The sequence below is a fragment of the Gigantopelta aegis genome, chromosome 6 (genome assembly GCF_016097555.1).
Source record: "Gigantopelta aegis isolate Gae_Host chromosome 6, Gae_host_genome, whole genome shotgun sequence".
Classification (NCBI taxonomy): Eukaryota; Metazoa; Mollusca; class Gastropoda; order Neomphalida; family Peltospiridae; genus Gigantopelta; species Gigantopelta aegis.
This window is the reverse complement of record NC_054704.1, coordinates 46,152,937-46,297,115: the sequence shown is the minus strand read 5'-3', so window position 1 is coordinate 46,297,115 and position 144,179 is coordinate 46,152,937. Positions and strand designations below refer to the sequence as shown.

The following is a 144,179-nucleotide window of genomic DNA, read 5'->3' as shown; positions in this document are numbered from 1 at the left end:
TACCTAAATTTTGTCCCCATTTAGCAGAATCCGGTGAAACTTGAATAGTTTTGAGAGGATTTCAGTTTGTTCAGGGTCCAATTTAGACAGGTATTACATTAATCAGTCCCACATATAATTGTTTGATATAAATAAATAACTCAAGAATATCAAAATTGTAATGTGCTTTGTCTGGGTGATAAAAATAGATTTTCCCAAGAAAAGTAGAAAATTAACAAAATTCTTATTGAAACATTTTCAAGCTCAATCTCTGGTGTTTATTCAGGTTCAAAGGCACCCTTAAATATAATGGCCTTTCTTTTCTGCCCCTCACCCCCAATATATATATTTTTTTACCATCAACAACAAATACATTTATCAATTATTTCAGTATATTTTATGCTATTTCAAGCAGTTTGTATTGCACAAAAGCCTCTTGCTTCGGACTAGGACACTCGACCCGACAGAGCTCCGTACACATGCAAGTGTTGACAGGTGTTGATTGTAACCAGTTGCAAATTCTGGGTCCTTTGTTTTAATTGGAGTGTAATACCCTGATCATCGGCTGATCGCTCTCTAAACTAAGAATGGTGCTATCGTTAACGTCTGTTTAATCTCTTGACCGGCTCAGCGACTTTGACAAATGTCTAGCCTTGTAGGTCCGACTTCAGTGACTGGCGATATACTTAGGCAGACTTTAAAATCACAAATGTCTGAAACACCAGCCATATTGGCCACTATTTATTTATTATTTTAAAGCTTGCACGAGATGCCGATGTCTGGGCAGGCCGGTCCACTTGACGGATAGGAATTTGTTCCAATAATAGAAATGGACAGGTGCTTCGGACCGACAAGAATGACAAAAGTGGGACCGGCAAAAACACGTTTTAAAAAAATAATTTCGGTCTCAGAGATCGAGAATCGGTCCGAGACCGGGAAAAAAGGGCTTTTCCCCACCTCTGCCATATACCACTAGGGTTTCGAACACTCCCATCCCGAGACTGACCTCCGATAAGATCGGTGGCCTGACTCGGGATGTGGTGGTGCGTGGTGAGGTGAGGATCACAGTCATCATGATGGGTTCGAATCCACGATCATTCACTGTGATGGATCTCAGTTTCACTGTCATGGATCTCAGTTTCACTGGCTGGGCTTCACTTCCGGCTCTAGGGCTAAACGGAAAATATACTTACCTTGATATTTTTATTGTATTATACTTTTCCCCACAGCTCTTTACACTGTGATTCTACATAATTATATAAATAATATTTCATATACTTACCTTTTCTGACGGCAATAGCCGATGTGTATTTTTGTGCTGGGGTGTGGTTAAACCATTCATTCATTCATTCATTCACTCACTCATTTAGGGCGGGATGTAGCCCAGTGGTAAAGCGTCCGCTCGATGTGCGGTCGGTCTAGGATCGAGCTAGGATTTGGCTATTTCTCATTCCAACCAGTGCACCATGACTGGTATATCAAAGGCCATGGTATGTACTACCCTGTCTGTGGGATGGTGCATATAAAAGATCCCTTGCTGCTAATCGAAAAGAGTAGGCCATGAAGTGGCGACAGCGTGTTTCCTCTATCAATATCTGTGTGGTCCTTAACCATATGTCTGACACCATATAACCATAAATAAAATGTGTTGAGTGTGTCGTTAAATGAAACATTTGTTTTTCATTCATTCATTCATTCATTCATTCATTCATTCATTCATTCATTCATTCATTCATCCATCATTCATTCATTCATTCATTCATTCATCCATCCATCCATCCATCCATTTATTCATTCATTCATGCATTCATATTTTATTTTGCAGACAAATGTTAAATCCATCAAGGCTGCTCTGAATAACGAAGGTATGGACTTGGAAGTTATGCCCTTTGGCAAGATGGACCGTGACTGTCTGCTGAAAGCCAGGAGCATTCTCGATGAAATTGGGTAATATCAGTGCTGTCAAGTGTAACTGCTATGGTATTGACAAAAAATGGTTAATTCTTGGGATTACAGTTAAAACATAAAAACAGTTGTTAAAATAGTCTGCTAAAAGCCAGGAGCATTCTCAGTGAAATTGGGTAATATCAGTGCTGTCATGTGTAACTGCTACAGTATTGACAAAAATGGTTAATTCTTAGGATTACAGTTGTTAAAATACATGCTTGGGGTTAGATAATTAATTCATACATTCATTAAAACATGGATACAGTTGTTAAAATACATGCTTAGGGTTAGGTAATTAATTCATACATTCATTACAACATGGATACATAGACAAAACTACGTATATGTGGTTTTCTGATTTCTGTATTCCATGAGTGTATTTCCTGCAGGAAACCCCGATGCCGCAGGAAATACACTCGTGGAATACAGAAATCAGAAAACCACATGTATGTAGTTTTGTATTTATTACATACCCTAAATTGGAATTTTGTTCCCAAACATTAGTTAAAAAATTGCAACACAGCTAGCTAATGATGGGGATTTCTCAATTTACACAACTAGGTCAGCTGTGTTACTACGCAGACCGATGAACTACCAATTATTACACATAGGAATATAGTTCTATTTAAACAATAAACAGAAATAAGAAAAAATGAGTGAAAAATACCCATAATTTTAATGATATTGTCTGAAATGCCTTTTAAAGACAATGTAATAACTAAAATTCATGAACAATGACATATTTAATTTGCTCGTAATACTTCACAAAACCTTCAGCGCGCCAGTTTTATCAACGAAGAAAAATGTCAAGAATTGTTCAGTCAATGTCTGTGTCGTCATCGGTGTGTTTTCTTTTATTGATGTTCATGGAATTACTCGTTGCTGAAAAGTTGAAGTTTATATTAAATATACCTTCATAAATCATCGCTCCACTGAATAATCCGGTTGTGAGTTCATCCAAATTTTTTACGTGAGGAGATGGTGCATGCAATGTCATTGTTGCTAAAGTCGACGACAGTTACTTTTTGCACCCTTGTTTTGGCTTTGTACACAATAAATATAGCATATCTTACCATAATTTCACTAGAAATCCATATTTCGTAAAAGGTAAAAAAAATTAATCACAAGGTTTTGTTCAAACACATTAAAAAAAAAAAAAAAAAAAAAAAATTAAAAATATATATTATTATTAAAATTTTTTAAAGTTTAAATATTATTATGATTTAATACATATTTAAAAAAAAAAAACCTCTTATATCCAAAAATGTTAAGAACATGAACAAGAAATAAAAAATTTAATTAGTACATTTACGGTATTACACTTACAGCCTTACAGGTTACGTTACATCATCATTTGTGGTTAGTGTAGCTTAGTACCTAAGACAAATTTATATAAATCTTATAAATTAATATTAAGTTTTTACTATTATGAACAGTGGCGTGGTACTTATTTAAAATCATTATAATGATGCAATAAATATTGTATTTCCATTAATCATAAGTAAAACCGCATTACGGACATCGTGTGAAATTTACCGGAATTAATTATACCCATTTCCATGAGTAACTTTATGTCAAACACAACATTTATTAATTGTACAAAAATAATCTCTTGAAGTGTACCCTTGTTACCAACATTTTACTGCGCAAACATACAAAAGTAACTGACACAAGTATGTTTATATAGCTAATTGGTCTTTTCGTTGTCTTGCTGTGACATGTGATTTTAACATGCATCGTGTGTATCGCCGTCAACTCAGGGCCAGATTTAGGGCACTTCAGATTCATCATAGTTGCATTATGTAATCTAGTGGGAAGACATTTTACAATTCAGAGGTGTTATTAGAACTAAATTGGATAGTTATATATATGGCAACACTGAATGGCAATACACAGCCTGTTGAATTAGCGGCAACACGCTTCGTAGCCATTACGATGACAACAAACATTATAATAAAACGTCATTTTATAAACTCCATGTGCTTTTTTAACAATATAAATATCCCACAAGTCCTACTTTGGCAAAGGTTAAACAGTCGGGACAATTCGGCTTGTTACATTATCGGAAACCGAAAGTAGTCGACATTTTCCGAATGAGAATGAGTTACTTTCCTTATGTTATTTTGGCAAAATGGGATCGATTTTTTTTTTTTATGCTTACAAAAATGTCATTTAACAGGAGAAATTGTCTCCTGCACAGGGATTGGGGAGATTTGATCAAATACCGGGAGACTCCCGTGGAATCCGGGAGGGTTGACATGTCTGAGGAAACGTCATGTACCCAGTTTATGGTTATTGTAAGGAGATGCAAAGTGACGTCATTGGAATACTGACCTCATTTAAATTAAAAATTAGCTATATTATTACCATGCTTCGCCACATTAAAATAAAAACTAGTCTACTAACCTTGACCCCTGTCAAATTCCTATAACAAGCAGACAATGCTGTTTACAGGTGGGTATTTTTTTTTTTTCATCATTTTGGACAAAATATTAATTTTAAGTTCTAAAAGATGAAAGAAATAAAAAGTACCTTTTGTCAAATATATCATATCACAAAATTACCGTTGGATATGTTTTATTTATTGTGTATGAAGCCAAAACAAGGATCCCTGACTATTGTCACCTTATTTGTGGATTAAAAGCTCGTTGGTGAATAGTATTCCCGTCTAGTTTTGGTAGCGTGCTCATTAAATTGTAAATATTTGTCACCGTTTTCGTCTGTTTTCAGTTTAAATGTTCCACAAAATAGCATTTTAAAAATGCCTAACACTTAACTGCTTTAATAGGCAATTCAAACCAAGCATCAACTTTGTTTACATATCGCTAAGGGCATTCCCGGTAACCATGTGCTATAAATAGCGTTGAATACGGCATAGTTCCGGCAGTTGAGTTGAATACGGAAAAGTGTATTTCATTTTTGTATTCAGGGCTGTATTTATATAGTAAGATTTAATGGGTATGTAATAAAGTTGTTAAAATACATGCTTGGGGTTAGATAATTAATTCACACATTCATTAAAACATGGATACAGTTGTTAAAATACATGCTTAGGGTTAGATAATTAATTCACACATCAATTAAAATATGGATACAGTTGTTAAAATACATGCTTAGGATTAGATAATTAATTCATACATTCATTAAAACATGGAAACAGTTGTTAAAATACATGCTTGGGGTTAATAATTAATTCATACATTCATTAAATCATGGATACAGTTGTTAAAATACATGCTTGGGGTTAGATAATTAATTCATACATTCATTAAAACATGGATACAGTTGTTAAAATACATGCTGGGGGTTAGATAATTAATTCACACATTCATTAAAACATGGATACAGTTGTTAAAATACGTTTGTTAAAGCTAGATCATGAATACAGTTGTTAATGCTTGGGATTAGATAATGAATACAGTTGTTAATGCTTGGGATTTAATAATGAATACAGTTGTTAATGCTTGGGATTAGATAATGAATACAGTTGTTAATGCTTGGGATTAGATAATGAATACAGTTGTAAATGTTTGGGATTAGATAATGAATACAGTTGTTAATGCTTGGGATTAAATAATGAATACAGTCGTTGATATACATGAGAAGTATTTATCAGTGCTATCAGACTACATTATGTTAATATTATGTCCACCCCTAACCACCAGCCCATATTTTCTTAGCAAATTTAGTACAACGAAATTGTAAAACCATCGTAAGCTATGACATCACTCTGGTATGTGTTGTAGTGATGTCAAGGCCTATGACAGTTTTACGATTTCGTAGGACTAACATAGCTTCAAAAATCCCTAGTCAGTACTGTTTGTTATTTTGCACAGTGCTTATATTAAAGAAGTGCAGGAGTATCGGCAGAAATATGATGCAGACAATAGGATACAGCAAATTGTAGGAGAAGGAATGTCAGAAGCTGAGAAGAAGGAAAAGGAAGAAGCAACATCAAAATATCAATCAAACTGTGAAAAGGTTTAAGACGACATATTTCTATTGTTTTATTAACGTTTGGGATATTACAGGCAAGATATTTCACCTGTTGTCAGCGCACAATACCACAAGCAGTGCATTCACCCAATTCATATTTCCCACCATTTTTCACATGGCACCAGCCAGAAATAATAATAGCTCTACTTCATTTATCTTTGCGAAATACCTGGGCATTTTGAGATAAAAAAAATGATTATCGGCAAGTATGTTTTTACAACAGTGTAGGAATGTCCCAGTCATTTTGATTGGGAATAATGGCCATTAATACTGGAATGTGGCTGCAAATGTGCATATGTAAGCCCAATTTTCTGCATAATTTTAAAGAACATTAACTGCTATAAAATATAAAGTAATACTTACCACTTCACATATGAACATTATTTTACACCATCTCCAGTTTATTTATCATATTATTTATTTTTGATGCCTTGTGAATGAATGAATGAATGAATGTTTAATGACACCCCAGCACGAAAAATACATCGGCTATTGGGTGTCAAACTATGGTAATGCAAATAAATAAAGTGATGATCAACATCAATATAAAAATTCAAGGTTTAAACAAAAACAGTGTAAAGAACTGTGCAAAAATACAAATACAAATATCACAGAATTTTACGGACACCGAATTTTACTCTAAACTTCAATTTGTGCTGTATTGGCCATTATCAAAGAGAATGTTACACCCCTGCACCACGGTGAGGTTACAGCACGCACAGGGGATTGATGCCTTGTTTGCAATATATTTTGAGGTGGGTGGGTGGGTGGTGGTGTGGGGATATTTATGTATTTTAGTCGTTTAGTATTTTATTTATTACAAACCAACTGCAAACAAGCCGCAACGCAGAAGTATGCAGATGTCAAAATCTACTACAGGTCATTTTTCTACGAATTGGGTCAGCAAGTTATCTACGTCACATGTAAACTTAAACGACGTCACAGTGAGCAACGAGACGTCATTAATATACAGTTTATATTTTGGTGCCAATTTCCAATTATGAGGTTTCTAAATTAACAATTATGACTGAATTGTTGATCGGACCAGCAAAGATTGATCTGAGTGAGTAGGACTGACTAGATATGATGCTGACATTTTATACATGGGGCGGTAAAAAAGAGTAGCAGATCAACAACATTGTTTTGGCTTTATACACAATATTATCGCAATTTAAATTCATGGCCATATTTCGTTGTGGTACACTTTTAAATTACACTATTTTGTACAAACATGTGGTTAGATACGTTAATAATCTCTGAACAAAACATTTTCAACAGTAATTTTGCACTCAATGTTTTCTAGCACGTGTCATGCACCCAGTTTAGTTTATTGCAAGGAGATGCAAAATGATGTCATTCGAATATCGACATCATTCAAATAAAAATAAAAATTACCCTACCAGTCTGCATGTGCCAATATTACACTAGTTAGATATTGAGTAATTGTTATGACATGAGTAATATCTTACACACACATTTTCACACTTCTTCAAATTGTCAAAAATTATTCCAGTATTCTAAAGGTTAGGATTTCCACTTCAGTATTTTTATCCTCATTTTGTTTATTTTTATATGAGACGATAGGGAGACAGAGAGGGAAGGGGAGGGAGATGGAAAGACAGACAGACAGCGAGAGAGAGAGAGTGAGTGAGTGAGTGAGTGATATATTTTATATACAATTTTTTATTTTGTTTGCTGTAATTGCATTTAGTATAGGACTAAGATTGCTTCATGAAACAGGGCCCAGGAGTGGTATGAAAAAGGTCTAATCCAAACTGTCTTTCTTATTTCATTTGTACAGATTGCAGCATTGAGCAGCGAGTATTTCCAGATCATTCCCCAGAAATCCTATGCATTTGAGAGAATCCTCCCACTGGATAGAGTCAACGAGTTCAAGAAGCAGATGACTCTTGTGTCAAACCTTCTCGACTTTGAGGTGGCCAGTAAGATGCTGCTGGGAGCTATGTACAGGAAGGAAGGTATTAAGGCTCATATATAGACTGGATGCGACGCATGCATGCTGTTCAGTTGTTGCGTCTGCCACTTTCGTTTTGGGTATACACACCATATACGATTATTTCATCGTGGCTGGCTGCATGCGTTTTGTAGATAGATGCATGCATCCAATCTAGACCCTCGTTGAAAATTAGTGTATTTCGATTTGTTTTTAGTCGGACCACATGCAAGCACTGAATCCAATCAATTTTAATTGGATTTGTTATTTTGTAAGGAACTAGTAAATTTTATGACTAATATTAAAAAACAATTTAATCAAAGAACTATGAGAAAAAAAAGTATCATTTTAAAACTTAATAGGGTTTGTGAGTTGTAATGAACTAGTTAATTTTATGGATAATATATAATGAAATTTGTCCCATCCTCCAAATTTACTTTGGTAACGCAGAACCTGCCATGAAATAGCAGCACAATAAAGTTTGGTAAAGTTTGTTTTGTTTAACGACACCACTAAAGGACATTGATTGATTAATCATTGGCTATCAGATGTCAAATATATGGTAATTCTGACATATAGTTTTAGAGAGGAAACCTGCTATATTTTTTCATTAGTAGCAAGGGATCTTTTATATTTACCATCTCACAGATAGGATAGCACATACCATAACCTTTGATATACCAGTCTCTGTGCACTGGCTGGAACGAGAAATAGCCCAATAGGCCCACCGACTAGGATTGATCCTAGACCGACTGCACATCAAGTGAGCGCTTTACCACTGGTATGTGTTATCCTGTCTGTGGGATGGTGCATATAAAAGATCCCTTACTGCTAATCGAAAAGAGTAGCCCATGAAGTGGCGACAGTAGGTTTCCTCTCTCAAAATCTGTGTGATCCTTAACCTTATGTCCGACGCTATATCACCGAAAATAAAATGTGTCGAGTGTGTCGTTAAATAAAACATTTCCTTCCTTCATGAATCAATGTCTGTATGTAGAGTACAGACTAATGTCTCTCAATTTGAAAGGTTTGTCATGTCCTAGCACAATTGCTTTAAATCTCATACTGCTAATTTAACAAAGTTTATTTTCAGTTGGTGAGTGTTTATATTGTTGTAAAATGTGAACATTATTTTTGCTGCCATATCACGAAGTCTGGTTGACTGATTATAATTATTCATATTTGTTGAAACGGGTGGCTAAAATAAAGTTGTGCAAAGGCATGATTGTGAAATCTGCCAGTAACACATAAATGAAACATTTTACTGACCTATGCTATTAGCCGATTATTTTGTAGTCCAGTGCATCTAAGCATTTAAAGATAATGTTCAATGTTTATAAATCTGTGGCAAGTGTAGTATAATGTGTGATTCTTACATGGATTTTTCACCAGGCTTGATCGTGCATATTTACTAGATAAAAACACGGTCCACAGGAATAACCTGTGATGTCACATTTTCAGTAAAGTGATATTTTTAAATTTTAGTATTTACAACTCTGCAGTCGTGAAATATTTATTCCTGAAAACCCCCCCACATAATTTACCAACTACTTTTAATGGCCTACCATAATTATAAGTTTTTAATTTAGTGTGTCATTGTGATCTTGACATACACAACAGTTATAATACTGACTATCTGATATCATAGGTTATTCCTATTGACCCTTCATGCATACAGATTGGTTATGTCATTTAATAAAATTAATGAGGCCGATCTGCATCACATTTATACACAAAAAACACATAACTGGTTTTTTGAAGCCATGGAATATTAATTCTAATAACTTTTAATTGTATTCTTAACAATATCTGTATTTATACTTAATTTCCATCTTGGGATTAACCACTGAAAATTTATTTGAGTTTTAATTCATTATAAAACACTGACTATATGACAACTTCATGAGCATGAATATGCAAAATACTGAGTGCACCAAATCACTGGACATGCCAATACACCAGTCACGATTATATTATCACACTGATGATTTCAGAAATCAATCCACTGGACTATATTTATCAGACAATGGGCTGCAAGCTGGAACTGCTAAAAGAAGATGATTGGGAGTCTCAGTACATTCTCAAGTACATGTACAGTACAAGTATGACATGTTTTTGTTTATTATGCATAATAACAAACTATAATCATATGATAACCCCCCTCTAAAAAACCCAAACCAAAACAAACACCCAAAACCTATTGGCATATTTTGGACAAATGTTAGTGAAATTTCATTGAATTGAAGTGTAATAGGGAAGATTTGGAAAAGTGGAAATGTGTCATATAAAATCTCAAATATGATTGTTCAATGTGGTACTGCTTTTTATAAGCCCGTCTTCGACGAGTTGTATTATGGAATAGCATTGTCTGTCTGTCCATTTGTCTGCAAATGTTTTGTTTCAGGAGAATATTATCTGTCTTATCAATTCATATAGGATTATCAAACCTTGCATGCATGTACAACTTGGGATGATGGTGTTTTGTGGACCATAACTCACGCAATAGGATTTTAAACTTCATGGGAAACACTTTTTCGGTTCTGTGTCTTGTGATCATGGAAACCCATTGGAAATGGTTTATATTGTTTTTGTTGAATACTTAATTGTACTCGATATAATAATCATGGGAAATGAAATTTCGGTTCAATCATTTTACCAACATGCTACCGACACCATACCGGAAACGGTCGTTACTGTGATATCCGAAGGCCTGATAACTAGGTCACTGTGACCTACTTTTCATGCATTATTGTACATTAAAGGAAATCCTTGTTCAGGCCATATCTTCTTTATCAATTTTATATAGGATCATCAAACTTTGCATGTAAGTACAGCTTGGGATGGCGGTGTGTTGCTTTTACTCTTGATGGGCGTATCATGTACCTCATTGGTACTTTTGATTGCATACTATTTATTTAATTGTTTCTCAATATTATTGTTTAAAATATTTTTCATAGATGTGCAGTCAGTGTTTAGATGTTAGTGAGGCAGTAGAAAACTCTTTCTTGCCCACTGGACAGGGTTATACAGCTTTTGCACGGTGCTAGAAAAATTGGTCTGACCCTAGGGCTAGATAAATCTGTCTGACCTGAGGGCTAGACAATTTCTACATACGCGTGACATCATAACTCATGCTTTACAATGATTGATGTCATAACTCATGGTTTTCAGAATTCTGTTTGCCATTTCACGTTGTATCATTGTTTTACAAATATTTAAACAAATGAATATTTTCAACTTTATATTTATTGGTAAGTTGTGACATTTCACAAAAAAACATTTTGTCCCTCGGGTTGGAATTGCCTTATCTATACCTCACAACGGTGATAGATTCTATTATTCTTTACAAGATTCCAGGGATATCTTATGTTATGTACAGTATGATTTTTCACACCAATTAAAATGTGTGACTGTCTTGTACATTGTACTTTTATTTACAATAGCCAAATCTTATCAGCATTCAGTGGAAGCCATATATAGAGTAGAAATCCCAAGGGGAGGAAAACAGATGAAGAAGAAGGATGTTGGTAATCGTAAACTGCTTTGGCATGGAAGTGGCCTCGCTAACTTTCTGAGCATCCTTCATCGAGGTTTGGTTGTTGCACCTCCTGAGGCGCCGGTCACTGGACATGCATTTGGAAAGGTCAGTACTTGGTATATTTATTTTAATGACATAATAAATAAAGATTCTTAATGGAGTCCACTATAGACACAAGTTACCAGACATGATGGTGCAGCCGTTAATTTTCAGAGCCGTTTACATATACATGTTCATGCATACATACACACACAAATGGATTGTGATGTTTTAGTTTTTACAGTGATCTTCTTAAATTGAATTGTGGTTCGTGACACATACATTAGGCCTACTGGACAAAATATTAGGAAACAACTGTTTAATGGCACACCAGGGCCTTGTTCCATGAAGCGATCTTAGCATTAAGATCACCTTACAGGGCTTGACCTTAGCGGTAGCCCGGGATGTTTTGGCTACCAATTTCTCACTTGGACTACCAGTTGTCCAAACCCAGTAGTCCGCCGGGCTACCAAATGTTTGAGCATGTTCAGTCACTCCACAATCAACAAGACGTGTAATTCATCGGTGTCTGAAATTCCACCTTTTGTGTGCACGGTCTCTGCTGCCAGGAGTTGCTGTAACTGTTAATTACTCCCCTAGTGTGACCCACAGGTGGTGGTTGCCCAATATGATTTAGTGAAATAAATGATTTTTTTTTTTTTAACATAACGGACCAAAACAAATAATTTGATGTAATCCAGTGGCCAGATATAGAGGGTTCCTACGGGTCATGGAATTTACATTTAGGTCATGGGTTATCTATTCGTAGTCATTTATGACAATCAACACAGCCCATTGTTTTTACACCTACTTATAACAAACTCTTTGTATGATCAGGAGTATTTGCTGCAGCTGAATTCTAAACTAAACGATAATTCAATCACGGTTTTTTCCTTCTAGGCTACCTATGCAAATTGTCAAATTATTGTTTACAAAATTAATATCTATTACTATGTTAAAGAAATGTATAAATTGACGAATGTTTTCAATGTTAAAAATATTAATCTTTCTTACAAATTAATTTTAATGAAATCTCTCTCATCGTTTACTATGGCTGTGCGCGATAACCTCGCTCAAAATGACATTTGACCTTGTCACTTGATAACACAAACACACATGGCGATCCCCTGTCTGGAATAATTGGCCTACGACATTTACAAGTTTATTGTCATCAATAAAAACCGCTATTGTTTTGTAATAAAAGCAAGTTTTGTTAAGATTCTTCAAAATAACACCTATTGAACATAGTTGCAGCCATTTTAAGTATTAAAATATGCAATATCGATCTGAAGATCATACAATTAGCAGACAGTTATACACATGAAAACCGTATGAAGTATTTCAATAATATTGTTTAAGCCTTCATTACGAGATTAGGCCTAAAAACAATTAATAATAATAATAATAATAATAAATACTATTGTGTATTTCTGGAATCGTACCAACCAAGTTAATGCAGGTAGAATAATAGGTCGTCTTTGTTTTGTTTTTCATGGTGGTTGTTAGATTTTTGATTTTGTTTTGTCCATTTCCAACCAGTAGTTTCAAATGTAGGTAGGTAGGTAGGGATTATTATTATTATTAGGCCTAATCTCGTAATAAAAGCTTACACAATATTATAATGCCACATATGAGACTCTTCATTCTATCACATATTAATGTCGTAGTTTTGAATATTTTCCCCCGATTCTGTTTAATGATTTAAACTAAAAACTTTATTGTTCATTAAGGGTTATTATGCAGTTTTAATAAGTGTATATTTCACAGTATAATGCTCGTGATTTACAAAAACCCACCCTAAAACGTTTAAATAAAAATAAATTCTTTTTCTTTTTTCTTTTAAAGTTATGGGGCTACCAATTTTTCCTGAGGGCTACTAGATTTTATAACCTGGTAGCCCGGTAGGCTACCACTGAAAAAACTTAAGGTCAAGGCCTGCCGTAAGTACATAATATAGTTATTCATCTAAGGTGATCTTAGCGCTGAGATTGCATTGTGGAACAGAACCCAGCACACTTAAAGCTCAGTATTAGGTGTCTAAAGTATAAAGTCCACTGGACTGAATTAACCAGCTTTTACATGGTTCTAGATAAATCTGTCTAGCACCCCACTTCTGGACGATTTCTACATACGTGTGACATCATAACTCATTTGTTCTAGCCAACTGGTGTAACAAAGGCCGTGGTATGTACTATCCTGTCTGTGGGATGGTGCATATAAAAGATCCCTTGCTGCTAATTGAAAAGAGTAACCCATGAAGTGGCGACAGCGGGTTTCCTCTATCAATATCTGTGTGGTCCATAACCATATTATGTCTGACGCCATATAACTATAAATACAATGTGTTGAGTGCGTCGTTAAATAAAACATTTCCTTCTTTTTCCTTCACAATTCCTTTTTTAGAATTGTGTTTGCCATTTCACATTGTATCATTGTTTTAAAAATAATTTGACTAATTAATATTGTTAAGTTGTTACATTTTTATGTCATATTGCATAAGGTGGACTAAATTTTTTCGCATATGATTAAATGAGTTTCTAGGTGAAATGTTTACAAATTGTTCTACAATAAACAAAGCGTACATAGCTTACAAAATTAATGTTTTGTTTCTGTAATTAAATGGGCAAGAAAAACAATCAGTCACCATTGTGAGGTATAGATAAGGCAATTCCAACCCTTGAGAGAAAATGTTTTTGTAAGGACCTCGGTAAACTTTGGCCCTCACAATAAAACAAATTTTTTTCCCGTTCAGGTTGGAATTGCCATATCTATACCTCACAACGGTGATAGATTTCTAAGATGCGATACAACTCTAACTGTCGAGTTGAGTCACGCCGTGTGTATTAAAAAACCAGTCATCTGTGACAGATTTTTAGTCTGCCCAACGTCATTTGACATAATGATGCAAACATTGTCCAGTTGAGTCACGTTGTATCATGTGATCTGGGCTTAACATATGGTAATGGTAACACTTGGTCTAGAGAATGAAAGAAGAAGCTTGCTGCTACCACATATGTTACTACCAAAAGGCATAATCTTTTACATTGTACAGTCAAGGGCAGATCCAATGGAGAACCTGTCCCCACTTAAATATTCAAGTGTTAAATTTTCAAGCTGTTTGTTTACAATATCCTGTATATACATCAAATAATATACCACCAAGCCACAGAAAAGAGACTGGTTATACGTTTAAATGTGTTTGGAATCTATTTCACGCAGAATATGACATCAGTACGGAAGATGGAGCATTTTATTGACAAAAGAAAATTAAATATGTGTATTTTAAACTAAATTTGGTTTATTGTTAATAGTAACAAGAACTGTGATTTAGTCGTAGATTTACGTTTACGTGCAAAACTAGGCTTACAATGTTTTGTAAAGTTGGGCCCTGAAGACTACATGTCAGAATTATTAAATAGTTGGCATCCATTTCATTCATTTTCATTTCAACTTATTTTCATGCTTATATCCAATTAAGGTTCAAGCACGCTGTCCTGAGCACACACCTCAGCTTACTGCTCTGTCTACCCAGGACAGTGGGTTAGTTGTTAGTGGTTAGTGAGAGAGAAGAGGGTGTAGTGGCCTTACACCTACCCATTGAGCCCTTAAGAACTCGCTCTGGGTTGGAGCCGGTACCGGGCTGCGAACCCACCTACCAGCGTGTAATCCGATGGCTTAACCACTGCGCCACCGAGGCCGGTAGTTGGCATCCAATAGCCGATAATTTCTTAAACAATGTGCTCTTGTTGTGATGTTAACCAAAACCAAATTAATTTGCTAATTTCCTTCCTTTCAGGGCATTTATTTTTCTGACTCGTTTGTAAAGAGTTTTAACTACTGCTGGAGTCCAACTAGAACTCGTCTGATGTTGCTCTGTGAGGTTTGTAGTTTTAAATTCATGATCAGAGTCAGAGATATTTCTAGGGAGGATGTACAGATTTTTTAAAAAGACACCTACAGTAATTTAAATATACTAACATATGTTAAAACTTTACATACAGTCTTCCCAAGAACACCCAGCCAACCAAATTATTACATCTCCCCACTGAAAATAATTATATTCACTGTATTCTTCCATTATATACTGCATTTTCAGGGCACTTTTATGTTTGGAGGAACTGGCATAGCCAGGATTTTATATTGGGTGGTGGGTGGGTGGGGAGTGGTCAACGCACACTATGTATGTATGATTTTATTAAATTTAATATATAACAGTAAAAACTAAACAAAAGGTTTGATGGTGCTGGGGGGGGGGGGGCATGAACACCTAGGCCCCCCTTGCTACACCACTGTTTGGAGGTTATGTGCACCCCCACAGCATCCTCTATATCTGCACCTTCATTGTAAGATAGAGCCCAATTGTGTGCATGATGTTTCTAGTGTAAGCTGAAGAGGTGACATTGTCAAAAGTTGCCAATCATTGGCAAGTACTGATGAAAAGCATAATTATTTATTGATGTTTTTTAAAATTATGATTAGAGTTGGACCAAAAAACTTATTTTATTGCACTTAGTCATCTTGGATTTTTAAAAATCCTATTTTATCCAGATATGTGTAAATGTTTTACAACAGGTGGCTCTCGGAAAGCCGAAACTTTTCGTATCACAACATATTGATACAGAACTGCTTGAAATGGGCTTTGATAGTATCCATGCTGTTGGAAGTTCCCGGCCAGTTGAAAAACACTCAGTACATCTCTCAACAGGTTAGCAGTTCTGAGTGATTACAAAATACAGGTTCATACATGTAGTTAGATTTACAACCCATTTTATACTAAACTTGGGACTGTTATACATCGATAAATTCACAAAAAAATGGCAAACAATTTTTATAATTATGAACACATCTTATTTAAGTAAAAATACACCAAAACAAGTTTCTAAAGTCCTTTCCATGACATGTTTTGCGTAATGATGTCGCATTTGACATAAATGATGTCATTTTCTGGGGTTTATCAAAGGATAACATTCGGTTTTTCAGGGTAAAAGAAAAGTTAATTAATTTTTTTTATCAATAAACTGATGCTATGCATACATGTAGTATTAGTAATGGCACAGAAACACTTTATTTTGAAGATAATAAGTTTTTTAACAATAAAAGGCTTTCAATATGATAATGCCATTTGTTTCCCTCTTCCCCTCAGTAATGTTTCATAATGCATGTACTTACTGACCCACCCACCCCCTCTTAAATTAATATTATGCAATGCTCTTTTGAGTATTCCACCTTTTACTATCACTTTGAGGTAACTTGATCACATTATTATGTTTTCCATCTGTATGTTTGATTTGTTTCTTTGGTATTAATAAAAACTTGATAAACAAAAATATGTAATAGATTAATTGGCTTGATTTCCTTTTCACCACCATATTACACACACACACACACACACACACACACACACACACACACACACACACACATCATTTTATAATGCAAACTAATGATCTACCTCCCCAGAGCATTGTGCATTTATTTAATGACCTCTAATGCCAAAATGTAATAATTTGTTTCAGGTGTCGAGATGCCTTTAGGGAATTCTGAATATAACAGGTTATATGTGAATGGAGATATTTGTTCTCTGTCAACCAGTGAGTATGTCATATTTGATGAGAACCAAGTGTCTGTTCGCTATCTAATTCAGTTTAGAGAATAGTAGGTTTATATAATGGATGGACCTACATGTGTAACAAAGGAATTGCAAATGGAAAATGGATGTTAAAAACTCAAAGAATATTGTTGGTGTTGTTAAATACCACTGGTTTCAGAAGTTGCAAGAGAGCTCTGTTAAATAGGAATTCTGCCTGGGATTGAACTACACTTTAATATACATTTTGAACATTTTGTTTAACATCATCACTAGAGCACATACAATTTTTAATCATTATCTATTAGATGTCAAACTTTTGGTAAATTTTGACATCGTGTTTTAGAGAGGAAACCTACCCCACATTATGTATTGTTGATGTTAAATTGATGTTGTTAAATGATGTTGTTTATGTATTTCACTAGTGGTACTTTTAAATATAAAATAGAAAGACTAATTTGACAAGAAACTTTTATTGACTAACAGTTGTTTTGTTACTGCCTGTTTGATGTTTGAATTAATAATTGTAGAATATTAAACAATCTTCTGTTTTGTAACATGTCTATGTTCCAATGAAATAATTTTCAGTTGTCACAAGCTTTAGTGTATGTCAGTGAAAAATATTAAACAAGTGACATAAATATGATGTGAAATGGTAACGAGTGTAATATCCTATTTATTGCCCATAATCAATTTTAATTTTTATAAATGACATCATTTGACTAATGTTCCAGTAAGATTGTGTTGCGCCTGTTGTATGATGTCACCATATGATATAAATGTTCCACTTGTCATGAAATCAAAATAAGCCTACATATTAGTAGCGATAAATCACATCAGGCGCAAAGGCTACAATTATAATAACTACATAAAGCATGATTGTCCAACAATTAAGTGCACTGCTTTATTCAACGGGGCTTAGGGTTCACAAAACGTAAACATTTATTTTATCATCTCTTTGACAGTAACGTGGTCTGCAAATTGAAGTATGCGCATGACACAGCAGAAATAATGTAACATTGCAACGTTCAGCCAGCCGTTTTTTGCTAAACGTTTGCAAACATATTTTGACTGGTGGTTCCCGAAATGGTCATTCGGTTTAATGTGCAGCGTAAAAATCTGTCTACCAAGACGAGCGTTAGCGACAAACCGCTGGCTAAACTTACTCCTCAGGCGCAACAGACTAAGCAGTAAACTAGCCCCAAGTTCGGCCAGCAAACGTTTCGCTAACGTTCGCGAAGTATTTGATTGGTTCCCAATGTAACCATTTGGTTTACCGTGAAGCGCATAATCCAGTCTAGCGTTTGCCAATAGTACTGCGCACGGATCAATCGTCAGTTTACAGAGTGTGGCAATAGTAAAATAGTATTTTTTTTTTTTTACATTGCGGAAAATCGTAATTCCGTTTCCAAATGTAAATTCCGTTTCACAATGGGAATTCCGTCCTCTAAGTGGGAAATCACTGGGTCTAGTGTGCTCATGTATCAAAACAAAATATATTTTAAAAACAAAGGCAGTGAGCAGTAATGGACGCTGTATTCGTGGGAAACTCAAAGTTTTCCTGAAGAAATTAACCTATACAAGCCGAGCTATACATTCAGACAAGAACCAAGGAAATATGAAGATTGTGTTGTGCCTGTTGTATGACATCACCATATGATATAAATGTTCCACTTGTCATGAAATCAAAATAAGCCTACATATTAGTAGCGATAAATCACATCAGGCGCAAAGGCTACAATTATAATAACTACATAAAGCATGATTGTCCAACAATTAAGTGCACTGCTTTATTCAACGGGGCTTAGGGTTCACAAAACGTAAACATTTATTTGGAGTCTGAGCAACTGTGGCGAAAATAGTCATCGGAAATGAGGGTAGTCAACATCGCATGTGACGCCTTGTTTCGCAACCACTGCTATAACACTAACAGTATTTGTTTTACCGTATACAAAGTTCATATGAATATGAATTATATTTACCAAATGATATTTAAATTATTAATCAGTTATGCATCTGTGTATAATTAGGTAACAAATTATGTTTTAAAATGATGTACTGGTTTTATTTATTTATATAGTGGAGTGATTTGCAATAGGTTTTCTGTGATATATATATATACATTTATGCACATGGTAAAATGAAGTACGGTATGTAGTTTTGATTTTTGTTTATATTTTAATTTTTAAATCAATAAATATGTGATTTCAATTCCAATTATTATTGCTTTAATTTTTATGGCAATATTTACGTTATTAATTAATCAGTGTGTATATATGTATATGTATACATGTATATATATAAATATATGTATTGTCAACGTCCCTAACTGCGTTATGCTTCAAATTCCGTTCATTTTGTTTTCTCGTGAACGGTTTGCACAATTAACATTCGATTTGTTGTCATCGGCATGTCGTTTATTCATGAGGTTTTTCTTCACAGTTCAGGAACATTTTCATAAACAATAATGTTCAGAAAAGTAAGTATCTAAATACAAAACTTTACAAACCCCTAACACCATTAATTTTACTAAGTCGTTTTTGTCTATTCCGTAAAATTACCGATATCGGGTCCACATGACTCGTAAAAATTGACTTAAACTGGAGAAAGATGAATTAACATTCGGTGCATATCACATGATCTCACACGTGCCACATCAACAAGGCCAAAGCATTAAAATTTTACGATTTTTAAGACCCCTGTTGTTAGAATTTGTTTTCAATTATTATATTCGATCTGCATAAGGTATGCTACATTTTTGTGCCTCTGTTGTAGTGAATAGTTTTTATAATCCATTCATAAAAATTGTAAATAATTTTAAGTGTATAAATTGTGTTAATTAAGAATCAATTCGTTAAAAAAATTACTTTTTTTAAACTATTCACTGGTATAAACGTAATGCCTATCAGTAATGACATCAAGTGTTAGCGATGTGTGTTGATAAAACGCGGACCGGACCACAACGCTTGACAAATTGAATTTTTCATTTTAAAGACATATTAAACTAAGTGTTCGACAACTGTGCATAGTTAAGACACATATTTTTGTTCATATAGTGGCATTAAAAATGGAAAATGACGAATCGCACATGCGCGCTACGACACTTTTTGCAAACGCATGCACCTGAACGCAGTTAGAAACGTCGCACTCTTTCCTGTTTACCGGAGGGTGTTTCACTTTTCTTTACTAGAATATATTTGCTTCACGTCCACATTGTTGATTTTTCACGTTAATTGATTGCAATCTATTTTGTTTCACGTATCGTAGCTCAAAAATGTAGAATAGTATTTCCGTAAATATCTTGTGTTTTTGTCGTTAGTTGAACGCAGTTTGGGACGTCGATGGTATATATATATATATATATGAGGCCATTCAAATATTACGTAATACTTGAGGGGGTGGGTGAGTGTAGATCAAAACGTTGTGTAGCATAACGGGGTGGGTGGGTGTACTTAACAGTGTTACGTAACACTTTTTTTAAATTACTAAAATCTTTTGGTGTTTGTTGTGTTTATTTTCAATGTTTAACATATGCAGTTATGGCTAGACATAGACAACACAATAACTTATAAACGGAGTTGAAATGTGTATCTGCACTTTTCCATATCGCAAAACACGTTAAACTTATATAACACCCATCACATGACTTGTTTGTGAATTGGGGGTGGGGGTCTTTAAGCATTACGTAATATTTTGGGGGTGTATGGTCTATCGTTACAGGGGGAGGGTTGGTGTCTAATTTTGACCCCCCAAAAATAGCATTATGTAATATTTAAATGGCCCCTATATAAAATTTAAATGATGCACTAGTTTTATTTTTTACAAGAGTAAAATTAATTTTTAAAAATATGACATTTTGGTTTTTGCATATACATTGTACTTTTACTTTTTAAATCAATAAATTGGAGTGATTTGCAATAGGTTTTTTGGGATTTATTCATCATAATTCAAATTATTTATTATTTCGGATATAGCTCAGCTGTACAGAAATAAAACTTCTTATGATTTTTCTGAAGCCACTGACCTTGTTCTTTGATAAAAAGTTCACAATAAGCCCCTACTTTACAAGACCATGCAAAACTTTCCTAATGTTTTGTCCATCATCATTTTCAGCTCTGGTGGTAGATTACTTACCCGAGGAGTGATCCCTCCTTCTCCCCCCCCCCCCCCCCCCCCCCCATATGCTGGAGCAAACCTTCGAATTTGGGCAAAATGAGCTCACCTGAAACCTTTTCTCCATGTATTTCCATCATTCTGCTCACAGTATTCGTTGTAATTCATATAAAAATGTGTAGTGATTTATTTGCAACCCTGTGTAACTTAAGTATTAATGCCAATATGAATGAACGTTATCCAGATTCCGTAATTTTTTTAACAATTTGGACAAAAATCAGAATGCCCACCTAAAACATTTGGAGCCCATACATTACGCCTGGTTGGGAACGGGAGGAAGCATAGGGCTCTGGTCATCCCAACTCTGAAAATAATGCACCTCCCCCTTGAAAATAATGTGCCTCCCCTTCCCATCAAAAATGAAATTAATATACAAGTCCCGCTACCCCACTCGTCATATTCCAAAGACCATAAGCAAATAAATATAGCAATTTACGTAAAGAATCACAATCTTTACTTTTTTCTCGGTCAAAACTCGGCGTGTCCCACTATAAATATGAGAGACCATATACTCATGGACCTAACTTTTTTCCTCCATCCAGTGCCCCATGACTGGTGTATAAAGAGCTGTGGTATGTGTTGCCCACTCTTTGGAGAAAATTCTTCTATAAGATTCATTGCCACCGTTAAAAATTCCATCCCACTTCTAGTTTTGTCCTTTTCAAGCTTGTGCTATAGAATTTGTACCAAGGCCTTTTTCTGTGCTAGCTTTTCTAATGAGCCTACCCCTGTTATACTGCATTACCAAACAATACTATATAGCAGAGGTGGGGAAAAGCCTTTTTTTTACCGGTCTGGAACCGATTCTCGATCTCTTGAGACCGAATTTTTTTTTTTTAAACGTGTTTGCCGGTCCCACTTTTGTCATTCTTGTCGGTCCGAAGCACCGGTCCATTTCTATTATTGGAACAAATTCCTATCCGTCAATTGGATCGGCCTGCCCAGACATCGGGATCTTGTGCATTATTTAAAATAATAATAAATAAATAGTGGTCAAACTGACTGGTATTTCAGATGTCTGTGATTCTAAAGTTTGCCATAAAGTCGGACCTACAATAGTATCAATTCACTGCCACTAGGCTAGACATTTGTCAAAGCCTCTGAGCTGGTCAAGAGATTAAACAGACGTTTACAATAACACCATCCTTGGTGAGAAAGCTACCAAGGTATTACACTCCAATTAAAACAAAGGACTCAAAGTTTGCAACTGGTCACAATCAACACTTGTCAGTATAGTATATAGTAGTGTATATATTTTGTAAATAAAGCAAGACGATAAATCTGAGAACAAATAATTTATTTTCGCTCATTCAAGTGTTCAAAATTACAATTTATTACATCAATAAAAGTCAAAGTTACAAGTACAAGGTTATTTTGGCAAACAAAATTAATTCTTTATAAATGTTTTACCTTCTAGTGGTACTTGTAGAAAGCTTCTGAACACTGCCAACTTAGTTGATCAAAGATACCTCTAAATCTCTAAATAGTTATTATAAACAAAGTTTATTTTGTTTAATGACGCTACTAGAGCACATTGTTTTATAAATCATCGGCTATTGGATGTCAAACATTTGGTAATTTTGACATACAGTTTTAGAGGAAACCTGCTACATTTTCCATCAGTAGCAAGGGATGTTTAATATGCATCATCCCACAGACAGGATAGCACACACCATGGCTTGAATGAGAAATAGCTCAATGGGACCACCAATCAGAAAACTCTTAAAGCATGCCTGTTGTGGGCACAACCTCTGACTTCACCAGAGTTCTGCCCCAAGTTGCTGTCTAAAAAGTACAACACCAAAGTATCAGCTCCCCCACCAACAGATATTTCCCACCGGATTTTCCAAATATGGGATAACATTGTCCTATTTTCCTTTCCATTCATTTTTTATTTTATTATTATTATTTTTTCAAATGAAACAGCCCATAATAACACTATCCAATAAATGCAGTTTGTTTCATCTTACCATATTAATGAAATTGATGTGTTTATGTAAAAGAAACTATGGTAACAGTTTGGTGCATTTGTTTACAAATGTTAGCCAATTAGCCAAACTGTCAAAAAATGATGGCTGAACTGCAAACAACATTAGATTTTTGGATAAGCTTTTTGAACAGTTTTAATAATCAAATATATTTGACAAATTTAATTTTAATTTACATAATGTACATACTTCTGCAGTGACCAAAATGTTAGTGTATTTAATGACACATTGAGCACATTGATTAATTAATCATCGGCTATTGGATGTCAAACATTGAGTAATTATGACACAGTCAGTAGAGGAAACCCGCTACATTTTTTCTAATGCAGCAAGGGATCTTTTATATGCACTTTCCCACAGACAGGAAAGCACATACCATGGCATTTGACCAGTTGTGGTGCACTGATTGGAACGAGAAAAATCTGCAGTGACCAAAGTTAAAAATGCCATACAATTTACCCATTTATACCTTTTATTTTCATGGAATTTGCAACATATTTGAAAATGCCATATAATTAAGAAACAAAACAATCTAGCAGACATCAAGAGTTTCTCAGTCTAACTACAAAACAAAACTATTATTTATATTTAGTGGCCATTAAAAATTATCAACAAGTTCACAAGCATACAGACCCAACTCTATTTTAACTAGGTGGTTATTGAGGGACACAGCAATGTTGTGAAGACAAATTCCACAGGTGTTGAGGTTGTTGAAAATGAAGAGGAGAGTTTGACACTGAAGTGGCAAATGGTTTGGAGAGGGGAAACTCAGTCTGGTGTGGCTTTTAGGCAGGTGGTAAATGAAACAATAATGTGGGTTTTTTTAACGACACCACTAGAGTACATTGATTTATTAATCATCGGCTATTGGATGTCAAACATTTGGTAATTCTGACATATAAAGGAAACCCGTCATGTTTGTTTTACTATTAGTAACAAAGGATACTTTATATGCACCATCCCACAGACAGGATAGCACATACCACAGCCTTTAATATACCAATTGTGATGCATTGGGTGGAATGAAAAATGGCACAATGGGCCCACTGACATGGATCAATCCTAAAATGACTGTGCATCAGGTGGGGCTTGGTAAACAAGTTCAGGTTTGAGATGTTTAAATAACGCCCACCGACAGGGATTGATCCTAGAGCAACTGCACATCAGGCGGGGTTTGGTAAACAAGTTCAGGTTTGAGATGTTGTTTAAATAACGCCCACCGACAGGGATTGATCCTAGAGCAACTGCACATCAGGCGAGGTTTGGTAAACAAGTTTAGGTTTGAGATGTTGTTTAAATAACGCCCACCGATAGGGATTGATCCTAGAGCAACTGCACATCAGGCGAGGTTTGGTAAACAAGTTCAGGTTTGAGATGTTGTTTAAATAACGCCCACCGACAGGGATTGATCCTAGAGCAACTGCACATTAGGCGGGTTTGGTAAACAAGTTCAGGTTTGAGATGTTGTTTAAATAACGCCCACCGACAGGGATTGATCCTAGAGCAACTGCACATCAGGCGAGGTTTGGTAAACAAGTTCAGGTTTGAGATGTTGTTTAAATAACGCCCACCGATAGGGATTGATCCTAGAGCAACTGCACATCAGGCGAGGTTTGGTAAACAAGTTCAGGTTTGAGATGTTGTTTAAATAACGCCCACCGATAGGGATTGATCCTAGAGCAACTGCACATTAGGCGGGTTTGGTAAACAAGTTCAGGTTTGAGATGTTGTTTAAATAACGCCCACCGACAGGGATTGATCCTAGAGCAACTGCACATCAGGCGAGGTTTGGTAACAGAGTTCAGGTCGGAGATGTTGTTTAGATTGAACGAAGTGATTGGAGGCTCTCTTGGTGTCCTGCTATCTGGAAGGTGGTCACTTGACCACGTTTGGTAAATGGAACAATAAAAAAAAGAAGTTTGTTTTGTTTAACACCACCACTGAGCACATTGGCTACTGGATGTCAAACATTTGGTAATTCTGACATACAGAGAGGACACCCACCACATTTTTCTGTTCGTAGCAAGGGATCTTTTATATGCACCATCCCACAGAAAGATTAGCATATAGCACAGACTTTGGTATACCAGTTGTGCACTGGCTGGAACAAGAAATAGCCCAATGGGCCCACAGATGGGGATTGATCCTTGAGCTTGGTAACAGAGTTCAGGTCGGAGATGTTGTTTAGATTGAACGACATGATTGGAGGCTCTCTTGGTGTCCTGCTATCTATGTGGGAGGTGGTCACGTATCACCATGTGGTATCGGGAAGACGAAGTTGAAAAAAAACAACACATCCCCTACCTGGCCCAACACCTTTTCTTATGAGGTTAGATTTAGACTAAACGCCTACCAATGGGGATTGTTCCTAGAGCAACCGCGCATCAGGCAAGGTTTGGTAACAGAGTTCAGGTCGGAGATGTTGTTTAGATTGATGTCTTGCCATCTATGTGGGAGGTGGTTATGTGATCAATGTGTTGCCTCAAGAAGACAATGTTAAAAAACAAGCATTTTAAGAGTACTGCCAGAGCAATACATTTTTCCTACCGTACCCAATTTTTTTTCGTATCTCCTAAATTCAAAGGCCATAACTCTGTGAAAAATGGGTAAATCGCCATGAAAGTCAAACTTGTTTTGTAACAGTACATGATAAAGCTATAAAATAAATTTTATCTCAGTATCTTCGGGCAAACAAATTTTTGTATCTCCCAAAGTTCAACGGCCATAACTGTGAAAAATGAAGTTACTTGACTATGTAATATTTAGTATTAACTGATAACAACTGTGCAAGTGGTATAGTGCCTCTTGTATAAAAGCAACACAAGGTGGTGCTCTGGCATGAGAGTGGCTAACTGAACATTTTCGTGGTTGACCTTTGTTGATTTTTTTACATGGTACTTGTTGAAGTGAAAGCACTCCCTAAAACTAAAACTAGTAGTCACATGACCTTCTCGATAGTGTTGTATTATTCACAGAATATATTATGACACAAAAATTGTATTGGGCTGCATGGAGCAATTAATGGTGGCATGGAACCTACACTGGCTGTAACTCGTGAATATGTTGATAACTGTAAAAGACCCCCAGAGCTCACACTGAATAATTTTGTTTGAGCCAATTTTTAGATATGTAAAGTATTTCTTAAAAACATCATTACAAAATGGCAAATTTAAACAAAATTTTATTTCCAAATACTAAATGATGTAGCCACTTTGTATAAAAATTAGCAATTGGCTAATTTGGCAATTGGCAGGATGAGCCCTGAGCCTTTTATAATTATATAAAGAATATTTATTAACATATATGTTTGTACTAATTATTTTGAAATTAATTTATGCATTCATGAAATATAGTAATGAAGAAAACCAGTCAACTACATGTATTTACAAATATCAGTGAACAAGGTAATCAAAATCAATGTAAAAAAAACATGATAGAAACTAGTCTGTCTAAATAAATAAGCTGACAGGTTTTCACGAACAATAAATAGTGGACTTTGACACCAATATTGGTTACAACTAATATCTATGCATTTAAAAACAGCCGAGTGGGCATGTGGGTTTACAAAGTAACATTCAATTTGGTGCCTGCATTAGATTTTAAATATAACCAAAATGTTATTACAGTAGGAGCAGAATATTCCTATCAAATGTAACACAAAAAACAAATAGAACGAAATTACAAATGGCAGAGCTTCCAGAATTAAAATAAAAATCCACTAGTTGTGGGATGAGCAGGGCTAGCTCTGCCACTCGCCAAATTCGCCAATTGCAAATTTTAAACTCAATTGACGAATATTATTTTAATTTCGCGAAATAATTTCATGTAATGAGTGGTATTTTTGGAAAAATAATGGTGGGTTTCTTCAATTTTTGACTTTAAATAGATAAATTCACTAGCCATGGTTAAAAATCTACTAGCCCTACTTCCGTATTTACTGTAAACGGTACCAAAAATACTAGAAAGTGTATTAAAAAACCCCCACCATGCCCATAAATATCCATAGCACTTTATATAACACTAATAATAATAACTGACATGTAATTTGTAATGTTTATTTACAATTGCACGGTGGAATAAACTTTTTACTAGCCCCACCTGAAAAACACAGGCATTGGGCTACTGTATTCTAGAGGCCCAGCAAATGATATAAGCTCTAATGATTTACTATAATTATAATACATACTCAGCAAAATTAATTTTTTGCAAATGTAAGATTTGATCATAGACGACTTCTAAACACTGTTTCAGTGATGCATGCAAAAATGTTGCACAAATTGGGGTTTTCATGCATTTATGAAAACTATCGAAACACATGTTCGGCTAGAATTCTTTATACTTTGGTTCATAACAATACTTGATCACTTTTGTTTGCTCTAAATTGTTATTTCAATTAGTAAATTTTAAAGAATATCGCACAATGTCAACACCGTACAATGGAAAAAGCCTTTTTTTCTCCACTCCTTTTTTTTTTTTTTTTTTAAAGCATATTTAGAGAAAAATATCTACTAGCACTTAATAATTTTGTTGAGTACAGTAAGTAAACAAAATCACCAAAGAGAACTTGTTTGTGTTAAGTAAAAGGTTAAACCTATTGGTTTGTTTTGCTAGATTAAGATGTTATCAGCCCGGTATGTACGGCTCTAACAAGTTTATAGAAAACGACGTAATCTTATCAACACCTCGGATTTCTTCATCCAAAAGAGGCAATTTGGTTATGTAGAAATCCTCGTACAAATCATTAATCTGAAAAAAAAGAAGAAGAAATAAGTACAAACAAGCATTTTGAAAGTACTGCTTAAGCAAGATACGTCCTCTACCTGACCCAACAATTTTTCGCATCTCCTAAATTCAAGGGCCAAACATCTGTGAAAAGTGGGTAAATCACCATGAAAGTTAAACTTGATCAGTAACAGTACATGATAAAGCTATATACAAAACTTCATCTCAATAGTTTCAGGTATTGCAAAACAAAAGTCTGGACTTTTTTTCATATCTCCTAAGTTCAAGGGTCATAACTCTGTAAAAAAAATGGGTACACTGCCATGAAAGTTCATCTGTAACAGTACATGATAACGGTATATACACAATTTCAGTTCAATATCTCAAGGCCTTCTACAAAAGAAGTCCAGAAAACCAATTTTCACAATGCCTAAGTTCAAGGGCCATAACTCTATCAAAAATGGGTAAATCGCCATGAAAGTCAAATTTGATCTGCAACAGTACATGATAAAGCTATACACAAAATTTCGGGTTAATATCTGAAGGCCTTCTTGAAAAGAAAGTCCGGAAAACAAATTTTCATATCTCCTAAGTTCAAGGGCCATAACTCCGTCACAAATGGTTAAATCGCCATGAACGTCAACCTTGATCTGTAACAGTACATGATAAAGCTATACACAAAATTTCAGCTCAATATCTCAAAGCCTTCTGGAAAAAACATCCAAAAAACGTGGGACAGATGGACGGACAGACAGACAGAAGGACAGAGGTGAAACCTATAGTCCCCTCCAGTTGGACAGGTAGGGGACTAATAACTCTATATACTCAATTCCATGAGAAATGCAAACATATCTGATAATTCACAGATTGGAAATCCAAGTAAACCAAGACACAAATCTATTAACTTCTATTAAAAGGCTTTGAACAAATTGTTAACATCATCATTTCAATTTATTTTCGTGCTTATATCCGATTAAGGTTCAAGCACGCTATCGTGGGCACACACCTCAGCTATCTGGGCTGTCTGTCCAGGACAGTGGGTTAGTTAACTGTTAGTGTTTAGTGAGAGAGAAGAGGGTGTAGTGGTTAAAACTTGCTCTAAGTGGGAGCCGGTACTGGGCTGCGAACCCTGTACCTAACAGCCTTATGTCTGATGGCTTAACCATGACACCACCGAGGCCGGTAATTGTTAACAAGGGTAAAGCCTCTAATGGTGATGTTAAAGAAAACAAACTTTAACCATTTCAAAACCAATGTTGAGTGAAATCTTACAAACTAAACCAATCACTCGGTGAACAGTATCACTGTCAAGTTTCAAGGTGTTTTTTTTTTCAATGACACCATTATAGCACATTAATTTGTTCATCATTGGCTAGTGGATGTCAAATATTTAATAAATCTGACATAATCTTAAACAAAACCTGCTACATTTTCCCATTAGCAGCAAGGGATCTTTTATATGCACTTTCCCACAAACAGGACAGCCTTTAATACACCATTTGTGGAGCACTGGTAGGGAAAGAAAAAACAAATCTGAGAATGGATCCATTGAGAGGGTTTGATCCTGCGATCAAAGCACTTCAGTTGAGGGCTCTACCAACTGAGTTTGATTTTGCCCTTCAGTATCACTGTACTGATCTAACATTCTATTGAAAGAATACTATATAAAACTACCAATATTTTAGTTAATATTTATTTACTACCTTCTGATTCCCCATGCTCCCAGGAACAGGCTAGTCTTCTAAACACTAAAAATTATGAGAACGATACCATAAACAGAGCCTGACTTTTCTATTTAATGTTTGGTAAGTTCATCCCGACAGACCATTTTAACATTGAGTAAATAGATGTTGGGAGGAGAGGTGGGGCAGAGTTCAGGAATTTGTTTTAATTGTTCTAGTTACAGGGAATAATATTTCTTTGGAAAATCTTCCCCTAAATAACAGATGTTCAACAGCAGAATATATCTACCTGATCCAAGTATTTCGACTGTATCTTATTTCTTGCCTTACAGAAATTGCAAGGTACTTCATCTTTCTTTGGCATATGAAGCTGGTTGACTACAATATTGTGTGTGTCGATGCCATACTGAGCAAGCTCCTGTACAAGGCGTTCTGTCTCATACAGTGACAAAAACTCGGCTATACACACACAGATAAATGTAGTCTCATCCTACAAGTAAAAACATAATTACAGTTAGTTTAATTAATGATAGTGCAATTGTTAAAACTGTTTTCCCATTCTGTCTTATGCAGCGACAACTCAGCTATACCCATATATCAGGGTTTTAGACTGCATCAAAGTCAAGGCGATGAACATTGTACCCAAAATACATATGCTCAAAATAATCAAAGTACACATGCCCAAAATAATAATTAAGTACAAACATACTGGCCTAAAAATATTTCACCTCAAAACCACTGAAATGTTACGGTTAAATGTTAAAATAACCTGAATTGCATTTCTCAATATTGACAACTGTACTGCTGTTAATGACAGTACTGAACTAAACTGACCTTCCTGACTCAGAAAAGACAAAAGTTCCCATTGTGCCCAAATTAGTGAAATCTAAAGCCCTGTATATACGCAATCGCATCCTGCAATAACCAATGATATGTTTAAAATTTGATTATATTGTGTGATACATTAATTATACACACCACACATGAAGAAATTGCGGGCTGGTTTGCAATCACAACTGGCTATGTCCAAAGTCATGGTTTTAAGAAAAGCAAATTTTAACATTTAAAAAATTCAGAAAAAATCTGATCAGAAAGCATTTGCTTTAAATTTAAATTATAACATAGCTTTGAATCATAGCTATACTCAACAAAATTAATTAAGGGCTGGTAGACATTTTGGTCACTGTTTACTAGTGTTAAGTGTGAGCATGCCTTGATTTCTAAACATTGTTTGAGTAAATTCTAACTAGTAGTGCACATAAAAATGCAAGGTTTGTATGCTTTGTAAAAAACACATATGTATATTGTACCATATATATAAAGTTAAATGCTGAAAATATCTACTGGCCGTTAATTAATTTTGTTGAGTATATTCCATGTACACACACAAACACACCCCAAAAAAAAAAGAAGAAAAAAAAGAAGAAATTATGGACTACTTATATTTTCATAAAAAGCTGATAGGGACTAGTTTTGGTTGTCTGCCCTTGAAATATAGTTTGACCCCAAAAATAAAGATTACTATGAATTCTACCTGCAGCAAATCATAATACCAAACATTTAAAATGTAAATTACATTTAAAATAAATAAAATCCACATAGTTATTACCGCATTTTTAAACTGTTCATTCACTTGTTTGATTGTTACCAACATTTCATCAAATTTTTGTGACATCTGATCAGCATTCAAGTCTTGCAATCCAAGCATACCAGCCATCTGGAACATTACAAAAAACTGTTAAAGGGAGGGTAAACTCAAATAAGAGCCTTATGTGTTGGAAAGATGCATACCCGGACCATCAACACATACTGACACTTTAACAAAAGAAAAACGCGTAATTTTAGAGTGAATAAAAAAACATAATTATTCCTGCTAACTGGGGGCAGCCATTTTGTTTTGTTTTTGTGACGTTCAGTGGTATAGCTTGGGGCGAAGTGACGTCAGCTCCGTCCAACTTCTCTTAAGCACAGTCTAAACAAACGCTCTAATTTATGACAGGGCGCTTCGCTTTCATCAACCGGACTTGTAAAACAACATAAATAACTTGCTAGTATAATAAACTATTTAACTAAATATATTTCAATTTGCATCAATAGAACGAAATGGAGTTATAGTATTTTTCTCTTTAAAAATTCCAAAGAAAAAATGCTTAGTATTAGGCCTATTGGTAGGGTACGTTTGAGCCAAAACGACCACTCACGATACCCAAGTGATAATTTTCATTTTTTTTGGACTACGTAATTGTTGAGTTTTGTGATTTTAGATGGGAAAGTCTACTTAATCAAGGCTTTTACGGAATTACTTACAGTAATACAGTGATAATGTCTATTACGATTTGAGGGGCATCCGCGCAGCTATCAGACAATACCTTGTGATCTTACTAAAAGAGGCACATCTTTTTAGTGTGTCTAGGGACCGTCTAAATATACACCTGCAAATCAGAAACCACAGGTACAGGCCACGGAATGAAAAGACCAATTAACCAAGAACACACTCGGATTATTATTTCAATACGTGGGTTAATTTAGGTACAAAACATAATACAGTTATTTCAACACTTTGACAATGGTGGCTTATTTTGTATTGAAAAATAATATATACTTGTTGCTGGCTTACTGGGATGGATATTATTACAGAACATTGCGATGCATCCGCAAAAATCAGGTATGTTTTGTTTCTTCAGTTCGAAGACTAATTCCTGACGTGACACATTGGGTATTATGTAACCACCAGCTCGCCAGAGGGCGCATTCACTGGGATGGTACAAAATGGCTGCGTCCGTTATAATATCCGCAAAAATCAGGTATGTTTTGTTTCTTCAGTTCGAAGACTAATTCCTGACGTGACACATTGGGTATTATGTAACCACCAGCTCGCCAGAGGGCGCATTCACTGGGATGGTACAAAATGGCTGCGTCCGTTATAATATCCGCAAAAATCAGGTATGTTTTGTTTCTTCAGTTCGAAGACTAATTCCTGACGTGACACATTGGGTATTATGTAACCACCAGCTCGCCAGAGGGCGCATTCACTGGGATGGTACAAAATGGCTGCGTCCGTTATAATATCCGCAAAAATCAGGTATGTTTTGTTTCTTCAGTTCGAAGACTAATTCCTGACATGACACATTGGGTATTATGTAACCACCAGCTCGCCAGAGGGCGCATTCACTGGGATGGTACAAAATGGCTGCGTCCGTTATATATAATAGCCGTCACATTTAAGTGTTTTATTAATTAACTATACGATTATACTTGTTGATATTAAACAATAATGTGCGTTATATATCGTTGAATATGCATACCTGGCCAAATGCCTTAATTGTCCCTTCCTTTTGCTATAGAAAAGAAAATACATGTACCAAAAAGTAATAATAATATTGCACGTAAAATTTGTTAGTAATGTTCTTCATTACAAAAATATTTTAAAAATTAAATATATACAGGGAGACCTGTCTAAACCGGACCCTGAACAAACCGGAATCCTGTTAAAACCGGCCACATTTCATGATCTCAAATGTTCTAAATTCTAAAAAGCGACCCTCTAAACACCGGATCCTGTCTAAATCGGATAAATATTAGGTCCCAGACATAATCCGGTTTAGACAGGTTTCACTGTATATGTGTATTATCAAAGACCGTAAAATAATTTAGAAAATAGTTTCTTGGTAATTAAAATGGTCTCACATTCTAAAGTACGTAATTGTAATAAGTACACTTCTAAAACAAACACCATAATGTCATTTAACAAAAACTGTACCTTGCTATGCTTGAATTTACCTGTGAAACAAATGGACTAATTTGATTCTTTAAGCGAAGGAGCTTTCCCAGACCTTTCTCAATGACAGACGGGAATGACAGTAGTCGCAGAGTATGTCCAGTTGGAGCAGTGTCGAACACAACACAGGAGAAGTTCATGTTGCGAACTAATCTGCAAGACATACATAATAAAGAGGTTAAATAACAAATGTATGACACAAAAAGAAAGGAATTACTGTATACACATTGTTTAATTGGTAACTGTTATGTGTTTAATATTTGTTTCTACATTTTAAAGGTACAGAAATATGAATTGTTAGAATAATAAAAAAAAATTGTATTATCATATCACCATTCATGGTGCACTGGCTGAAACGAGAAATTTCAAAGAATGTCAATATTTTAGTAACTTACTTCATTACTTCAGCAAAACTCATAGCCTCATCAATACCAGGAAAAGCACCAAGCAACTCTTGCACCATCCCTTTGCCCATTGACATCACATCACCTGTTAAAATCAATAATTATTTTTAAATACCAGAAGGATGTTGCTCACTGATAAATCCCCTGCTGGCTCAGTGGGTTATTTTCCATAGCAATCACTCAATTCTCTGTTATTACTGGTGTGTAGAAACCAGAAAATAATGGCATTAGCTGTCATCTTTGTAGGAAAATGCAAATAATGAGCCATTTTTTTTAATGTGGAAAGAATACCAATATAGCTTCAGCAGCATGTTTCTTCTCTTACATTGGAACCATGAACAAACCTAATCAGTGAGGCAAAAACCTATTATGTAATTTATGAAACAAGAGTACCGGTGAGGTACATGATACCCTGTATTTCCATACGGACAACGCCATACCATAATATGACCTGTCAAAGATGGGTGTGTAAAAAAGAGAAAAAGTAGATTACCTTGATCAAAATATTCATCAGGTAATTCAGAGAATCCAAGATTTGGGTCGATTTCCTGCAAAATAAATCCTAAATATTTACATTTTGTACATATTCACCGATACAATTTTAAATGCAAAATTATATAATGTTAAAGTTTGTTTTGTTTAACAACACCACTAGAGCACATTGATTAATTAATCATCAGCTACTGGATCTCAAACATGTGATATTTCTGACTCGTATTCATCAGAGGAAAGCTGCTATATTTTTCTTAAAGGTAGGGTCAACTCAAACAAGAGCCTTATATGTTGGAAAGATGCATACCCGGACCACCAACACATACTGACACTTTAGCAAATGAAAAACGCGTAATTTTAGAGTTAATAAAAAAAAAAAGATTATTCCTGCTAACTGGGGGCAGCCATTTTGTTTCGTTTTTGTGACGTCCGGTGGGACAGCTTGGGGCGAAGTGATGTCAGCTCCTGACCATCTCCTGTATGTACAGTGTAAACAAAAGCAGTAATTTTCGACACGGCGCTTCTCTTTGATCAACCTGACTTGTAAAACAGCATAAATGACATAATAATATAATAAACTATTTAACTAAATATATTTCAAGTTGCATTAACGGAACAAAATGGGGTTATAGTATTTTTCTCTGTTAAATAATCCAAAGGAAAAATGTACACTATTAGGCCTATTGATATGCTATGTTGGAGCAAAAACGACAACCCACGATACCCAAGTGATAATTTTCTTTTCTTTGGGACTACGTAATTGGTCAGTTCTGTGGTTTTAGATGGAATAGTCTACTTAATCAATAGTTTTACAGAACTATTTACAGTAATAAACCATGTCCATTACAATTTTAGGGGCGACAGGTAATATTCCACAATACCGGTATGTATTTTTGTGTCTAGACAGCGTCAATTAATTGGCTTGTCTGGTTACCAATCAAATACACACCTGCCAATTAGGAATCACAGGTAGAAGTGACTAACGGCATAGACCAATTAACTAAGAAAACACTCCGTGTATCTTTTCAGTACGTATGTTAATGCATGAGCAAAACATTGTTAATTGTTTCGACTTGTTGTATAGCCACTTTGACAATGGTATTTTATTTTGTATTGAAAAATAATATATGTATATATTGATATACTTATTGCTGGCTTACTGAGATGTGTATTATTACAGAACATTGCAATGCATGACTATTTATCATCCCGCAAAAACCAGGTAGATTGTGTTTCTCTAGTTCTAAGGCTCATTCCTGACGTTACGCGTTAAGTATTACGTAACCACCAGCTCGCCAGAGGGCGTACTCACTGAGAAGGTACAAAATGGCTGCGCCCGTTATATATAATAGCCGTCACATTTAACCGTTTTATTAATTAACTATACGATTATATGTATTGATATTAAGCAATAATGTGCATTATATATCGTTGAATATGCATACCAGGCCAAACGCCTTAATTGGCCTCTCCTTTAATGCAGCAAAGGATCTTTTATATGCAGATTCCCAGAGACAGGAAAGCACATACCATAACCTTTGACCAGTTGTAGTGCACTGGTTGTAATGAGAAAAAACCAATCAGTTGAATGTAACCATCGAGGTGGTTTGATCCATATAATGTTAATTACCCACATACTATATGTACATGTTACCGACAGAATCTCGGACTTGCTTATTATGTCAAATTTTACACCAACAACATCAGGGTTTCAATTAGACAACGGCTGTCATGCCCCCCTACGTTTGCTGTAAAGCCCTCTCAATTCATCTGTATCCTCTAATGCCATCAATGCTCCTCAATAAATTACCTTTATTTACCTTGTCCTGGAAAAGTACTTGAATTTTCAGTGAAAAATAATTAAATGTAATTAAGCCAGTTTCAAATGAAAGAATAGTTTTTCAGAAAAGTCAACATTTTACGAGTTATCCTGGTTACAAAAATAGGTATCGAAACCTTTCGACGCAGAACCAAAATGTTCACCAAATTAGGTTGTCATGACCTCCCCAATTCCAACACATACTGATAGTTGTTTTTCCATAGTGTAGTTATAAATTACACAATAAGAAAGTGAAAATTATATTATATTCCACTGATATACAGATTCATTTATTCCATACTGGACAAAGAACAAATTGTCGAGGGAAGATATGGAAGTCAATCCAAAAAAGGAGATGGCCAGTTCGACTGATGGTTATAGTTTTAATCTTGTCTGTCAAATTTTTTATTTGCATTTAGCAAGTACAAAATTACTTTCTATACCTCTGTATATTTAGGTTCAAATTACATAATCTCTAAACATAAAACTTACCATGGCATACATGTTCTCAAAGCCTTTGACCAGAGTTGGAACCTTGGAGAATTTCTGGTTGAAGGCATCGGAAATGTTATGAGCCGGATCTGTCGAAATCATTAACACAGTCTCACGAACCTTGGACAGCTGCACAGCAAGACAACAGCTAAAAAAAAAAAAAAATATTATTTAATATAATTAATTAAAATTTACCATTTTTCATCTGAGGTGACAGAAACGACAGTAGCATCATTTTGTTGGGCCCTTTGAAGTCCTTTTCTCATGATTTTTAAGGTGCTTACATTATCAATATGCAGTCGCCTATAAGTATTATTGATCAGTACATTATATGATCGGTTATGTAGATATCCGTTATTAAATCAAACAAAAACATTTTAATTTTTTGTTTGGGGGAGGGGGGGGGGGGGGGGGGGTTTAAAAGAAAACATTATGTGATTTACAGCCTTTTAAAATTATTTTATTTATTTATTATTTTTAAGCTACATTTAGACCAGGTAATGTAATCAGACTCCTGGAAAAAAAAAGTCGAGGAAAATGAACCAAAATGAAAATGTTTTAAGTGTATGAAACCTGAATATATATATATTCAGGGTTCATACACTTAAAACATTTTCATTTTCCAGGACTTTTAAGCACCATTTTGGTTCATTTTCCTCGACTTTTAAAAATTCCACGAGTCCAATTACATTACCTGGAAAGGATTTTTTTTAACGACACCCCAGTAAACTGTTTATTCAGTGGTTGTTGTGTCTCAAACATAAGCTACACCTAATCTAGATATATCACATGGATGCTAAAGTTGTAAAAATACATAAAAAATATAAATATTTGTACATTTATTTGTAATGTGCAAATTTTATTTGACTGTGTGTGTGGGTGTGCATGCATCTAAGTCTCAATGTTGGATCTTACAGCAAAACACTCCATAGTCATAATACATATCTAACCACATTGTGGAATTTTTTTTTTTTAGCCATTCAATTATTTTTGGTCAAGATCCATTTATTTGTGGTCAAAATTCAGAATTGAGTATAAACAATGTTATATGCTAACGTCAAAAATATTTTTACCTCAATACCACTAAAATATTACGTTTAATTTGACTGATATAACTTGAAATGCATTTCAGCAACATCTTTACCAGTTGGTAATAACATTACTATATATATTAACAAGATCTAAGAGTGCTCAGAACAGACAAAAAAACTACAAAAAACAGTTGTGCCCAAATTAATGAGATCTAAAACCCTGATAGAATAATAATCTATCGAAGTATTTTTTTAAATTTTTATTAAAAACCTGTACTTCACTTACAAATAAATAATGTACTGGGGTGTCGTTATATAAAAATAAATAAATAAAATTTTATTTTTAGTTTATATTATCCAAATTTTTTAAAATTAAAAAAACCCCTCACTCTTCTACCCAAAACTATGAAGAATTTTTTTAAATTGTAAGTCACAAAACATCTAAACATTAATTAATACATTTACGGTATTATGTTTATAGGTCAGTGCTTATGGAGTACATGTACTTTAAATCATTATTTATTTGTGGTTTTTTAAAAAGTACCCAATGACAAAATTACATAAATCATATAGGCCCTAAACATGTTTTATTTTCATTAATAATTTTAAACTCATTAGTGACATTGGGTTTCAAATACGAAATTTACCGGAATTATACCCGTTCCGTGAGTAACTAAATGTCAATCACATTATTCATTGACAGCACAAAAATTATCTCTTGGACTCTTTGTTACCACCAATTTATATCACAAACAATCAAACCTAACCCATAAAATGATTGTTTATTTAGTTAAATGGTCGCTTCGTTGACATGCATTGACATGTGGATATACCATTTTGCTGTGTATTGAGTCATCTAAGACTTCAATGGAGATCAAAAGAATATGTGTCAACTACAAGTTCTCAACTTTTGCACGAGTCTTGCTGCACAGACGAATAGCAGACATAAGCCTTAGGAGTATTTGTTTTGTTGAAAGGCAATGGTTACAGCTATCTACTGAATTATTTATCTTTGACAGTAGTTTCGAACTCACAAACGTCAGAAACAAGACTGCTGACAGTTACCTAATTTATTCAACCAATCAGAAGTTGTGTTCATTTATGTCCACGCCTTCTAACTGTGTATATATTGTAACAGTTGACCATTGGCAGTCGACCTCTTATAATTACTGTTGCGTGAAGGATATAGTTTGGAACCAGATGTCAAACGTGATTATTTATAAATATATTTTCCAAATAATTATTATTAAATGAAAAAATATATAGATAAAACAATAAATTCCAAGACTTTCCAGGGGGGTAATTAATTTTTCTTGTTTTAAGCACTTTCCATTATTATTATACATGTGTGTGTGTGTCATACTGATTTTACGAAACAAGTGCCAGGATTATTTATATATTCCAAATAATTTTTATTTTTAAATGTAAAATAAAATAAAATTTAAAAAATCCAGGACTTTCCAGGAGGTTAATTAATTTTTCCATCCTGGAGTTTCAAGGGCGAAATTGTTAATAAGGCCAAAAACCGTCCAAATGTCCGTCCCATCATTCTATTAAAATGTGTTTTTTTGTAAATAATTTCAGTTTGGTTTGACGTAAGAAGAAAAGTAAGTGTTTTGGAAGTAACAAAGAAATACAATATGTGTGTGCAATTTACAAAACAATCGGTTCGGGAATAAATAACTTATAGTAAATTAGATAGTATGAAAAAAAATACCATTAGGCCATGAGAATGAAAGTTATAGATTTGCGTCCACCGCCCACATGCCGTGAAAGATACCGCTGAAAATGTTCATTATTTACAAAAAAATTCATTATTTGCACAAAAAAGGCACTTAATGATCATCACACAAATTCAAGTTCCAAATCGTCAATACTGACAATAGTGGTAAGGCCGGAAAAAAAATAATACTTGTTTCCTATTACATGCTGGAAAAATATAGGGTAGGTAGGTAGGAAAAACATTTTATTTTGGAAAATAATTTTATTTATGGTTATTAAATAAAGGTGTTGACTACCAGTATCCAAAATAACCTCCGCATGTATAGAAATGCATTATGCAAACCAACAAGACCATTTATCACAGTGTTTTCCGTAGAAATGAAGTAAGGCATGTAAAGTGACGTTTTGGGGGCATATTTTATGTGCAGTTTTAAATATAATGGCTTTTTTTTTCATTATACAATTTTTAAAAGGACAAAAACCGTATGGTCATTTTATTTTCTATATCTATTTCATAACTTAATTAAAAAAAGGAAATATGTAGTACTATCCACATAGGTGTGTTTAAAGGCTTCTTTTTACATGGGCAACTTATAAATTTATAAAAGGCAAGGCATTTTGAGGGCATCATGGTGCTAACCTATCTGTGGGAGAATACATACAAAAGACCCCTTGCTGTTTAATAATAGGCAGAAGGTTTACTCTCATACTAACACTGAACTTCTGTACTGGTCCAGGACAGACTTGGTTGAACCTTAATTGGATAGAAACCAGTAAATAAGTTATAACAATTTCTTTTAATGAAATTTTTTTTATGAATATTATCTTTCCTAGTGTATCTAAGAAATGGTAGAGTTACCAATTTTATAATTTGCAATGTTAGTTTTATTCTGTATGCATCCAGTATTAAAGTACACACTTGGTTTGAAGCAATCAATTGGTCCAATGAATAGAAATGCAGTACAAATGCTCAGGATGCTCAAACGAATGTTGAAAAGTAAAGTTTGTTTTATTTAACGACGCCACTAGAGCACATTGATTTTTATCTTTAATATCATTGGCTATTGGACGTCAAACACATGGTCATTCTGACACATGGGCGTACATGGGGTGGGGTGGGGGTTCGATGGGTTCGACCGAACCCCCCCCCCCCCCCGAAATCGTTTTTTTTTATAATTTAATATATCTGACAATGATATCCGACATTATTATATTTACTCAACATAGAAATATATGCCCAATATCTCTGCAATCTATTTTGGAACCCCCCTTTTCAAAATCCTATGTATTGGAACCCCCCTTTTCAAAATCCTATGTACGCCCATGTGACACTGTTTTTAGAGGAAACCCGCGAAGTTCCCAGGTGACCACTTACAAAAAATAACGAAACGCATCGAGATCTTACTGACATATTTAATAATTTGATTTGGCAGTAAACTCCATCAGTATCGGTAAACATCCCTCACCTAGTTTATCAGAAGGTCACTAAATTTCTACAAGGCCAGTTTGTCGCTGGAGGAGTAAATCATTAAATATAGTTATTATTATTATTATTATTATTAATCGGAACACCTCGCTACGCTAGATGTAGAGTAAATCGGAAAAGATCGCATATAATATTCGTGAAAACTATTTTCCGACTCTTCGCCCGATATCTCATGAAAGTTACCGAACTTCAATTTGAAGGGAAGTAACTCCATCAATCAATTGTTAGAAAAAAACATTTCGTGGCTAATGGGTCGCCAATAAAACTAAATTTGCGACAGTAAAACCACCAATATGCGTCCGCAAATCTGAAAACACAGTAGGGTTATCCCCTAAATGACACCAAATTAGTGCTTGTAATAGTTTTGGAATGTTTTCGTGGAAATCGTTGTTATATTAAAAAAAAAAAATTGGATATACAAAAAAAGTTTTAGGGTCGGCAGGTTCAAATTAGGGTCGGTCGGGTAACCGGAAACAAACAATATTTTATGATATGCCTAATGTCTATGAGGTCCTTCGCGCCAAAACTGCCATCTCCGTCATAAATTCTGAAGTGTAGCCCAGCAGAGCATTGAATCATCAAGCAGGAAGCAGTATATTCCAAACATTGACAAAATTGCCGAACTCTTGATGTGTCGAATGATGTGATGTGTCGAATGATGTGATTGGTCCTTCACCAATCAAAAGGAGACACTGAATCATATAGGCCCTAGCTAGCTAGTTAGAGCTCAATTCAAAAATTTCAATAGTTTATATTCCACCTTCAAACATGTCAAAGACCTCATTTCGACTTGAATCTACTATGGAAATAATAGATCAATAAAAATCATGAATAATGAAAAACGAAAAAAAAGCCTCATGTGTTTTTAAAGGGACACACCCTAGTTACGGCTAGTTGTTAACCATCACGGCGTTGTTTTTCGCTATTAAACCCATTTTTTCACAAATAAAATTGCACTTTACTTACCGTTTATTATTTAGAATATACATTTCCATTCACCTGAAGTGTTTTTTGGTAATCCTGGTTTTTGTAATACCACAAAATGCATTTTTCGTATTTCATAAAATGGCATGGGTCTCTGAGAAAAAAACGTTGAGCAGACAAGGTCTAATCTATTTTTAGAGGGGATATTTCCATTTCAATGTCACAGATGTTGGTATACCACGTGACCGTTATCATTTTGGTTCGGTTTGTTTTCTCGTGCACGGTTCGCGCAATCAACATCCGATTTGTTGTTGTTCATTTGTGAGATTTTTCTTCACAATTTGTGAACATTTTCAGTAATAATGAAGTTCAGACAAGTAAGTGTCTCAATACAAAACGTTACAAACCCTTAAAACCAATAATTTTGCTAAGTCTTACGATATCTGGAGAGGGGATACAACCAGGACAGAACAGTTGGAACATGTCCAGGAGAGGTGAAAGGAACGCACCCCAAGTCTGTGAAATTTGTCGTGACGTAGGCATTGTTGTGCTTCGAGCGACATCTACCGGTGACATCAGAATACTAACTTTCAAAATTATTTCAAGCAATTGGGACATGGGGATTCCCATGGTATTTATCGATATAAAACCTGCTTTTTCACTCCATTTGATAAAAATGTGATCTAAGTGTGTTACAGGTTTGTAGATTAACCAAATTATAATTTATTTTCGCTGGATGGAACTAGGGTGTGCGGCTTTAAAATTGTTCGGATGCAAACCTATAACTTTCATTCTCTTGGCCTTACAGTGACACCGAGTCACTGTTGTGACTGTGGGACAGACTATAGCTAAGGCTATGTAAAAGACTTGCTAGAATGGGGATTTTATTTTCAGATTCACAAGCTGTAACACTGCGTTCACTCGACGGATGATGCCCTTTTTGTTAATTGTTTTGTTAACTTTTGAAATGATGAAATTATATCATCTTAAAGTAAAAAAGTAAAGTTTGTTTTATTTAACCTTCTGACTACTGCAGGCGAGATATCTCGCCCGACGTCACGTCAGTCGATATACTGTACACTGTATACAGTGCATTCCCCAATTCATATTTCCCGCCGTTTTGCACACGACACTCACCGGAAAAGTAAATGTAATTAAAGAAAAAAGATTTTTTTTCAAAATGGTGGTTTTTGTTTTGATTTTTTCAATTGAAAATACCTTGAAATTTTGAGTTCAAAAAGTGGTTTTCGGCAAGTATTTTCGCTTGACAACAATGGCGGCATGTCGCGGTAATTTTCAGGGATCGATAGCTGATTGTAACAACTAATTTGATAATAAATTTGATCGTTTTACCAACAACGAAAATTACCAAATATTGCAATATGAATCGTAGTTCGGGTTTTAAAAAAAATTCTGGTCAAAAAAACACTGTTATCGGGAATAATGGACATAAATACTGGACAGCTGGCCACAAATGCCCGTAAGTAAACGCAACTTTTTCGATTTTTTGCCTAATTTTAATCACCATTAGCCGATCTAAAATAATAAAAATTACAAAAAAAGACACGAAAATAATACTTACCGATTCATATATGAACTTTATTTCATGTATTTATGAAACATTTAAGTGAATATATGTGAGTAAAAATTATAAACTTGTACCCACTCAACGTGGTTTTTGTTAAAAATTAATCCAGTAGTCTAAAGGTTAACGACGCCACTAAAGCACATTGATTTTTTATCTTATCATTGGCTTTTGGACGTCAAACATATGGTCATTCTGACAGTTTTTTAGAGGAAACCCGCTGTCGCCACATAGGCTACTCTTTTATGTCAGGGGAAAAATATCCGCCCGGTCCCCCCCTCCCTAACCCTAACCCCTAACTAAAAATAATAATGGAGGGGACCGGGCGGATATTATACCATGTCAGGCAGCAAGGGATCTTTTATTTGCGCTTCCCACAGGCAGGATAGCACAAACCATGGCCTTTTTGAACCAGTTATGGATCACTGGTCGGTGCAAGTGGTTTACACCTATCCATTGAGCCTTGCAGAGCACTCACTCTGGGTTTGGAGTCGGTATCTGGATTAAAAATCCCATGCCTCGACTGGGATCCGAACCCAGTACCTACCAGCCTGTAGACCGATGGCCTAACCACGACGCCACCGAGGTCGGTCATCTTAAAGATGACGTGGAATTTAAATTTGCGAAACTTAAAACCCCCCACATAAGTTTAGCAAATAGTTGAATATACCTGGTGGTAGTTTTACCAACGCCACCTTTTCCTCCAACAAATACCCATTTTAAAGATGTCTGTTTTATAACATTGGCAAGAGAAGGTTCATATTGAAGTTCATCCTCTTCGTCTGCCGCAGCAGTAGCCATGGTTGATTGGTTGGTTGTTGTTGTCCGCTGTCTTCTTCGGAGCTCCGCAGATATCGCGCTGATCCTTTGCTGCTATTCAGTTGTAGTAACCTGTGTGGTGGTAGATTCTCTGATTTGAGACATTAACTAATAACTATACCAAATGTCGACACAGTACAAAATACTGTTTCCATTTCTTTTGCTATAAATTCAATTACTAAAAATGTGCCTGTTGTATTATAATGAATGAATCAATGAATGAATCATTCAGTCAATCAATCATAGTATATTTTGATATATATTTTTGATCGCACAAATGATATGTAGGCTATATTTTGTACAAGAGTGTATGCATTGTGAGTTGTCTGTCACTCTAAATCATCCATTTAAATTGTTTCAACAAAAGAAGAAATTCATAAACAAAACAAACAAGCATTCTGACAGTACTGCTAAAGCAATACATGTCCCATACCGGGCCCAACAAATTTTCGTATCTCCCAAGTTTAAGAGCAATAACTCTGTAAACAAAGAGTACCGGTGAGGTACATGATACGCCTGTCAGGAGTTTGTTGGAAAACCAAAGATATTAATGAATATGTCATGAGTTTGATTCAATTCTAATTATGTGAATATAGACAAATTATATTTATTGGATTTATTGGTATCACAATGACCTAGTAATTGTATGTGACACACTACCATCCCAAGTTGTTCCTACATGTGAAGTATGATGATCTTGTATGCATCTATGTGCAATATATGGTCCAGACAAGGATTTACTGTTATGTGCAGTAGACTATGAAAAGTAGGTCATAGTGACCTAGTAATAGTCCGCGACACACTGCCATGCCAAGTTGATACTGTATGTGAGGTTTGGTGGTCCCGTTTGCATCTGTATGCAAGATATGATACGGACAAGAACAAGTTAACAGACAGATGGACGGATGGAATGCCATACCATAATACGACCCATCATAGACGGGCGTATAAAAATGGGCAAATCACCATGAAAGTCAAACTTGATCTGCAGTAAAGCAATATAAAACTATACAGAAAATTTCAGCTCATCATCTTGTTCGTTTTGTTTTTGTTTTATGACATCACTAGAGCATATTGATTTATTAATCATCGGCTATTGAATGTCAAACATTGGGTAATTGTGACTATATAGGGGTAACTTCGGACTTTGGTAGCTTCGGACCTAGTAATCTCGGACCCCATCGGCTTAGTTAAGTGGAATTCCGATGATACTTTCCTACTGGTCTCGACGGCGCAGTGCCTAAGCAAACGTCGGTCTTACAAGGATGACAGGTACAGGGTTCGCCTCCCGGTACCGGCTCCAGCCCAGAGTGAGTTCTTAAGGGCACAACGGGTAGATGTAAGGCCACTACACCCTCCTTTTTTCTCAGTAACACTCTCAATAACATATATCTACTAACAATTAACCACTGAGGTGTGTGCCATAACAACCGTAATTGAATATAAGCACGAACATAGTTGAAATGAAATACGTTTTTCATTTTATGGCATATGCAGTTCAAACGTTCATTTCAATACGCATATTTCTTCAAAAGTATGGGTCATATACCCAGTTGTACATATATTTTATTTCTAGTAACTAAAACAAGAAGTTTCAATTTCATATATATCTTTATTTTCTAAACATTTAAAAATATTTTAAGACAGTTTTTACCAGTTGTATTTAAAATCCAGTTTAATAGTACATACTCTAGATATATCTGAGGGACAATTATCATCATACTTTACGCGTCGTGAATACAAAATATATACTAACCAACTCTGTGTGTGTGTGTGTGTGTATATATATATACATATATATATATATATATGTATGTATATATATATATATATATATATATATACTAAATTTTTAGTATTCACTAATAACTCATTACTCGGAGTTTCAGGCTCCTCGCCTTCATCAGATGAGTGTTTATAATTGTGACAGTTAAGGTGACGTCACGCTGTGTGTACGCGGCGGTGCGCTCCTGACGTCATGGCACGTCAGTCGTGAGACTCTCGGCTTGTTGCTGTGGCGGCATTTTGATATGAGTACTGTCCTTTTGTTGAGTAGCTTGTCTCCTTTTTTCAAATAGTATTGAGACATTCTCCTCGATGCACAGGTTGCATTGTCCCGAGCTGCGTTTCGTGTGTCCGATACGATTTCCCAATTGATGTGATTTTTTTTTCGTTTGAGTTCCCAGATATTTTGACAGTTCTGTCTCTTTTTCATAGCGTTCATATTTGAAAGATTTAGTGTGGTTGTTGTTAAACCTCTCCTTGAATGTACTCCAGCAAGACCTATGTATATCTGACAGTCTTACCATGCCACGTTTGCCCGGTATACGAGGGAGCTAGTTTGGCAGTTGCCGTTCATACAAGACTTTTTTTGTGGCGGGATCGGTTGAGCTCTGGGGTGATTTTCGTGTTGTGGCTTTATATGCAGCTGTAGCTGATTTTCAGGTAACAATGTGTGGTACTTGTGATTACTAAATGCTTGGATATCAATTTGATGAACACGCTACCGACGTTTGTCTTCACATTCTTTATGGGGGGTATATTTTTCTGGGTCAGGAGCGCACCGCCGCGTACACACAGCGTGACGTCATTAACTACAATTATAAACACTCATCTGATATAGCCTGAAACTCCGAGTAATAGTTATATGATACTAAAAATTTAGTGTATATCCATAACATTGTGTTGATATTTATGTCCATAGTGATAACAAATATATTACTATATATATATATATATATATATATATATATATATATATATATATATATATATATATATATATATATATATATATACATATATATATATATATATATATATATATATATATATATATATACATATATATATATATACATATATACATATACATATACATATACATATACATATACACATATATATATATACATACACACACACATATATACACATATAAATTTCAAATTCCACAATTAAATGCTTTCTTAATTCATTGCAATAATATTTTACACCGATATGTAAATCAACAATTACGAAAATGCCCCATAAAAGTATTAAAACATCACTCCCGTAGAACACTGCCGGAAACGAACGAGTACAATTCTCGGTAAAAACATTTGCCTGTAAATAGCCATGACGTCACGAAGGGAACGCGCTTCACAGAAAGCTACCACGAGATGACTTTTAGCGCAAGCGAAAGTGGGACCGACAGCGACTGCCAAGCTCATTGATCATGCGATTCTTCTTTCGATGATGAATAGTGTAGTAATGACGACTGGACTAATATTTGTGCAACACAACAAATAATGCCTTATCAGTTTGAACCTGGGACATCTTCCGACGAACCACCGGCCTGACAGATGACGATGAAAATGGCCGTGGAGAAAGCTTACTATTAATTTACAAGTTTTATTCTTGTTTTGTTCTTTAGCTTTTCGTGCGAATTATTTTGCTACACTGTATGTTCTAATACTTGTAATGTAGTAGAGAAGACGATAAATAACACTTGAATTCTACGAGTCAAGTGGACCCGATATCAGTAATTTTAATCAATAAATAAAAACGACTTTTAGCCCGTCCCATCCCTCTATGAAGATGGGTTTTTTTTTTTTATGAACAATTTCAGTTTACTTTGACGTAAAAAAAAAGAGTAAAAGTGTTTTGGAAATAACAAAACAATACTATTTTTTGTGTGCAGTTGTGAAAACAGTCTGCTCAGAAATAAATAACTTATTTTAATTTTAAGAAATAAACAAAAACGACTTTTAGTCTGTCCCATCCATCCATGAAGATGTTTTTTTGTGTGAATAATTTCAGTTTAGTTTGACGTAAAAAAAAAGAAGTAAAAAGTGTTTTGGAAATAACAAAACAATACTTTTTTTGTGTGTGTGCAGTTGTGAAAACAGTCTGCTCAGAAATAAATAACTTCTGGCACATTCTATAGTATGAAAAAAGGTTTTCTTTGTGGGAAGGTATAGTAAAATTAATTTAATGTATTTATAGTCTGTTTTACAGGGAACGCCTTTTTTCATCCTATGGAATTTACAAGTCATTTATTTCTGAGCCGATTTTTTTCTAAGATGCATAAAAAATTAGCTTCTTTTTTTTTACAAAAAAACCCAATTTTTTTTGTAGGATGGGACGGACTAGGCTATAGATACTTACTTGTTTGTACTTTATTGTTTGAATGTTCTCGAACTGTAAAGAAAAATCTCACAAATGAACGAAATGCAAACGACAACAAATCGGATCTCGATGATTGCACGAACCGTGCATGAAAAAACAAACTGACCGGAGTTGAAAGCATAACGCAATTTGGGACATTGACGATATGCACCCCAAGGTTGTTTCGGTGTGGATGGCGTCGGCTGTTGTCATTTGTTTTGTGTCGCAGAAAAATTGTTGGTACGGCATCTTTTTTTAAAAGCCATAAGACATAGTATTCCCATATCTCGCTTAAGCCGACAAGCCAGTTCGGACGAATCGAAACTAATGTGTCTGCTGTCGCAACGGTCTCCGGCATTTTCTTCCTGTCCAGTATTTTCACGTTGTTTTAATCAAATTCACACAGATTTCTCACAGCAAAATTACTAGGAAATGCGTGAAGACTAAATTTATCGGCTTTTGTATTGCTGCAGCCGCCAACAACACACCGTTTAACCATAATAAACGCAAAAGAAGCAATGAACAATGGCGCTGACTATCGAAAGGAGTTCCCTTCGTGACGTCACGGATCAAATCTTACGTTATAAAAGGCGAAGTGTGATTGGTCAATATTTAAATTATTATTTACAGTTGAAATGTTACCTGGACATTGGGGACTAAGCAGTGTTGTTAGTTTTAAATCACTGGCAGGATTCTGCAAGTAAGGTTTTGATTGGTGGACATGAGCTCCAACTGGCTGGTGTTAGATCCACATGTAATGCGAGTGCGAGTGCGAATAATTTTAACATGCTCATATACCACTAGAGTTTCGAGCATGTCCGTCCCGGGGCCTTGCTCCGGGACAGAACAAAATTAAGGGGACAATTTTGAAATTTAAATCCAAAAATTAAATAGTGGGCCTTTAAAATTTTGATGCGAATCTCTAATTAATATAATTAATAAAGAAAATACTACTCTTTAAATTTGGTTGCTAGATTAGACTGGGCGGTCAAAATGAAATTAGATAACACGCCTGATTTGGGATGGGGGGGGGGGGGGGGGGTGAAAATGGACAGAATTTTGAAAATAGCAATTAGTAAAAGAAATTAGTAGGATTAAAATTAGAAAGAAAAATGTTACAAGCCAAAAATAAAAAGAATTGACTGCTCGGTCGAATATTTATATAATTTGGAGCATTTTGGAAGGACAGTCCAAAAATAAATAAGAGAAACGAGAGGATCGGACTATTTAATAATATTTTTAAAAAAAAGAAGTAATTTCGACATGATGTTGGCGTCGTAACAGGGTACTGACTACCGTACCGTAGTCGGGGCCGCAGACCGCTCGGATCATCTTATGTAGATTCCGGTTGTCCAACTTGTTCGAAAGTATGGCCTGTCTATAGGTCTGCTCCCTCCGGTGCGTCACGACTACGGTGTGGTGAGTACCTTGCTGTGAAGTTCGTACTCGCTGCCGTCCTCCAGCCTGGGTCTTCAGTCCGCGTAGAAGTAACTGCCACGGCGCTTGGTCGGGTCTGTCGTGTCCCCCTGCATGTAAACTGATGAAGGTGTTTCTTCAGTCCGCTCACTGCGACGGTCCACTCGGACTCTTCGGGGGGGGGGGGGGGGGCGACTACCGGCGCTGGTCTCTCGGTCTTGGCTGGCTGGTTGGTTGGTGATGTTGCCTTCCTCTTGCCAACGGCGACTAGCTGTACCGGCGATACCGGCCAGTTCTGCGTGACGGTCGGCGATGGAGGGTCGTCGTGGGGGTGCCTCACACATCGCGGTGTTGAGTCGGTCCCTCTCGGTGGTCGACGGTTCCCGTAGGGCTGATCTCGTCAACTCAGGCTGGGCTGGGGGCGGCGTCGCAGAAGGGACCGCCGCTGGCGGTTAAGCCGCCAGCTTTGGTTCTCTCACACCCCCCCCCCCCCCCCCCCCCCCCGTGCCGTTCCTGGTGCGCTTTTCCTCTTCCTCTTCTTCGTCGGTACGATCGCGTCACCGTACACCAAAGTCACGGAAGCCCGTGACCCAGTGTACGAGACGCGATACTCTACATGTAATAGTGGAGCTAATTTTAATTAGACTGACGACATGTTTCATGTGAATTACGAATGCCGTAAAACATGTTTTATTTTATAAAATAAATAATTTGTAATGTAAAACTGAAGATTGATTTAGGTTTGGGTTTTTTTTTATAAATAAATAAATAATTTTTAATGTAAAATTGAAGACTGATAACCCATCCCGTACGTATTGGTATGGTTCGCTGTACTGCGGCCACTAAAATAGACTGGCCCGATATTTTTCGAATTTGTATGCTCCCAAAAGGCGAAGTGTGATTGGTCAATATTTAAATTATTATTTACAGACGAAATGTTACCTGGACATTGGGGACTACGCAGTGTTGTTAGTTTTAAATCACTGGCAGGATTCTGCAAGTAAGGTTTTGATTGGTGGACATGAGCTCCAACTGGCTGGTGTTAGATCCACATGTAATAGTGGAGCTAATTTTAATTAGATTGGTGATCCAGGTATTGCCGACATATTCAAACAGGGCTTTTAGATTACAGTTCACATACACTAAATGGCCTCTCAATGCATTTTCACCAATGGCTAAATTCGGATTGTTTGATAGGTATTAAAATGCTTATATGCCAAGGATTCAAACATGCTTAATGTGGGCATAACATCTGATTAAAATCAGGAACACCTACCAAATCAAACCATATTAAGAAGGGGACGGGGTATGAGCAGAATAAATGTTTAAAAGTTAATAAACAAAATATGCACAACAAAATGTACAATGCATATATAATAATGTTTAATTAAATAAAAAAACTCATCTTGAAATAATAATATCAGTTTGTTCAACAACAAACTTTCGTTTGCGTATAACCCAGATATAAGTTGCTTTCATTAATACAGAGGCCGAGATTACCGGTCCGAAATTACCTGGGGCCGAGATTACTCGGGTCCGAAGTTACCACGTTCCAGTGTGACATATAGTCTTAGAGAGGAAATACATTACATTTTTCCATTAGTAGCAACGGATCTTTTATATGCACAGACAGGATAGCACATACCACAACCTTTGATATACCAGTCATGGTGCATTGGCAGGAACAAGAAACAGCCCAATGGGCCCACTGATGGGGATCGATCCCAGACTGACAGAGCATCAGGCGAGCATTTTACCACTGGGCTACGTCCTGCCCTGCTCAATATCTTGGAGACATTGCCAAAAAAACTAGTCTGGAAAAGAACTATTCATATCTTCTAAGTTCAAAAGCCATAATCCTGTCAAAAATGGGGAAATCGCCATGAAAGTCAAATTCAATCTAATTAAAATTAGCTCCACTATTACATGTGGATCTAACAGCAGCCAGTTGCAGCTCATGTCCACCAATCAAAATCTTACTTGCAGAATCATGCCAGTGATTTAAAAATAATTTGAAAACATTCCGAATTATCCTGAGGGTATATGACATGTTTTGTGTGAATTACGAATGCCTTAAAACATGTTTTATTTTATAAAATAAATAATTTGTAATGTAAAATTGAAGACTGATAACCCATCCCGTACGTATTGGTATGGTTCGCTGTACTGCGGCCACTAAAATAGACTCGCCCGATATTTTTCGAATTTGTATGCTCCCAAATAACGTTATAAAAGGCGAAGTGTGATTGGTCAATGCTATAAAAAGACGCCCCGGAATCGACAACTGGCGATGTCAGAGGCTGAGTCCGGGGTGGGCGTGCCTGAACCCTCGAGGATAGGGGCACGTAAATATAGTTACCCATAAAAAGACGGAGAGGGATGGGTGGTCATGATGACCGTTGAATTCACTAGAGTAGGGACGTAAGACAATAAGTACCACCTTAACACAAAACTAGGATTTACATATAGACTACACGCTCACTGCAACGGTACACAGGATGCATTGACTATGATAACAATGCATCCGCCCCCCCCCCCCCCCCTCCCCATTTAATGGCCCAGCACGTGCTCTAATAAGGAACCGGACAAAAGAATACCGTTCCGAGTACACAATTGCAATGCACCCGGGGGAAGCTGAACAAAAGAATATCGGCCTCCCCCACCCAAACCCCCAATACTTGCTGCTGGTAATAACTTGGTACTTGGTGATGCCTCGACCAGAAGCGGTCAGGCCCTTTATAAGGGCCCGATGGGCAACCTAGGGAGACACCACAGCATCGTAAAGGTCTAAAATTAACGAGCTACTCTCGATTCACGAATATCAAAACCTATACTAGCTCGGCCATTTACCTTTCGACCGACCGTTCAAAATTGCGCCAAAATTTCTTCAACAAAATTGCGCACCACTTTCTCTTTGGCATTAACTGCTCCATTCAAATTCCATAGCACCACCACCACCCCCACCCGCCTGCTACCGATTCAATCGGGCTGCTGGTGCTCCCTTTCACCTGCCAGTGCAGGCGGTCCCTCCTTCCCCTCCCCCCACCTTTCCTGTCATGGACGGAAGAGCCGGCCAAGGCCGGCTCTTGGCCCACGACAGGCATGCGCTACAACAGCTTGCTTTGAATGTGCACGTAAAACCCTATGACATGACATGGGTCAATATTTAAATTACTATTTACAGACGAAATGTTACTTGGACATTGGAAACTACGCAGTGTTGTTAGCAATCTGATTAAAATTAGTTCTATTGGTCTAAATAAGGCATTCGTAATTCACATGAAACATGTCGTATACCCTCAGGATAATTCGGAATGTTTTCAAATTATTTTTTAAATCACTGGCATTATCCCATGGCATCAACAACACCCACTATTATTTAGTCTACTTACACACTTGCTCATTCATTCAGTGAATTACACTCATTTTTCAATCTCATAAATATGAACCGTTATTTGAACATGATAGAAACTGGCCTTGGTGGTGTAGTGGCAAAGCTATCGGACTTAATTAAGACCAGTAGGTACTGGCTCCTACCCAGAGTGTTTAAAGGTAGGGTCAACTCAAACAAAGAGCCTTATGTGCTGGAAAGATGCATACCCGGACCACCAACACATGCTGACACTTTAGCAAATGAAAAACGCGTAATTTTAGAGTTAATAAAAAAACATCGTTATTCCTGCTAACTGGGGGCAGCCATTTTGTTTCATTTTTGTGACGTCCGGTGGGATAGCTTGGGGCGAAATGACGTCAGCTCCTGACCATCTCCTGTATGTAGTGTAAACAAAAGCAGTAATTTTCGACACAGCGCTTCTCTTTGATCAACCTGACTTGTAAAACAGCATAAATGATGTAATAATATAATCAACTATTTAACTAAATATATTTCAAGTTGGAACAAAATGGGGTTATAGTATTTTTCTCTGTTAAATAATCCAAAGAAAAAATGTACACTATTAGGCCTATGGATATGCTACATTGGTGCAAAACCGACAACCCACGATACCCAAGTGATAATTTACTTTTCTTTGGGACTACGTAATTGGTCAGTTCTGTGGTTTTAGATGAAAAAGTCTACTTAATCGGTAGTTTTACAGAACTATTTACAGTAATAAACCATGTCCATTACAATTTTAAGGGCGACAGGTAATATTCCACAATACCAGTATGTATTTTGGTGTCTAGACGGCGTCAATTAATTGGCTCGTCTGGTTACCAATCAAATACACACCTGCCAACCAGGAATCACAGGTAGAAGCAACTAACAGCATAGACCAATTAACTAAGAAAACACTCTGTGTATCATTTCAGTACGTAGGTTAATGCATGGGCAAAACACTGTTGTTTCAACTTGTCTAGCCACTTTGACAATGGTATTTTATTTTGTATTGAAAAATAATATATATAGTGCTGGATATACTTATTGCTGGCTTACTGGGATGTGTATTATTACAGAACATTGCAATGTATGACTATTTATCATCCCGCAAAAAACAGGTAGATTGTGTTTCTCTAATTCTAAGGCTCATTCCCGACGTTACGCGTTAAATATTAAGTAATCACCAGAGGGCGTACTCACGGAGATGGTACAAAATGGCTGTGCCCGTTATAATAGCCGTCACATTTAACCATTTTATTAATTAACTATACGATTATACGTGTTGATATTTAGCAATGTGCATTATATATTGTTGAATATGCATACCAGGCCAAATGCCTTAATTGTCCTCTCCTTTAATGACCCAATGGGTAGGTTGTAAAGCCACTAACAGACATGGACAGACAGCCCAAGATAGCTGAGGTGGGTGCCTAGGACAGTGTATTAAAATTTTAATTAGATATAAGCACAAAAATAAGTACCGGTATAAACAAACAACAAACACTTTAGAACTTTTTATTTTATTCATTGGTGTAGACACAATTTCATATTTTGTACGGGGTGGGGTAGGGTGGGGAGCAACCACACACTATGAGCTGTGTTATGAGGTGAATTAAAAATGAAAATATAAAAGACGGTGGAGAAAACCCACCAGTGTGATTGCCCATGAAGGCTATGCCAGTGGTTTTATTTTTCATGTTGTGGCATCCATAGATTTCTACACTTTAATATACCAAGTACCATGATGATTTATTGAACAAAGTAGTTTAATGTTGAGGAGATGCTCACAATATATTCATGACTGACATAAGAACACAATAATAACCATCCATATAAATGGCAGAACCAGTGTGTCAGGTGGCTCAGTTATGTTCAATGCAGTGACTAGCTTCAAAACAATGGTACAGCCATTACACCGATTCTCCAACACTAACAACTGACCCATCCTGGGCACATCCTCTATACAGTTGGGGTGTATGCCCAAGACACCGTATTTTAAATCTTAATTGGATATTTGAAAGAAAATAAATTTACAAGGAGAAAATAAAATCAACAATGCTTCACTGAGCATCTGAAATGTCCATGGATCAGACTCTGCATACACAAAATCTATAAACTTAATGATAATACAATGATAATATTTCCACATTTTTCAACTCTTTTTTTTTTACCCCACTGCCCCCTTTCCTTTTACTCCTTTGAATTCCATCTCATATCTTCCCGATATGGCAACTCCTCCTATCTTTCAACTTCTTTCGCTGTCCACCTCTACATCCCAGTCCTTGTCTCTCCAACCACGACAGGTGCTCCCACAAATCAACTTGAAAACATGAGATGTTTTTAACCATCCGATATATGTGTGTGTGCATGGATCACAAATAGCTACATTTAATTAACTAGATTAATAATGAATAACAAACAAATGAATCAACACACATATATACATATGAAACATTTTACGATTATGCAATAAAAAAAACAGTATGCATAGATTGTATACAACAAGGATTAAAATATGTTTTAAAATAGTGCATTGGATTATTAACAGTAATATATCACAGACAAAACATTTAAACAAATAATAAATACAATTTTTTAAGCTAATTAAATTAGCTCCACTTACATGTGGATCTAACAGCAGCCAGTTGGAGCTCATATCCACCAATCAAAACCATACTTGCAGAATCATGCCAGTGATTTAAAAATAATTTGAAAACATTCCGAATTATCCTGAGGGTATACGATATGTTTCATGTGAATTACAAATGCCTTATTTAGACCAGTGGAACTAATTTTAATCAGATTGCTAACAACACTGCGTAGTCTCCAATGTCCAGGTAACATTTCGTCTGTAAATAATAATTTAAATATTGACCAATCATACTTCGCCTTTTATAACGTTAGTTGGGAGCATACAAATTCTAAAAATATCGGGCGAGTCTATTTTAGTGGCCGTAGTACAGACAACGATACCAATACGTACGGGATGGGTTATCAGTCTTCAATTTTACATTAAAAATTATTTATTTATTTATAAAAAAAACCCAACTAAATCAGTCTTCAGTTTTACATTACAAATTATTTATTTTATAAAATAAAACATGTTTTAAGGCATTCATAATTCACACGATAATTCAGAATGTTTTCAAATTATTTTTAAATCACTGGCATGATTCTGCAAGTAAGATTTTGATTGGTGGACATGAGCTCCAACTGGCTGCTGTTAGATCCACATGTAATAGTGGAGCTAATTTTAATTAGATTGACAATTTTTAAATATAATTTTAAAAACCTACCTATACCGACTGGACAGACCCTTGCTTTTAAAATTAATATAAACTATATTTGCCATTCATATTTATAAAATAAAATCATGATTAAACTGCCATCATTCATTTTTATTAAATTTTATTTCGCTTTTTTAAAATCAAACAAAGTCCTGAGCACAACATACATTTACGTTTCTTGTCAAGAGCATGGATTTTTTTTTTTTTTTTTTTTTAATTAATGGTTAACTGTTAGTGGTAGAGCCAAAGGAATTGCAGCATTACACCTTCACATATAACTTATGCCCTCTCGCTGGGATAGAGATAGTACTGGGATAGGAATCCAACACTTAACAGCCTTGATGCTGATGGATAACACATTTTATTTACAGTTATATGACATTCAGGCATATGGTTAAGGACTGCATAAATAATGTTATTATATAACATTTAGTGAAATATCTTAAAATATCAGTGAAATAAAAGTGCTATCAAGTCACTCACTATTTCACTCTAAAATATGTTATCGTCACTGTAGAAAGTGTTATCTTCACTGTAAGAAAGCTGGAACTATTTTGCTGCTGACATTTTAAAAATAAAATAAAATTGTCAAAAGTTATATAATAAATAGAACATTTCATGTTTTTTGTCAAATATGATTTATATTTCATCGAGTGAAGTTTGTAATCATATCTCACGAGTTGCGCTTGCATAGAGAAAACCTGCTGCTTTCATTCCATGGGCTAGTCATATCACAGACAAGATAGTACACACCATGATATAACAAGGATTGATCTTAGATTGATCATGCATCAGGTGAGTATTTTACCACGAAAGACAGTCATAGTGAAAAAAAAGAAGTCACATTTTAGCTTAACATGCCCAATATTCAGACTACAGGCACTCTACAGCTGTTGTAGTTTTCCATCCTCTTCTCTCTCCCATCTTCCCATGACTTCAAGTCTTCTGGCACTAGAATATGTTTCATGATTTCTTGCATAAAAATATCACAGTCACCAAACACACGAGAACCAACCACCTCTCCATGTGGTCCACATGCCCTCATACATAAATCATCAATGTCTGTGGTTTGTCTGAAAAAATTGTAAAAATATAAACATGGCATTTGAATTTTCTTTAAGAAATAAATAAACATTCTGACACACTTTTAACTCTTATTTTAAGAGAGATGAGAGAGACAGAGGGAGAGAGAACATGTTTCCAACACATGCAATACACCTACCAAAACGCAGTATTTCCCAACAGACTCTGGTTAAAATGGGAAAAGATCCACAACTCAGGTAAGCATTCTGCCAAAGAGTTACTGTGCACCCCAAACCTTTGTATGTACACAAGTACCCTGAACAGATGACTGCTGGTAGATTTCATTAATGACGAACAATACAAATCTCGGAATATAAAATCAAATATTTATTTACCTGTTACATATAACTATCTGTTGTGGTTCCTTTGTCATCTCTACCAGAGAGTTAGCAGGAGTGACAGTCAGAGTTGACCCCAAGCATATCATCAGGTCTGAGTGCTGTGCATTCCATGTAGCTTGTTCTAGAATATCATCTTCAAGTAAATCCCGAAAATTTATGATAGAATCCATCAGAAATCCTTTGCATCCCTGGAGTGAAGTGAAAATAAGAAAACCTATAAAGAAATGTTTTATAAAGAAATGTTTTATTAAACAACGCACTCAACACATTTTATTTACAGTTATATGGCATCAGACTTATGGTTACAGACCACACAGATTTTGAGAGGAAACCCGCTGTCGCCACTACATGGGCTACGCTTACCGATTAGCAGCAAGGGATCTTTTATTTGCGCTTCCCACAGGCAGGATAGCACAAACCATGGCCTTTGCTGAACCAGTTATGGATCACTGGTAAGTGCAAATGGTTTACACCTACCCACTGAGCCTTGCGGAGCACTCACTCAGGGTTTGGAGTCGGTATCTGGATTAAAAATCCCATGCCTCAACTGGGATCCGAACCCAGTACCTACCAGCCTGTAGACCGATGGCCTAACCATGACGCCACCGAGGCCGGTATAAGAAAACCTTACCAAAAAAATAGTATGTACATTTTCTAATTAAAAAAGAAACATGCAAAATCCATGGATCCATCCAACCAAAACCCAACAAATCTATCCATGATCTATCTATCAACCCATCCATCGATCCACCTATCCATCTACCCACCAATTCATCTATTTCCCCACGTATTCATCTATCAACCCACCCATCCATCTATCTAAAACCCATCTACCCAAGACAAACCCACCTACCCATTATCAAGGTCAAAATCAGTCATTTTTTAATACTTAACTCTTAAGATAGTCTTGAAACATCAAATTAAAATTAAACTTAAAGGGACATACCCTAGTTTCAACCCGTGAAATTTAACACTAAGTTTAGTTAATCTACAAACCTGTAACACATTTGGATAAAGTTACAATTGACTGAAACATGAGTCTGTGACTTTGAAATGGTGAAATACCCTCTAAAAATAGACTAAAACTCGACTCCATAACTGTTACTTCTCAGACGCACATGCGTTTTTAAAAATATGAGAAATGCATTTTGTGATATTAAAAACACCAGGATAAACAAAAACACTTCGAATGTACGGAAATTGATAATCTAAACAATAAAATCTAAGTAAAGTATGATTTAAGTTATCAAAAACGGTTATAATAGTCAAAAACATGCGTTAGTGTTTAAAAACTAGGGTATGTCCCTTTAACAGTTTCAAAATCTAGTGGCTTTCAGTTTAAACGATGCTACCATCTTCTCAGTTATATGCACCATCTGTTTGCTTACAATTTTATTTCCCATTTGACACATAATGTAGGCTTCTTTTTTAATAAATTAAACAAAATAAGAAAATAAAACAATAATGTCAACACAAAACTGAGCTCAACCTTCTTTTCACACCGTCTGCCAGTGCGATGACTCAGGCCACATCTGTCACATTTTTTTGCATGGGTGGGTTTCTTCACCGATGATTTACCGTGGTCTTCCAGCTCCTCGAAATACAGACTGCATGCGTCATCCATTACATAGAAAGGTCTGTCATAGCGAGTCTTACACGTCTCACATATCTCGACAAACACGTTTCCATGCAGCTCAGACAAATCTGCTGCACAGACACCCGACAGTCCATGTAGCCCATCTCCATTCTGGCTGATGATGTGCTTCACATAGCCATTGGCGATTAATTTCTGTAAGGCCTCGTGAGTGTAGGTTGGCCGCAGACACTCGTAGGGTACACCACCATCATCATCTTCTTCTTCTGTGGATTCTTCTGAATATATAATTTATAATATGATTATTGTAGTACACGTGTATTTTAAGCATATAGGTTTTATGTAATTAATGTTTAATTTCAGGTTCTTAGAGGAGTATGTACCTTTAAGTATGGTATTTAGTATGTATTTCATTAATGTTTATTTTCAGGCTGTAACAACTACAGGTTGAACAACATATCACTATAATTAACATTTTATCACCTTTTTCTAGTATTGCCCTGTACCTGTGATATGTTCGTGTATGCTGGTCAACCACGCGTGACCACATCAGTGCAGTCAGTGTGAGCTCTTTTGGTAGCCATAGCTACAATACAAACACCCAAGCTATCTTTAAACTTTGACCCTTGTCTCTTTCTCTCCCATTGGATAATTAACACTCACATGTATCTGCATGCTTTCTTTGGACTGACAAGACAGGACAGAATTATTTAGTATTTGAAGAAACAAGTTCAGATAAGAGAGAAATAGTAGAAGTTTAATTTAAAGGTTAGTATTAATTTGTTATAGAAGATAAACTTAAATAATAATAGTAAATGCCTAATTTTCTATTCCTGGTAATGATTAATGAATAATTCAACATATAATATTTAATAATAAATCTGCCTTTTAATTATTATGGATTACAGGGCGTGACATAATGAATGTCAGCCATCTTTGTTTTCTGCTGTCAAAACTATATATTTTATGATTTAAGTGAAGTTTCTGTTTTAGTTGTTAGCTTATCTGAGTTAATAATTTAGCTACGTTTAATCAATTGTTTTTATGACGAACTACACCAAAGCATTGGTTTTGGAATGAATTAGTTTAAATGTTTTAGTTCTGAATGTATAATAGATATATGGAAACCATATACTAAACAATTGATATTATGAATTTATTTTTATGCAGGTTTCCCCAGTTGTTATGGAATATATCAACACAATGCCTACGTGTAATTCATATGGTATGTTAAGCTACAGGTTAAGTCTAATATTTATATATTTGTAATTTTAAATATACTCTTGTAATTTATATCCTTTCTTTCATAAACTCATTAATGATAAAGCTTTATTACGTCAAATAATTATAATTACAATCATTTAAATAACCCTATTTACTATAAATTATCTCCCCTTTACTATAATCAATGATTATAATTGGTGGTCACGAAATGATTATTATATATATATATACATGTATGTTAACATGATTAATAATCGTGATGACAGTATTTAGGATAAAGAGGATGATGATTCATAATCATCAGAATGATAATTAATGATTAATGACGGTTTTCTATGATTTGCAATGTGTTTCATTAATATATGCCTGAATGTTTGTTTTACCTCGATAGGGATATATTTGTATTGTTTTTACCATATTGTTAACGTTTGTGTTTTTAATCCTTGCAGGGTGTGTCTTGTGTATTATGTTTACATGAATAAAAGATGATGCCCTAACCCGTAGCTGGTGTTGTGAACTTTGTTGAACCAAGCTTCACGCACAAAATACCGATTGCTACATTATTAAAACACCTAAATATGATGAATGCACAGTTCCCACATTTAGGAAAAGAAAGGAATATTTGTTTAATGGCATATCAGCATACTTTAAACTACGACTACTTCATGTTTCAAATGTTTTTTTTTAACAAGTGCTGTATTTAAGAGTAAACCTACCACTAGTACCATGCCTCCTCATTCTTACTCTTATAAAAAAAAATATGTCAGACAGGGCATCACATGGCCTTTTATGAACCAGTCATGGAGCACTGGCTGGGATTGAAACAAATCTGATAGGTTGTTGAATAGAGCTGGATGGTATACCATATGGTATCAGTATCATGTCAATCCCGATTTACCGTACCGAGCAAATTTCAAAATATCAAATACAGCATCGATACTGACGTGGAAAAATATCCGCCCGGTCCCCCCTTCCCCTAACCCTAACCTTAACTCCAACCCTAACCCCAACCCTAACCCCAGCCATAATCCCAACCCTAACCCTAACCCTCAACCTTAACTAAAAATAATAATGGAGGGGACCGGGCGGATATTATACCGAAATGGGCCAGAGTCTGTTACCACAGAAGTGTGCAATGTAATCCACATGTAATGCATATAGTTGATGAAATTGCTGGCCCAAGTATGATTCAGTGGTTTTCCATTTTTAAAAAAGCTTTTTTCCATTTCATATTTTTTTGTAAATTCCGTTTCATTTCCATTTCAGACCACAATGTGTAATTAACAATTGAACACAAGTTGTGACAAATTAAAAGGTCCGAAAATTGACTGGCATCGACATACGTCGCTATTTGTCATTAAATCAAAGTAAGCCTACATGTACATATTAGTAGCGAAAAATCACATAAGAAGCAATAACTACATAATGCATGATTCGCCAACAATTAAGTGCACTGCTTTATTCAACGGGGCTTAGGGTTCACAAAACGTTAAAAAAAATATTTTATCATCTCTTTGACAGTCTAACGTTGTCTGCAAATTGAAGTATGCGCATGACACAGTGGAAATAAAGTAACATTGCAACATTCAGCCAGCCGTTTTTTGCTAAACGTTTGCAAACATATTTTGACTGGTGGTTCCTGAAATGGTCATTCGGTTTAATGTGTAGCGTACAAATCTGTCTTCCAAGACAAGCGTTAGTGACAAACCGCTGGCTAAACTTACTCCTGGAAAAAAAACAGGAGCAACAGACTAAGCAGTAAACCAGCCCCAAGTTCAGTCAGCAAACGTTTCGCTAACGTTTGCGAAGTATTTGATTAGTTCCCTGACCATTTGGTTTACCGTGAAGCACATAATCCAGTCTCACGTTTGCCAATAGTACTGCGCATGGGTCAATTGTCAGTTTTACAACGTGTGGCAATAGTAAAATAGTATTAATTTGTTTAACTTCGCGGAAAATCGTAATTCCGTTTCCAAATGTAAATTCTGTTTCACAATGGGAATTCCGTCCGTTTTCCGCGACCGCGAAAAATCATTGGGTCTAAGTGTGCTCGTGAATCAAAAAAAAATATGAACTGGAGTCTGAGCAACTGTGGCGAAAATAGATGTCGGAAATGAGGGTAGTAAACATCGCAAACGACGCGCAACGCCTTGTTTTGCAACCACTGCATAAATAAAAAAACTGAAGATGTAATATTATGCTGTTTACTTTGAAAGTTGCACCTATTGATAATGAATATATCTTACGCATTTCTTCATTAATTTTTTCTCTGCTTCCAGATGCAAATACTGAATCCATATTAATAGATGCCTGATCTTGTTGAGTCCACTTCCCACTCTTCCCTCGGTAATCACCTATACCAGCAGATGTTGAAATTCCAGCACCTATATGACACATATTTAAATAAAAATTATCCAAATAGTTCTACATTCAAAACGTTTGGTTTCTTAACAGAGACATGTAACAGTTCTAACTTGTACAAAATGAATTGCAACTATTACTGTAGTAGTACATATACCTCATCTGTATTTCAAACTAAACAAATGCTAAAGGATACATTTACAGGGGACAATATTTCAAAACCTGAGGTAACCGGAAGTCGGTTCACATGGTTTTTACCTAGGTAACCAATTGTTCGGTTACGTGAATTATATTTGCGTAACCCATGAGTAACCTGAGCAGTTACCTCCAAGTTACGTTGAAATTACATATCAACCGCATCATTTTTAACTCAAACATAAAGTTAAAACAAAATACAAAATAAAACATTTTATAAAACAGTTTCTTTAATGCTTGCAAAAGTTAACACCATTGTAAACGGACTAAATATCAACCCCAGTACTGAAACAAAATAGATACATTGGGAATGGGAGGGATTCCTTTTTTTGTTTTGAGGGGCGGGATGTAGTCCAGTGGTACAGCGCTCGCTCACTGTGCGGTCAATCTGGGATCGATCCCCGTCGGTGGGCCCATCGGGCTATTTTTCGTTCCCGCCAGTGCACCATGACTGGTCTATCGAAGGCCGTGGTATGTACTACCCAGTCTGTGGGATAGTGCATAGAAAAGATTCCTTGCTGCTAATCGAAAAGAGTAGCCCATGAAGTGGCGACAGTGGGTTTCCTCTCATTATCTGTGTGGTACTTAACCATATGTTTGACGCCATATAACCGTAAATAAAATGTGTTGAGTGCGTTGTTAAATAAATCTTTTTTTTTTTTTTTTTTTTTTTTGCGGTAGCCATGCTACTTTCACTTTATTGATGACACATCTATATTACAGTAACATTCCAAATGTTTCTTTTTTTGAAGCTCATTATGCGATGTTAGTATTTTTCAACTTTGTGACACTTTTAGATTCATGTTTACGTTAAAACTGTTTTCAACATTGTAACATTATAGGCAATCCAATATTATGTCTATATATATATTCCTTTAGAGATAAAATAACAGTAGATAATTTAGCCGTCCCCAGCGGTCTGTACATATTTTTTGTAAACTTTTGGCTCGACTATATCCTGAGGAATTATAGTCCGTCCCACAGGGAACGTTTTTTTTATACTATGAAATTTACTACAGACAACTTACTTATTTCTAAGCCGACTGATTTGTGAATTGTACACAAAAATTTGTATTTTTTAGTTCCAAAATACTTTTACTTTTCTTCTTAGTCAAACCAAACTGAAATTAATTACTTTACAAGAAACATGTTTGTAGGTAATGGGACGGACTAGTTTAGAATGGTCGGAAGTTACAACTGTTGCAATATAAGGTTGGGAAGGACTTTCCTTTGGCACTGTCACTAACCCTAACCCTAACTCTATTTATGAACAGTATTTATAATGTTCTTTATATGTGACAGTGCCAAAGGAAAGTCCTGCCTAAGGTTGTCTACTGGTTTGCTGCACATTAAGTATCTAAAAAATCAGCCTAAAACATTTGTCGAAATATTAGTAGTATGTCTGCGTGAATAAACTTCCAGTAATTGTAGTGTGCAAGTTTTAATTTCTGAACATCTACAGGTTAAGATGTAACCAACTTGCGGTTCACGTAAATTTAATTTTGCGTAACCGACACGCGAACAGAACGGCGGTTCGCATGAAATATTGTGCCCTGCATTTACCTGTGAAAACAACACAATGTTTGGACTTCTTGATCATTTCAGCCACTTTCATTCCTTCATTTCGAAGAGTCTCTATTGAATCAAAGTACTCTGCTGTTTTGATTGCTTCTTTAAATAATGCTTTCTCTTCTTGGAGCATCTTTGGTATTAACCCTTTAGGATTTCGTGCTCGCGCAGATTTTAAAAGTAAATCATAACAATGTCTATGAAGCATAGCTTCACCATTAGATTTCCAAAAAATTAACATCTTTGATTTTATGACAGATTTCATTTTCTTCACGCCTGATCTTGGTAAAACAGTTTTGATCTCAACATGCCTTTGGGAAGATGTTATTTCGTTGCTTTCGCAATTAACGTACAAACAACGAGACATTTTAATTATAACACACAGTCTTCGAAATGTCAACACAACATAAGTTGTGCAATTTCCTATTTCCCGGTTCGATACTTCCGTGTAGGCTATCGTAAATTGTTCGTACATTTAATTTACGACTCCTTAACCTAACCCTAACACATATTTTATAATTTGCTAGCAGAAAATAAAAAAGGTCTTGCCTATATATTATATGTAGTAGATTAAACTAAACTGTACGCTTATTTAAAAGTTAACGACATGTATATTGTTCATTTGTGGTAAAACAAATTTGTGTGCATTTCCGTTTCCGGGAAAACAACAAAAACACGTGTGGCAAAATATTTAATGTTGCATGTTGATTTATTTTATTAAACAATGACGGCTCCTAGTAAAATATTTGCTGGGTACAGAGCCCTTGGATTTATTAGCAACGACGTACCACTGGCAGTGCGATACAATTTAACACACAAAGAAAATCACATCATTACTTGCGTTGGAAAAGCATTTCACATTTACAATGTAAATCTGTTTTTTTTTCTAGTACAGGTCAATTCAAGGAAATAATTGTCTAATTATAGAGATCATTATAGAGATCATTTCTTTATGTAGTATAACCAAATTCTCTCTCGGACGTATAAGCGTATTTACCATAATTATAGTCTGAACAGACATAGAAACTAAGAAAGTGTGGTTCTTTTTATGTCCGAAAATTGTTACATTACCCTGTATAAAGCTGGTATTTAAAACTTGTTGCACTATGTTTCAACAGTTGGATAAATGGACACACAAACCAGAATTGTATGACCTATCATACTCACTAAATCCTAATTTAAGTACTTGCATTGTTATTAACAAGATAAATCTTCCAATGACAGCCATCAAAACTTTCCCCCGCTTTATTAAATTTGCTAAATGGAGGGAGGCAACTTGCCCTGCACATTAAGAAAAGTATTGACTTAATGTGCACCCTGCACTACCATAATTAAAAAATATATATATATATATGCATTGATTGCAGTCTATGACAATCACTTTCTGCACAATTGTATTGGCTTCATACACAATAAATAAAACCTATTTTACCATAATTTCACTTAAAATCCATATTTTGTAAATGGTACATTTTTTTTATCATAAGATTTTTTTCAAACTCGGACAAAACATTTCAGTTGCAATTTTGCACTGTCATTTTGAAAATGGAAAGATCATGCTCAGTTTGTAGTCATCGAAATACTGAGATGGCCAGGAAGTACATGTAGCCCAGTGGTAAAGTTAGCCAAAACTTGCTTTGATCAGCTTGACTTTGTCGTGCCAGTCACCATAAGGCGAAATCTATATTGCCTTTTCAAAATAGTGACCACTTGCTTTGTACACAATCATGGATGAATGGTGAAGAACTTGAGGACCACCTTAGTAGTTCTATATTCATCAACCACTTGTCTTAAGAGGCCTTTTTGTGGCAGTTGCCCAATATTGATAGGGTTAAGGTTAGTTTTGGGGTTATGGTGATTCCCTCTTTATATATCTTTTAATATTATAATGGGGTTAACAGGCAGAAATCTTTACGTAAAGTGCTCGCTGATGATTGGTCAGTCTAGGATCGATCCCCATCAATGGGCCCATTAGACTATGTCTAGTTCCAGACAGTCACCATGACTGGTGTTTCAAAGACCATGGTATGTGCTTAATGAAGATATTTTTTATTACTAATGGAAACATGTAGTGGGTTGCCTCTCTAAGACTATTTCAGAATCCAGTATCCAATAATTAATAAATCAGTGTGCTCTAGTGGGGTCGTTAATTTTTTTGCGTGGAAACTGGAATACTGATGTCATTCAAATTAAAAATTAGCTAAATTACTACAATGCTTCACCACATTAAAATTAAGATTTGTCTACTTAATCTTGACTCATGTTAAAGTAGATCCGAATCCTATATTGAGCAGACAACATCATTCACATGTCTGTATGTTTTTGTTTTTCATAATTTTAGACAAAATGTTATGTTTAATTTTTAAAAGATGAAAGAACTAAAGAATACCATTTGTCAACTATATGGAAAAACTACTGTTGAACATGTTATATTTATTGTGTATGAAGCGAAAACAAGGATGCAAATTGCAACTCTCATTGACCTTAATGTGTAAATGTGACATGAATATCCAGGACTCCAGCCAGTAGGAAAGCAACTTGATAACTTTTTCTAACAATGTAACAATCAGCAAACAAGTACCTCAAACATGTATGACATATTGATGTGACATCAATGATACTTAAAACAGTGTTTGTTTAATGTCAAACCATTTTGAACTGGTGACGGGTTACACTGTTTTCTTTGCAAAGTAAAGTGCAATTAACTGCGAACAGTGATATTTAGCCAACCTTGACAGTGGCTTTCATCAAAAACCTTGATCCCGACTTCTGGTTAAATATGATGAGAATCGAGTTGCATAATAGGTAGACTATTGATTAGTTACGTCATTTGAATGAAAAGTAAGGTCAACACTTCATTACTTTCACAACAAAACTGGATTGATACTGATAGTTAAGTATTTGAAAAAAAATCAGGGAAAATATAATTCGTGGCTAGCAAATTACTTGCTGAACTCAACTCAACAAACATAAAACAGTGAGTTCACATGTTAAGTTTTATTAAGTGGCCAACTTGATCACAAAAACTGCCAATTCTATACACAATGCAAGCTGACACCATGACCTGGCAGATATATCAGACTAGACCTGAGCCCTGTTTTACAAAGTAATCTAAGAGCTAAAATCACCTTAAATCACTAAGTTTGACAGTAGGTGCTTTCCTAATTTTAGACATACTTGGTGACCATTTTGTCGTTGAAAATTAATAGTTTGTAATAGTAAGTATGTTGTAGCCCTATGCTCACATATAAACATGGTACAGCAAGAGGAAGCTCAGGTAGATGTAGGAACATGTTTTCTCTCATAATTTAAAGACCAAATTATGTAAAATGTCTGACCGGCACTTTAAATTTCCAACCAACACCATTACTGTCGGTCATTTGTCGACAACCAATTATAATATATCAGCATAATAATTTTAAGTAATCATTTTAAGATTATATACTTAACATCATTCAGTTCACTTTTCACTAACATCCAAGTTATATTTTGTGGTGTTACATTAACTATATAATTAAGGATGTTAGTAATCACAGTTCACAACAATGTTATTTTTTCTTCTGGATAACCACTAGGTTATGCTGTTCATACATTTACATGTCTGATCTAATGTTATGTGTATGAACAACTGATTTATTGCTTATATTAGCTAATACGGTTTGCTTTCTTTGCAGTCACAAGGACTAGGAATAACCAGTGTCAGTAAGTTACTGATTTTAATTTTTTACATTATAATTCTGTTAAATAAAGTATGAAACTGCATTAAACTAAATTTTTTTTTCATTTAAATTTTAATTTTGCTTTATTGGCCAGGGTAAATCCATTGTTGCATATTATCATATGGACAGTCACTTTATAAAAGATATACACTTTTAAAGTGTATGTCTTTTATAAAATTTTATCACATTAATTCCACTTGCATTGAATTTTTAGTCTAGAACCTTTGTTCTAAAAAAAATCCAAAACATACCACAGACATTATTTTGATAAGTGATGTCACTATAGTAAAAATACACACATTTATTGAGCCATTACTGAGTTATAAACCATGTAATGATGTCATTTTTTATAGTGCCTTAACATGCTATTAAATAACACAATAACAACGTTGGCTGATGTTTTCACCAGTAACTGATATCACTGTGTTAGCGCTCTATCATTTCACTGATGTTTTCAGATATTTCACTGAATGTTGTGTAATCGATAATACAATTTCTCCAGGTGACAGTCATGTGTCTGATATTACCTGTATGGTGGTTGACTCTCGATATGTGTTTACAGCCTGCAAAAACATGGTGTATGCGTTCAACAGAAACAGTAAAGTAAGCACCTTTTCATGTCTTTGTAGAATCATGAGCCATGCCTTTATGATACATATATGTCACTATGGAGTGAACTTTTTAAGTCCTAGCTTCTCATTATATATTTATATTTTTAATTTGTTATAAAATTAAACAACAGTTTTCTTAAAGATGCAATGTCTGGTTTCAATCGTATACAGTCAAGTTCTAAGTTCAAATACAAGCATAACTGCACTTTTAATTCACTCGCGAGTCATCGTCATTAACGCATATCGTCAAATGCTTACTAGCCAGTTAGAACAATTCTCGCCATTTTGTAATACCGAGCAGATTCTAGCAGCCACTTCCTACCAGCCAATTACGCTACCAGCCAATTTCAGCAGACACGCATGGCGACGTTCTAAACACTGGACTCATACGCCTTTTATAATGTGTGTTGTGGTGTGGGTTATACGAAACTAGTTGGACATCCTATATTAATTACCGTAGTACAGACGGATTTTTAAAGTGATGTTTCAGATATTATAAAAGTGCTTAATAAAATGGTTACGTTGTATTTATACGCATATTAGTAACAATAAGACTGTGAAAATGAGTCTTGGTTGTTATTTTGTTTTTGTGTTGTTATTATATAAAAATACTCTTTAAAACTCTAAAATTCTTAAGTTGTAGTGAATAATAAAAATTAGCATAACAGTGTGTTTAAAAGTGTGTGAAATACAGGTAACAATCGAAAGGCATATGAGTCCGGTGTTTAGAACGTCGCCATGAGTGTCTGCTGAAATTGGCTGCTAGCGTAATTGGCTGCTAGGAATTGGCTGCTAGAATCCGCTCGCTTTTTGTAATGCAACAATAGCCGAACCGTACTATTTTTAGCCCAGAGGGAGCCCGGCAAAAGTGTCCCACTTTCAAAATAATGGGTTTATTTTTAACTTAGAAAAGCAAGTGTGGTGAAACCAATTCGGAGTGCGGCGTCTTATATACACCAAACGTAATGGGATTTTCTGTTCTAAATGCTTAAATAATAAAAATATTCCAGACAATGCACGTTTAAGTCAGTTTTGGTTAAAAATATCAACAGGTCTGATATCTTGTCTGTAGAACAAGACACTTCATGTAGCAAGTAGTGGGATGTAGCTCGGTTCTTGGTGGCTGAAAGTTATTCCCTACGCCAACCAGTATCCTGCAACTGGTACATCAAAGGCAGTGGTATGTACTGTTCATGTCTGTGGGAAAGTGCATATAAAAGATGCCATCTTGCTTTTCTGTAGATGTAGCCTAGGTAACCAGGGCTAGCTCTGGCACTCACCAAATTCGCCAATTGCAAATTTTATGAACAATTGGCGAATTTTATTTTAATTTGGCAAAAAAAATTCATATAATAATTGGGGTTTTGTTGGAAAATAACTGGGTTTTGCATGTTTTTTTAGATAATTTAGCGAAAAAAAATTCTAACCCAGAGCTAGCCCTGGTAACAACGGCATATTTCCTCTCAATCTCCGTCTTTCTTTTTATATTTAGTAACTTGTTAACAGTTAATTAGGAATTTATTTATTTTTGCAGGTTTGTCGTGTGTATGAAGGTCATGAACATGAGGTTCAGTTTCTCTTAGTGTTTGGAAATCATCTGATTTCTACCGACATCTCCAGCCATGTCAGAGTATGGAACATTGACTCAGAGGGTATGACATTTAAAGACAGCAAATCAGACAGCTGACTTTTTAAATGGCGTAACAAATTATTACCTGGAACATTAAACATTTAATTTGTAATGTACAGTTTCATCCAACTACATAGTCGTATCAATTTTAACATAAAATTGAATTACAGGTACAATCATTAAAATTGCATTGCAGGGCTAGCTCTGGATGGTCAGAAAATTTCGTCAAATTATCAAAAAAATGCTAAATCTATAGCTATTTTGCAACAAAATAACAACTATTACACCCATTTTTTTCGCCAAATTAAAATAAAATTCGCCAAAAGTTCCAGAGCTAGCCCTGCATCGTTCGTTTTAGTTAAGGTTAGCTATTTTAAATTGTTTGCAAAACAGCTTATAGTTTTATTATCTGAAGAAACAAAGAAAGAAAGAAATGTTTTATTTAACTACGCACTTTATTGACGGTTATATGGTGTCAGACATATGGTTAAGGACCACACAGATATTGAGAGAGGAAACCCGCTGTCGCCACTTCATATGCTACTCTTTTCGATTAGCAGCATGTATCTTTTATATGCACCATCCCACAGACAGGGTAGTACATACCATGGCCTTTGATATACCAGTCTTGGTGCAGTGGCTGGAACGAGAAATAGCCCAATAGACCCACGGATGGGGATCGATCTCACACCGACTGCGCATCGAGCGAGCATTGTACCACTGGGCTACGTCCCGCCCGCCCGCCGCCCCCCCCCCCCCCCCCCCACCCCCCGAAGAAACAGGTATCGGTAAACAGTAATATATAGCAGTGATAGCTTTGTAATTTGCCAGCTTCACCAGTTGTGAATTTTAGAAACAATATGCAGATTTTATTTTAAATTGTCAAAATACTTTCAACTAATAATTGATATATTGTCAGAAAACAACTGGGTTTCTAAGTTTTTAAATGTGTAACCATTTAGAACTAACTGACGGTAATGTTGTGTGTACATCATATGGATAATATTATTCATGTATTAATAAGTTTTCTTTGATTTACAGAGATTTATTCTGAGATGACTTTCAGTACTGACTCGTTCACACTGTCGGTGATGATGCATCCTGTGGCGTATCTCAACAAGATTCTACTGGGGAGCAAACAGGGCATCATGCAACTGTGGAACATCAAGACTGACAGAATGATCTACAGGTTTAAGAGCTGGGACATTCCTATCACTGTAATAGAACAGGTAAGAGCTGGGACATTCCTATCACTGTAATAGAACAGGTTTAAGAGCTGGGACATTCCTATCACTGTAATAGAACAGGTTTAAGAGCTGGGACATTCCTATCACTGTAATAGAACAGGTTTAAGAGCTGGGACATTCCTATCACTGTAATAGAACAGATTTAAGAGCTGGGACATTCCTATCACTGTAATAGAACAGGTTAGAGCTGGGACATTCCTATCACTGTAATAGAACAGATAAGAGCTGGGACATTCCTATCACTGTAATAGAACAGAGAGCTGGGACATTCCTATCACTGTAATAGAACAGGTTTAAGAGCTGGGACATTCCTATCACTGTAATAGAACAGGTTTAAGAGCTGGGACATTCCTATCACTGTAATAGAACAGGTAAGAGCTGGGACATTCCTATCACTGTAATAGAACAGGTTAGAGCTGGGACATTCCTATCACTGTAATAGAACAGGTAAGAGCTGGGACATTCCTATCACTGTAATAGAACAGGTTTAAGAGCTGGGACATTCCTATCACTGTAATAGAACAGGTTTAAGAGCTGGGACATTCCTATCACTGTAATAGAACAGGTTTAAGAGCTGGGACATTCCTATCACTGTAATAGAACAGGTTTAAGAGCTGGGACATTCCTATTACTGTAATAGAACAGGTTAGAGCTGGGACATTCCTATCACTGTAATAGAACAGGTAAGAGCTGGGACATTCCTATCACTGTAATAGAACAGGTAAGAGCTGGGACATTCCTATCACTGTAATAGAACAGGTAAGAGCTGGGACATTCCTATCACTGTAATAGAACAGGTAAGAGCTGGGACATTCCTATCACTGTAATAGAACAGGTAAGAGCTGGGACATTCCTATCACTGTAATAGAACAGGTAAGAGCTGGGACATTCCTATCACTGTAATAGAACAGGTTTAAGAGCTGGGACATTCCTATCACTGTAATAGAACAGGTTTAAGAGCTGGGACATTCCTATCACTGTAATAGAACAGGTTTAAGAGCTGGGACATTCCTATCACTGTAATAGAACAGGTAAGAGCTGGGACATTCCTATCACTGTAATAGAACAGGTAAGAGCTGGGACATTCCTATCACTGTAATAGAACAGGTAAGAGCTGGGACATTCCTATCACTGTAATAGAACAGGTTTAAGAGCTGGGACATTCCTATCACTGTAATAGAACAGGTTTAAGAGCTGGGACATTCCTATCACTGTAATAGAACATTCCTTTAAGAGCTGGGACATTCCTATCACTGTAATAGAACAGGTTTAAGAGCTGGGACATTCCTATCACTGTAATAGAACAGGTAAGAGCTGGGACATTCCTATCACTGTAATAGAACAGGTAAGAGCTGGGACATTCCTATCACTGTAATAGAACAGGTTAGAGCTGGGACATTCCTATCACTGTAATAGAACAGGTTAGAGCTGGGACATTCCTATCACTGTAATAGAACAGGTAAGAGCTGGGACATTCCTATCACTGTAATAGAACAGGTAAGAGCTGGGACATTCCTATCACTGTAATGGAACAGGTAAGAGCTGGGACATTCCTATCACTGTAATAGAACAGGTAAGAGCTGGGACATTCCTATCACTGTAATAGAACAGGTAAGAGCTGGGACATTCCTATCACTGTAATAGAACAGGTAAGAGCTGGGACATTCCTATCACTGTAATAGAACAGGTAAGAGCTGGGACATTCCTATCACTGTAATAGAACAGGTTTAAGAGCTGGGACATTCCTATCACTGTAATAGAACAGGTTTAAGAGCTGGGACATTCCTATCACTGTAATAGAACAGGTTTAAGAGCTGGGACATTCCTATCACTGTAATAGAACAGGTAAGAGCTGGGACATTCCTATCACTGTAATAGAACAGGTAAGAGCTGGGACATTCCTATCACTGTAATAGAACAGGTAAGAGCTGGGACATTCCTATCACTGTAATAGAACAGGTTTAAGAGCTGGGACATTCCTATCACTGTAATAGAACAGGTTTAAGAGCTGGGACATTCCTATCACTGTAATAGAACAGGTTTAAGAGCTGGGACATTCCTATCACTGTAATAGAACAGGTAAGAGCTGGGACATTCCTATCACTGTAATAGAACAGGTAAGAGCTGGGACATTCCTATCACTGTAATAGAACAGGTTAGAGCTGGGACATTCCTATCACTGTAATAGAACAGGTTAGAGCTGGGACATTCCTATCACTGTAATAGAACAGGTAAGAGCTGGGACATTCCTATCACTGTAATAGAACAGGTTTAAGAGCTGGGACATTCCTATCACTGTAATAGAACAGGTTTAAGAGCTGGGACATTCCTATCACTGTAATAGAACAGGTTTAAGAGCTGGGACATTCCTATCACTGTAATAGAACAGGTTTAAGAGCTGGGACATTCCTATCACTGTAATAGAACAGGTAAGAGCTGGGACATTCCTATCACTGTAATAGAACAGATTTATGGTCTTTGAATTTAGGAGATAAGAAAATTTATTTGCCAGATTTTTTGTTTACAATACCTCAAGATATTGAGTTGAAATTTTGTACATTTCTTTTTAAAGTTAAATTTAGTTTTATTTAGCGACACCACTAGAGCACATTGATTTATTAATCATCGGCTATTTGGCAGTTTTGACATATAGAGGAAACCTGCTACATTTTCCCATTATTAGCAAGAGATCCTTTGTATGCACCATCCCACAAAGAGGATAGCACATACCACAGACATTGATATACCTGTAGTGTTACACTGGCTAGAATGAGAACTAGTCCAAAGGCTCCACCAATGGGGATTGATCCTAGATCGAACGCGCATCAAGCGAGTACTTTACCACTGCGTTTCTTATTAATGTACTGCTACAGATCAGATTTGATTTTCATGGTAATTTACCCGTTTTTCACAGAGTTATGGCCCTTGATCTTGGGAGATACAAACATTTGTTGTGCCCAGTAGGCCTAATGGGAAAATGTAGTAGGTTTCTTCTAAAACTACATGTCAGAAATTACCAATTGTTTGACATCCAATAGCCAATTATTAATTTATCAGTGTGCTCTAATTGTGTTGTTATACCAAACAAATTTAAAATAACTTTCCATCCAAGACAGGGTTAGTTGTTAGGGAAAGGGAAATTGGTGTGGTGGCTGTACACCTTCCCACTTAGTTATCAAGGCTTGTACTGGGTTGGAGTGGCAGGCATAAAAATCCTGGATATTCATAAAATTTGCAAATACCATTTTCCAGACTTGGAAAGTCATGCAGTTTTAAGTTGGGTCATGAAGAAAATAAAAGAAGTTGGTTTATTATGGATTTTTTGGTTGTCTACTATAATACAGAAAAAGAGATGGATTATTAACGTTAAAACTCTAATATTACTGATGACTACAGAAGAATCCTTTTAAAATATCATAAAAAAAGCCCTTAAAATTCATTGAACGTCATGGAATTTGGTTGTTAATGTATTGGATCCTTAAGGCTGATGACACCACTGTCTGTTCATATAATATACACGTTAATGTCATGTTCATTTTCTTGACATATTTGAAGGCCCCTGCCGTTGATGTTGTTGCTGTGGGCCTGGCCGATGGAAGAATCATCCTGCACAATCTACTTTACGATGAGGTCGTCATGGCGTACAAACAAGACTGGGGAATGGTTACAAGCATTTCATTTAGAACAGGTACATAACAACAAATAACTGTGGCAGAGATATATAGTTCATCAAATATATGTAGGAGGATTATTGCATGTCATGGGCATTACAATTAATTAAGAAAACATGAAAGGGGGGTGCCACACCCATCTAAAACGGACCAGTGAGAACACTGTTTAACATTAGGTTATTTGCTGGTTAGATAAATATAATTTATGTAACCAAAGAACCAGTTACTTGGATAAAAATCAAGTGAACAGACTTATATTTACCTAAGATTTTGCAATATATACTAAAACGCAAAAGAAATGCAGGTCCTGACAATGAGAAGGAAATACACTTTTTAAAGCAATATCTTTGGTGGAATTGAACCTGAACGGTGCTAACGGACATGGCATACACGCACACCGTGGTCCCACCCGTGTGTCAATTTCATTACCTGAGTGACGTAACGAATTCTCAAAACACGTTATTTGCACGTGCTGGATCACCCATATTGTGAATCCAATGCAAACACGCTCAATGAAATGCTCTAAAAGCCGACATACCTGGATTTAATCGCATACGTTGAATTTGAGTGGTGAGAGACAACAGAATCAATTTTTCCAAAAGTCCAGCGAGGGATGGCCATCGGGATGTTGCAAGCCGGACAGACTCGTACTGCTGTAGCCAACCAATTGGGATGCCATTATTCGACAGTCACACAGCTTTCCCAACGTCACCAAATCCGTGGATCCGTGAACAATCGACTACGCACCGGCCGCCCAAGGGTGACAACTGCAGCCCAAGACCGGTACCTCCGGGTTACCCACCTTAGGAATCGGATGATGCCAGCAACTCACACCGTTCACCAGGTGCATGACCCACGTGGTACAGTGTCCGCCGGTACCGTCCGCCGCCGTCTGAGGGCCAGCAGGACTCCGTAACCGCCGTCCCTATGTGGGACCAATATTGACCTCTCAGCATGGCCAACGACGTCAACAGTGGGTGCAACAACATCAACAATGGCGACGTGTCCAGTTTTGTTTATGGATGAGAGGCGTTACAACCTTTCCAACACTGATGGCTGAATCCGAGTATGGCGACGTCGACATGAACGTTACTCCGACTTCTGTGTTCTGCAGGACAACCAATGGGGCGGGGGTAGTCTGATGGTGTGGGGTGGGTTTACATTCAACCACAGAACACAACTTCATGTCTTCAGACAACGAGTTAATGCCGCCGTGCACCAAAATGACATCATCAACAACCACGTCGTTTCCTTCTTTGCTACCCACCCACGTGTGCGCTTGCTGCAGCAAAACAATGCCAGGCCTCACACGGCCAGAGCAACACAGGCGTTGCTGGCTCAGCATAACATCCCAACGTTGCCGTGGCCGGCCTTATCACCGGACATGGCACCTATCGAACACGTCTGGGATGAAATCGGATGTCCCCTGCAGGCTCGCGGACATCCTCAGAATCTCAAGGCGGAGACGTTGTACTGCCTGTTTGAATGCCTGTGGTGGTCGCACACGATACTGACATCGACAATGCTACAGGTCGTCTTTTTCACATTTTTTAACATGGACCCCCACCCTGCTTTATGAAATGAAACAATGTCCAAAAATGAATTCAATCCAAAATTTCCAACACCAATGTGTGCAGAATTGGAGTGGCTCCAAAATAAATGTTGAAATCCGCATATAGTGTTGCATTTTTTATATTTTATATCCAATTTAATGAGAACCTGCGTTTCTTTTGTGTTTTAGTATAATGCCCTACATTTTTTTATTTATTGTGGACTGGTTCATAGGCTGTCAATATTTCCATACTCGTGCTTCCAGAAATAGGTTTTACTGCATCTCTTTGTATTGGTCCTATATTTTATTTAATAATAGATGTAGCCAGCTAAAACAGTTTTGTTAATCACCGTTCACCTGGTTAATTCTGTCTGCCGATCATCCCAAATACCAGTCCAGGTGTGTGAAAGTTTTCTACAAGTGTGATGTCATGGGAATTATTTAGTTAAACAAAAAACATTTGGTAGGCTATATATTTTCACCAAATCAAAAGAATAAATGTATGCTGAACACCCCAACACTAAAAAACACATTGGCTAATGGGTATTTATCAAAAAGATAGATATTTGAAAAATGGTCTTGGATAAAAACATATGATATATTTGCTTGAAAATAACATTTCATCAAAGAAACAAGAAAATCATGCAAAACAATAGTGAGTTTAATGTCCAGGGCCCCGTTCCACGAATTGATCATAATATTAAGATCACCTTAAGTGCATACGGTAGTTATGCAATTACGGTGATCTTAGCACTAAGATCGCTTCGTGGAATGGGGCCCTGTTTAGTTTCCATATTTGTGTTTTAAACAGAGTGCCATAGTGAATTTACTATAAAGAATGTAAATCGACAACAGGTGTGATGTCATGGAAACTATTATTTCAGTAAATACAAATCAAGATATTTTGAACTGTATGGGTGATAGATGTGTTTATGTTTTTTCAGATGGTCATCCGGTCATGGCAACAGGTAGTTCTGCTGGACACATTGCACTGTGGAACCTGGAAGAACAGAAACTGCTGTGTCAGATGCGAAACTCGCACACCAGTGCCGTCACCGGGATGCAGTGTCTGACATCTGAACCTTTAATGGTCACCTCGGCAGCAGATAACTCTGTGAAGGTCATTGTCTCTACACTTTTATTTACTGTAACACTGTCACTTTTAATATTAGTTTTTTGCTTCCTGTCCAGAACTTAATACCTACATTGAAAGTTTAATACCATATCATATGCAGTACTTTGAAAGAAAAAGAAAATCAGTCTGCAGGTAGATAAAAGTGCAATTTAAAATTTAACCTTTTCATAGTGTGATGCCATGCTGGACACTGTCTATTTAATTATGTTGTGGATGCAATAGCATGCTGCACATCATTATTAGTTTAATGTCATGAAAAGGCTGAGTCCATGACGTCATTGCAGCACAGACGCTAAAAGTTATTGGATTACATCAGTGCCTGCTGCAGATAAGTCACACAAAACCTCACATTGTCTCCCTTCTCCTCTAGATGTACCAGCAGGGTTCGAACTTAACGGTAGCCCGATCGCCCCTGGTGACTGAAAACGACGACGGGCAACTGAAAACCCACAGTAAGGTTGCCCACCTGGCGACCGATTTTTTAATAATTTTTTTTAATCAATAATTAATAAATAAATAAAAGTACAGCTATGTAGCCTACTTTGCACCATGAAAACGTGTAGGTCTGCTTTTACATATAAACATATGCCCAATATAAGAATAGGTGTACAGTAAGTTAAGTGGCATGTAAAATGGGGCACAAGATTCAGCCCTGGTTATTTGTACACGTCATAGATCGTATCCACTGAACATTATATTTTAGGTGGGTTTTTTTATTATTATTATTTCATTGAGATGAAGTGGGGGGAGGAAGGGGTTGTGTCTGTTATACCAGTGCTCAACGTTTGGTGAACGCAAGCATCTTTGTTTGTTGGAAATTATATAATCGGGAATTATATAATCCTATTATCTAATTTAATATGAAACGCTAAGCGATTTCGCAAACCTAACACGTGTGTAGCTCGTGTCCTAACACGTGCGTAACTCGTGTTCCAACTTCTAACACGTGCATACCGTATATCTTCGCCTGTAAGTCGATCTCGGCTATAAGTCGAGTCCCTAATTTCAAGCCCTGAAAACGTATTTTTTTATTGACCCGTTTATAAGTCGACCCATGAAAAACTACTTATAAATATTGAAATATTTCTTATTTTCAGCACATGAGAACAATAATATTTGAACAAAATAAAATTATTTTACAAACTTCGGTTTTCACGTTTTGTACATCGCAATATAATCAGACTATTCCAATCAAACTATCATTATTACATAGCATCAAAACGAAATATTCCCTTAGTAGAGAGTGAAAGCTGTTTGACTGTTACTGTATAGTATTGTACAGATGGTTTTGTGCACAGACAACAACTTTATTTATAAACACTGACAACAGATCACTACGATAAAACTGAAAGTATCACGTTTTGCCGCCATATTAATACATGTAAGGAGGATAACTCTGGAAAGTACACTGGTTTTTGTATCAAATGATGTGTGTCCCTATTGCTCTAGATAGTGAACTGCAGAGATCAGTCTATTTTAAGAGAAAGCTCAGTAATATTCATGAAGTTAATCACCGCCAAAACATTGTTTGAACAACCATTAATGCCAGTGACCAGATTTCAAAATAAACTCAGGCAACAGGTAGTTAGTATTGTTTACATTTTTACTATTAGTGATGACTGTTAATTTAACTAAGTGGACTGTTGTCTTGGCATGTGAGTGAGATCGTACGCCTTTTCGCATAACCAAAACCGTTATAATGCCAAAAAAAATAGGTTATAAAAAATAAATGTGTCAAATTAACATATTTGAGTATAAATACATGGCATACTTCAACAATAAAATTTGTAAAATAATCCCCAAAACAGTAATATTTTTTGGTGAATTTTTTTTACCCTCTTATAAGTCGACCCCCCAAGTTATAAAATAATTTTTGGGTGAAAAAAATTCGACTTATAGGCGAAGATATACGGTAGTTTGTGACCCATCACATGCATAGTTCAAAATAAATGTTTTCTCTTATAATCTGTTGCAATACTGTTGTTTTTTTAGAAAATATTATTCGGGCAAGTGAAAGTGCTGTCACCACTTGCCCGGATGGCAACTCAAAAAAAAAGTTATGCGCAGACACTGTACCAGTTGGTCATATGCCAAGCAAATCAACCTTTTGTTTTTACTCTATACTCTGTCTGCTGATATTTTTGTTCCTTATGTGGCTGTAGTATCAACCAATCCACCAGAAATACAGTAGCATTATGTTTCAATAGTTTATATCATTTCTACTTTTTGTGTTTTCATTGTGTCTCCTTTGTTTTGATGTAGCTGTGGATATTTGATCTGCCGGACGGCGGAGGACGAGTACTGCATCAGAGATGTGGCCACAGTGAACCACCCAACATGGTCCGACATTACGGAGCAGACGGGCAGAACATTCTCAGTGCTGGTTTGTAGGAAGATAGCATCTAGTTTTCAGTAATCAGGCGCGGATCCAGGATTGTTTAATTGAGGGGGTCCAAAAGCTGTTCTTGTTTTTGAAAATAGAATTTAAAGGTCCTTGACAGATGGTCGGGATAAGTTTGCATTTTTGGTGTATTCTGTAATATTTATTGTTTAACCACAAATAGGGGGGCTCAGGCCCCTTGGGCCCTCACTTGAATCTGTGCCTGGTAATAGTGTCAGCATAAAATTAGATATATGATAGTAGAAGGAATCATTTCTGTCCCAACTAAAAATATTATTGCTCTGTTTTTATACCTAGATCCTGTTATCCTAACATTTTTATTGACATAATTTTTATTCCTATGAAAAGATACATGTAACTGATATATTTGAATTCCTTTGGTAAAATAAATTAGTATTTCTAATTGGCTGTAATATTTATTGTCATTGAATGTTTGTTTTTATTGTTACAAGATATGCTTTTGCTGTTTTCTCTCTCCCCCCCCCCCCCCCCCCCCCCTCCACAAAGAGAGCAAGAAAATATATTAAGAAAATGGATTGCTTTGAAATGTATAGTGAAATTGGATCTTTGAATATTCAATTTCATTATTTCTAATTTAGCCAAATAGTTAACATAGTCTTGTGTATTTAATTTGTCCTTTTAATTACTGTTTATTTTGATTAAATGTGATATGACAATGTACAGGTTATTTAATATTTAATATAAACAGTTATCAAAGTTATATTTGACTGCATATTGTTTAGTAATAACATTCAGACATATTATTTTGCTTCTGGTTTTATTCAGCTTTGTTAATTCAATCCATACTTACTACCAACATAAAATCTATAGGTCAGGACAGCACTCTGAGGTCTTTTTCCACAATTCACGAGAAACATAACAAAAGTTTGGGTCGGGCATCATACCACAAGAAAGCAAGCAAAAAGTCTGGACTGAAGAGAGATCTACACAAGATGCCGCCCATCACTCAGTTTGCTTCAGGTCTGTATTAACAATGAAAATCACAATGAAAATAAAGCATACATATACATTTTGTATATGCAAGCATTGTTTTCCTAGTTTGCAGTAAATGGCCACATAGAGCTTCAGAGATACATGTATATGTTACAGTCAATGTGTAAAACCAGGCAATCTGTAGAATGCCTGAAATTTCAGGCAATCTGTAAAGTAACTGATTCACTCAGGCAATCTGTATATTGCCTAAATATTTCAGGCAATATACACATTGCCTGACTTTTCAAGGTAATGTTTAGACACATTGCCTGAAATGAAAGATCCACCATTCATTGACAGCAATTGTTATAAAGGTAAACACAACTAGTGACAAAATGCAATATTATTTAATTCGCTACGGATTTGAGATAAAGACTTTAAAACAAGTAAAAATCTAAACCAAACACATAATTGATAATTAATCACAAGATGCACATCATTAAAACAATTTGAATATTTTTGCTACATATTTGAGATAAATACATTAAAACATACATACATCATTAAAACAATTTGAATATTTTTGCTACGGATTTGAGATAAATACATTAAAACATACATAGACTTGAAGAGTTCAATACTTTCCCTCATAATGTTTGCATATCTAGACAAAAACTTAACCATTTTGTTGCGACCACCATGTCCAGTTGAAATGTGAGCATGCTTAATGATGTCATACATAGCATCAATGTTCACAAAGTATATTTGTTCCTCTGCCAATTTGGCACACTTGCGAATTAACTTCTCCACATCACCACACTGGAGTATTTTGTACCGTCCTAGAATGTAGTATTGTTTAGCAGTTTTTAATTTGACCGAACAAGCTTCCTTCAACTCATCCATCATTTGGAAATATTCCTCTTTAAGCACTGACTGGCCTTCTTTGCTAGAAGTAATTCCTTAAAACGAACATCCATTAACTCTGCCATTGCTGAGCAATGATATGCCTGCCTATCCATACTGTATTTATGGAGAGACACCTTTACCCTGGCTTCTAATCCGTTGCAAAAACATTCATATACCATATTAAGATATGCTAACATCAAAAGATTATTCTTTCAAAGTATAGAATCAATAGATTAAGACAGGTTAACATCAAAAGTTATCATGAATGCATGTTCAACGGGCTTCTAATCCATTGAAAAAACAATCTATTTTAAGGTAATTAACCGTTATGATTATTCTTTCAAAGTATAGAATTAACAGATTAAGACAGTGTGAGATTAAAAGCAATATTTTGAATCTCAGTTACTTTGATGTCAAGCTTTTCGTCAGTGTTTTGTTTTTGGAGAATGTCTTTGTGGAGATTTTTATTTGAAATAAATTACATAATTTTAACTAATATTGCATTTTGTCACTAGGTGTGTTTACCTTTACAACAATTGCTGTCAATGAATGGTGGATCTTTCATTTCAGGCAATGTGTCTAGAAATTACCTTGAAAAGTCAGGCAATGTGTATATTGCCTGAAATATTTAGGCAATATACAGATTGCCTGAGTGAATCAGTTACTTTACAGATTGCCTGAAATTTGAAATTTTCAGGCATTCTACAGATTGTCTGGTTTTACACATTGACTGTAACATATATAGAAGATATTTCATGTTTTTCGTCAAATATGATTTGTATCTCATCGAGTGAAATTTGCAATCATATCTCACGAGTCGCGCTTGCATGACGAATGTGATATGATTGCAAACTTCACTCGATGAGATATGAATCATATTTGACAAAAAACATGAAATTATCTATTTATTATATAACTTACCAAGGCAAGTTACCTTTATTTTTAAAATGCCAGCAGCAAAATAGTTTCGGCTTTCTTGCAGTGAAGATAACACATTTTAGAGTGAAATAGTGAAATTTTCACTCTAAAATGTGTTTTCGTCACTGAGTGACTGATAACACTTTTATTTCACTGATATTTTAAGATATTTCACTAAATGTTTTATAATAAAACCCCATAATCTTTAATACATGACTTCCAGTTCCAAAATTTAAGGTTTTAAAGTCATCCTTATTAAAACATATCTTTTTATAAAATAGTGTTTCATTTTAAGAATGCCACAATCAAAGACAAAGACATTTTTTAGCATGTCACAAACTATGTGAATAATATGAGATATCCTTTCGGTGTGGGACTACTTGACAGGACTGTGCACCACACTTTGTGTCAGTTGAGCTATCTCGGTATCATCTGAACCCAGAGTATATGGATCCTGCAGTGCTTGCTGGGTAATCATCCCCCATGTGAGGAGTCATACACTCAGGAGAAACAACCATAATCGCATCCATGAAGTGTGTGAATTTAGTGTGTGTAACCTTACATCTCTTGTGTGAAATTTAGTGTGTATAACATTACATCTCTTGTGTGGAATTTAGTGTGTGTAGCCTTACATCTCTTGTGTGAAATTTAATGTGTGTATCCTTACATCTCTTGTGTGAAATTTAGTGTGTGTAGCCTTACATCTCGTGTGTGAATTTAGTGTGTATAGCATTACATCTCTTGTGTGAAATTTAGTGTGTTAGCCTTATATCTCTTGTGTGAAATTTAGTGTGTGTAGCCTTACATCTCTTGTGTGTGAATTTAGTGTGTATAGCATTACATCTCTTGTGTGAAATTTAGTGTTTTAGCCTTATACCTCTTGTGTGAAATTTAGTGTGTGTAGCCTTACATCTCTTATGTGTGAATTTAGTGTGTAATCTTACATCTCTTGTGTGGAATTTAGTGTGTTGCCTTACATCTCTTGTGTGAATTTAGTGTGTGTAGCCTTACATCTCATGTGTGTGAATTTAGTGTGTGTGGCCTTACATCTCTTCAATGAGTCTAGCTGTGCACTCTGGTACTGCAATGAAAAATCCCCTTTACCTCAGTTTGGCCACAACCCAGTACCTACCAGCCTTGAACTTGGTGACCACTACACCACTGAGGCCGGTGGGGGGAAGCATCTATGTTATGTTTGCTTGTGTTTAATTCTAGAGCTGAGCAGACAGAGTGACTGGGATAACATTGTATCCTGTCACCGAGGCCTGAACGTTGTCACCACGTGGAGCTACCACAGGAGCACCATGGGACACTACTTCTTAAAACACCAACGATTCAACAAGGGTGCAGCTTTCAATGACAGCACAGCTCAGGTAAAAGTTTAGAAAAAACCCCAAACATATTAATTATACCCAGACCAGTTGGGGTACCGTGAGATAATAGCCTTACATATTACACTCATATATGTAGTATAGCAAAAAATTAAAAGGTATGTTTTGTATGTGTAAACATATACATATGGGGATAATATATCTGATAAAGTGTAACAATAGTAACAACTTTAAAAAGGAGAAAACTCAGATAATTTAGTATGTGTATCCATCCAGAGTTATGGAGAGAATATTAAATGAGTGGCTGTTAGATAAAATATGTCTTGCGAATTATCAAAATGTATTAAACATTAAAAAGTGTGTTAAAAACATTTGTCAATAAGTTACAAGATATCCTAACAAACATAAGTGTAGTATTCTGTTTTTTTTTACACAACTATAAAAACCAAGGGTTAAAAGAAATTTAAACATGTTTTCCTTCTGCCACTTCTTTTTGGCATGGTTGGGTCATAAGAAGGAATCCATATCAGTGGTGGACAGTTTGACTTTGACATCTAGGTGATCACCATGTATGTAACGTTGGATATCAGTGCTAGCTAGCTCTGGCACTCACCAAATTCACCAATAACAAATTTTAAAAACAATTGGCAAATTTTATTGTAATTTGGCGAAATAATTTCATGTAATAATTGATATTTTGTTAGTAAATAACTGTGTTTCAGCCATTTTTAAAAGTTTAATAGACAATTTGGCAAAATTCTCTGGTCGTCCAGAGCTAGCCATGGATATGGTCTTTTGATAACCTAAATCACAAACTGGTCTGTCAAATTAGAGTGTTAGAAAAGGTTGGGTCTAACTGGTCAGTAATACAGAGAAATGCAGGTTTACCTGTACTAAATGTTTTAACAACCTGCTATTTACTGCTATTAACACAAGATAAGATTTTTTTTTTTTTTTTTGGTGGTGATGATGGTGTAGAATGTTTGTATTTAGGATTACTTTCAGTCTTTAAATTTAGCATGAACATACATCAATAGGCATGGTCACAATTGTGTGACAGATATTGAACATGCAAGTAAATTTCACTGTGCTGATTTTAAATATGTTATCCATTATCAAAAACAAAATTATACAGATACAGATATATTCCCATTAAACTTGTATTTATAGTAATCATTGATTTAAATCTTACTTTTAAAAACTTTTGTGTTTTTTTGTTTTAAAGGTTGTAGACATCAGCAGTTGTGGGAACTATGTTATAATTGGCTACAGTTCTGGTCATGTGGACAAGTACAATCTTCAGTCAGGACAACTACGAGGCTCCTTCGGTGAACTGAAAGGTAGAGTAGAATCAATCTGGTGTTAATTGGTTTTCTTACACACCCGTTGGTGAGAACATCATGCGTTATTTTTAATAACTCATAGTTGTTTACACACGTACGTGTGTTAACAATTTCAAGACATATGACTGGCTGCTCTTTGCTGATGACCAGGTCACCAATGCCATACGTCCAATAAAAAAAACAGTGCGGTGGAAATCGATTACACTGTGACGTATAGTTAACCTGACAATCATGTGTCTGTGACGTTTAAATCAGCTACAAGTGCAAAGTCTGTAAATAACTTTTAGTTGAAAAGATGTTAAAATTTGCTTAAAACCTGGTTTTTGAGGATATGTAAGAAATAGTATAATACATTCGTGTCTATTAGATACCATTTATTTCGCAACTTGTTGTTTAAAAACGTATTAAACTCGCTTTCGCTTGTTAGATACATTTTAAAACAACTTGTTGTGAGATAAATGGTAAGTGTGAGGGGTGGTAGTATATATGTCTGTGGCGTTTATGTCGATTGATACACTGCAGGTAGGAGTTTTAGCCACATATGTTACTATTGTTGTCTATGGGATTTGATTTGGTAGTATACACCCTAATATATTGATCTATAAAACATATGTGACTGCAGTGGAATCATGGCCTTAGTCTTTGCTGATTCAGCAATGTATTGGAGTGCAGTTAAAAACCCTCACTTGTTCTATTTCAGCCCACGATTGCCCGGTACGAGGTGTTGCTATAGATGGATTGAATCAACTTGCCATAACAGCCGGTGCTGATGGAAGTGTCAAGTTTTGGAAGTTTAAACAGAAAGTCTTGCTCAATTCATTGCAGCTGAAAATGTATATATCACAGATTGTTCTTCACAGGGAAAGGTATGCAGAATATATTCAAATGTTTTGTACATAATTCTAGATAGTTTTACATAGCTTTGCATTGTTTTAGTTCAGAAGTTTTAAAATATAAAGTCATTGACATGAGGCTAGCCCCACATAATAATACATATGGAAGTATTAATTAACTGTACTTTGCTCTTCTTGCCCACTGCAATGAACAGGCTAGCTTTTATATGGGGCTAGATGATTTCTAAATATGACTGTTATAGGTGCTCATGTGTTATGAGGACTGACAATAAACCTTCATGTTTTACCAGAAGTTTCGTGAAATACTTGTCAGTGAAATATTAAAGTATAAAAGGCTTATTCCAGTATTGTCTCTCCTGATATACTTCTATGTATGATAGACTAAATAACTAATGATTTCAACTAAATAATGTTTTGTTTTCTATCAGTGCCATGTTGGCTGTGTCGCTGGATGATTTCACGATTTCCATTGTGGATATTGACACTCGGAGAGTGGTGCGGAATTTCTCTGGCCACCTAAACCAAGTCACGGATATGGTAATATTTTTGGTTTTATCTTCACATTTCAATGTAAAATCTTTCAACTATGTACTTGTATATATGAAATGATATATGCCCTAAAATCAGAGCCAATATCACTTATGTTACTATATACAAGTGGTAGGAATTAGTTAGTTATAGTCAATTTGCATCTAATTATACAACTGGTTAGTATGTAGTATGTATATATATATATATATATATATATATATATATATATATATATATATATATATATATATATATATATATATACTAACCATATATACAAGCACAAACCCACATGATTTATGATTTAGACTAGATATTGTAAAACCCAACCAACGAATTTTTTCATATTAATCAGTCCTCTAACACCACTACATTATACTGTATTAAATTGTCTAATTCACATTTCTAGCATTGTACAGAAATACAGAAATAAAAACCAGTAGACTCCCTTTGGTAGCTTGTATAGATTATTTGTTCTTGCAATTTTCTTTTACATTTAAGTATTTTGGAATATTACAAGGACTGATCTTAAACTTTTTTTTTTTTTTATCTTAAAAAATTTATTTTGAAAAACAAAAAAAAGCCACGTTGTTTCTACGGATTAATTGTGTTTGTTTTAGACATTCAGCTCAGATTCTAGGTGGTTGATCTCTGCAGCTATGGACTCTTCAATTAGAACTTGGGATCTGCCGTCTGGAAAGTAAGTGCTAACTGAAAAATTATTTTAAATTATAGGCTACACTCACCAATAATTATGTTAATTCACATATCAGTTTGAATTTTGTAGCAGTTCTGTTAAGACTTGGAAAATGGGCATCATACTGGTTTTGGAAATCTTGAAAAGTCATGGAATTTTGAGTTGGGTTATGAAAAATTAATATTCACAGACTTTTATTATATAGATTGTGTAATTAAAACATACTGCCAAGTACAATTGTAACACTGTATAAAAATCAGTTCTATATTTATCCCTTTTATGGCTTGACATGTACCTGCTTCCCTTAATTACATAATACTGACCTTATTTGTGCCTACTGTTGTCTCTTGCTTTACTTAGTTTACCAGGTTTCATACACTTTGGTATTATTATTAAAAAAAAAAGATGACTTTCAAACTTTTTAAGGGTATTTTTCATTACCTTGCTTAGGACTTTCAAGAATTTTTTTTGCAATCACTAAGATAGTCTAATAATATTACAATCTTTCAATGCAAATTTTCGAGTTCTTCTTGCGTAATTTACATGGGAAATAAAATTAACTATCAACCAATTCAAACATTTCTAAATCTACATGCATTTTGAAACAGCTTATTAATAGTACACAGTCACCACTGAGTGTAAATATCTGTCACATTGTCTTTCCATTACTGCATTTGATTTTTCTTTCTGTCCTGTTAATGGGAAAGTGTGTATAAAAAAAATCCCTTGCTGTTAATGAAAAATTATTATTTCAACTTATTTTCATGCTTATATCCAATTAAGGTTCAAGCACGCTGTCCTGGGCACACACCTCAGCTATCTGTCCAGGACAGTAGGTTAGTTGGTTAGTGTGAGAGAAGAGGGTGTAGTGGCCTTACATCCACCCATTGAGCCCTTAAGAACTCACTCTGGGTGGAGTCGGTACCAGGCTGCGAACCCTGTACCTACCAGCCTGTAGTCTAATGGCTTAAACACTGCACCACTGAGGCCGGTTAATGGAAAAATGTAGTATCCTGTGAAGGTTATGAGTCGGAATAATCAAATAGTTGACATCCTATAGACAGTGATTAATCAATGAATGTGATCTAGAAGTGTCATTAAACAAAACAAAACACATGATTTTTTTTTTTCTTACAGACTGATAGATTGTTTTCTGGTGGACAAAGCCGTATCTTCCTTGAGCATGTCTCCGACGGGAGATTTCCTGGTGACGGCCCATGTTGATGATGTCGGCGTGTATCTGTGGTCCAACATGACGCTGTATTCCTTTGTGTCACTCAGTCCCTTACCAGCCAACTTTGAACCAAAACTACTTGATCTGCCATCTACGTATTACAGTCATACTGGTACATTTCAATTTTTACTGTTTTTATTAGTTCATTACCTGTCCAACTGGAGAGGGGACTATAGGTTTCGTCTCGGTCCTTCTGTCTGTCCCACTTAGTTTTCCAGATGTTTTATTCACAGTATTGAGCTGAAATTTTGTTTATAGCTTTATCATATACCATGACAGATCAAGTTTGACTTTCATAATAATTTACCCATTTTTGACAGATATATGACCTTTGGACTTAAGAGTTGCGAAAATTTGTTTTCCAAACTTTTGTTTGTTTGTCATGTCTGAAGATATTGAGATGGAATTTTGTCTATTAGCTTTATCATGTACAGTTCAACTTTCATGGCGATTTACCCATTTTTCACAGTTATGCCCCTTGAACTTAGGAGATAAGAAAATGTGTTGGGCTTGGAATGGGACAAGTACTCCTTTAGGCGTACTCTCTGAATGCTTCTTTTAATTGGGTGCTGTTTGGAGCAATATTCAAGGAAGGAATGGTTTGGGAATTTTTAAATAACCAAGCATTGATCTATATTAAAATGTGATCAAGCTACTTGACTACAGAGATCTGGGATCTAATTCACAAAGCTCTCTTAAACTCACATTTATAAACAATTTAGTGAATTAGTCTCCAGCTTAACATTTTCTCTCTTAATTATTTCTAGTGGATATTTTAAAAATGTTTGTAGTTGCTAAACAAATTTGACTATCTGTATGATTTGAATGAATTTGTTATGTTGTGTAAGATTGAAAAAAGGAATATTGATAGAAAAATCTGTCTCGGTTGAAGAGACAAGGACTAGAATGTGGAGGTGGACAGCAAAAGAAGTTGAAAGATAGGAGTTACCAGATCTGGAAGAAATGAGATGAAAATCAAAGGAGAGAAAGGAAAGGGGCCAGTTGGATTAACAAAAAAACAAAAAACAAAATTGTGTTTTTAAATCTGTAATATTAAAAACAAGACAACTGGTAGATTGTTTCTTTTATAAATTATTAACATTTCATATTTTGAATGTTATTTGACAGATCAAGATGAAGATTCCCAAGATGTTACAGACTATGAGAAATCCAAGTTCAAGTCACCGAGTCAGATTTCTGATGAGCTCGTCACTTTGTCGCTTCTACCCAACTCAAGATGGAAGAATCTTTTGAACTTGGACGTTATCAGGGTACTGAGTTATATAGTGTATCTTTTTTACCATTTGTCTTTCCTTATTGGCAGGACAGGACATAGCCTGATAGTAAAGAGCTTGCCTGATCCACGATCAATTTAGAATCGATCCCTGTCAGTGGGCCTATTGTGCTATTTTTCGTTCCCGCCAGTACTTCATGACTGGTGTAAAGGATCCCTTGTTGCTAATGAGAAAGAGTAGCCCATTGAGTGGTGTTATCAGGTTTCCCCTCTCATTATCTGTGTGGTCCTTAACAGTATGTCTGACACCATATAGCCTTAATTAAAATGTGTTGAGTGTACGTCATTAAATAAAATATTTCTTCTTTCCTTATTGCCTGAAATTAATGATGAAATGATAACCCATTTACCAGGCATTTGGTACAATCATGGGTTGGACCTCGCAAACCAGTATGATGATCGATGATCTTAGAGCTTGGTGCATGTACAAACATTTCTTTTCGGTTTCCACGCTAATGCTTATGCATAGCTTCTGTATTCTGACTTAGTGGACTTGGTTTGAGTTTGGAATCTTCCTTCTCCTAGGAGAGTTTCCTTACTAGGATTCTGAGCCTCTCCAGCACAGTTTGGATTTTGGAGTTTGCTTCTCCTAGACAGTTGTCTTTCTTGATTCACGTCCTCTGTCCGTTCAATATTAGTCTAGTCTCTACCCTTTGACCAGTCCAGCTTGGGTGACTCTACCAGGAGCTGATGCTCCAGCTGGCTTAGCTCTCCGAGTCACTGAGACATGCAGGCTACCTCGCCGTGTCAAGGAATGGACCATGAACCAGTATGATTTAACTGATTATCTCAAGGGCTTTTTTCCACATTAATATAATTGTAAGTTACTCTAAGTTTGCACTATTTGTAGTTTTCTGAAATCATGTATCACAACTTTAAATACAATTTGTGTTTCAGTTTATCATATGCTACTGTCTATATTTTCCAAGTTTAGAAATGTGCTGAGGTATCAGTAACAAATATTCCTTTCTTTTCCTTTCATAAGCATTAACTTGTGAGTTATAAAATACAGTGAAACTCTTCTAAACCAGATACTGACAGTACTTTGTAAAAAGTCTGCTTTTAAGGGGTATCCTGTTTAGAGAGGTTCTGTTCTGTATGAATATTTAAAGAAAGGACTGAAAAAGGTTTGTTTTAGAGAATTCCAATTTATTGGTTTTAAGGGATGTTCTGTTTAGAGAGGTTCTGTTCTGTAGGAATAAAAGGACTGAAAAAGGTCCAGTTTTAAGGGAATTCCAACTTATTGAGGATTTGCTTTTGAGGAATATCACTGTACTGTGCAAATTAACCTTTTATGTATAAGATTCTTATTCAGCTAATATTTATTAACATTTGCTTAAATTCAGAGCCGTAACAAGCCAAAGGAGCCACCAAAAGCACCAAAGGCAGCCCCATTCTTCCTTCCAACCATTGCAGGTCTGCAGCCGAGGTTTGCGGCTCCAGAAGATGATAGTGACAGGACTGAGGTAATTCCATATTGTCAGTGTTATTAGGTACTGGGGAAAAATCCATCCCATTAGGCATCACAGGACGTACGATGGAGACAGGACAGGATCTATCTCAGTGAGTAGAGTGCTTGGGTTGTAAGATTAAAAACCCTTGGTGGACACATTGGGCTTTTTTTCCTATCCCAACCAGTGCTCCACAGTCAGTATATCAAAGATTGTCCTGTGTGAAAGTGCTAATGAAAAGATGTAGTAAGACTGTAAGTTTACTGTGTATGTTAAGCGAACAGCTTTATTGGTACCATCATTTTCTATAACATTACATTCATTTAATGTTAGGCACAAAGACCAGTCTAGCAAACAACCGTGATCACTTGTCCTTCTGAACTTGATTCTGTTTACAGAAATGAAAACTGATGAATTAACAAATTTTATAAAGAGATTACATTAGGTTATTCTCGGTTTGAAAGAAAAAAGGAAAAAGGATCTTTTGAAGACAAAACATTCATAGTATGAATGAAAACAAGATACAATAACTATACCTATTTGTTTCTTTTTAACTACCAATAATTCCCTTCTTCAAGAATTATAATAAGTGGGAATTACTTTCTCTGGCAAATATTATTTCATGGCTCATTTTTGCATTAGCCTATTTTCAGATATAGTGTTTCCTTAAAAATTATTAAAATGTGGTTAATTTAAGGAAAATTTTATTAGCCACTTTGTATAAGAATTATCAATTGACTAATTGTGCAATGTACAGGTAAGCCCTGCATTTAATTTAATTAAACTGTTTGTGTGTTTTTGTGTGTGTGCATGCGTACGTGTGTGTGAGAGCCATAAACTGAGAGAATTTTGGCTTACTTGGCAATGCACAGGGAGAGCCATGCATTTAATTTTGAATTCTTTGTGTATTTGTCTGTGTACATGCGTGTAAGAGAAAGAGACTGAGAGACTGAGAGTGACAACAATTCTACCCCATGTAATGATATATTACATTGCAGGTGAAGAAGTCGCATGTGATAACTGCCAGACTACAGCCACTCTCTGAACTGGGCAGATTATTACAGGAGTGTGGGGCTTCAGGTCAATGTAAGTACATTTATTAAAACATTTCATTCATTTGTTTAAATCCTCAAAAATGGCCTGTCAACAATTGAGAAAGAAACTGCATCAGTATAAATGTTTTGCGATATATAAATGGCCCAATGAAAATATTCCACTCTTTACTTCAAGGGGTTGGAAAAGAAAAGTAATTCTTCGTAAAATATAGGATTTAAACAACATGTTACATGATCTGGCTTTTGATTGTAGATGCATGGGTCGGCTCTGTTGTTGGACCATATTTATTGGAGCTAGTTCCCTCCCTTTGAACATTGACTTAACCTAGCAGTCAATTCAGGAACAAAACAAAGAAAAGGGTTACTATTTCTAATATCCCCAAATAAATCACTTACATACCACCAACTTGGTGAATACACTGATTGGGTGAAATGGTGGAATAGTTGGTTAGAGCTATCACTGACAAAGTGGGGTTTGGGTTTGCATAGCAAAATGAGTACATTTGTACACTTGCAAAAATATTGATAATAATTGTAAGATATTAATTATTAAACAAGATTCCATTTCATATTATGTTTGTCCTGAGTGAAATAATTTTCAGATGTTACGAGCAGAGCCTTGACAAATAACGATTGACGTAGACTCAGTTGATATTTTCTATATTAAAAAAATACTCGTGACGAATCCTCTATGTAAGATCAGCTTCCCTTGGTGGAATAATATTATCCCCCCAGTTCTACTCAGTCAGTGAGTCCATGATTGGTATTTCTCAAACGCAGTTGAATAAGTGTGAAGAGAGTATTCTATTCTTCTAACTGGAAGATCTAAATTAATGTCACCGTTTTTTGTCTATGCTGGTATATAAATAAAAACCCAGTGAAATTGTGTATAGAAAACCCCATTTTGTTAACTAGAAGATGTCAATAGCCCAACATAATGTCCATGACAAAATCAGTCAGGACTCCATGACATAAGCATACAAGACGGGGGAGCAGGGGCAACTGTCCCCCTACTTCTGGAGCAAAACGTCAAATTCGGGCAAAAATTATACAGATATTCGGGCAAAATGTGATAAACTGAAGCCTTTTTACCATGTATTTCCATCATTCTACCCTCTAAATTAGTTGTAATCCATGTAAAAATGCGTAGTGGTTCATTTGCAACCCTATATAGCTTTTTGGTAGTAATGCTAATATGAATAAATGTTGATATCCATATTCATGCATTTTCGTTTAATTCAGGCAAAAGTCAGCCTGCCCCCCCCCCCCCCCCCCCCCCCCCCCTTACAAAAATGAGAGCCTGTACGCCTATGCTCCATGTTGATAACACAGGGCTTCTAGAATGTGTACAAAATCCACTAGCCATGGGATCAGTGATTTAAAAAATTTACTAGCCACGATTAAAAATTTACTAGCCCACTTTACTTACTACAATTTTACTAATAGTATTAGTAATAATCAGATATGTGACCTAAATACGGAACTAGTGATTAAAAACACTAAGATTGGGGGCAGGATATTCATATTTACCAAATGCAGCATTTGACAACTTTTTTTCACAAGCCGTCAGGCATGGAAATAGTAGTTATTTACTAGCCCAACAATGAATATCACTAGCCATTGGAGTGGGGCTACCATGATCTAGAAGCCCTGAATAACAGAACATCTCAAATGACAACATGATGTGTACCGTTTTATTTTGTGATGTTTCAGTTGCTCCCGTTTTGTCGAGGTTAAAAGAGCTGGGTCCGTCTGCGATAGACCTGGAGATGCGATCTCTGTCACCAGAAGGCGGTGGAAGCATTGAGTTGATGGATCACTTCATGAACTTCATCAAATACGTCTTGTCAACAAACAACAACTTTGAGCTGGCCCAGGCGTACTTAGGACTGTTTTTGAAGGTAATACAAATTACATATTCTCAGTTACTAGTATTGATTTATTATAAGGAACTAATATAAATGTTTTAGTATTTCTAAATGATAATTTTACTTTTAAACAGATGTACATTCATTGCTCAAACAGATACATATATATATATTCATACATCAGTACAGACAGACAGAGAGACAGACATACATACATACATACATTGGCAAGCCTCATCCTAGGTCGAAATTTCCACCTACTCAGGTGTACTTTTCTGTCCAACATCACAGCATATGATGGAGTCTTATAATCTTGTTCTGTTACAGATCAAGTTGGACTTAAATGGCAATTTACCCATTGTTCACAGAGTTATCACCCTTGAATTTAGGCCCGGTAGGGGACATGTATTGCTATAGCAGTACCCTCAGAATGCTTGTAATTATTATTAGTTTTCCTAATCATAGGTAAAGAGAATATTAAAGTAGTTGTGACTCTAGTTTTAAAATAGAGGGCGAGATGTAGCCTAGTGGTAAAGCACTCGCTTGATGCGCGGTCGGTTTAGGATCGATCCCCGTCAGTGGGCCCATTGGGCTATTTCTCGCTCCAGCCAGTGCCACACGACTGGTACATCAAAGGCCGTGGTATGTGCTATCTTGTCTGTGGGATGGTGCATATAAAAGACCCCTTGCTGCTAATTGAAAAGAGTAGCTCATGAAGTGGCTGGAGCCAAATTTACAAAAGATAGTCATCACGTGTTTATTTTAGATGCCATACAAAATAACTCTTTTGTGAGTATACCTAAACCTGCGTCTGTCATAAATTACTGAATACACACAGCTGTTTTTGGAAAGTTTCAAGTGACTAGTCTATTTACCTTTCGTAAATTCAGAAGCAATTACATACAAAAACTGAAAAAAGTGAAATTAATATTTTACAAAAAGCCTGAAGTAACTTGTATAGTGCAAACGTAGAAATATAACAGATAGTTGGACTTGTTTTTATATTTTTCCAGCTACACACAGACCTCATAGCAAGCGAAGCTAGTCTCACAGAAGAGGTTATGAAACTTGCTGAGACCCACTCTGAAACCTGGAACAAACTACAGACCATGTTCTTGCAATCACTCTGCATTGTTACATATCTGAGGAGCGCCACCGTTTGACTTTTTTAAATAAATCAATATTTGCAGTTTTTATGTTGTGTCACTCACTAGTAATTAGTGATGTTTCCATTAATCGCATTCATTATGCATTAGGCACATGCTTGAATCATTTAACCAATTAATTGAGTACCGGTTTCATAATCAAGTACAATGGAGGCATGGGATTTTTAATCCAGATACCGACTCCAAACCCTGAGTGAAAGGCTCAGTGGGTAGGTGTAAACGACTTGCACCGACCAGTGATCCATAACTGGTTCAACAAAGGCCATGGTTTGTGCTATCCTGTCTGTGGGAAGCACAAATAAAAGATCCCTTGCTGCTAATCGGAAAGAGTAGCCCATGTAGTGGCGACAGCGGGTTTCCTCTCAAAATCTGTATGGTCCTTAACCATATGTCTGACACCATATAACCGTAAATAAAATGTGTTGAGTGCATCGTTAAATAAAAACATTTCTTTTTTTCTAATTTCTCTGGTGGTGTCGTTAAACAAAACAAAATTTTAATTTAATTCTGGAATTGACACTGACAACTTCTGATGTATTCCATGTAGAATCCGTTATTCTATATATCGATGGAGGTCAGATTAAAATTCAAAATATAGTCCATTGTATGCCAAAATTCTGCATATAGCAGAACAACAATGTAAAGAAAACTATTATCAACACTACATTGAAAGACTCTTAAAATGTTATGGCAGTGTACAGTATGGGAAGCTATTCCTGTAACAGTTGTACAAGCCGAAAATTACAGGATGGGAAAATGTGGGTTTTCAAAAAGTAATTGGGGTATAGTGATGTAGTTGGACAAAAAGGTCACTTTTCGGAGATTGGGGTAATTTTGTTTTACCTTGATAGGTATATTACTTATATCTGGATTTGAATCTAAAACATTGATTTAACAATACACAGTGGTGGATCCAGAAAATCCATTTAGGGGTGCCCCAATGACATGAGGCGGAATGCCAATGGAACTTTAGGAGAGGTTTGGAGGGGATAGTAAAAAAAATGAAAATTAATATATAATACAATTATAACTGGTGCAAAATTTAGGGGGCCCTGGGCTCTTGGAGCCCCCGGCTCTTGGGGGCCCCCCTTAGATCCACCTCTGATACAGGTCCCTAACCTCTTGATCAAACATAACATTAATTTCCATATCAACCGTTGGCAAGGATGGACCTATTATCGGTATTATAAATTTGTTTTGAAAACTGCAAGAGCTTTGCATTGATGTTTTAAGTCACCTTGGTAACATCAACTTACAATACAGTAGTCTAAGCAAATTATCATACGATCCAAAACAAATGACAACAGAATGTTTCTGAGCTTGTTTTATAATCGTTAAATATTTCTTAGTAACAAAGTACAGAAAAATTAAAAGATATATAATGATGTTGGGTATTCTCTCTCCCTCTGTCTCTCTGTCTCTCTTTCTCTCTCTCTCTCTCTCCCTCCTTCCTCTCTCTGTCTCTTCCTCCTCTCTCTGTCTCTCTCTCCCTCCTCTCTCTCTCTCCCTATTTTGTTGTGGTGGGCCATTGTCCACTTTCTACAAAAAGTAGTTATTGTTTTGCAACTGCCATATTTGTATAAAAAACCAGGGTTATTGTATGTGTTTTTGTTTCTTTGTCCATGTGTGTGTGTGTGTATATATATATATATATATATATAAATATATGTGTATATATATGTAGGTATATATATATATATATATATATATATATATATATATATATATATATATATATATATATATATATATATGTAGGTATATATATATATATATATATATATATATATATATATATAAAAGATAGATATAGATACATGTATATGTGTATGTATATATATATATATATATAGACAGATATAGATACAGATAACCTCAGCATTACCCCGGGGTTGTTATTTGAATATGGGGGGTACCTATGGACTGGAAAATGGGCTTGGGGGCATTGATTAATTTAGTGTGGTCAATACACGGAAGACAAGCTAAAACATTAAATCATCTGTCGTAGTTTGCGAAGTACTAAAGTGTCCTTTGGTAAAAGAAAAATTAAAATTATTTTGCTGGGTTCGCAGCCTCGTTGATATTGAGGTTTTGAAAAGGAAAACCCAGCTGCCAGGGCTGGTGTTTCCCACAGTGATTTCAATATTTTAAGACGGTCCTTGGAGAGTGGCAGTCTTCTTACAGGCGGTGCAGAAAGGTTGGAGTGATCTTGTGTTGTGCTTGCATCGTTTAACACTGTTACATACTAAAATGTAACAACACCACTAGAGCATATGTCAAACATTTGGTAATTTTCACATACGGTCTTAGAGAGAAAACCAGCTACATTTTTTCCCCCATTAATAGCAAGTTATCTTTTATATGCACCATCCCACAGACAGGATAACACCTACTACGGCATTTGATATACCAGTCGTAGTGTACTGGCTGGAACGAGAAATAGGTCAATGGGTCTTAGCGATGAAGATCGATCCCAGCGAGCTCTTTACCACTGGGCTACGTCCCGCCTCTACTTAAAAATAAAGCAAATTTTACGTAGGCGCAATTCATTATTGTCTCACAATTTACAGTAACATACTGTAACATTTAACATTAGGGGTAAGGTGATATTAACTGTTTACAGGTTAATAACTTCAGGGAAATGATCAACGTTTTGCAGTATGATGTTTAACAATCTATTTACACGAAACACTGGAATTTAGAAGACTGGTACATGGTACATTATTCTGTCTTAATTTTTCTTTTTCCTTCTTTTTATTATTATTTTTAATTTATTATTATTATTATTTTAATGACCTCTATTTTAGACTTTTAACTAGGAAGGGCCTTACTGGGTCATTCACAAAATTAATTCCCAGTTTAACCGTATTCAAAAACGGTATTATAGAACCAAAGCAACGGTAGAAGCAAAGCAATGCAAATGTTTTGTATTTAAGGTAGTACTAAACCAAATAGCATCCAGCTGGGTGAACAGCCGTTGATAGAGCCGTTAATAGCACAAGTCCTGTGATTGATGATAAATGCGAGTGTGTTAGCTGTAAAAAACAGTTTCATCTGGGCAAAAATGTACCACCGTGTCAAGTAGCCTTGTGCTTGAAGCTTAAAATATGTATGGGGTACCTGTAAAAAGAAAATACTCGGATTTTTTGCGGAAATAGGGTATTTAAATACGCTACCCATAATCTCTAAAATGAGCAGCGTGACCCCATTTTTTTTTCTGATTCACTTTAAGGGTAAGGGGTGGTAGTATTTATATCCGTGGTGTATATATCGATTGATACGCTGCAGGTAGGAGTTTTAGCCACATATGTTACTATGGGCTTTGAAAACTGTAGTATACACCTTTAATTATGTGGCAAGACACCATGGTAACATTAATTGACGTTAATTAATACATATCGGTTGAAACTCGAGCTATTGCTCAAATATTAATATACACTTGATTGTTCATTTTCCGTGAGTATAAGCGAGTAAGTGACTTACTGTTCACCCTGACAAAAATAAAAAAATCTTTACTAACCATATAATCTGTCCCTTTATTCTTTTTTCTTTTCTTTTTTTCTTTTTTTTTCACAATCCATTGGACAAAATTTGCGACATAAATTGGATTAACAGAGTATGGACATTTAGTCCATTTCATCATAACTTTAGTCTGGGCCCAATTTAAACAAAACATTAATTGTAACCCAGATAGCACACCATGGTTGGCCCAACCTAAACCGTACCGTTGGACCAATATAGACTGCCGCTCCATGTTGGTAATTCCACGTTGACCAACGGTGTACCAACGTTGTGCCAACATTTTCATACCGCGTTATATATTTGGCCCAACGTTGTCACAACGTTGGGCCAATGTCATTAAGCACAGTAATAAAAGCACAGTTGTAAATTTATTATCGAACTACATATCGATCTTGTTCATCATCTTTTTCGGATTGCGACTACGTCTCCATGGATGCTGGCCTCGCACATTGCCTCTCCTCAAGTGCTGCAATGACAAATACAGAAGATAAAGATGTCATACTAAAGGGGATTTCAACAGTTTAGGCCCAGTCTTAAAAGGCTAGTCTTAAATATACACCTGAAATTATTTAAAATTAAAGTATATACCACTGAATAAAAAGTTTGTTCGTGTGTATTCAGTATACGCAAATGTCACCTTGTTAAGTCTATTACTGTTATAAAAAAACAAAAAACAAACATTTTCTTCGAGTTAAAATGAAAGTATTTAAAGTTTGTTTTGTTTAACGACACCACTAGAGCACATTGATTCATCGGCTATTGAATGTCAAACATAATTTTTGTCATTTTGACATTGTCTTAGAGGGGAAACCTACTATATTTTTTCTTTAGTAGCAAAGGATCTTTTATATGCACCATCCCACAGGCAGAATAGCACATACCACGGCCTTTGATATACCAGTCGTGATGCACTGGCTGGAACGAGAAACAGCCCAATGGGCCCACCGACAGGGATCGGTCCCAAACCGACCGAGCATCAAGTGAGCGCTTTACCACTGGGCTACATCCCGCCCCATGAAACTACTTATTAAAGGGACATTCCTGAGTTTGCTTCACTTTTTAAGACGTTATCGACTAACAGAAAGAAAGAAAAATGTTTTATTTAATGACGCACTCAACACATTTTATTTACGGTTATATGGCGTCAGACATATGGTTAAAGACCACACAGATTTTGACAGGAAACCCGCTGTCGCCACTACATGGGCTACTCTTTCCGATTAGCAGCAAGGGATCTTTTATTTGCGCTTCCCACAGGCAGGATAGCACAAACCATGGCCTTTGTTGAACCAGTTATGGATCACTGGTCGGTACACCTACCCATTGAGCCTTGCGGAGCACTCACTCGGGGTTTGGAGTCGGTATCTGGATTAAAAATCCCATGCTTCGACTGGGATCCGAACCCAGTACCTACCAGCCTGTAGACCGGTGGCCTAACCGCGACGCCACCGAGGCCGGTTTATCGACCAACGGAGACTTTTTAACGATTGTAATTACATAGCAAATATATTTTTCTTCATAAAATATTACTGGCTGTATATTAAACGTGTTCGTGATCGTTCTAATATTTATACTAGGTTAAATTTCATCATATTTCCTAAAATATAGTTTTTTCGTACGTACGAAATTATTTAAACACAAACTCCAATTTGGGTTTCTTACAAATATTAAGACGACCAGAAACACATGGAATATACAGACACTGATATTCTAAACAAAAAAATATATTTAATATGTAAGTTTAATCGTAGAAATATTTTATTAATTGGAAACATCTTACAATGCAGCAAACTCAGGAATGTCTCTTTAATAATTCTAAAACAAAATAACCTAGCTATTACATGTCTTGCCACATACAGATGTGATATACAACTATAGGCTTTCTCTTATTTTGTTCCATGTTCATGGACATTCTTTGTCGTGTCTAAAGCTCTTTCCTAACCGGCCGCGAGCGACGCGACGTTCTTGATTTGTTTTATTTTATTCAGTGTTACACATTAAATATGTTTAAAAAGATATAAGGGCTATTTTTTTTTTTTTTTTAAAATGGGTGGAGGTAAGCCTGAAGATTTTTCTAAATGTGGGGAGGGATGTCTTTTTACAGATTCTGCTATGTTCACCATTATTAAAAAATACTGAAAATGTGTAGGTAGGGGGTCCAAAAATTTCCAAACCCTTCCCTCTCCTCCCCACCCAATGACTTTTAAAAGGAATAGCCATAATAAAATTATAAACTGAAAATAGTCAAATATGATGGCAAAAACTCACTTCCTTTTGCGATCCCCACTTCGGTCCGATGCATATCTTAACCAATTTCTAAGATGCAGTTCCGCTCCTGCCTCTTTTATGTTGCTGTTTTTGGCAGTATCATAAGAAAATAATAAATGGCAAATATTAAATACATATTTTCAACTTATTAGATGTCCATTTATGTCACAAGTTAACCCAATTATAGCTTGAAGAAATTAGAAGTTGAACATTATCGAATTAATGGCTTTTAACTTAAATAATTAGCAAAATTAATCATTGTAAACTTAATATATACTAATAAATTTCTAACAAACTATAGATATTTCATGTCTGTGTACAGTTTATTATAGGATCTTAAACGAGTGTCCATTTCTTATCAAGTTTATGTCACATGTGAAATTATTTTTATTTGCCTTAGTGAGTGACAAATAAACATTATTTCAAGTCTAATATCCTATTTATTACCCAAATAATTATGGTTTAAATTAAGAAATTGTATAAGAATGCAGACGGTGATCATTTGTGATGCCAAGTGGGACGCAACACTCCTAGTGGGACTTATGAGATATATAGAGGATATTTCATGTTTTTTGTCAAATATAATTTATATTTCATCGAGTGAAGTTTGCAATCATATCTCATGAGTGGCCTGCCACGACGCCACCGAGGCTGGTCACAAAAAAGCAATAGATGACTGGAAGGGCAGTAGCACTCCCTTGTTTGTGAACAGTAGGCCTACGGTCATCTGGGCAAATTTTCAGTTTTTATTCAGACAATGTTTAAAAAATTAATTCCTGAAACATACACCCACACCCTTGTATTATTTTGTGTTTGTTTCCCCGTCCCATCTAGTTCACCACGACTGGTATATCAAATACCGTGATATGTGCTGTCCTGTCTGTGGGAAAGTGTCTATAAAAGATCTCTTGATACTAATTGAAAAAAGTAGCGGTTTTCCTCTCTTAGACTATTATGTCATGACCAGAATTGCCAAATGTTTCACATCAAGTAACCGATGATTTATAAATCAGTGTCCTCTAACTTAACTTTATTTTATGTTTAGTATGGTACACTAAAATGGAGATGAGGAAGGGCAGAAGTCCTATATGTATTTGTAGCGGCACACCAATCACTAGTACAATGACACCCAGCGGAAAAACTCCCAAGTTAAGCATTCCTTAAATTGAGTCACTCGTGTAGATGGTTAATATACAAAACATGAACGTATATTCGATGATTGTATTCATGTATAGTAAAGCGCTCGCTTGATGCGTGGTCGGTTTGGCATCGATTAACGTCGGTGGGCCCATTGGGCTATTTCCGAGATTCTCGTTCCAGCCAGTGCACCACGACTGGTATATCAAAGGCTGTAACCCTATCTTTTCGTACGTACGGAACAAATTTATATTATGAAATAAAATGAAGTTTTAGCAAATAAAAACATTAATTAAAACAATAATAAATACTTTTAATATACATTATTATAAACAAAATAATCTATTTAACATAATTTTACTCGTTAAAAGGCTCTTCGTAGATACTGATATTTGAACTATTTAAAATGAATTCTTTAAAAAGTTCCTCTCTTTCTCCTTATATTATTTAATTAATTAGTTATATTAGGTTCCTTTGTTAATACAATGTAACACGTTTTTTATTGTCTCGCCTTTATGAAGAAAAAAAATGAATGAATGAATGAATGTTTAACGACACCCCAGCACGAAAAATACATATATACAATATAAAAATTAAATAAAAACAGTGTAAAGAACTGTGCAAAAATACAAATATCACAGATAGATACTGACTTTTACTCAAAATTTCAATTGTATCTCGAAGAAGACAAGAGGATTTGTGCTGTATTGGCCACTCTCAAAGAGAATGTTACACCCCTGCACCATGGTGAGGTTACAACACGCGCAGGAGGGGGGGGGGGGGGGGGGGGGGGGGGGGGGGGGGGGGGGGGGTGGGGGGGGGGGGGGGGGGGGGGGGGGGGAGGGTGGAGAGAAGACGACGACATATAGCTATTACTTTTCCGACGGTGACGTGTAACAGTTGTACGCAACAATATTAATGTATGCTCGTGTGACGGTACCTTAAAATTTAATCCGCGTTTAGATCAGTTTCTCACAAACTGTAAATTCATGGTCTGTGAAACTTGGTTTACAGTTATGCATGCACCTATGGATTTACGTCACAGAAACCGAAATGTTTATGGTAGGCGATACATTTCATTCTTGTAGTATATATTGCATGTCATTTTGAAACAAAGGTATCGACTCTAGTAATTCGACCTTCATAATATTAATTGTATACAGCAAAGGAATGCCTTTGTACAATGCAGAGGGCAATCCCTTGGACACTCTTGCATGACATTTGGCTAAACCTTATCGCAATATATAGTGGTATACATTATATACAATGCAATAGCCGTTACTACCCCCATTGTGAAAATGTACGTGGGTGGACAGATGTAACTAAATGCATACCTGACAGGTGGAAAAACCTGAGGCTGGCGCAGGAAACAGATCTTGAACTATTCAAGCCTCGCATTTAAGTATTCACCGCCGTGGTATTTACTGAGGGAAATGGTTGGTGTTTAACGTGGCACTAGAGAATGAATTAGCGAACGCCAACAAAGCCCTCTGGATATTTATTTTCTTGAATATTGTTCAGAAATTCTAATAGTCTTGTTCATACTGGCAGCGTATTTTGAAAGAAATGAAAGGAATGTTTGTTTAATAATTTATAACATGTATAGTGGTATTAAGTCATGCGTTAGGAAAGATGGTAAATTTTCAGAATTTTGTCCATGTAATATAGGAGTGAGGCAAGGAGAAAATTTATCACCTCTTTTATTTTCATTGTATTTAAATGGTTTACAAGAATTTTTACAACATCAACAATGTACAGGTATAACTATCAATGCATTTGATTTTGATATATATTTGAATATTGGATTAACTGTATTTGTTATGTTGTATGCAGATGATACTGTATTATTAGCTAAGAATGAGAATGAACTTCAAAATTTATTAAATGCTTAAGATATTTATTGTAAAACATGGTACCTGTCGATAAACACATTAAAGACCAAGATTGTGATATTTGGTGGAACAAAGAAAGACTATAAGAAAATATTTTATTTGGGTAATCAAATACTAGAAAACATGAATGAATACAAATATTTCGGTATCTGGTTTGAAAAAAAGTAACTAATTTAATGTATGCAAGAAACATTCAACACAACAAATAAAAAAAGCCACGTTTTACATTGAAAAAAAGTCAAATGAACTTTCTTTGTCAATAGAATATAGACTTCAGCTGTTTGATACAATAGTTGTTCCTATATTACTATATGGCTCTGAAATTTGGGAATTTGAAAATATAAGTATTATAGAAAAGATTCATATTTAATTCTTACGATATTTAGCGCCTGTCAGGAAAAGTACTCCAATATATATGTTATATGGTGAATATGGAAGAACACTTCTATCTCTGAAAATACATCTAAGAATAATTTGCTTTTGGGCACGGCTGTTAACGGCTAAAAGTCTGAAACCATCTGTAAACGCTTACCAAATAATGTATTACGATTTTATTCAATTCGATACGCACTATAAATGGATAATTAACATCGGAGATCTATTTTACCAGCTTGGATTGAATAACGTTTGGGACCAGCAGTCATTTAAATCAGTGGAGTGGTTAAAAGAAGTTGTGAAGAGAAGACTATGATCAGTATCTGCAAACATGGAAAAATGACATCTTTACGACCAGCAAAGGAACTACTTATAGAATATTTAAAGAGAAATTGGAACTAGAATCATATTTTAACATAAAACAATGCACACAAAATTTTTTCGATTTAGAATTTCAAATAACTTTTTGCCAGTTGAAAAGGGGAGGTGGACAAACATTTTATATGAAAATAGAAACTACGCTTTGTAATAGCAATATTATTGCAGATGAATTTCATTATCTATTTATATTCACAAAATTTAGACAAGAAAGACTTAAATATCTTAACACATACTATGTGAATAGACCAAATATATACAAATTCCAGCAACTCTTCAGCTCAAAACGTATTAGTGTTCTTAAAAAATGGTGTAAGTTTATATTAATTATTAACAAACAATTTTGTGATTCTTGACTTATGTGTAACTGTTTTTAATATTTAGCTGCTCGTCTGTTTGTATCGTGGTATATATGTTTCTGAAATCATCTTGACAATTTGTATGTTTATTATTATTTATGTTCCTCTGATGCCACCGAATGGGGGCCATGAGAGTAAATAAAGTTCTGTTCTGGTTTAGATAATACAGTACAGTAAAGTACGTTTAGAACGAACACGCTTATAACAAACTACCGGTTAGAACGAACTGATTGTAAAATCCCGATTTTCTCCCCTATATATTAGTAATACATTTTAATGTATAGAACGAACTATGTATAGCGAATTAACTGTTAAAACCAACCAATTTTGTGGTCCCAAATAGTTAATTCCAGTGTAAATAAGTGTTTACATAACGAACCGTGAATACCGGAAGCATTACGTATCAAACCAATCAGTGTAAAACGCTGCAAAGCCGTGGGATCGACCGCACGACCGCACTAAAACAACAGCCTAAATAACTTTTGTTTGTCTGGACTTGGGAACAGGTATCAATTAAGGGATTAAGTCACTAATTATACCGGAACCGTTACGTATCAAACCAATCAGTGTTAACGGACAGCTGAGCCGTGAGATCAACCGTACTCCAAAAACAGTCTGACACGTTCAACTCAATATATATATACAATGATATTAATCAGCGGTAATTAATGGGATTCTCTTTGTTTGTTATAAATCCGTGTCAGTTTTTCGTTCAGTATGCAATCATGACGGACAGTCAACAGGAGCACTCAGTTTCCATCTTGACGGCAATCAACACAGCCCATCGTGCTTGGCGTCACGTGACCTCATCGTGTATCGTGAACTGTTTTGCAAAGGGTGGGTTCAAAAGTGCTGCGTGTTCTGAGAGTTCTGACGACGAAGACGACAACACCCCGTTAGCAAATCTACAGACAGTGTGGAATGAACTCCTGAGAGCCATGCCAGTGCCAGATGGTGTCACTCTGGAAGATTATCTCACTGCAGACGAGCAAGTTGTAATCACCGAACAGCTGACAGATGACGACATCGTTTCAGAGATTATCGGAAAACGAGACGGCCACAGTGATTCTGAACCAGAGGACGATACACAGGAGCCACCCGAACAGCCAACGCCCACAGCAGTTGAAACGCACAAGGCACTCGAGACAGTCAGACTGTTTTTTCAGAGCAAAGGAGATATTCGATTGCCAGTATTTGACAGCATTGCGGACATTGACTCGGCATTAGAAGTTATGCGTCCAACGCTAAGTAAACAAACCACGATTAGTGATTACGTGACGAAACGTGATTAGGTACATGTAATTCACTAAACTCTTTTGATGTGACCTTTCAGTAATGTTTTGTTGTATTTATTGATTGTAATAAATGATATATTTTTTATAAATGTCTTATAATCGCCAAGGCATTTTTTATTTTTTTTACTATTATATTGAGTTCAAAATTCGAAATGGCCGACTTTCGGAATAAAAATTACCAACTTCTGCAAATGTGTACAACGAACTACTGTTATAACGAACCAATGAAACTGGTCCCTTGCAGTTCGTTATAAGCGTACTTTACTGTAATAGAATACAATACCTCCACATCAACTACTCCTTGTTACCTGCAATTGTATTTTATATTCGGTTTCCTGCAGATAGGATGGCACTCCATATATAGACCTACTAGTTGATCGCCAATTGGAATGGGGTGGGGTGGTGGTGGAGCGGTCTTCTGATAAGGACCGATCTTGCAACCTATCGCATCTTATAGTAGAGCGAAGCTTTATTACTGGAAACTGTTGCTCTTAAACATGAGTGTACGGGGGGGGGGGGGGCAATTCCCCCCCCCCCCCCCCAAATTCGGGCTAAACAGTGGGAAAACAGTGGGGAAAATTCGGGCAGTTTTTATCTGGGTAAAATTTCGGGCAAATCAACCCCTCCAGCCCCCCTAAATCAAAGAGTCCCCATACGCCCATGCTCTTAAATGTATATGATGAGAATGTGTTCAGATGAACGAATGAATTATTTAAAAAACCAACAACAACAAATCCTTCCTACTATTTGAAGTTGAATAGCTGAAACATTTATGCATTGCAGAACATTGAAATTTTAAGCAAAACCAGTTTATTGCTTTGCTCTTTATACTAATCTCAGGGAGTAATGAGGAGCCAGAGTACTAAAGTAGTGTCGGAAATAGAATAAAAATCACTTTCGTCGATTATTTCTTTCATATTAAACTGACAAATAAATATTTTGTAAATATCTATTTAATGATACTCTACCTAATTTAGCATTTACTTGTCTGGGCTGTCATTGATGTACAAGGTGGTGTTTACTCTTGAAATTAAAATAAAGATGCCAGTAAATAGGAGATTTGTGACCTTTATTGGAACAGACTATGACACATTTTGGTGGCTATGTGTCAGTTTCATTATTGAACAAACTTTTAATTTAAAACTGCAAGTTAACTGATTATTTTGAATTGCAACATAAATGATTAATTATGACTAGCATATTTAATGAAATTTACATAATCTTGCAACCACTTAAATATGCTATATGAGAAGTTAATGTGAGCATCTGTTTGTGATAAAGATTCTCCAATAAAAATGTATTTTCTACTAGTAGATAAATAATAGATCACAAACTCAAAATGGTTCTTGACAGTTTTGCTCAAAAGCTACTTATAAATGTCTACAAATATTTTGTTTTGGAGAGTGATAGGGGTAAACCGTTATCAGAAACGGTCCCTCCCATATTAAAACGGCAATGAAATTAACACGTTGACCAAAATGTGTTATAGTCTGTTCCAATAAAGTGCACAAATCACCTGTTTTACTGACATTTTTCTTTTAATTCCAAGAGTAAACACCACCTTGTACATAATGAGAGCCAAAACAAGTAAATGCTAAATTAGGTAGACTATATTTAAATAGATATTTACAAAATATTTACTTGTCTCTTTAATATGTAAGAAATAATCCATGAAAATCATTTTTATTCTATTTCCGACAGTGCTATTGTAATAGCCCCCCCCCCCTTCAACTGTGAACTCTGAATATGCTTATAATAAATAAATAAATTAATAAATTAATTAATCAACTAAACATCTGACCTCATAAAATGCATAATTTAAAAAAATCATTAAAAATCGCTTGCAACAGCTATGTTCAACATCTATGTTCAACAGCTATGCTCAACTACCAAATCCATTTCTTCGCTAAAATGTGAGCAAAATAAACCTATTTAAAAGATGACGAGAAATTATATATTCAGCAAAGAATTAATCGAACTTTTTATAAATACATTATTCCAAGACAAACTAATAATTCTTTAATTTCGCAAAATCCAAAGCATTAAACCTACTAATTAATTAAAGCAGTCTCCCATACGGGTACTCGAGTCCGTACAACTAGACCCAGTCCTGTCTGACCCGACTTGACCTCGGGTGTTCGAGTAGGCGTGGATTCCCTCCTACTCGGTAAGCATTTCCGCTAAGGAAATAGGTCTCCATAATAATAATAATAATAATAAAATAAAAATAAAAATATATATATATTCTTGTGTGGGAATAAAAACTTGTGGTGTTAGTTTTACTATTGACTAATAGCACTATACAATTATTTAAGTGATATTGTGGGATATTTTACTGAATGTTATATAATAATAATAAAATAAAAAAAATCTTCTTTTTTTTCTTCCTTTCTTTTTCATTTAGATGTACCGGTATGTTTATTCAGTCAAACGTATTGGGATACTGTTCTAAGCCCACAGGCCCCTTCTCCCCCACTGTGTGCCATGTCTGTATGAGGAGAATATTGCGCCACATTGTGCAACATTGCATGGGAGGTGAACTAAAACCTGTCGCTCCCATTATAAGTGTCCTACTGAACAGGTGTGATAAAATAGGTCAAGTATATTAGGCTTCAACTGGGTCAGGTCAGAGATTCTAAACCTCCTTTATAAACAGTATCCAGCCTTTATTGGCCTACAATGATACTCTGTTACTCACAAATATTTATAGATAGTTGCTCATCATTGTTTAAGAGATCATGTTCCATATCGGCCACGTGCGGAATACATGGTATATAGCTTCATTCGAGAGATTTGTGATCATACGAAGTCCAAAGTATTTGAATACTGAAGATGATGACCAGCAAAAAATGAAAATAAATAATGATAAATAAAATTTTAAATAACAAAGGGGGAAAAGAAGAAATATTCAGCTTCCCATTCATTAGTTTTTGCAAGTGGACTTATATTGTTATTTCAAACTTAACATAACTGAGCCAGAAGTTCCCGTATGATACGGTCACAAGATAGTAAGAAACGTGAATGAAATAAGCTCTGCGAATCATGACAAGACAATATTAGTAAATTAACGGGTTTCAGTTACATGGTAATTATATGTGTTATCACATTCGTTTTTTTTTTTTACCAGAGTTTTCCTAGTCATCATGACACGGGAAGAGGGGACTATAATCATTTAAAGAACCCACCACCCTTCACAAAAGTGAAAAACATTAGGCGTTTTTTTTTACTTTAAACATATTTTCTTACAGACTGATTACTTATAGAAATAATACTTTTTGACAACACATACCACGTTCTTTGACATACCAGACGAATCGGGAACATACCGGTGGTTCCATACAGAGCTTATAAATTATGTATAGAGTGACGCCACGATCAAACCCAATAGCCATCGAATGCCATTTGATATATATACAAAGATTGCAAAAACTGATAGAGTTTATCGATTATGGAAGTCAATTAAAAAAAAGCTTGAAACAGATCAACGGGATTATACAAAAGATAAAATAAAAAAAATAAAAAACCCCAAAAAACCCCACAGACTGAGATGCCCTCCTTTGTAACTCATTTTCTATTTTTAGAACTTACGCAACTGGGTGCCATGTTATAACCAGTACTGCCATTACAGTGTTCAAATTACAGGCTCTCAGAACTCTTTCAGGTATAATACCAACAGTTAACAAGCCGGCATGTTTTTTTCAAGAGGGTGGGGGTTGTAGGAGTTTTTTGTTTTTAAAAATCAAAATGATCGTTTTTAGTTAATGAATTTACATATTCGTCTTTTAATGTTGCAGACGTGTGTGACTTTCTTAAAACCTATCTTTTTTTCTTTTTTTTGTATTTCGCTTTCACTGTTTACTTGCTTTTCATCATTCTGTAGGCAATCTTCATCTGTTAACAATTCTTCTTGTTTAAATTTAAGGACTTTATAGTTTTCAATTGCTTTCAATGTTCATGCTAAAATTATTCTTAAAATATTTGAAATTGTCTCTCTCTCTTCTCTCTCTCTCTCTCTCTCTCTCTCTCTCTCTCTCTCTCTCTCTCTCTCTCTCTCTCTCTCTCTCTCTCTCTCTCTCTCTCTCTCTCTCTCTTTCTCTCTCTGTATGTGTGTATGTATGTGTGTTTGCGACATTTCAAATGTTGAGCACTTAAAGTGAGTCGTTAATCACATTCCTTTTTTTTTTTTTAGCTACATACATGTCAGACTAAAGTGGCACATACAAATAGAAAATGATTCAACATTAAGATGACTACTTGGGCTGTAAAACAAATAAGATGTTCGTCATACCCAGGTGCCCCATGTTAGATAATGATGCAGCAAGTCCATATGGCTATGGAAGCTGTTATCTCTTATACTCGACACAAACCACCGTACGGCGTGAAGAATAAAGAACAAACACTTAGGAATGGTATGAAGGAATTGCATCATTCTGCTTAGATATACAAGCCGGCATGACGTATGCAAAGTGAGAATCTTGCAACAAATATTTCAAAATTTCCTCAATGACTTACCTTTTCTAAGCTCCGTTAAGTGTATGTGTAAGATGGTATATACATTACAGCATCCCCAAAATGTACACTAAAACAATTCGAGGGCTGTTTTGTTTAAACGTGAATAAACCGAAGTGGTTATGTTTTTAAAATGCAAGTATTGTAATGGTGTAATCACTGGCGTAGGAAGCGGGTGGGGGGAGGGGGAGGGGGCATGGTGTGCCCCCACGTTTTAGCAGCAGCGATGGTATTTATATTGTTATACATGTGACACCCCCCCCCCCCTCCTTGGCACCTTCCTACGCCCGTGGGTGTAATAATGATGTAACTTCAAGTGCTTATGTACTCGATGCCACAGGTATTAGGTGGGGTTTAAAAAAAAAAATATATTGTTATTTAATTATTATTATATTTATTTCTCGCTCCAGCCAGTGCACCACGACTGGTACATCAAAGGCCGTGGTATGTGCTATCATGTCTATGGGATGGTGCATATAAAAGATCCCTTGCTGCTGATCGAAAAGAGTAGCCCATGAAGTGGCGACAGCGCGTTTCCTCCCTCGATATCTGTGTGGTCCTTAACCATATGTCCGACGCCATATAACCGTAAATAAAATGTGCTAAGTGCGTCGTTAAATAAAACATTTCTTTCTTTCTTTCTTTTTATTATTATATTTTGTAACGATGCACTTGCTAGCCTGATTTTTGTATTTAACGTTAAATGAATGGCGGGAAATCGCCAAATTGTTAGCGGGTGCCCTCAACAAAATCTGTTTAGTTAAAGTTTGACGACATCACTAGAGCACATTGATTTATTAATCATTGGCTATTGGATGTCAGTCATTTGGTAATTTTGACATATAGTCTTAGAGACGAAACCCGCTACATGTTTTCTTTAGTAGCAAGGGCTCTTTTATATGCACCATCCCATAGACAGGATAACCTTTGATATACCAGTCGTGGTGCACTGGCAGAAGCGAGAAATAACCCAATGGGCCCACCGACGGGGATCGATCCCACACCAACCGCGCATCAAGCGAGCGCTTTACAACTGGGCTATGTACCACCCCAAATCTGTTTAGAGCTCTGCGTTCAGTTGAATCCAGTTTTTAAGCGTGTGTTATATTATTCAGATACATTTTGCAAGAATCTCATTCCAGTTGAAACAGAGCGTGTCAATCTATATATAAGTAAGCGAGTTAAAATATTAGCACTGCATGGTCTCAGCAAATAATATTTTCAGTAATAAATAAAATAATGATTAAAACCCCCCAGACAAAAACCCCAAACAAACACCTTATTTATACAGACACTGATATTCCAACCCCCACTCCCCCAACCAAATAAAAAAAAAAAAAAAAAAAAAAGGAGAAAAAAAGAAGAAAAAAGAGACAATTTTTAATATGTAATTAATTTTTTAATCTTTTTTATAACATGATACACAATGGCCGCCAAGTCAGGATAGTCTCTTTAAGGTGCACGTGTACATAATTATAACATGATACACAATGACCGCCAAGTCAGGATAGTCTCTTTAAGGTGCACGTGTACATAATTATAACATGATACACAATGGCCGCCAAGTCAGGATAGTCTCTTTAAGGTGCACGTGTACATAATTATAACATGATACACAATGGCAGCCAAGTCATGATAGTCTCTTTAAGGTCATGGGCGTACATAGGGGGGGGGGGGGGGGGGGTTCGATGGGTTCGACCGAACCCCCCCTGAAATCGCTTTTTTTTAAATTTAATATATCTGACATTGATATCTGACATTATTATATTTACTCAACATAGAAATATATGCCCAATATCTCTGCAATCTATTTTGGAACCCCCCTTTTCAAAATCCTATGTATTGGAACCCCCCTTTTCAACATCCTATGTACGCCCATGAAGGTGCACGTGTACATAATTATAACATGATACACAATGGCAGCCAAGTCAGGATAATCTCTTTAAGATGCACGTGTACGTGCATGCACATGTAAATACATCATCGATTTTATATGACCTAAAGGGTTAACAGTGCTATAATCGGCACCAGATTGGAACTATGTATACCTAAAACAAAACACAGACATTCCTTGATTAGGCGTGATGTACACTAAAGGCGATCAAAATAGAAACAGTTTGGTAAAAGTGTTTTATTGAACCTTAAATGCCTTCGGAGCTGTAGGGTGTTGAAAAGAAATCGACAGCCAGAGAGAAGAATTCCAAAACATGATGGATCCCAAATTCTTTGTTTCTTGTTGTCCATTGTCCATAAGAGCTTTTGTCCACCGACAATGGTGCAAAAATAATTATTCCACTTAGCTATAACTGTCTTTGGAATATTTTAAAATTATTATTTATCCATTTAGAATTATAGATTTTCTTTTGTAAAAGTTAAAGTTTGTTTTGTTTAACGATACCACTAGGTTTTGTTTAACGACACCACTAGAGCACATCGATTTATTAATAATCGTCTATTAAATTATTTTGCTGGGTGCCCAGCCACGTTGGTATTGTCAGGGTAATGAAAAGACAAACCCAGCTGCCAAGTCTGTTATGCTTTCATACCACAGTAAAAAAATTGGTAATGAAATGTACCAAATCGTTCGGCTATCGTTTTAATTGTATATGCATGAAATGGTGTAGATATATGAGTTTGACGACACCTCAGCACATTTAAAACTACTCTGTTTGATGAAGAGATGAAACCTACTGCAGCTACATGGACTACTTGTAACGATAAAGCAGCACAAGATTTTACATACATGTATACCACGGTCTTTGATGTACCAGTCCATTGATGGCGATCGATCCTTCGACCCATCGCACCTCAGGCGAGTGCTAGAGAAACTAAAACGCATTAATTTGTTGTCTTGGTGTAACCACAGCAAACATCGGGCTTAATAAGATGGGCCCGGCGCCGGGTCACTTCCGCTTAACGACTTGCACTTTTGTGTGTTAGACTATAAGTAGTCTCGATCAAAACAAACAATAACACAAGTGTGTATGTGTGTGTACGTGCCGAACAAACAAATGAAATAAGAATATATAGTAATCCTTAACTTTTTTTTAATCGAGGATTAGTAGACAGCCTATATTGAATGACGGCAACAGCGATTTATAGGAAGCTATATTGCACGTTCTGAGCGGTATAACGGATTAAAGAATTATTAGTCAAGCCAACGGCTTTAAAACTGCTGTATGTTCTACACTGAGTAATTGCTCTCGCTGTTTCTCCAGTGGCTTGGAATGGGGGAGGCACTGGGGCCATGCCCCCAATCAATTAAAAAATTTATAAATTCATACATACATACATACATACAGTGTGTGTTAGCCCCCCCCAATATGGGTTGGCCCCCCAATCCCCCCCCCCCTCTCTCTCTGTGTCTCTATCTCTGTCTCTCTTTCTCTGTGTGTGTGTGTGTGTGTGTGTGTGATATATATATATATATATATATATATATATATATATACACACACACGCACACACGCACACACACACACACACACACACACACACACACACACACACAGACACAGACACACACAGAAACTTGTGTTTGAACAGCACATGGACACAAAATTGAAAATAAATATATAATGTACTTATAATTAGTGGTTGGTACCCAGTAATAGTTTAGTTGTAGTTGCAACAATAGTGATTGTTGAGGTTAATGTCGTGCTGGATGTGATGATGTAAGTTATATATTTAAATTTAATCTTACTGTCACTATGAGTTGTTCTTGTGACTGTGGATCTGACACAAGCCAACGCCACTTCATATTCAGTTGACTTTTCGTTGCGAATTCAGTTAGGTGTCAGTGGTATCTGTAGCGTGTGCTTGATTCAGATGCGGACTGAAAAATGTTTATAAATATGTCGAACTAGTTGTTAAGTTACAATTAATTGTTTATAGAATGTATGTTGTTTTCTGTTTTTATATCCTGTCACTTTGATTATGTAACTTGGTGGAATGTCACAACCATGAAGTTTATGAATCACGGTACTTAGGATTTGTGAATGTATGGCAGTCGTGTGGTTGTAGGCCTACATCCATTCTGGCTAGCGGGTGTCACAAAGGTATTGTCACTACTATTGTGTTAATACTATTATCTCAGTGTTCATGTTTGCTATTATCATGTGTATATTTATTTGCAAAAAAATCATCATCATTTGTGATGGGTTTGGGGGGTCAAAAAGTCACATTTCTCAGATACATGATATACTATTCATAAAACGTTTACTGGTGCAGAAACTTATGGTTCAGACGTTAGTTAGCTTAACTAGACGTTAAAAGAAGAAACAAAAATCAAAATAATGGACTGAATCGACATAAACAATAATTAAAAACCCAGGTTTAAATTTTAAAATGTTTTGAACAACGGGGCCCATGGACGTTTTACACAACGGAGGTAACATACTGTGTAGTTCCACTTTACAGAATGACAGATGAAACGTGTGTATTTGAGTGTGTGTATATTAAAGTAAAATTATCTACATATTAAACAGTCCTAGAATATGGTATTTTAAGACAGTTTTTATATTAAACCTATTGCAAATACCTCTCTATGACTCAGATATGGCAGCTGCAAATTTCAAGTGGCGATTTCTCAAAATGAGGTTTTGTGCACACATAGAACCTTGTAATTCTCTACCCACGTCAATTAAAGCTGTTTTAAATTAGAAGTACCTACATTTGACTATTTAGAAATAACCTTATCCAAATGTGTGTTGCAGGTTTGTAGATTAACTAAACTTAGTGTCATTTTTTTACGGGCTGAAACTAGGATCTGCACCTTTAAACTATAATTTAACCCCCCCCCCCCCCCCCCCAACATTATATTGTTTTAAAATACATACTCTATGGTTGTCGTTTTTTTAAAAGTTTTAACAAAGTTTGTTTTGTTTGACAACACTAATAGACCACGTTGATTTATTATTGATAAATTATTTTGCTGGGTGGCCAGCCACGTTGGTATCGAAGTTAATAAAAAGGCAAACCCAGCTGCCAAGTCTGTTATGAATTCCCCCACCCCATGCCAGGGCTGGTGTCCCCTGCTGTGATTTAAATTATTTTGCTGGGTGGCCAGCCACGTTGGTATCGGTGTTAATAAAAAGGCAAACCCAGCTGCCAAGTCTGTTATGAATTCCCCCACCCCATGCCAGGGCTGGTGTCCCCTGCTGTGATTTAAATTATTTTGCTGGGTGGCCAGCCACGTTGGTATCGGTGTTAATAAAAAGGCAAACCCAGCTGCCAAGTCTGTTATGAATTCCCCCACCCCATGCCAGGGCTGGTGTCCCTTGTTGTGATTTTAATATTTTGAGCCGGTCCTTGAATTGTGACAGTCCTGCTACAAGCGATGCACAGTTAAAGTTTCGTTTTGTTTAACGACACCATTAGAGCACATTTATTTGTTAATTATCGGCTATTAGATGTCACACATTTGGTAATGTTGACAAAAGGTCTTTCAGAGGAAAGCCGCTACATTTTACCATTTGTAGCAAGTGATCTTTTCATATGCACCACCCCACGGACAGGATGACCTATACCATAGCATTTGATATACCAGTCGTGGTGCACGGACTAGAACGAGAAATAGTCCAATGGGCCCACCGACGGTGATCGATCCTAGAACGAGAAATAGTCCAATGGGCCCACCGACGGGGATCGATCCTAGAACGAGAAATAGTCCAATGGGTCCACCGACGGGGATCGATCCTAGCTCGACTGAGGGTTAGGCGAAGGCTTTACCACTGGCCTACGTCCCGCCCCTTGAGCTACTACATACATGACGATCAGTAACACACTATGCACAGACAGAGATATTCTAAACAATAACATATATTTAACATGTTATTGTTAAAAATGGTGTTTATTCGGAAACCACTTGACAGTAACAGCAAACTCAAGACAGTCTCTTTATTAAGTTATCTCAACCATAATGTTATATCGAGTTTATTGACAGTGCTGTGTGTGCATACATCTACCATGTATCCATGTATGCACAAACAAAAGAAAGGCATAGCTGGCTGTTAAAAATGAACATTTTAAGAAGTACAGGTATTTAAAAACCTTCTGGAATTCGCCCTCGTGTAAGAATGTAAATATTGCAGACATTTTCATCACTCTACAACAGACATATCACAAGTCGTTGTATGTTTATTAATAATCGGTAAGATACGAGTAGATTGTAGCCGGTAACGGTAGTAGTCTTAGTTTCGCAGCTACGCAGATAGATCAGGTCGTCGTCGTCGTCATCATCATCATCATCATCTTCTTGTTCTTCTTCTTCATCATCACAAATACCTTGTGTTCTACTTTACGTGTCCAGGATAACGTGCTTAAACCTTTATTTGATGGAAAGAAATGTTTTATTTAACGACGCACTCAACACATTTTATTTACGGTTATATGGCGTCAGACATATTGTTAAGGACCACACATATATTGAGAGAGGAAACCCGCTGTCGCCACTTCATGGGCTACTCTTTTCGATTAGCAGCAAGGGATCTTTTATATGTACCATCCCACAGACAGGGTAGTACATACCACGGCCTTTGATATACCAGTCGTGGTGCACTAGCTGGAACGAGAAATAGCCTAATGGGCCCACCGACGGGGATCGATCCCAGACCGACCGCGCATCGAACGAGCGCTTTACTACTGGGCTACGTCCCGCCCCTTAATTTGATGGATATAAGCACGTAATTAACATCATCGCCATAATCGTTGACCTCGTCGTTTTGTGTTTATGTTTATTTATTTAATTATCATCATCATCATCATCATCATCATCATTTTCTTTTCTTTTTAATTGATTTTGTACTTCGAGAAGAAAAAAAACCCCCATCCCTTTTACCCGTGGCGCCTCCCTGGTATGAACGACTGGGGTGTGTTTGTTTTAGCGTACATACGTACGTACCATTTACCTATTTCATTCATAAATCTCGACCTACAAAAAACGACCGACCTAAATGACTCGGCACATATTGCGGAAATATATATAGTAAAAGCGGAAATAACCAAAACACCCATAAAGGTGTCAAAGCTTCGCTCAATCAAATTGACAGCTACAAGACCCCCCCCCCCCCCATTAATGTTATGTAATGTGTGTATTGAATTTGAACACAGCCTTCGATACATGTTAATTAAGATTAATATGTAGTTGCATCATCGAAATTTACAACGTAAACGTGATTAGTAGTTTTTTTTTAATTCAACACTAAAGTTTTTTTTTTTTTTTTTTTTTTTTTTTTTTTAACGAGAATGTTGGAGCACATTGACATTTCAAATATTTAATAATTATAACACGTAGACTTAGAGAAAAGCCGCTACATTTTCCCATCGGAGCAAGGAATATTTTATTTGCACTTTCCCACAAAGAGGATAGCACATACCAGGGCCGTGCCCTCCTGGGAGCAGTTGTTTCCCTGAGAATCTCACTTTTTTTTACTCCAGAAAATAGCATACCAATCTAATTAGAATTAGCTCCACTGGTACCAGTAGAGCTAATTTTAATCAGATTGATAGCATACATATCTCAGGGTTTAATTTGTATAGTATTTCATTTGTTTATACAAAAAAATACTGACCCCCCCCCCCCCCCCCCTTCACAGTTGTGGGGCACTGGTTGAAGCGGAAAATAACCCAAACAAAGAATGCGTCAACTCAGGGAGTTCGACCCTTCGCCCCAGGCACCTCACGATCAAGTGAGCACTCTACCGACTGAGCTAGATCCCCGTCCCTTGATATTAAAGAGATTTCCCTCAGCTGTCTGCCATTGTTAATAGGTCTTTGTCTAACCGGAGTCTTTTTAACGACTTTATATATTTAAATGACACAAACTACATATTAAATTTAAACATGTTCATTATTAGAGTACCATGCACTGTCAGTGTATGTAACGTGTTTCTGGTCGCCGTGATCTTTGTAATAGATCAACAGACACGTGTACAGGGGTGGATTTTCAGAGTCGGAAACCCCTGCCTGCTCAAGCACATTTTCATATTTTAAAATAAATTTTCCACAGGAGCATGCTCCGACCCCTATAAAATTCGCTCGCCAAAGTCTAGACCCCCCCCCCCCCACACACACACACATACACACTGCAATAATCTCTGCACCCACGCCTGCTCATATTAAATTTTGTTTTCTTTTAATATATTATCATTATTATTATATATACGGGTTTTTTTCGTATGAACGAAATTAAAACTATAGTAGACCAATCCTGTTTGTGCAGCTACAAACATTAGGACAAAAAACCCCCTAAAAAAACAAAAAACAAACCAACAACAACCCCCCCCCCAAAAAAAAAACAAAACACCCCCAACAACAACAAACAAAAACCCACCGAATTAACCGATGCTGATATTATAAACAAGGATTTAATATGTACAAGGATTTAATGTATTCAATATGTAGTTTTAGCTTAACATTTACATTGAAAAAAAAATTCAAGATCCTGGACAATCTTTCTTTTTGTTTTTTCTTCTTTATTTTTTTCTTAATACCAGAAATTATCGCATCATAACTAAAACGGTATCAGAATCTGGCGAATTCTTTTACGTTTTGTTTTGTGTTCGGGGTGTTAGTCTCTCCTGACCCACTTCCTAATATAATTGTGTCTGGAAGAGACATTTGTTAATGACATTACCGACTCTTTGACATATTTTTGAATATTGCATCATTTGGCAGATGTCGTCTGCCCTTGAGATAATTGTCCGTTACAAATGTCATACATACAAAAATACATACCATGGTCGTAGGAACGGAAAGGGGGCCGGGGCATTTACTTTCTTGTTCTAAAAGTGCATATCGTTCTTGCGGATCTGCATACAGGTTCGACAAACATGCACATACGCATACACGCATACATGCACACACACACACACACACACACACACACACACACACACACACACACACTTTATCTCTCTCACACACAAACGCACATACACACATGCATTGATATACACACACGCGAGCGCGCACGTGATACACGCACACACGCACACATACATTCATAACCTCTGAAAATGTATACGACTAAAACATGCATTGGGAGAACAAAAATCGCAAATAGTCCATAGCAAAAAATACATGTAGACAATTTAAAAAAACACCCCACGGTAATCATATTATATCATATCATATCATGTCATATCATATATCACATCATATCACATCACATCACATCATATATATCATTTCAAATATATATATATATATAAAAATCCTATATTGCCTTGGGGTAATACATGAGACACGATTATTTAACTTTATGAGACATGTAGGAAAGGCATGTTTAGGGTGTCGTGTAGAAACAAATTACTATAAACTTAGCTTGTGGCGATAAGGCGTGAACTCCAGTAGCTTTCATTGAGATTCATAATACATGCACCTCTATCTTATTACCACTGACTAACATTTTGACTGAAAACATATTTTATTGCATATAATCTGTATATACAAAATAATTGGACACAGGTTATTCAACTTACGAGTCCTAATTACAAACAATACATTGTACAACAATGGCGACTGCAATTTTCAATAAATAAATCAATCAATAAAACTATACGTTTTCTTTTCTTTTTTTTCAGATCTGTGATTACATTGCTACAATCACAAAAATTTAAACTGTCCATTCCATTTGCCGTTCCCATACATAGTTGTGATTGTAAGATAGCTGCGGTAAACCGACGAGATGGGAACACTAGGCTAGTACACAATTCCACACAACCATGAATGGAGAAAAATGATAAAGAAATTAAAGGCCGTCTGTGAATGGTTACAAAACGAGCCTCGGTTTGGTTTAGCCAGTTCCGCACAAGCTGCGACTTGCCCTAGGTAAGAGGTTTCCCCGACTCGACAAGACATCTGATTGGCTGACCGGAAAAGAGGTTGGTGATATCATTCTATTTAAGGTGGACATCGGGATTCCATGTGCATTGTACACACTGGGTTATCTAATATAACGGACAGAACCGAAAACATGATTCGAACGATTCTTGTAAAAGATGGAAAGAAATTCCATGTGACTTTATCGTCGACTGTGTTTTCATACACGTCTACTAAAAAGATCAATGGAAAACTTCAAAGTGGTAAGTTGATTTGTATTGTTTTAGTATCGAAAAGAATAATTGATATATAATTAATATGCAGCTGGTGATACATTGTGTGTATAATTTACTTACGATATTCTTTTCTTTTTGTTTTAATTGTGCACAAGATAATAAATTGTGTGTAATATACTTACGTTTTTCTCTTTTTATTTATTATTATATTTTTTTATGTATATATAATTGTTTTTGATCTCTTGAAGCGTTAAAAGTAAATAAAATATGTAACATTAAATTAAAATAAACCTGCAGCCAACGCTTCTTAATGATGTGTGTCCTTATGTGTATACTTAATATTGGGGCTATGAAATGTATAGGGGTTGGACGATGCCAGCTATAGGGGTGAAGGGGGAATCAGTTATTATAATTATTATGTACTATTTATAATCAACAAGCTTGGTCGTACTGAAATAATGTTCTCATAATATGATAATACTGTGATGAAGTATTTTGTGCACTTCACAGAGAATTGGTAGGAGTATAAAATTAAATATTAATTCAATCTCGTGTGTTTCTTTGCTTTTCAATTTGGACAAGGAGGCTGTGCCTCTCACCATTGCATCCAATGCTTATATACTGACAACATCGAATTACATAGGCATAGTTCTTTATATTTCTTCTCTTCTTATTCGCTTTTTAAAATTATTATTATTTTTATTAACAAAAAGAAACTAATTCAAATTATATCAGAAATTATAATAAATGCTTTTACCATTTTACAGGTTTTTTTGTGTATTTCCTTTGCAGGTAAAATTGCAATCGATCAGATGATTGCCCTAAAATCGGAGACGACCAGGAAGGGTGATTCTTTGCACTTAACGGGAATTATTCTGTACATTGCCAAAGATGTGACCAGTTCGAAACTGTCAGTGAAAAAACTCATATTTCACGGGGAAGGCGATACCTTGGACAAATTAGTGAAAACTATCCAATCAAGACTTAAAGGTACTTAATTGTGTGTATTTGAAGATAATTCAAATGTAAACCTATGTGGGTTTTAAAAAAATGTATATTTTGTTTCATCATCATCATCATGATCATGATCATGATGATGATCATCATCATCATCATCATCATCATCTTCTTCTTCTTCTTCTTCTTCTTCTTCTTCTTCTTCTTCTTCTTCTTTTAACCAAACAAGCAGACGAATGTATCTTCCCATTATTCTTATTTTAAAAATTACGACTCCGGTAGTTACCTTTATATGAGATACGGGTAATGCAATTAGGATGTGACTACTTACAGGTAGGCCTAACTCTTTTCTGTTGCCAAAGAAAAACATAAAAAAATACGAGTAAGGCCGCGAATGTTTCCACCTGATTTGTATATCTGGCGTGACGCGGCTGCTATTTATAATCCAACAAAAGGGGTGTCCCTGGCCGTGTTGTCACAACTGGGCTGCAAAGTGTTCGTGCCAGGTCTAAAGTGTATTATATACCTGCTACCTAATTCATACAGTGCACAGTGTTACATTTGCACCCAGGGGCAGAGCTGGTTTATCCTAGTAGAACATGTAGTACGTGCTATGATCCCCGCGCTTCAGTGGGCCCCGCGGTGATGTGTAGGCCTAGATCTATTTTCCCCAGGTTATTTTTCTCCTCTCCCCGAGGGGGTTGCACAATATATATCCTGGGAAGGGGGTCCCGCGGGTCCTTAAACCGGCTCTGCCCAGGGGTGATTCTAAGGCCGCGCGAGGTCTCGTGGTAATTCGTCTCTTTGTCGATCTTTTAAAACCCCCTGACAAAACAGACATCATTAAAGAAAAAAAACCCAACAGTATTGTACGCCAATATCAAAATTCCAATTCTATATCCATGTTTTAAAACTGATCCACTAATGAGGTCACATGTAAGTAGGATCAAGTCTTTTACTAGGAGAGAAGTGGGGCATGCCCGTGGAAACGATATGTACAGAGGGGAGCGGGACACATAGTCTGACATAGTATATACTTAGTGTGTGTGTGTGTGTGTGTGTGTGTGTGTATGTATGAAGGGGGGGGGGGGGCATATTAATTTATATTAACGAAGTACATATTTTGGACCTCGACTGAGAGGATAAAAGACCACATCCCATTGATTCCTACATCCCGGAGTGGGAGGTGGTTGGTGGTTGGTGGAGTGGGTTGTATTATATATACGTAGACATTTATGTATGTATTCCCTAATATCAAAAGTTTAGTTTGTACAAAAGTACGGTAATAAGGTTTTTTTAAGGCCACTTGTAGTCAAGGTCAAAAGATTATCGGGGTTCATGCATGGGGTTTCCCCCAACTGGATGGGTTTGCTTGTTACCTCGCTTCTCCATACTCTAGGGCGGGTCTGAAATACATTATAAACGTAGTCTATAATTATATACATGAATTCCTGAGGTTAGCTATTACATTCGATACACTCACAAATCTTATTTATCGTCTGGTTTGTATTATACAAGCTATAAATAGACATCTACTATATATTTTTTTCCCACCTGTTGATATGATGTTCCTATCAATACACTGGGCTGTATGTTAAACGGCCATTCGGCACATTTACGCCCTACTAGGTTTTTTCTTCTTCTTCTTTATGGACATTATATTTTTAAATTGTAGACAGCACCAGACCACGGGAAGTGTTGGTGATTATCAATCCAAACAGCGGACGAAAGAAGGCAAAAGAAGTCTTTCATAAGAAGGTGGAGCCCTTTTTCCAGTTGTGTGGAATCAATTCAAAAGTTATAGGTGTGTATTATTTAATATCCGACAGGTGGTATTGAAAAAGAAAAAAAAGAAAGATACTGTTGGAACTTTTTGTGTAGGGGATAACAACTGAAGTTTACACCGTAACTAATCAACACGTGCTTGCTTTACTTTGTATCAATGTAAGGTCACAGGATAGTCACATGGTTAGGACAGCTGATACATGATCGTACGTGATGAAATATTTGTATCAGGCCGCGATGTAGTTAGGCGGTAGAGTGCCTACCTGAACAGGGCCGTACCCAACAAAAAAAAATAACTGGGGGTGGGGGTGGTGTTGGGTTGGTGGTAATAAAACATAAGAATCTGGGCACAGTTATATAGAGCCTTCTCCAATTAAACCATTTTTTTTTAAATAAAAAGAGCGGTTTTCATATTTTCTGAAAGGCAAATACCCCCCCCCCCTTACTCCACCCCCCCCCCCCCACTATTTTAAGGCGCGTGTGCAGAGGTTTTTTTTGTTAGTGTAGCCTATGTAGAAACAGCGGGTTTCGGATTCCTGTTTGACGAATGTCGTGAAGCCTTAGGCCTATATACATGTACCTATTAGTAGCAAATATTTATTGCACCTCAAGCAATATCCCCCTCCACCCCTAGGATACAGTATACCAGAAAAACCTACGGAAAACAAATTTGCGCTGGCAAATGTTAATTAGAATGTATGTTGTATTTTCCAGTTACCGAGCGACCAAAGCAAGCACAGGAAATCCTTCAAACTGTTGACTTAACTGACGTTGATGCGTAAGTACATTAATATATTTAGATTTTTCATGTGTTGACGTTGGTGTGATATTTTTTTCTACGTATTTATTTCAGTTTGTTAAAAAAAAGTAATAAAATTCCCTCCTCCCCTCAAAAAAGACCAAAAAAAAAAAAAGTTTTAAGGAGGAGGTGCAATTTAGAAAAAAAAGTTTCCTACAGTATTCCCATACGTGCATTTTAGATAATCGTTCCCCAAAACAATCAGGCGACCAAACTATTACATGTTATCCACTAAAACAAATAATAACAATCCTTTATATTAATACGTTGAACACAGGATTTAAAAAAATATCTATTCGAAGTTCAGGTAGGGTACGCACCTAAATCAGTCCTTGTTGTTTCAGACCCGCGTTTAATCACTAAAGCGGCAATTACGTCTCTCTCTCTCTCTCTCTCTCTCTCTCTCTCTCTCTCTCTCTCTCTCTCTCTCTCTCTCTCTCTCTCTCTCTCTCTCTCTCTCTCTCTCTCTCTCTCTCTCTCAGTGTGTGTGTGTCTGCCTCCCTCTGTGTGTATGTGTGTCTGTCTGTCTGTCTCCCTCTGTGTGTGTATGTGTGTGTGGGGGGGGGGGGGAGGTGTCCTGATTTTGTCGGAGCGTTCTTTTGACTCTACGTTGTACGGAGGTACGGGTTCAAAAGTGTTGTTGTTTTGTTATTCAGACTGATGTTGAGACCGTTGAGATTTGGCTTGGTTACAGCCAGTATTTTTGGCTACTACTATTTGTTCTTTCTCAGTTGTTTGTATGTGTGTCACATGTGCGTGCGTGCGTACCTTATAGATAGGTAACTTCCCCAAAAAGATCCAATTGACCAAAACAGTATATATATATATATATATATATATATATATAGACACACACACACACACACACACACACACACACACACAGACTTTCCTTCTAATTTACAACAATATAATTTGCTGCTAACAAACATTGTGTCGCTTAGCAACTGCAATGCGATGGTCCAACAAGTTCATTGTCCGATTTCTATACATGGAGATTCTTTAAAAAAAGTTTCAGATTTTAAATCTGAATACCGTAGATTCTTTTTATATAATTTGGTAGGTGAGTTACCTATCTATAAAGTGCAATAATGAACTTCGGAATACTATATAAAAAGAATCTACGGTATTCAGATTTAAAATCTGAGACTTTTTTTTTAAAGCATCACCATGAATAAAAATCGGACAACGAACTTGTTGGACCATCGCATTGTAGTTGCTAAGCGACACAATATTTGAACAAACAATTCTAGAATAGCAGCAAATTATATTGTTGTAAATTAGAAGGAAAGTCTGTACTTTCGCTCTCTGGTATACATATATTCGTCCGTTAAACGGAGGTTTTGTATGGGAAGCCACTTATTTGGTTTTGTGCAAATATGTAATGTTCAGTGTCCCGTTATTTAACATCAAAGTGTGGTGTGTTTTCTTTCTTTCTATCTTTTTTTTCTTTCTTTTTTGTTTTTAAATAAATGAATAACTCAATATATATAATATGATTTCATTTGTAGCGTCGTCACTGTTGGTGGAGATGGCATAGTCTGCGAGTGTCTCAGCGGCCTTGTAATGAGAGCGCAGAAGGATGCTGGGATTGATTTTAATGACCCGGATGCAGAAACAGTTTCATCAAAAATTCCAATTGGCATTATTCCAGCTGGTAAGCTTAAATTTTTATTTTAAAATGGAAAAGAAACAAGCTACGTGTATATGCATATATTTTAGTCAGTTTATTTCTTATAAAAATGTATATCACTTAATAATATATACGTGAACAATCAACTAAAAGAAATACAATAAAATAAAATATTTGCACTAAGATATATCAAACAGAGTGTTAATGAAGAATTGTATAGAATGTTTCTAACAACTAGTATTTGATATCCCAGGGTCTGGTGACTGCATTGTGCAATATCTACATGGAAGTCGTGACGTCATGACAGCAGCCATATACATCGCATTAGGTAAGATGATCTACAAATAATTCCAATCTTCAATCAGTCTTTTGTAAATCAAGGAACCATCCACTCTATTTTTGAAAAAAACCCACCCATTATCTTGCTTCTTTCTGGAATAGGCATAGTGTACAGATCATTTACTCTAGGGGATGGGTAGACCGCATGGGGTTACTACAATTACACATTCTTTTAAAAAAGAAAATGTAATATTTGATATGTACAAGAATACATCTTAGAGCATCTACAGTTGAAAAACAAAATCCTATATACACATCCTTGTTTTACAAAATGTAATTGAAAAACATATTTAATATGTACAATAATGCATCTTAGAGCATCTACAGTTGAAAAACAAAATCCTATATACACATCCTTATTTAACAAAATGTAATTGAAAAATATATTTAATATGTACAATAATGCATCTTGGAGGATCTATAATTGGAAAACAAAATCTTATACGAGAAATTCTCCCACCCCAAACCTTTCTAAGTAGTGCGTGACTTTCCGTTTCCATTATTAATAATTATTTTTAATCATTATTTTTATACTTATGGCTCTACCCCTCCCCGTGTTTTTAGGCCAGGTACGACCTTGCTGAAAAAAGAAAGAAAGAAAGATATGTTCTTATTTGTTTTCTCTCTGTATTTGACCAGGCAAGACACGACCTGCCAGTGCTGCGAGTATCCACCAGGGTCACAAGCTCTCTTTGTACTCGGGCCTACTGGTTGGCTTCGGTTTGTTCGGCGACATCATGAAAGACTGTGACAAATTCAGATGGATGGGCGCATCACGATTTAACAGTAAGTACTCGACCATGCACCTTTGAACTTCACTTCACTGAAAACCTCGGAGAATGTGCCCAAGACAGTCGTGCTTGAACCTTCAGTGGACGTAAGCACGAGTCAAATGGTTGATTGATTGATTGATTGAGAGGCAGTCGCCCATTTGTGGTGGTGGAATACGTCAGGGCGGAACTTACAAACAATAAGCACGATCGAAAGTAATTGATCTGTGACGTATAATTTAATCTGAAACTGATGACAGTGACGCACAAATTATTCCATGTGTATTATTCATTGAAGCGTATTCATTGTTTTACTTGGAATACACGTTTAAATTTTGTTGTAACCTTTGGGTTTTTGTGCGGTTTTTAAGGATATGTCAAAAATAAAATATTGTGGTCGTGTCCGTCAGATACGATTTATTTTTCAACTCGCTGTTTAAAAACGTACCCAACTTGATTCCGCTAAATACATACGCTTTGTTATCCCATGGCCACGTATGTACTGTTCTCTGTGCATAATCATATATACCACAACTTACTTATTTGAAAGACATGTTTAATAAATGTTTTTCAACAAGAATGATATGCCTTTCGGTTGGCCATGGAAATCTTACAAAACTCACTACATAGCGAGAAATCGTCATTTTTACGGCACCCACGAATATATAACAGACACGAATATTAGACCTCGTACAATATATAATGTTTAATTTAGATTATAAAATAAATAATTAATATTTTGTATAAACAAAAAACACCCCAAAACTCCAATAAAAACATTGTGATTAAAAAATAATAATAATAAAAGTAAATATAACTATTACGAAAATACGTGAAGCTTTAGTTTCATTTTCGTTTTGTTCTTCTTTCAGTAATCCCAATGGCCACCGTGTTGCGACGTCGTATGTTTGACGCCGAGATCGAGTTTCTGCCCACGGACTCGATGGAGTGGCAGAAGCTGGAGACGGAGGGGAAGCTGTACGGGGTGGACACCTACACGATAACCAGGAGGGCGAAAGACAAAGACAGCAGGATGATTCCCTGCTTCGGCGACGACGCCCTCACGATGTTCACCACGAGCAAGTGCAAGTTCTCAGAGCACGTGCGGCACCTCATCTCCGTAAAGGAGCACAGACCTGACTGTGTAAGCATCATTTGTTTCTCGACACGTCGTTATTTGTGGCTGCAAAATTAGGGCTGAATTTACTTACGAAGCATTTTTGGTTTTTCTTTTTTAAACGCAGGTATTTAAGCATTGTAAATATATGTAGTTATACGCATTTAAGTCGAAACAGGCTTAGTAAATTCGACCATTAATTTTCTTCTGATTCAAAATAAAATGGTGGTGTGCATATTTTAAATGTGACAATATTTCTATTTTGTTTTAAACGTTTAACCTTATGAGTATTAGCAGTATCTTACGACTTTCTTAGTTGTTACATGCATTTTTTTTGGTTGGTACGAACATATGATCTGATTATCATAATAAATAAACGATTACATTCGCGTACCGGACATTTACGAAGCTCTTTTAAAACAGTATTACTCACCAGAGAACTGATTTCATAAATTTTGTGCCTCATAATTATAAGACAAACATATTCGAGTATAAGTGGACATATCAATACTCCACAAGATTTGAGCCATTATACAAAATTTATAAATTGAATAAAATTTAAAGTATGTGACCAACTATCGCATACATTTTATGTTTGTCCAACTCGATCGATCTTTCATTTGAAGCTGCAACTTCAAGTGTAATTTGTAGACAGTATTTAGGCATTTTATAATAAATCATCAACTTTACCCCCTACCGTGTCATCCTTCGATTTCTCTAAGATATTTTCTTACAGTCTAGGTAAAAAAAAAAAAAACATTTAAAAAAAGAAGAAAGATATCTGGTAGTGTTCTGTTTCTAGCGGTATGGATTTACGTCACTGCTCAATTCCCATGTAGCAAAGTACGTGTACAATACGCAAACACGTCTGAACTTAGTTACCTTACCTTTTGAGGAAAAACTTGTCTTCAGTAATATATTTCATCCGCAGCTGTTTAAAAGTTGACAATATCAACGTGACGTGTGCGTCATATGAATTTATCAAATAAGCTGTAGTTGTGTTTGCATTTTACACAAGTAAAATATACTGATAGAAATAAATAAAGGATCACACAGATAGCAACAAGAAATAATGACTGCATCAAAAATCAATTCATATTGTCAGAAGTTGGCTGGGAACATATAGGCAGCCAATTCAACACTATAGACATTCAACCCCACATTACAACTTGGTATGAAATACAGACATTACTACGCTAGTTGTGAATTGCATTTGGTCTACAATTCGATGTGTTCCCTTATTTCTTTCCATCAGTATATATTATAGGACGAGGAATCAAAATTGCAACTTAAAACGTTTTGCTACCTATTTCTTATCTTTAGAAAAAACCCCCAACACATACAAGAACCCCCCCCCCCCCCCCCCCCCCCCGAAATATGGCCTTTCGATTTATTTGCCTCCTTTTATTTTTCAGTTCGACTTCGATTTCGTGAAACAACGCCGAGTTAGAGGTTACAGGGTGAAGTTGAGCGGAGGTCCCGTGACTACGAACAGTGACGGAGAGACCGTCTTGGTTGACAAATATTACATAAACTGTGACGGCGAGGTCATAACTGTATCAAAACCGGAATTTGAAGTCCGGCTGCACAAACATGTAATTCCGCTGTTTGGAAACTTGAATGAGTGAAATTAAAGAAAACGAAAATCTTCTTTATGGACGCTTTCTACAGGTTAGACACTTGGAAAAGGAACTCCTCATTAGGGAATGAGGCATTGCATTATCGGTCATGTTGCCTCCTTACCGGAAGGAGCTCAGTTGGACGTCGGGATAGATGCATGGCAGAAATGAATTTATGTTCTTGGTACCAGTTCTACCCAGAGAAGTGATATGAAGTCGCGAGAATAACACCTGAATTACGATTGTTGAAGTTTTTGACCATGTAAGAACTGAAGGTGGCGTCTTCTTGTCAAGCATTACAAGAAGAACATAGACGTCGTGAGGATTATAATGGACTAGTACATTGTATGGTTCACATTTATGTTTTTAAGGCGAAGAACTGGTAAAAAAATACAAACATTATTGCCAAAAAGGAAGTTTGTTTGGACCCACGAACCCCCACTAATAATGCGCCAGAAAGTGCTTGAATTGTGTGAATAAAATTTACAGGCGTTTTGATAATGTCGCGATCGGTTAACAGGCTATTAAAATCGTTCTCTTTACTTGAATTGTTGTTAATGGTTGTGACTTAAGATGCTACATTTTGTATGTGTATTTTGTGCACGGTTTTAAAATAGCATTATCAAAGTTATCATTACTTGTTGAACATTATATTGATGTTTGGAGATGGTTTATCATTACTTTGTATTAATGTTTGGAGATGTTTTATATTTGTAAAGTATAAACTCTTTCACATGTACGCACTTCCAAACAGGACTCAATAACAGCACATCGAACAGTAAAGCTTGTCCGACATTAAGGACATTTATTTTTAGCAAATGACACCATTCCAGTTAGGATGACATAATAATAATGTTCGCTTACAATAGGCCTGAAGGTCGTTGAGCAATCATGCATGTTGACATAAAATACATTGACATGCATGCGTTATATGATGTATTTACTTACGTAAAAGAGCTGAAAGGTGTGGATTACGACATTGTGATGATGTTATTTTAAACGTTTTACGTTATAAGACGGTTATATCCGGGTACAATCAGTTGCAACACATTGGACACTGATTCGCTGCGTGCAATCAAACTTGATATTAATTTATATTTTGTTATACGACTTGTTTTCTTGCCAAACTATTTATGTGTATATTTATTTTTTACATAAAATTTAATAAATAATAAAACTACAAGTGTTGTTGTTTAATGTTATGTGTTTAAAATACGCCGGTGTAGCTTGGGCTTAAAATGGGTTCTTTTCTTTTCACATAAGGAAGCTGACAATGGCTCAGTAAAGGAAGGCATTATCAACTGGGGGGGGTGGGGGTGGGGGGTGGGGGGGGGGGTGGGGGGTTATAACAGGCGCGGATCCAGGATTTTTTTAATAGAGGGGACCCAAAACCCGTTGTTGTTTTCGAAAACAGAATTTAAAGGTCCTTGACTGGTGGACGGGATAAGTTAGCATTTGTTTTGGGTGTTTTCTTTAATATATGTTTTTTGACCATAGATAGGGAGCCCGGGCCCATTGAGTCCCCTCCTGTATCTGCGTGTGTATATAATCTTCAAAGTGTGTGTGTGGGGGGGGGGGGGGGGGGGGGGGAGGAGGCGGTGTCTTTTGTTCCCTCTACTGCTTCCAATGACTATACTCCAGCTGCAACATGTTTTTGAAACGATCTCACTCGATTGGCATCTAGCGTAATCATCTTCGGGTGTAATCACATGTTTTACATCTAATAGCAATTATATATGTTGCTGGGACGGAATTAAACAATTAATTATAATGCAGGGCTCTAGACTGTTTTACAATCACTTTAGAGCCTGGTTTCCATAAAGTATTTAACGGACGCATATCTACAGGGGGCGAGGTGTAGCCCAGTGGTACAGCGCTCGCTTGATCCGCGGTCGGTTTGGGATCGATCCCCGTCAGTGGGTCCATTGCGCTATTTCTCGCTCCAGCTAGTGCAACACGACTGGTATATCAAAGGCCGTGGTATGTACTACCCTGTCTGTGGGATGGTGCATATAAAAGATCTCTTGCTGCTAATCGAAAAAGAGTAGTCCATGAAGTGGCGACAGCGGGTTTCCTCTCTCAATATCTGTGTGGTCCTTAATCATTTGTCTGACGCCATATAACCGTAAATAAAAAAATTTGAGTGCGTCGTTAAATAAAACATTTCTTTCTTTTTTCAGATCAACAGGTTTCTTTTTGTCAGTTTGTCGCAAAGAAAATCCGACGCAAATTGTCTTTTTGTCTGCATTAGTCTGCGACGTGTTACACATTTCATGAAAACCTACACTTAAGGCTTTTGTACAGTCGATGAGACTAACGTATCCAGGATCTTTCAAGGCCTGGGCCGCCCTTCACTCATCTTCTTCCCAACCCCTGAATCCGATATGCGGAATCTGATATCAAACCTGTAGATTTACTTTCACGACTATGGTTCGTCGATCCTCTAGATTTCCTCACAGTCGATCAGCTCGATGTCTTGAGCGTACACTCGGTGTATTTGACATGCGTTAAGGTACGTAGACTATTCGACAGAAATCAAGACACGCCCGGTTACTTAAATAGCACGTTTAGCCTGGATACTGTCCACACCCTCTCGTTTGTGTTGATACTTACAACTTCTTTTAAATACATATAATCGAATTCCAGAGGGTTTTTGAATACCTGTACACACTTCTTCAAATGTTCATTTTTAACAGCCAGCTTTCTTCTGTTTGTGCATACATGATAGATGTATGTACAAACAGCACTGTCAATAAACTTGATATAATATTATGGTTGAGATAATCGAATTCCAGAGAGTTTTTGAATATCTGTACTTCTTAAAATGTTAATTTTTAACAGCCAGCTATGCCTTTCTTTTGTTTGTGCATACATGGATACATGGTAGATGTATGCACAAATAGCACTGTCAATAAACTCGATATATGGTTGAGATAACTTAATAAAAATACTGTCCTGAGTTTTCTGTTACTGTTAAGTGGTTTCCGAATAAACAGCATGTTTTACAATAACATGTTAAATATATTTTATTGTTTAGAATATCTCTGTCTGTACATAGTGTGTTACTGATCGTCGTGTATGTAGTAGCTCAAGGGGCCAGTGGTAAAGCGTTCGCCTAATCCTCGGTTGAGCTGTGATCGATCCTCGCCGGAGAGCCCATTGGGCTATTTCTCGTTCCAGCCAGTTCACTACGACTGATATGTCCAATGCCGTAGTAAGTGCTATCTTGTCTGTGGGATGGTGCACACAAAAGATCCCTTGCTACTAATTACTAATAATAATGGGAAAATGTCGCGGATTTCCTCTCTAAGACAATATGTTAGAATTACCAAATGTGGTAAAGCGCTAGCTTGATGCGCGGTCGGTTTAGGATCGATCCCCGTCGGTGGCCCCATTGGGCTATTTCTCGTTCCAGCCAGTGCACCACGACTGGTGTAACAAAGACCGTGGTATGTACTATCGAAAAGAGTAGCCCATGAAGTGGCGACAGCAGGTTTGCTCTCTCTATATATCTGTGTGGTCCGTAACAATATGTCTGACGCCATATAACCGTAAATAACATATGTTGAGTGCGTCGTTAAATAAAACATTTCCTTCCTTCGCATAGATGATAGGGAAAGAAGAAAAGTGTTTGATTTTACAAAATATAGTTGTTGTTTTTGTACAATGTTGCCGAATGACTATGTTTGTTAATGTTCCTGGAATGGGACAGCATGCCTAAATGTACTCTAAAACAAATTTAACGCACGTTGTGGCACGTTGCAGGAAAACGGCGTAAAATGGTCAGATTTTGGCGAATGCACGTGAAACTCGGGGAAAAGATTGGGGTAGTGATGGGTATTTAAAGCTGCAATGCTCGCAATGATGCCTCATTTCCATTTCGACGTAGATGAGCTAGGAGACCGTATGTTAGCCCCGTCCTGCAACGTCAACATCGACATTTACGGTGTTCGCTGGTGCACGAATGTACTGGGGTGTAACCTGGGAAATTGCCGGCGAGTATGGTTCAGCGACGAATCACGTTTCCTTCTACAGCGACGTGATGGACGACAACGTGTTTACAGACACCGCAATGAATGTTTTGCCAACAACTGCGTCGCCCAAGTTGAGGGAGGGAGGGAGTGTCCTGATGTGGGGAGCCATCTCGTACACCGGCAGAAATTAACTTGTGTTCGTAGAAGGCAACCTGACAGCTGTACGCTACCGGGATGAAATTCTTCGCCGTCACATGCTTCCCATTTTGGATCGACAGAGAGAACTCTTTCAGCAGTACAATGCCAGGCCGCATACGGCACGTGTAACAATGGATTTCCTACAGAATGAGAACATTAATGTGCTGCCATGTCCATCAAGATCGCCAGATCTCGACCCCATTGAACATCTATGGGACGAACCGGACAGACGTGTACGCCAGCGTGACCCGGAGCCTCGGACGCTTCCACAACTGTCACATGCACTGCAGGAAGAATGGGCTAGGAGTCCACGTGCCCGGATTCAGAGATTCATTTAGAGATTCATTTAGTCTATGCCAAGGAGATGTCGCGCAGTGATCGCTGCTGCTGGTCCTGATTTCAGCGCCCTCGTGCGACGCTGTTTGGTGACGAAAACGCTTCCACTGCCGTCAGTCCATAGCAAGAACATTGTCACATACTCATGTCAAATTTGACTGTGGTACGATCATAAATAACGAAATTATGCCACTTACTAAAGAGATAATTCCATGAATATTTCGCCTATGCGTTTCTTTTTTAACAAATATAATAACAAATATAATATATATAATAATATAATATAATATAATATAATATAATATAATATAATATAATAATATAATATAATATAATATATAATATATAATATAATATAATATAATATAATATAATATAATATATATATAATAATATAATATAATATAATATATATAATAATATAATATAATATAATATAATATAATATAATATATAATATATATATATATTATTGGCAATAAACTCAGAATAGTCCCCTTAAATGTAAGAAAAAATTGCATCTTAACATTACTGTGTAGTATAAAACTATTGTATAAATAGCGTAATGTATTTTGTTTGAGACTAAAAAGTAATTGCTACGTAAGATGGATTATATTTACTACATGTAGTCTGTATATGAAAAGCGTTTTTGTACTATTTTGTTGTTGTAATGTTTCATTATTACTCATTTTTGCTTTTAAAGCAAAACAAATGAATATATGTAATACTATACTCGACTACTAGAACAAATTCCTAATTTAACGTCGCACGGTATCTACATATGAGTTTGTGTGCATGGTGTAGTAGTAAACGGGGTCAAAGGTTACATTCCAGGACGAGATTTCCGGTTAGTCAATGAACACATTCTTTTACAGGTATTATAATTAAATGAAAGTCATATTATATTTGACGACTCTTGTATTCAGCACATTTTAAAACAGTGATATTAGAACAGATATACAGTTTGACATCGCCCAGCATGTATATATATACAAGAGAGAACGTGCGTGGAATAGCAGTAGTAAACAAAATGGGGCCAAAGGTGACGTTCCGAGACGATATTTGTTTTGAACAGTCAATGAACAAATCGATTACAAATAGCTGTATTCAAATAAAAGCTCGCTTTCAGACACTCGAATTAAGTACGATAACACTCAAGTCTAGTTATGTGACGGCTTTGTCAGAGCAAGGACGGAACGTAGTCCAGCCGGTAAAGCGCTTGTTTGATGCGCAGTTGGTCTAGGATCGATCCTTGTCGTTGGGTCCATTGGGCTATTTCTCGTTACAGCCAGTGCACCACGACTCGTATATCAAAGGCCATGGTATGTGCTATCCTGTCTGTGGGATGGTGCATATAAAATTGTCCTTGCTACTGATGGCATTTTTGTTTAGCGGGTTTCATCTCTATGACTATACTACTATGTCAAAATTACCAAATGTTTGACATCCAATAGCCGATGATCACTAATTCAATGTGCTCTAGTGGTGTCGTTAAACAAAACACTTTAACTTTTAACTTTTTTTTATCAGCGCAAGGTATTATGAAGGAAGGAAATGTTTTATTTAACGACGCACTCAACACATTTTATTTACGGTTATATGGTGTCAGACATGGTTAAGGACCACACAGATATTGAGAGAGGAAACCCGCTTTCGCCACTTAATGGGCTATTCGTTTCGATTGGTAGCAAGGGATCTTTTATATGCACCATCCCACAGACAGGATAGCACTCGTGGTGCACTGACTGGAACGAGAAATAACGCAATGGGCCCACCGACGGGGATCGATCCCAAACCGAACGCGCATCAAACAAGCGCTTTATCACTAGGCTACGTCCCTCCCCAGTTTATGAGCAGTGAACACATCCATGCAGCATCATCCTTTAAAACCAATATTTCTTTAAACCTGAACAAATGTGACTTCGATCGCTTTTCCCCGTGTACTCTTCATATACATGTACATGCGTATATAACTGTACAGGTATACAACCCATAGTGTGAGTCATGAGTAATTATTTTGAATACACTACTGACTAATCATTTCTAAAACGTAGATATATATACCGTTTGACTCACAACGTAATACAAAACCCAATCATAAGAAGGTCAAATTAGCTTACATTATTTCTTTATATACATGTATATCTATACACCTGGGAATTAATTAAGTACCACCTGGATTGTACTGCAGACAAAAAGGTGCCTAGAAGTAGTTATCCGTACAGACGGAGTTTAAAGGCATATTGTCACAGACCACTCATCTATTATATGGCCTAACAAAGTATTACCTGAGAACATGAGCATTTGATTTATCCCTAAATGCACATTATTCAACCATCTACGTAACCACCATACCCACCTATTAATGATATTTAGTAAAAAATAATTTAATTATGGCAATGGTCCATAATTCGAAAACTAACATGGATTTCACTCCATCGTGGTTCACTTAAGGTGATGCGATAGCCAGATTTGGTTTCCAAATATTGATGCAATTTTCATTTATTAATCATTTTTAGAGAAATAATATCATTAAATCCGTGACAGTATGCCTTTAAACCTGGTATTGAGAGTTTTTACGTATTCTATATTTACCTGGTATTTATCGAGATGGCATGAATAATGAATAAATTACTTCAAGGTGCTTCCAGCTCCACAGTTAATTACCATGAATTTTCATGCATATTTACGTTTTCTGGTCTTTTTTTTTTTTTTAATCTAGAATACATGAACTACTTACTTATTATTATTTAAGAAACATATTTTGGCTTGAAAACTGATTTTGGTCATTGGAGGTAGTAGTACCAGGTTCTAGATTTGTGATGATGAAGATTTAATGGTAAAACAAGGTTGTTTTAGTTCAGTTTGTAATAATTTATACTGAAAAGTAACCGGGGCATAACCTAGTATCTTAAACAATTATATTAACAAACTTTTGACAAAAAGTGAATTACTAGGTTTTGTCATTGAATAGGATCTAGACAGCCAATGGATTTTTAAAATGACAACCAACATCGATTTTGTCACACACGTCATCTTTAATTGTCTTTGTCAGGGAACAAAGTCGTCAGTGTTTAGAACAAGACAGACGGATGAATAGACAGACAGACAAATAGGCAAACAGACAGACGGACAGACGAGTTAATATTTACGAAAAGTGTAGTCCTCTGTGTTTAACACGTGGGTTGGATACTACTTTTGGGGCAGGACGTAGCCCAGTGGTAAAGCGCTGGCTTGATGCACGGTCGGTTTAGGATCAATCCCCGTCGGTGGGCCCATTGGCCTATTTCACGTTCCAGCCTGGTAATTTCAAAGGCCATGGTATGTGGCTATCCTGTCTGTAAGATAGTGTATATAAAAGATCCCTTGCTACTAATGGAAAAATATAGCGGGTTTCCTTTCTAAGACTATATGTTAAAATTATCAAATGTTTGACATCCAATAGCCAACGATCAATAAATTTATGCTCTAATGATGTCGTTAAACAAAACAAACTTTTTTGTAGTCGCTCAAATTTTATTTTATTATGCTAAAATTATTATGTCAAAATTACAAAATGGTCACGGCATCCAACAGCCGATGATTAATAAATCAATGTGCTCTAGTGGAAACGTTAAACTACAAAAAAACCCCACCTTTTAATAGTACTTAGTACTGAAGCACGAGACAGGTTACGGTCTCGGATCAATAGTCTAGCACTGCCCGGGGCCACGGAACGCATGTTTGTTGTTGTTATTGTTGCCACGTATCACATGGCAGGTACCCGGTCAAGCCGTAAGTCGACGAAATTACAAATCAAATCTGTCGCCGTTTAAAATCCACTTTACGTGCCGCTACACACTGTTCAAACGGGGAGCTCTAATTTAATAACTGTTTAGGTCGCAACGTTAGTAAACAGAGTATAAATCCAAGCTTATCGGGCCACGGAGAATCGACATGCATTATTGTTTTGGTCTGGTATCCACGCAGATAACAATACTTACATGGTTTTATTTACCATATGGATACAGTGGCGGTGTAACAGAGTGGGGGGCATGCCCCGCTCCCTTTCCCTGTTATTGAACTCAAAATACTGGAAATGTCGTTTGTGAACTGTCAAAATGTCAAAATGTTATCAAGCTATGCTCCGAAATCCTCTCTAACAGTTTTGGACCCTTTGGCCCTTGAATTTCCCATTCCTTAGCTATTTTCAAACTGTACGGGCCCTTGAATGTGATACAATGAATATATGTGTACCAGTGGCGGATCTAGAAAATCCATTTAAGGAGGGGTGGGGTGGGTGGGTGGGTGGGGGGGGGGGGTCCAGTGGCATGAGGTGGAATGCCAAGGGAACTTTGGGGAGGTTTGGAGGGTGTATACTACCAAATCAAATCCCATAGACGACAATAGTAACATATGTGGCTAAAACTCCTACCTGCAACGTATCAACCGACATAAACGCCACGGATATAAATACTACCACCCCTCACACTTAAAGTGAATCAGAAAAAATTGGGGATCAAGCTGCTCGTTTCTGAGATAACGAATAGCGTCTATGACTACCCTAGTTCCGCACAAAATTCGAGTGCTTTTTTTTACAGGTACCCCATACATGTTTCAAGCACAAGGCTACTTGACACATTGGTACTAGATGAAATAAAATTGCATTTTTTTTTTTTACACAGATAAAACTATTATTTTTTACAACCAACACACTCACATTTATAACCAATCACAGGACTTGTGGTGTTCACTTCTCTATCAAAAGTTGGGTGCACCTCGAACTTTGACCCAGCCGGAAGTTATTTGGTTTAGTACTACCTGGAGGGAGATCGTAAAAAAAAGAAAGAAAATTAATATATAATAAAATTATAACTATCGCAAAATTTAGGTGTGTGTGTGTGTGTGTGTGTGTGTGTGTGTGTGTGTGTGTGTGTGTTTATAATCTAACAACAGTTTCAAGAAAATAACATGTGGCTTAGTCCAAAGTACATTTTAAAGCGATATTCCTTTTTAAAACGTCCTATTTTCTAGGTCCGATTTCGAACTACGTGTAGCTATGTCGTTTAGTATAAAAATGATAACATGCTGATGAAAAAAAGTCTAGAAATTGGAGCGGTATGCAGGTGGAATTCTGAATACCATAACTTAAATGAAAAAAAGAAAAAGAAAAGATCTAACTGTCCGCTTCACTTATGGGTTTCGTGTTACAGATCTGACAAGAGTCAATGCCACTTCATTTCCAGGTGACGGAAGCAAGCGCTGTTTTCATTGGACAAATAAAAGGTTTCATCTACTGATAGAGACTTCCAAGTTGAAAAAGTTAAAGTTACTTGTGTTTAAGGGCACCACTAGAGCACATTGATTTATTAATCATCGGCTACTGGATGTCAAAAAGTTTGGTAATTTTGACATTGTAGTTTTAGAGAGGAAACCTGCTACATTTTTTTCACTTGTGACAAGTGATTTTTTATATGCACCATCCAACAGACAAGGTAGCACATACCACGGCCTTTGATATACCAGTCGTGGTGCACTGGCTTGAACGAGAAATAGCCCAATGGGATCGATCCTAAACCGCCCCGAGACTGACCGAAGATGCAGTGCATACAGATCTTAGTTAGATTAAGAATGAGCAATACTTTAAATGCATTTTCCGCCCGTATACGTGAACACTAACCACGGTCTTTGATATGCCAGTCGTGGTGCACTGGCTTGAACGAGAAATAGCCCAATGGGATCGATCCTAAACCGCCCCGAGACTGACCGAAGATGCAGTGCATACAGATCTTAGTTAGATTAAGAATGAGCAATACTTTAAATGCATTTTCCGCCCGTATACGTGAACACTAAACACGGCCTTTGATATGCCAGTCGTGGTGCACTGAACACAATTAAAAAGCAGGGCCCCAGGAAGATCTGTAAGCTCTGTTGGTGCGCAAATCCTCACCACTTCATCATCACAGTTGAGATACCAATGCATATTCTGCAGGAGTGTTCTTTGTCCTTCTGTGCTGCAAAACATGAGGCAATAAACTGATATGGGGGGGGGGGGGGACGAGGAAGGGGGGAGTTTGTATCAAGGACATGTATCAGTTCAGAGAAACCAGTCAGATCATGGAGAAGATGTCGTTGTTTGTGATCATGCTATGTCTCACACATTCCATGTTGCTTGGGATCGAGCGACGGTATGCGTTATCAACATCTGTGGTAAATTAGTGGTGTTGAAGACCGGTCAGTGTCTCACAAACAGTTAAACTGGTAAAAAAAAAAAGTGTTCAGCAAATGCCAGTATGTCGGAAAATATCCCGTCGTGTCTGAGGTTGGATGATTGGGGTGGGGTAGGTGGGGGTTGGGGAGTGGGGATGGGGTTGCGAATTCGTATTAGACCTGTCTGATAGAATAAAAGTTTAGTTGAGCCCCAAGAATAATTCTGATTTTAGTGAGCTCTCTCTCTCTCTCTCTCTCTCTCTCTCTCTCTCTCTCTCTCTCTCTCTCTCTCTCTCTCTCTCTCTCTCTCTCTCTCTCTCTCTCTCTCTCTCTCTGTGTGTGTGTGTGATTTAGTAATAATAGTATAGACTTATATTTAAACCCCTAAAATGTAAGCTGTTTTAGAGGAAAGTAGAGTTCCTTGGTATAGTAATTAATACAGACGTGTTGAAAATGGGACAAGATATATAGCTCGTGAAAAAACCGGGAGGGCCATTTTTATAAAGGAAATAACCCATCATTTGTGTAAAATTTACACCAAATCATTTTTAAAATACCAAAAACACATTCCTTGCTGGAGCAGCCACCGAGTTACGAATGTTAACTTCCGAAACACACGCCATCTTGAAAAATGGCCGCCATTTATTTTCTCACGCATTTTTGACGCTGTCATCAAGTGGTTTCATGCTCACAACACCTCAATGATCATATCTAGCCATGAGGATATTTGTTACCTTTCCTTGACCACCTACTCAAAAAACTAAGTCTCTTTGATGGCTCTGTTTGCATGACTATATAAGGCAATAAACTGAAAGTGAAATTTTAATAAGCGGGCGGCGGGGTGGGGGGGGGGGGATAAGAGGGGAGCGTACCAACGTCATCAGTTCAGACGGTCTGTGACTCGTCCTGGCCTTGGCTAACCCAACCGGAAGCTGCAAATGTCGGCCACTGAACTGGCAATCTAATTAAAATTAGCTCCACTATTACATGTGGATCTAATAGCAGCCAGTTGGAGCTCATGTCCACCAATCAAAACCTTACTTGCAGAATCGTGCCAGTGATTTAAAAATAATTTGAAAACATTCAGAATTATCCTGAGGGTATACAACATGTTTCGTATGAATTACGAATGCCTTAAAACATGTTTTATTTTATAAAATAAATAATTTGTAATGTAAAACTGAAGACTGATTTAGTTTTGTTTTTTTATAAATAAATAAATATTTTTTAATGTAAACTTGAAGACTGATAACCCATCCCGTACGTATTGGTATGGTTCGCTGTACTGCGGCCACTAAAATAGACTCGCCCGATATTTTTAGAATTTGTATGCTCCCAAATAACGTTATAAAAGGCGAAGTGTGATTGGTCAATATTTAAATTATTATTTACAGACGAAATGTTACCTGGACATTGGAGACTACGCAGTATTGTTAGCAATCTGATTAAAATTAGTTCTACTGGTCTAAATAAGGCATTCGTAATTCACATGAAACATATCGTATACCCTCAGGATAATTCGGAATATTTTCAAATTATTTTCAAATCACTAGCATGATTCTGCAAGTAAGGTTTTGATTGGTGGACTTGAGCTCCAACTGGCTGCTGTTAGATCCACATGTAATAGTGGAGCTAATTTTAATTAGATTGCTGAACTGGAAATGCTAGTATAACAATCCTATTTGCTATAGGACACTGACTTTTTCTCCGAAATAATAATTCGAATACTGAATAGAAAGAAAGAACCAAGAAGGAAGGAAAGAATAAATAATTGATTTACGACGCAACCAACACATTTTTATGTACCGTTATTAAGTCGTCGGATATATTATGGTTCAGACATCTTTGCCAAGGCATACACAGACCTCGAAATGAAAAAAATATATATTGAGGGGAGTAATTAGTTGCTTTCCTAATTTAGATTATGGGGAGCCATTTAAGATACTATTATATTAATACCATACAGATTCATATGCTAAGGGGAGCTAAAAAAAATACTCTCCTTGAAGTAGTCTCGGGGAAGTGATGGGGAGCGAGAGTATTAACTCCTCCTCTTAAACGGCGAGGTTTGCATACACCATAGTTAAAATTTATTTTGTTTAACGACTCCACTAGAGCATATTGATTAATTAATCATCGGCTATTGGATTTCACATATTTGGTAATTCTGACATATAGTCTTAGAGAGGAAACCCGCTACATTTTTCTATTAGTAGTAAGGGATCTTTTATATGCACCATTCCACAGACATGATAGCACATACCACGGCCTTTGATATACCAGTCGTGATGCACTGGCTAGAACGAGATAATACCATATAAATCCACACGCTAAGGGGAGCTAAACATACTTTGAATTAGTCTCGGAG

General features: G+C 36.2%; 5 protein-coding genes and 1 long non-coding RNA gene across 9 annotated transcripts in view; 3 read left to right on the top strand and 3 right to left on the bottom strand.

Annotated features, from left to right (window-relative positions):
- LOC121375518 (poly [ADP-ribose] polymerase tankyrase-like) overlaps window positions 1-17,597 on the top strand; it is a 91,044-nt gene extending 73,447 nt beyond the window's left edge. Inside the window, exons 44-51 of the mRNA XM_041503008.1 lie at window positions 1,805-1,926; window positions 5,763-5,907; window positions 7,724-7,901; window positions 9,871-9,978; window positions 11,320-11,519; window positions 15,250-15,333; window positions 16,026-16,158; window positions 16,970-17,597. Of these exons, the coding sequence (XP_041358942.1) occupies window positions 1,805-1,926; window positions 5,763-5,907; window positions 7,724-7,901; window positions 9,871-9,978; window positions 11,320-11,519; window positions 15,250-15,333; window positions 16,026-16,158; window positions 16,970-17,109 (1,110 nt within the window). The 3' untranslated portion in view covers window positions 17,110-17,597. The remainder of the gene's footprint in view (window positions 1-1,804; window positions 1,927-5,762; window positions 5,908-7,723; window positions 7,902-9,870; window positions 9,979-11,319; window positions 11,520-15,249; window positions 15,334-16,025; window positions 16,159-16,969) is intronic.
- Window positions 17,598-22,493: 4,896 nt separating this feature from the next.
- LOC121376413 (ATPase ASNA1 homolog) lies at window positions 22,494-44,179 on the bottom strand. Its single transcript, XM_041504276.1, has 8 exons — window positions 44,009-44,179; window positions 36,591-36,738; window positions 34,281-34,335; window positions 33,779-33,872; window positions 33,386-33,536; window positions 31,215-31,322; window positions 29,895-30,095; window positions 22,494-27,947 (listed from the first exon to the last, which is right to left on the bottom strand). Exons 1-8 carry the CDS (start codon window positions 44,137-44,139, stop codon window positions 27,825-27,827), a joined length of 1,011 nt encoding a protein of 336 aa, XP_041360210.1. The 5' UTR covers window positions 44,140-44,179; the 3' UTR covers window positions 22,494-27,824.
- A 12,804-nt stretch (window positions 44,180-56,983) lies between these two features.
- Window positions 56,984-65,309, bottom strand: LOC121375580 (NAD-dependent protein deacetylase Sirt6-like). The gene is made up of 5 exons (XM_041503103.1): window positions 64,750-65,309; window positions 62,877-63,014; window positions 59,302-59,684; window positions 57,807-58,000; window positions 56,984-57,461 (listed from the first exon to the last, which is right to left on the bottom strand). Exons 1-5 carry the CDS (start codon window positions 65,228-65,230, stop codon window positions 57,257-57,259), a joined length of 1,401 nt encoding a protein of 466 aa, XP_041359037.1. The 5' UTR covers window positions 65,231-65,309; the 3' UTR covers window positions 56,984-57,256.
- On the top strand, window positions 57,387-96,325 carry LOC121375579 (WD repeat-containing protein 36-like). Of its 4 annotated transcripts, XM_041503101.1 has the most exons (21): window positions 59,766-60,174; window positions 60,577-60,631; window positions 68,430-68,457; window positions 68,977-69,077; window positions 70,620-70,737; window positions 71,757-71,944; window positions 75,518-75,650; window positions 78,130-78,305; window positions 80,583-80,703; window positions 81,553-81,702; window positions 84,694-84,851; window positions 86,035-86,149; window positions 86,853-87,018; window positions 87,435-87,543; window positions 88,158-88,237; window positions 89,372-89,580; window positions 90,597-90,739; window positions 92,109-92,228; window positions 93,212-93,299; window positions 94,982-95,169; window positions 96,150-96,325. In XM_041503101.1, the coding sequence occupies exons 2-21, from the start codon at window positions 60,629-60,631 to the stop codon at window positions 96,297-96,299; spliced, it is 2,544 nt and encodes an 847-aa protein (XP_041359035.1). In that variant the 5' UTR covers window positions 59,766-60,174; window positions 60,577-60,628; the 3' UTR covers window positions 96,300-96,325. The 4 variants fall into 4 exon arrangements, with proteins under 4 accessions (XP_041359036.1, XP_041359035.1, XP_041359034.1 ...); XM_041503102.1 differs by lacking the exons at window positions 59,766-60,174; window positions 60,577-60,631 and adding an exon at window positions 57,387-57,668; XM_041503100.1 differs by having other exon boundaries at window positions 59,766-60,631.
- A 3,854-nt stretch (window positions 96,326-100,179) lies between these two features.
- On the bottom strand, window positions 100,180-114,915 carry LOC121375702. Its single transcript, XR_005958345.1, has 3 exons — window positions 114,781-114,915; window positions 102,093-102,176; window positions 100,180-100,290 (listed from the first exon to the last, which is right to left on the bottom strand). It is a non-coding gene; the product is annotated as an uncharacterized LOC121375702 (long non-coding RNA).
- A 7,078-nt stretch (window positions 114,916-121,993) lies between these two features.
- On the top strand, window positions 121,994-132,297 carry LOC121375705 (ceramide kinase-like). Its single transcript, XM_041503295.1, has 9 exons — window positions 121,994-122,122; window positions 122,888-123,085; window positions 124,728-124,856; window positions 125,552-125,615; window positions 127,148-127,293; window positions 127,523-127,597; window positions 128,248-128,394; window positions 129,251-129,522; window positions 130,911-132,297. The coding sequence occupies exons 1-9, from the start codon at window positions 122,014-122,016 to the stop codon at window positions 131,121-131,123; spliced, it is 1,353 nt and encodes a 450-aa protein (XP_041359229.1). The 5' UTR covers window positions 121,994-122,013; the 3' UTR covers window positions 131,124-132,297.
- The last annotated feature ends 11,882 nt before the right edge of the window (window positions 132,298-144,179 follow it).

Excerpts from the sequence above, each read along its gene's own strand:
- LOC121376413 (XM_041504276.1), bottom strand. The coding sequence starts at position 44,139 with ATGGCTACTGCTGCGGCAGACGAAGAGGATGAACTTCAATATGAACCT. Across the intron at positions 33,537-33,778 it reads AGTTTTGCTGAAGTAATGAA|ATTAGTTCGCAACATGAACT; the intron begins GTAAGTTACTAA and ends TATGTCTTGCAG. Across the intron at positions 31,323-33,385 it reads TTAGTCCATTTGTTTCACAG|ATGGCTGGTATGCTTGGATT; the intron begins GTAAATTCAAGC and ends GTAATGTTCCAG.
- LOC121375580 (XM_041503103.1), bottom strand. The coding sequence starts at position 65,230 with ATGTACGAACAATTTACGATAGCCTACACGGAAGTATCGAACCGGGAA. Across the intron at positions 59,685-62,876 it reads AAAAATTAATGAAGAAATGC|AAGAATCCACAGAAGAAGAA; the intron begins GTAAGATATATT and ends TTATATATTCAG. Across the intron at positions 57,462-57,806 it reads CAGATAGTTATATGTAACAG|ACAAACCACAGACATTGATG; the intron begins GTAAATAAATAT and ends CAATTTTTTCAG.
- LOC121375579 (XM_041503099.1), top strand. The coding sequence starts at position 65,480 with ATGACGGCTCCTAGTAAAATATTTGCTGGGTACAGAGCCCTTGGATTT. Across the intron at positions 78,306-80,582 it reads CAGCAGATAACTCTGTGAAG|CTGTGGATATTTGATCTGCC; the intron begins GTCATTGTCTCT and ends GTTTTGATGTAG. Across the intron at positions 92,229-93,211 it reads ATGATAGTGACAGGACTGAG|GTGAAGAAGTCGCATGTGAT; the intron begins GTAATTCCATAT and ends ATTACATTGCAG.
- LOC121375705 (XM_041503295.1), top strand. The coding sequence starts at position 122,014 with ATGATTCGAACGATTCTTGTAAAAGATGGAAAGAAATTCCATGTGACT. Across the intron at positions 122,123-122,887 it reads CAATGGAAAACTTCAAAGTG|GTAAAATTGCAATCGATCAG; the intron begins GTAAGTTGATTT and ends TTTCCTTTGCAG. Across the intron at positions 127,294-127,522 it reads AATTGGCATTATTCCAGCTG|GGTCTGGTGACTGCATTGTG; the intron begins GTAAGCTTAAAT and ends TTGATATCCCAG.